At 47.6% G+C, this 140247-nt stretch overlaps 5 protein-coding genes across 7 annotated transcripts; all 5 read left to right on the top strand.

Moving 5' to 3' along the window:
- The first annotated feature begins 6320 nt into the window (after window positions 1-6320).
- Window positions 6321-21575, top strand: RAB11B (RAB11B, member RAS oncogene family). Its single transcript, XM_034404557.3, has 5 exons — window positions 6321-6694; window positions 11661-11856; window positions 12469-12662; window positions 15633-15713; window positions 17790-21575. Exons 1-5 carry the CDS (start codon window positions 6655-6657, stop codon window positions 17933-17935), a joined length of 657 nt encoding a protein of 218 aa, XP_034260448.1. The 5' UTR covers window positions 6321-6654; the 3' UTR covers window positions 17936-21575.
- Window positions 21576-28923: 7348 nt separating this feature from the next.
- MARCHF2 (membrane associated ring-CH-type finger 2) lies at window positions 28924-47447 on the top strand. Of its 2 annotated transcripts, none has more exons than XM_034404564.3 (5): window positions 28924-29358; window positions 37203-37430; window positions 40320-40515; window positions 42406-42615; window positions 46417-47447. In XM_034404564.3, the coding sequence occupies exons 2-5, from the start codon at window positions 37255-37257 to the stop codon at window positions 46573-46575; spliced, it is 741 nt and encodes a 246-aa protein (XP_034260455.1). In that variant the 5' UTR covers window positions 28924-29358; window positions 37203-37254; the 3' UTR covers window positions 46576-47447. The 2 variants fall into 2 exon arrangements, with proteins under 2 accessions (XP_034260455.1, XP_034260454.1); XM_034404563.3 differs by having other exon boundaries at window positions 29280-29566.
- An 8066-nt stretch (window positions 47448-55513) lies between these two features.
- LOC132709791 (heterogeneous nuclear ribonucleoprotein M-like) lies at window positions 55514-61654 on the top strand. Its single transcript, XM_060684567.2, has 3 exons — window positions 55514-55851; window positions 57558-57733; window positions 61551-61654. Exons 1-3 carry the CDS (start codon window positions 55700-55702, stop codon window positions 61646-61648), a joined length of 426 nt encoding a protein of 141 aa, XP_060540550.1. The 5' UTR covers window positions 55514-55699; the 3' UTR covers window positions 61649-61654.
- Window positions 61655-61770: 116 nt separating this feature from the next.
- Window positions 61771-83065, top strand: LOC117656385 (heterogeneous nuclear ribonucleoprotein M). Its single transcript, XM_034404556.3, has 13 exons — window positions 61771-62536; window positions 62650-62743; window positions 64191-64391; window positions 67769-67922; window positions 70874-70923; window positions 71015-71075; window positions 72402-72503; window positions 74122-74166; window positions 74856-74930; window positions 77243-77341; window positions 78591-79333; window positions 80352-80403; window positions 82205-83065. The coding sequence occupies exons 2-13, from the start codon at window positions 62666-62668 to the stop codon at window positions 82366-82368; spliced, it is 1824 nt and encodes a 607-aa protein (XP_034260447.1). The 5' UTR covers window positions 61771-62536; window positions 62650-62665; the 3' UTR covers window positions 82369-83065.
- A 2282-nt stretch (window positions 83066-85347) lies between these two features.
- On the top strand, window positions 85348-116857 carry TIMM44 (translocase of inner mitochondrial membrane 44). Of its 2 annotated transcripts, none has more exons than XM_060684568.2 (13): window positions 85348-86013; window positions 87276-87380; window positions 90350-90520; window positions 94070-94150; window positions 100838-100987; window positions 101865-102004; window positions 103026-103111; window positions 105501-105593; window positions 106460-106584; window positions 109087-109137; window positions 110377-110466; window positions 112380-112490; window positions 116048-116857. In XM_060684568.2, the coding sequence occupies exons 1-13, from the start codon at window positions 85984-85986 to the stop codon at window positions 116165-116167; spliced, it is 1353 nt and encodes a 450-aa protein (XP_060540551.2). In that variant the 5' UTR covers window positions 85348-85983; the 3' UTR covers window positions 116168-116857. The 2 variants fall into 2 exon arrangements, with proteins under 2 accessions (XP_060540551.2, XP_034260438.1); XM_034404547.3 differs by having other exon boundaries at window positions 85938-86013; window positions 90355-90520.
- The last annotated feature ends 23390 nt before the right edge of the window (window positions 116858-140247 follow it).

Below are 140247 nucleotides of genomic sequence, written 5' to 3' on the forward strand. Positions count from 1 at the left end.
ACCTGAAATCAAACTGACCAAGGGACCGAGATGAAAACAATTGCAAATTATTTTGGGTTGAGTCATGCAAACCCTGTAGACACTCTGTGATGCCTTGGTAAGGCCACACTTAGAATACTGTGTCCAGTTTTGGTCGCCATGCTGTAAAAAAAAGAGGTTGAGACTCTGGAAAGAGTGCAGAGAAGAGCAACCAGGATGATGAGGGAACTGGAGGCTCAAACATACGAAGAACGGTTGCAGGAACTGGGCCTGCCTAGTTTGATGAAGAGAAGGACCAGGGGAGACAGGAGAACATCTTCCAATATTTGAGGGGCTGCCCCAGAGAGGAGGAAGGGGGTCAAGCTATTTTCCAAGGCATCCGAAGGCCAGACAAGGAAGAATGGATGGAAACTGACCAAGGAGAGATTCAACCTGGAATTAAGTAGATAGTGCGAACAATTAACCAGTGGAACAGCTTTCCTTCAGAAGTAGTGAATGCTCCAACACTTTCACAAACATTTGTCTGAAATGGTATAGGGTTTCCTGCCTGAGCAGGGGGCTGGACTAGAAGACCTCCAGGGTCCCTTCCAACTATTCTATTCTATTCTATTCTATTCTATTCTATTCTATTCTATTCTATTCTACTCTACTCTACTCTATTCCTTATTCTATTCTATTCTATTCTATTCTATTCTACTCTACTCTATTCCTTATTCTATTCTATTCTATTCTATTCTATTCTATTCTATTCTATTCTATTCTATTCTATTCTATTCTATTCTACTCTATTCCCTATTCTATTCTATTCTATTCTATTCTATTCTACTCTATTCCTTATTCTATTCTATTCTATTCTATTCTACTCTATTCCTTATTCTATTCTACTCTATTCCTTATTCTATTCTATTCTACTCTACTCTATTCCTTATTCTATTCTATTCTATTTACTCTATTCCTTATTCTATTCTATTCTACTCTATTCCTTATTCTATTCTATTCTATTCTATTCTATTCTATTCTATTCTATTCTACTCTATTCCTTATTCTATTCTATTCTACTCTACTTTATTCCTTATTCTATTCTATTCTATTCTATTCTATTCTATTCTATTCTATTCTATTCTACTCTACTCAATTCTATTCTACTCTACTCTATTCCTTATTCTATTCTATTCTATTCTATTCTACTCTACTCCTTATTCTATTCTATTCTATTCTATTCTATTCTATTCCTTATTCTATTCTACTCTATTCCTTATTCTATTCTATTCTACTCTACTCTATTCCTTATTCTATTCTATTCTATTCTATTCTATTCTATTCTATTCTATTCTATTCTATTCTATTCTACTCTACTCAATTCTATTCTATTCTACTCTATTCCTCATTCTATTCTATTCTATTCTACTCTATTCCTTATTCTATTCTATTCTATTCTATTCTACTCTATTCCTTATTCTATTCTACTCTATTCCTTATTCTATTCTATTCTACTCTATTCCTTATTCTATTCTATTCTATTCTACTCTACTCTATTCCTTATTCTATTCTATTCTATTCTATTCTATTCTACTCTATTCCTTATTCTATTCTATTCTATTCTATTCTACTCTATTCCTTATTCTATTCTACTCTATTCCTTATTCTATTCTATTCTATTCTACTCTACTTTATTCCTTATTCTATTCTATTCTATTCTATTCTATTCTATTCTATTCTATTCTACTCTACTCAATTCTATTCTACTCTACTCTATTCCTTATTCTATTCTATTCTATTCTATTCTATTCTACTCTACTCTACTCCTTATTCTATTCTATTCTATTCTATTCTATTCTATTCTATTCTATTCTATTCTATTCTACTCTATTCCTTATTCTATTCTACTCTATTCCTTATTCTATTCTATTCTACTCTACTCTATTCCTTATTCTATTCTATTCTATTCTATTCTATTCTATTCTATTCTATTCTACTCTACTCAATTCTATTCTATTCTATTCTATTCTATTTCATTCCATTCCATTCCATTCCATTCCATTCCAGTCTTATTCTATTCTATTCTATTCTATTCTATTCTATTCTATTCTATTCTATTCCATTCCATTCCATTCCATTCCATTCCATTCCATTCCATTCCATTCCATTCCATTCCATTCCATTCTTCTCCTCTCCTCTCCTCTCCTAGAACCTGCTTGAAAACTGGAAAGGCGCAGAGAGACGCTTCTTGGGATCAAGGGTGCCATGGCTCCCTCTGGTGGACCTTCCACAACTTGAGTTTCTTTTGTCATGGAATTGTTTACACCTAAGGAGAAGGAAGGACTCCCTGGAGAAGAGTCGAATGCTGGGAACGATGGAGGGCAAAAGAAGAAGAAGGGGACAACGGAGAACGAGGTGGCTGGATGGAGTCACTGAAGCAGTCGGCGTGAACTTCAATGGACTCCAGAGGATGGTAGAGGACAGGAAGGCCTGGAGGAACGTGGTCCATGGGGGTCGCGATGGGTCGGACACGACTTCGCAACTAACAAAACAACAACAAAAGTCCAATGAAAAGAAGGACTAGGGGTAACATGAGAGCAGTCTTCCAATATCTGAGGGGCTCCTATGAAGACGAGGGGGGGGGTCAATCTATTTTCCAAAGCACCAAAAGGCAAAGTAAGAAATAAAGAATTAAAAATAAACATCTTCCTCCCCCCCCTCTGTCCTTACCACTTTCTATAGAGGGACGATGGAGAGCATCCTGTCACATTGCATTACTGTCTGGTTTGGAAGCATTCCTGCTTCAGGCAGGCAGGCACTGCAGTGAGTGGTGAGGACAGCAGAAAAGATCATTGGCAGTTCAGTCCCTTCTATGCAGGACGTGGCATATAAGCGACGCTTGAGCAGAGTCCGCAGAATTATCAGGGACCCAACGCATCCTCTCCACAACCTGTTTTCCTTGTTTCCTTCTGGGAGGGGGCTTCGTGGCATCCGAAGCAGACCATCCGGATTCACCCCACAGTTTTCTTTCATATAGCATCAGCCTTGTGAACTCTCAACTTTCCTCTTTCCGCTATGTATTCCAAATGGACAGTGATTAATATATGTGTATGTGTATATATATATATACATACACATATATTGCTCCTGGAAGCACGAACCTGAGAACACCAGCCTGAAGATGACGAATGAGACTTCGTCGAAACGTCACCAAGACACTTCCAATTTTATGCGGGAGAAAACCTGAATAACCAAAGACCTACATACAAACACCTGCAAAAACCTCAGAAAACATACATATATACATATATACATAAATACAGTGGCAATGCAATGGAATCGAATGGGATGGGATGGAATAGGAATAGGAATAGAATAGAATTTATTGTTTTATTTATTTATTTATTTATTGGTTCGATTTATATGCCGCCCTTCTCCGGAGACTCAGGGCGGCTTACAATGCGTTAAGCAATAGCCTTCATACTTTTGTATATACCTGCTTAGTAGGGCTTTTTGGCTCCCGCTAAGCGGTGTTCTTTTTTATACAAAGTCAGCTTATTGCCCCCACAATCTGGGTCCTCATTTTACCTACCTGGAAAGGATGGAAGGCTGAGTCCACCTTGAGCCTGGTGAGATTTGAACTTGCAGTAATTGCAGGCAGCTGGTGCTACTTAACAGCACTTTAGTCTGCTGCGCCACCAAGGCTCAGCAAGAATAGAATAGAATAGAATAGAATAGAATAGAATAGGAGAATGAAATGAATAGAACAGAACAGAATAGAATAGAATCTGGAAGGGACCCTGGAGGTCGTCTAGTCCAGCCCCCTGCTCAAGCAGAAAACCTATACCATTTTAGACAAATGACTGTTTAGTCTCTTCTTAAAAACATCCAGGTATGGACGCCTATGACTGTGATGGCGAACTTATGGTATGCATGCCAGAGGTCGCACGCAGAGCCCTCTCTGTGGGCACGTGTGTCATTGCAAGCTGCTCTTCTGGTTCGGCCAGCTGATCTTCACGTGTGCCGGAGCCCTGGAAACCTGAAGACCAGGTGGCTGCGCACTAGGTGCTGAAAAGATTCGCCATCACTGGCCTATGAATTCTGGTGGCAAATTGTTCCACTGGTTAATTGTCCTCAGTGTTAGGAAGTTTCTCCTTAATTCCAGGATGCTTCTCTCCTTGATTAGTTTCCATCCATTGTTCCTTGTCCTGCCTTCTGGTTCTTCAGATAATAATTTGACCCCCTCTTCTTTAGGGCAGCCCCTCAAATATTGAAATACTGCTATCATGTCACCCCTAATTCTTCTTTTCTCTAGCCAGACCCAAATCCTGCAGCTGTTCTTCATATGCTTTATTATACCTATATGTGTGTGTGTGTATCCGTATATATGTGTAGATAGATAGATGATTGATTCTATTTTATTCTATTCTGTTCTGTTCTGAAAATATCGAAACCACAAAGGAAGTAGACAAAAAAGCAAAAGGCACCCACTACAATTAGACTAAAAAGAAAGTAAAAAAAAGTTTTCTAGTGAAAGTATACATTCTTCCTTTTCTCCCCCTTCCATATCCACATCCGGTAGCCACCTTTAAATACTTAAACTTTGCACCAATTTTCTGTAACAGTTCCAGATGTTGGAATCTGAGATGCATCCAAGGGAGCCAATTCCAGCTTGAATGTGACTGATGTCCAGAGATCCGGATGGGATGGCCTCTGCCCTCACCCTGCTGGCGTTTCACAAAGACTGTTCAAAGTTACACTGGCACAGAAAAAAGTGACTTACAGCTGCTTTTCACACTTACAACTGTTGCAGCCTTCCCCTGGTCATGCCTTTTTGTCTCTGTCTCTCTTTTCTGTCTACCTGTCTGTCTGTCTATCATCTATTTATCTATCTATCTATCTATCTATCTATCTATCTATCTATCTATCTATCTATCTATCTATCTATCTCTACCATCTATCTGTCTATCTATCATATGTATATATTGATTTATTATTTATTTATTATTCATATTTCTATGCCGCCCACTCTCTGAGGACTGTGGGCGGCTTACACCAAAGACAGTCTACTAAATAGCATATTGCCCCCCAACAATCTGGGTCCTCATTTTACCCACCTCAGAAGGACGGAAGGCTGAGTCAACCTTGAGCCGGTGAGATTTGATCCGCTGATCTGCTGAACTAGCAGTCAGCTGAAGTAGCTGCAGTACTGCACTCTAACCACTGCACCACCTCAGCTCGATTTATCCATCCATTATTTATCTGTCATATTGATCTGTCTGTCCTATCTATCTGATCTATTTACCTATCATCTACCCACCCATCCATAATCTATCTATTGTGTCTATCTTATCTATCTCTGTCATGTCTAACTATCTGTCTTTCTATCTATCTCTATCATTTATTTATTTTTTTAAAATTTGATTTATATGCCGCCCTTCTCCGGAGACTCAAGGCGGCTTACAATGCGTTAAGCAATAGCCTTCATACTTTTGTATATTTTATACAAAGTCAGCTTATTGCCCCCACAAACTGGGTCCTCATTTCACCTACCTTAGAAAGGATGGAAGGCTGAGTCAACCTTGAGCCTGGTGAGATTCGGACTCGCAGTAATTGCAGGCAGCTGTGTTAATAACAGGGTGCATTAGACCACGTAGATCATGTCTGTCTATCTTGTCTATCTATCTTATCTATCTATATCATGTCTAATTATCTATCTTTCTATCTATCTTTATCATGTCTATCTATCTATGTCTATCTTATCTATCTCTATCGTCTAACTATGTCTTTCTATCTATCTCTATCATGTCTGTTTGTCTGCCTATCTATCTATCTTGTCTATCTTCTCTATCTATATCATGTCTATCTCTATCATCTGTCTGTTTATCTATCTATCTATCATCTATCTATCTATCTATCTATCTATCTATCTATCTTCTTATGTATATATTGATTTATCCATCCATCTATTATCTATCTGTCATATTGATCTGTCTGTCTGTCTGTCTCTGTCCATTATGTTACGCATATATTGATCTATTAATCCATTTATTATCTGTCGTCCACCCATCCATCATCTATCTGTCATCCATCTGTTATGTATATATTGATCTATCCATCCATCCATCCATCCATTATGTCTCTCCGTCTGTCCGTCGTCACTATCTATTATGTACTATCTATTGATCTAATCATCCACCTGTTATCTGTCAATCATCCATCCATCCATCCAGATCTCTCTCTTGAGGGGGCGGGCCCGCCTCCTTTTTGAACCTGCAGACGGCCAGAGGCCCCGCCCCCTCCACCCTCTCTCTCTCTCTCTCTCTCTCTCTCTCTCCTCCCACTCCCGCCTCGCGCCCTTTGCGGCCCGCCGATTGGTCCCCGCCGCGTCTCGCGCTGGCCGAGGACTGGCGGGCCCGCCGGGGCCTTGTCCCGCCTCCCGGGGCGCGAGCGCCGCCTCCGATAAGCGGAGCGGGCTGTCTCTCTCTCTCTCTCTCTCTCTCTCTCTCTCTCTCGCCTCGTCGGCGTCATCTCCGCGCCGGCCCCGCCCTTCGCCTGCCTGACGGGAGCGAGTGAGGGGAGTGAAATCCTGTCAGGCAGGGCTGGCGCGGATCGCTCCGGCTCGGCTCGGCCTGCCTTGGCTCGGCCTGCCTTCTCCTCCTCCTCCTCCTCGAGCGGGACGGGCCCAGCGCCGCCATGGGCACCCGCGACGACGAGTACGATTATCTCTTCAAAGGTGGGCCTGAGGCGGCGGGAAGGACGGAGCGAGGGGGGGAGGGAGGGAGGGGGAGGGGAGAAGACGACCCTCCTGAGGGTCTCCCCCGGGAACCCCTCCCCCGCCTCAGCTCAGGCCTCTCGGGGCCCCTTCAAAGAAATTGGGATGGGGGGGCCTGAAAGAAAGGGAGGCTTCCCCCTCAAAGACCCCGTTCCCCCCTCCCCATTTTGGGAGGAGGGGGCGTCCTTTCCCCCTCCCCCCCTTCGCAAGGGCCGGTTGGAAGCCCCCCCCTGCCCTTCTCCCCTCCCCCGCCGAAGGGTCTCCAGTGAAGCCCCCCCCCGCCGTGGCTCTTTCCAAGCAACCCCCAATCGCCCCCCCCTTATAAAAGAAACAAAAATAACGCAGAAAATGCCAGGAACGCCATTTCAAGGCAGCCCTGTTTAAAAATAAGGGTGGGGGGGTGGGGGAAGGGGTCGCTTCTTCCTTTGGGTTTTTGCCCCCAATGTGGATTTGGGGGTGGGGGGGGTGGGGATCAAACCCACCCAGGGTCTCTGGGGAAAAACGTGGTAATAATGAATCTGATGAAGAATTCATTGCTTTTATTCAATTTGTTAGCCACCCCTTCTGCCACCGGGGGGGGGGGGAATTAAAAGTGTCTCATTGTGTGGGTGGTTTTAGGGTCTTCAAAAAGGATAAAACTATGCCAATAATAATAATAATAATAATAATAATAATAATAATAATAACTACTACTAATAATTATAATAACAACTACTTTATTGTCATTGTACGTGTATACACAGTATACCCATATAACGAAATTCACTTAACACCCAAAGACCGGGTCCAACACACATAACAATCCCCAAACACACCCCCACCCACCACTATTCCCCACCCCTAAACCACCCAAACATCCACACAACAGACCAAGTTGTGTGGATGTTTGGCTGTATAGGCAGACCAATGCCTATAGGATTGGAATATAGTCCTGTAAAAAAAAGTTTACATTGTCAATCATTAACTGTTATTGTTGGATTTGAGAAGCCGATGGGGATGTTTAGGAGGGTCTTCCTTTGGGTTTTGGCCTGACCGGACGGGGGATCAAAGAACCCACCAGGGAATCAATCGGTGGGAAGGTGAATCCAATGAATTACTATTTTATTTTATGCAATGTAATAGCTGCCCATTTGGCCACAGGGTAAAGTTTGTAATTCTGGGCGGTTTACGATATTGGAAAAAAAAAAAAACTATACTAAAGGCATATATAATTCGAATAAAAGAGTGTAAAAAGTATACATTGTTAGTAATTAGTGTTGCTGAATTTGAGAAGCCGATGGGGATGCTTAGGAGGGTCTTCCTTTGGGTTTTGGCCCGAAGGGTGAGGGTCAAACCCGCCGGGGAATCGGTGGCAAGATGAATCTAATGAAATTATTTATTTTGTTAAATTTGTTAGCCGCTCATCTTGCCACAGGATGACTAATAACTAACTCTCTAACTGTGGGTGGTTCAAAAGGATAAAACTATATAACATGCATATATAATTTGAATAAAAGAGTGTAAAAAGTATAAATTGTTAGTAATGATTAGTGCTATTGGATTTGAGAAGCCGATGGGTGGCCTTCTGAATCTGAATAGATGTTTAGGAGGTTTTTCTTTTGGGTTTTGGCCTGTCAGTCGGGGGTCAAACCTGCCCACGATCGCTGGGAATCGGTGGCAATAATGAATGTAATGAATTATTTAAAAAAAAAATTTGTTAGCCATCCATCTTGCCACAGGGTAAAATAACTCTGTAATTCTGGGCGTCTTAGGGTGTTCAAAAGAATAAAACTATGGAACATGCATTCATAATTTGAATAAAATATTGTCAAAAGTATCAATTGTTAACAATTATTAGTAGTGTCCCAAAGGTGCTTTTTCAAGAGGCAACTGGACTTTCTGGTTTTTCTTTGGAGATGTTTCGCTTCTCATCAGCTGAAGAAGCTTCTTGGATGGGAAGCAAAACGTCTTCAAAGAGAAAACCAGAAAGTCCAGTTGCCTCCTGAAAAAGCACCTTTGGGACAACCAGGACCTGGATGGCTGACAATCTCCGTAGGCAATTATTAGTATTATTACATTTCAGAAGATGGGTGGGTGGTCTTCTGAATGGACTTCTGGGTGGGGGGTTGCGCCTACTGTGCTCCCTTCAGGTGAAGGGGAAACCCAGCTCTGTCAATCCTCCTTTTAATGTTTAATGTTCTGTGTGCCGAATGTTTTGTAATGTTCGGTTGGTGTTATATGGCTATTTTATGATGTTGGAAGTCAATCAGAGGGGCTTGATAGGGAGATGGGCGGCCTATAAATTTAATAATAATACTGGGCAACCCTCTTCTTTAATCAGTGGAAGGACTTGCTTCCAGAATTGGTGAGTTTTCTTCACCTTTAAGAAAAGACTGGATGGCTGTTTGTCTAGAATGGTCTCGGGCTTGGACTAGAAGATCTCCAAGGTCCCTTCCAACCCTTCTTCTTCTGTATTCTTTCAGGAGTGTCTTCTCTGTCAAAAATGGGATGGACGCTTTCTGTAGGTCTTTGTTGTCCCCTTGCTTTCTTGGCTCTGTGTGTGTGTGTGTGTGTCCGTATGTCCCATGATGTGTAACAGAACAGAGCCATTGATAAGCTTATGTGATGCTCACACTAGAGCTGGCTGGGCTTAAAAGAGGGGGTGGGAGATTGTCAGATTATTTCCTGTGAGTGTATTTGGGGGTCTAGAGATTCAGAGGCTACCAGCATTGGGGTGCAGTAATAATCCAATCACATTTGAGTTGAGAGGGCCTTGGTGCTCTCTGAGCTTGCTTGCTTTCTTTTGGACGTTTTATTACTGTAACTAGATCTAATGAACTAATGAAACATCTGCAAGAAAACAAGCACCAAGGACCCCTCATTTTAACCCTGAGCTGCAAATATTCTCCCTTATTGGTACATTTGAGTTGCAATTAGCATCATGGAGCTGGACTGTCAGTCAGCTGATGCTGACCTAGAGAATAGATGGATCTCAGTCTCCAAATATAAGCTGTAGTTCTCTAACTTTGTTAGCATGAAGAGGTAACTTAAGCTAGTAATGAAATTCAGCAAATAAAAAAACAGACAAACACTCCTATAGCCCCAATATCAGGTGACCGTGGAGTCCAGTGTTTTAGGTATGTTTGCTGATTCCTGTGAAAGTGGTCCACAATTGAAGAGCAGCCCACTCCCGTGTCTCAAAGTTGCTGTTTTCTTAAAAAAGGCAACTGGACTGTTTTTTTCCTTGAGGAAGAAGAAGAAAGAAATGTTTCGCTTCTCATCCAAGAAACTTCATCAGTTCTTATTGGATGTTGCTGCTGATGGATGTTGCTGCTTCCTTCTCTTTAGGGCTATCTATTTGTTGAAGTTGTGGAAAGTCACTGTAGAAAGCAAGTGACTACGCAGGTGACCCTGAGGACACAGCTAAACCTCCAAGTGCCTCAAGGACCCTCTAAAAGGATGCAAATGACCAGCTGTCTGCAAGGAGTATAAATCCTTCCATTCCCCACCATCCAATCAGAGCTGAAGAAGCTCCTTGGAGGAGAAGCAAAATGTCTTCAAAGAAAAAAACCCAGAAAGTCCAGTTGCCCCTTGAAAAAAAGCATCTTTGCGACAACCATGACCCAGATGAGAATCTCTAGAGACTGGCAGAAAGCAAATAGAATGTGAGAATGGGCACAGAAAGTAACAGTTGGAAACTAAAGGGAAATCAAAACTCAGAGAAGATGAATCTTTTTACCCGCTAAGTTAATAAGTGGACGCAGGAAGCATAATTGTATGCTAAGCTGGGATTTCTGTACAGACTGTTGCCAGTGTAATGCAAGGAGTATTAGTGGTTAGTGGGCTAGTGGTTAAAGCACCAAGCTACGGTAAAAACTAGGAGATAGCGAGTTCTAGTTCTGCTTTTGCCATGAAAGCCGGCTGGGTGATTTTGGGCCAGTTGCTGTCTCTCGGCCCAACCCATCTCACAGGGTTGTAGGTTTGGGGAAAAGAAGAGGAGGAAGAAGTATTTGGTATGTTCTCCGTCGTTATTTATGAAAATAATAAAAGGTGATAAGTTTTTTAAAAACATTTGCATTGGACATAGCCATTGATGCTTATGCTTAAGTTGAGGAAGTTTTCTACTCCCAAGTATTTATTTTTGTTTAAATATCTTTAGCATTTTAATTCTGCCTGCGTGTTTCATGGATGAAAGCATTGTTTAGGTTTTCACTGTTGTTAGACTATTCTGTTCAGAAACTTCTAAGAGTTTCTGTTATCTTCATAGTCCAGATAAAGTGACTTTTGAAATCGTAGATATCATACATTGTGGTCTGTGGCCTTTAGACTTGAACAGTCTAACTGTTCTTACCAGATCTCCCAACATACCAAGTAGCACAAAAATCTGGTATCGGGAGGCAAATGCATAAGGTAGCTCTAAGAATACTGTTACATTAGAAATTAGCTTCCCTTACAGTTTTCATTGACAGAACTAGTCTAAGTGCGTGGAAGCATCTAGTAACTTCAGGAAATCTTTACAAAAAGGGTAAACAAGGTTGGATCTGATTAGTATTTGGATGGGAGACCACCAAAAATGCAGAGTGATGGAAAGTTGGAAGTATCCTGGAAAAAGGCAGCCACAAATCACTTCTGTACTGGGCCCAAGAACAGAAAATGGAATCTCCTGGAAGTCCCTAGTAATTGAGCTTGACTGAAGGAAATTTGGGATGGCCCGGAGGAGAAGTGGAATAGAAAAGGTAGCAATCAGCCATTGAAAGTGATAGGAGGGAGCAGAAAAGCAGGACAATCAACCACAGTTTGAAGGCTTCCTCTTAACCACACTGTCCTTTTGTGTGTAATTTGCCAATGGTGCCTTTTGCCCTCGCTCCCTTCCTTTCTGCCTTCCTCACATTTCCAGGTGATGAATGAATGAATACTGATGGAATGTTGTCTTTTCCTGCCCTGGCAGTGGTGCTGATTGGAGACTCCGGTGTGGGGAAGAGTAACCTCTTATCCCGTTTCACACGGAATGAATTCAACCTGGAGAGCAAAAGCACCATTGGAGTGGAGTTTGCCACCAGAAGCATCCAGGTGGATGGGAAGACGATAAAGGCCCAGATCTGGGATACGGCAGGCCAGGAGCGCTATCGTGCCATCACCTCTGCGTAAGGCTTGAAAGGCAGCTTGGGGGGGTGGGCGCGGCTAGTAGGTGGCTAACAGGAGTGGGTGGGTGGGGTGTTAAGATCATTCATGGAAATTTAGGGTTCCCTTATGGTTGTACATCGAGGATGTACAACCATAAGGGAACCCTAAATTTCCATTGCTGAACTGAAACAGTTGTTAAGTGAATCACCGCAGTTCAGTTAGTAACACGGCTGTTAAGGGTATCTGGCTTCCCCATGGACCTTGCATGCCAGAAAGTCACAAAAAGTGAACGCATTACCCTGGGAAACTGCCACTGTCATAAACCCATGCCACTTTCCAAGCATTTGGATTTTGATAATGTGACCTTGGGGATGCTCCAATGGTCGTAAGTGTGAAAACTAGTCATAAGTCACTTTTTTCCTGCGCCGTTGTAACTTTGAACTGTCCCTAAACAAAGGGTTGTAAGTGGAGGATTATCTGGACATTCTCTTACAAGATTTTAGGATGCCCATTTGGTGAATACTCTTGGCTACAAGATTGTAAACGGGCCACTTGGCAGTTCGTGCTATGGTCAAGAGATTGTGATAGTGTTTGGCTTTCAGTTTGCGTAATACTCTTTAAAATAATTTCAGCTACTACCGTGGTGCCGTCGGGGCCCTTCTGGTTTATGACATTGCCAAGCACCTGACCTACGAGAACGTGGAGCGTTGGCTGAAGGAGCTGCGGGATCACGCAGACAATAACATTGTCATCATGTTAGTGGGGAACAAGAGCGACCTGCGCCACCTGAGAGCTGTGCCGACGGATGAGGCCCGTGCTTTCGCAGGTTTGGCCCGTTGGCTTCTTTTAGCAATTTAACATTTTTGTACAAAATACGCAAAATACAAAATACGAAAGTAAATAGGAAAGCAATGCGGGGGAAGAGGGGGAAAGAAAAGTGAGGAAGGGTTGGAAAAAAGAAAAAGGAACAAACATTGACTTCCAACTCTCTGTTGCAGTAAAATAAGGCATTAACATCAAACCACAACTTTTTGGTTTTCCGTAATAATATGAACAAGCCATTTCTATAAAGATCTATCTATCGGTGAAACCCAGATCAAAGTTTCATTGTTTTCCATCTCAAGCACAAAGTTCAGAAGCAGTCTGGTCTCCATGTGGAAACAAAAGCACTTATATTCTTTTCCTTAATCAAAATACTCAATTTTGCCATTTCAGCCAACTCCCATCAACTCCTGCAATCATTCGCCCATGGTGGGAATCGAAGTCTTCTTCCATTTTGGGGCATACAATAGTCTTGCTGCTGTCAACATATATAATGTCAAAGCAGAACAGGTTGCTCTCTAAAAACGTGCTCTTATTTTCACATTTGGTGGACATGTAAAAAGGTTAAAGGGTTTTGGATAAAAATTTGGTGGATTTTACAAAATATTCTTAAAAAGAGGTTGAAATTTAAACCACAGCTGTTTCTGCTGGGTATAGTTACGGATTGTACAGTTATAGAGACTAAATTGATTTTGAACTTAATAACTGCAGCAAGACTGTTGGTGGCACAATATTGGAAGAAGCAAGATTTACCTACAATCCAAGAGTGGACAATGAAAGTTACAAACCTAGCGGAAATGGCAAAAATTTCAGCGTACTTGAAGGATCATTCAAATGAAAGATATTTAAGAGACTGGAGAAGATGGATAGATTATATTCAAAATAAATATCAGAATAAGAAATTGCAGATAGGTTATGAATGATTATATAGATATTTGGTGTGTCTTTAAGTAATTAAGCTAGGCGGGTAATTAGGGAATTGGAACAAGAGATGTGGAATGTTATAATTTTTTAGACTAGGATTGATTATGATTGTTGAAGGTTATACCCTGTAATTTGTTCTGGGAAGAGGAGGGGGGGAAGGGGGAGGTTGGGGAAGGGAAGGGGGGGGGGTTTATGTAAACTTTTTGTAAAACTTTTCAATAAAAAAACAAACAAACTCCTGCAATCATTCGCCCATGGTGGGAATCGAAGTCTTCTTCCATTTTGTGGCATACAATAGTTTTGCTGCTGTCAACATATATAATGTCAAAGCAGAACAGGTTGCTCTCTAAAAACGTGCTCAGAGATTTTTTGAAATCTCAGGAAGGAAAAAAAACAACAATCCACACCTTGCATGCCTTACAAAAGCTTTGTGCAAATTGCTGCAGCATTGCAGGGATTTTGAAGCATCCAAAGTGCATTTGCTGCAGTAAAGTCTAGAACAGTGATGGCTAACCTTTTTGCCGTGGTGTGCCAAAACCAGGAGGAGTGCGGGGGGGGCGCACGTGCATGCCCACACCCATAATTCAATGTACTCCGCCCCCCTGTGCATGCATCTGCGACCCCCCCCCAGACTCCAGAGGCGAGGGCAAAAATGGACTTCCCCACGCCCCCGGAAACCCTCCAGAGGCCGGAAATAGCCCATTTCCTGACTTTCGGTGGGATTGGAAGGCCCGTTTTTCACTCTCCCCAGGCTCCAGAGGCTTTCTAGGAGCCTGGGGAGGGCAAAAATGGCCTCCCCCCCCCGGAGGCCCTCCAGAGGCCGAAAACAGCCCATTTCCAAACTTCCAGTGTGCCCAGAAGTCCCGAAAATCAGCTGGCCAGGAGCTCTGATTTCATGAAAATCAGTGCACTGGAGCTGAGCTAGGGCAATGCTCAGGTGCCCACAGATATGGCTCCGTGTGCCACCGGTTCGCCTTCGCGGGTCTAGAATAAGAATATGTCCCTAGCAAGAGAACTCTCAGGAACGATAGCATCCACTGTTCAGGAACGACTGCACCCTGCTGCCCCTGGAAAACCAGGGAATTCCCCAAGCATCCTTTGGCCCATTGCTGCATTCTGGACCAGCTGTAGCTTCCAAGTGGTCTCCGAGGGCAGCCCCATGTACAATGCATTGTAACAGTCCACATGCACAAGGCAACTAAACTACAAATGATCATGAGAAGAGACTCTAAGCAGGAAGTTGGAAACGCCAAAGGCTCTTGAGCATAAACAAAATACTGTGTTGAACTTGCCGAGCCTTAATATATCTTAGAATAAGTACGTTTTTGTGTTGACCCTTCCAGGAGGCAGCATCACACTCTGCAATCCTTCAAAGTTACAATGGCCACTATGGGACAAAGTGGGTTAGACACTCTTGCCTCAAATTCAGCCTCGATCTTTATGCCATGGTGGTTGAGACTTATTATAATTGTAGTTTAAGTGATGAATCCGGGGGCAGAGTGTGGAAAGCTGATTGAACGTCACTGTGTCAAATCGCACTGAGCCCCATGGGCTAAAATGGGGGTGGGTTTTGTGGGTTTTTCTGCTGTAAGATTTTAAAACATTACAGGCCACCTGGAGTCACCTCTGTGTGAGTTGGGCAGCCAGGTTTAATAAATAAAACGCTTCTCGTGTTCCAGTTTGACTTGAACAAATTTTGATTCTTCTTCGCTTTAGTTAGCAAAACTAAGCCAGTTTGAAAACATGATGAAACTTTGTTCTTCACAATCAAAGCTAGCTACAAACATCAACTCTTCTTTGTTTAAAACTGAAGAAATAGAACTGTCTGGTCCTCTCCTGGATTGGAAGAGAGGCATCAGACTAGGTGCTAAACCCAGCTGGTCATGCTGGTTATGTATAATCCAGACTAGAATTAATTTTCCCTTCAGTTAACTAATCTTTTAGGGGAAAATCCTGTTAACCATTAAACCAGCCTTCCCCAGTTTGAGTGCTCTATGCACAAAGTAGCCATTAAGGTTGAAATGATATTTTAACTCTTTTCGTCTTGCAGAAAAAAACAATCTCTCGTTCATTGAAACTTCAGCACTTGACTCAACAAATGTAGAAGAAGCCTTCAAGAACATCCTTACAGGTAAAGGAACCCAAACTCTCCTCTGCCCTTCAGGTGCGGCCGCTGTCCCGCTTGGGTACCAGAGTTTGAATTTGGTGATTGTATATTGTGGTTCCTGTCACTCATCTCCATCTGGCAAAGGCCTAATTGATTGACAGGGAAGGAATTGAGTGGCGGTTTGTAGGGTGGGCTTGTTGGAATGAGGTCTTCTCAAGAAGGTGCTGCCCGATTGAGACTTGAATGGCATCCAGGCCTAGAGTGTGCTTCTTGCCAAGTTTAGCCTCATTACATCTTGTTTACAATGTTCTCTCTTCCGTTGGATAAAATACGATTTGCGCAAATGTTTAGGATCAGCTCCCGGTCCAACTAAATGGCAAATAGAAAACTAGATACTGAAGGATAGAGTTGATTTGCTATACTAGATTTTCAAAAACCAAATTAACCCTCCATTTAGTATAATGGGAGAAAGAGGAGAACTTGTCTTAAATCCAAATGGAACATCAAGCATGTGTTAAGTGGAGAATGATTCTTAACATTTGATTGACTTATGACAGATTGTTTAGTGACTGTTCAACATTAAGAGCCATGGTGGCATAGTGGTTAGAATGCAATATTGCAGGGTGACTCTGCCCACAGCCAGGAGTTTGATCCTGACCGGCTCCAGGTTGACTCAGCTTTCTATCCTTCTGAAGTCGCTAAATGAGCCAAATTGTTGGGGGCCAGAGGCTGACTCTGTAAGCTGCTTAGAGCGGGCTATAAAGCACCGTGAAGCGGTACGTAGGTCTAAGTGCTATTGACTTATAGCTGGACCTTGTTCTTATTGCCGTTGCAGCTTCCCTCTGGTCATGTAATTGTAGTTCAAGTGGCACCTGTCATGGGGGGGGGCAGAGAGTTGGCAATGTTGGGGACCTTCCGTAGCAGCCCCGGTTTCTTGGGAAAATTAATGGTCCACCCCTGGAGTAGGGGGAGAGTGGTGCCTTGGGTTACTGCTGCTTTCTATACACAGCTGTTGAGGCAGGTGTGGGAACCACTCACAGGAAAGTAGAGTCAGTATCTGAAACCAGTTCCATCCTCCTGCTCCTCAGCCTTAATCCCAGGGAACCAGATGCTTAGGGCCCCTGGCTTCCACATTTTGTTGGGTGGGCCCAGATGGTGGCGCTGCCCTCTCAGGAGGAAACTCCCCTTGGGAGCACCAAACCCAGGGCAGGGAAGCAGGGTGGCAGTCGGTATCCAAGAAGCCTGAGTGGCTTTCAGAGGCGGCTGCGCTGGAGGTAAACACCTGTGAGATCCTGTGGTTGAAGCCGTGGACTCCAGGGAGCCAAGAGCTTTGTGCTACGGCAACATCCCTGCTCATGCTGCTTGACTCCGTTGCAGTGTTGGCAGTGCGATCCCTGAGGCCCATCATCCTTGAAGGCGTCAACCTGCCCTCATGTGGCCTCCAGTCTAGTAGCCTAAGAGTGGGGGGGCCACCTTAGCAACAGTGAACCTAACCCTGGTTTTTTTGCAGTTTGGGTTCTTCCTGCTTAGGGTCTCTTTGTTTTGACCCAGCTCCCAAACACAACAAGCCCTCTATGATTCCTTTATTAGGAGCACCAGCAGCCCCGGCAGAAAGTCTGTCTCTCTGATAGCAGGCTAACAAGTCCTTCCGGCAGGGAGATGAATAGTTGTCTGCCACACCTATTCATCTCCGGCCCCTGCCTTTTATCCCCAGAGCTAGGGTGGGGCTTTATTAGCAGCGGTAGCTCTTCTGTCCTAAGGACCGGCCCATAGATTTCCGCTGCTCTCCTCTCCTCTGCCTTCTGTGCATCCGCACGTCAGGCACTGGACCCAGCTGTTCCTCCTCTTCCTCATCCTCCACCTCCAGACCTCTGGGGGCTGAACCAGGAGCACAACTCGGGTGACTGGGTCACAGCAAATGCTGAGCAGGTGATTAAATCTCGCAGCATGCTGGATCCAACCGTATATTTCCGTAACCCGGGATCGTGTCATCCCAGCCTGCATGTTATGGGGTGGGTCACCCTCACCGTGGCGTCTTCACCAATTGCTTATGGGCCCATAAGAATTCTGTGTCCTCATCAGAGTCACTCTCCTTTGCAGAAATTTATCGCATCGTGTCCCAGAAACAGATCGCAGACCGGTCTGCCCACGACGAGTCTCCGGGAAACAACGTGGTGGACATCAGCGTGCCTCCCACCACCGACGGACAGAAATCCAATAAACTCCAGTGCTGCCAGAACCTGTGACCTCCCTCGGCCGCTGCCCGTCCTCCTCCTCCTCGGTCTGTTCTTCAGCCGGAGACGCGTGCGCATTTCCTCGGTCCTTGCCCTTTGCTGACCCCCCTTTCCTCCCTTCCGTTTTAGAGCATTCTCAAAAGAGGGCTAACCTCCCCTTCCCTGTGACTGGTGATGAATGTAATGCTGGGGGGAGGTGGGAGGGGGGCTGTCTTTGAAATCCCACCACGAGCCAGGAAATGTTCTCTTGTGTGTGCGTGCTCGCTCGTGTGGGCCTCATTTAGAAGAACGGAAAGGATGGGTGCTTGAGGGCAAGAGAGCGTTTTCGTTGTTTTTTTGTCGCCATTCAGGCTGCTTGGCAGGCACAGAAGAACTCTTAAATCAAGGAGAATCCACTCTTTTCTGGCTTCTCAGAAAAGATCGCCTTGGCGGGCGGTTTTCTGTCCTGTGGGCGTGTACGCTGCACACTCACACCTGGAAACGCATCGATGGCTCCGTGACTCGTTCGCCTTCCTCTCTCGGGTCTCAAGTGCAAGTGGCTTTTGGGAGCATAGCTTTCCTCGTTTTATTTGCTCTCAGACCAGCCCACTTCTTTCTCTTGGATCTCTCCCCCTTGCCCCCCCATCCCTGCTTTCAGTTTGGGACAATGAAGTCTGTCTGTGCGCAGTGATCTCGGCCTTCTCCCGAGCCACCACCGGAGCTGCGCGCACGTCCTGAGAACCAGCTTGGAGAAGTCACTCTGGCATGACACTAACAAAATTTAATATATAAAGTACCAGCCGAAGGCTTTCCGGATCCCCTTTTTTTTACTATAGGAATGCTTCCTCATGTATCTCTGAGATTCCATGCCTGCATGTCGCTTTCTTCCCCAGGTAGTCCCTCCCCTCCCCTCCTGTTCCCCTCCCCCTCCCCTTCAGATTGAGTGTGAAGCAATATTTTTCATGCCATGTACATAACTTGCACTGGTAAGGTTGTTCAAGGGAATAGTTTTAGAGAATCAGATACTTGATAGCTCCTTTTCTTCTGTTTTGTAACAGTTTGAGCATCTTGGAGTTTGTATTATCTCCTTTTAGGTCACTTGCGGTTTATTTCTTATCTTAATATGCAGGCCTCTCTATTCACTCCTCCCTCCCTCCCTCCCTCCATCCATCTATTTTACCTTCTCTCTCCTCTTATTCCCTTGAGGATTTAGGTTCGTCCCCCCACCCAGATACATCTGGTGCACTGAAAATCTAACATTGGGCAAGGTAAAAACATTGTGTACCCCTAATTATAATATTTGCTGGCAAAGCATCATTTGCAAGAAAGGATCTTGATTCCACCGAACCTGATTCCGCTAATTTTTTTTTTTAAAAAAAAATTTGCTGTTCAGCTTTTGAAGGGAGGATGAAAACAGCTGATGGAGCTGGGATTTCTAAATAATCACAGCAGCCTCTGGCCAAGAGGCAGTTATTGCTGGGGAGGTAGCCGCACTGTGCATGTGTTTTGCCAGCAGAATTTTGGTCTTGCCCCATTTATTTGGGGCATATTCATGAGAACAGGACAGCTGCCATTAGCTTCTTTTTTCCTGGTTGGACAAAAGTTACTTTGGAGGGTAATTTCGACACTCCTCTGACTCCCTTGCCTAGATCTCAAACGGCACATATATATATATATATTTTTTGCCAGTTAACAAATTTTTTAAAAGGCCCATTTTGCAGCTGGAATGTTTTAACCTCTGATCTATTGAGAAAAGCCCTTTAAGGGAAGCCTGGGAAGGAAGGAAGGAAGCTGTTGTTCCCCTGCCAGCTGATCTCCGGAATGGAGTTGGCCTTTCCCTGGGCTTGGCAGCCTGCTTTCCGAGTGGGGTTTGCTGAGTCAGAAGGCATGCAGGAAAACAAGAGCATTTCTTTTGGAGCCTGGCCATTTTATCCCTCTTCGGATGCCGAAGGGATGCTGCCGTCTGCCCCAAAGCCACAAAAATCGACGTCACCGTGGCTCGGAGAGGCGGTTTGTTTTGATGGAAGTTCTGGCTGCTCGGGCCTCCTTCCTTATTTCGGTTATTTCTGAACCGTTTTGTGTTTTTTGGGAAGCGTTGCATGCGAGGCGCTTCTGGCTGGCGCCGGTTGCTGTCGTCTCGGTGGCCTTTTTTCTGTCACATCCGCACGTTCTGAGGCATTTCCTCTGATTTACGGCAGTCCAGGGTGCAGATTCAGCTGTTACATAACCAGCGGAGCAAATTTAGTTCCCTGGGAATAAGCAAACAGCCACCCACGTTACAGGCGGCGGGGGGTGGGGGGGTCGGTTTGGATCTCCTCTTCCAGGCTGTATTTGGATGGGTAGCTGCCCAGCATGGCCTTCCTTCAAGTGATCCTGGCAGGCTCAGTTGGTCTACTCATTATAGGACCTGAATCTCCTTTCCCGTGTTGGACCCCAGACCCTGAAAAATTGTCCTAGTAAATCAAATCTCCGTCAAAATTTAAAGGCTGTCCTGTTTCTCGGACCCTCTGCTCCCCCTTAAATTGCACCCAAATCTAGCTTTGGAAAGAGCGGCCGGATTCCTCCCTTCCCAGTCAATCTGAAATGACACTCCCGCCCCCTTTCGTTTTTGGTCTTTGGTTCTGGAGGCATTTCTCTCAAAAGGAACCGAGGAATAATTTCATGGAAAGGAAAAAAAAAAACAAAAACCCAGCTTCTGTAAGGATGAAGGGAGGGAGGGAAGCAGAACAGGAAGTGTTGGAAGAAATGCCCCCCTCCCCAATTTGTAGAACCTCAAGCAGTCCTTGCGAGGTGGGCAAGTTATCAGTCCATACACTTATGTGTTTACGTTCGAAATAACAGCTCTGGACAGCAGCCTAACTATGTGGAGCAGGAGGAACATGGACGCCTCCAATTCTCTTTTGTTGCTCCTTAGCCTTGGCCCAAGTTGGCTCTTCTTCTCTGCTCCTCGCTTCTTTGACTTGCTGTTGCCCCTCCTGCTGCTGGCACCCTAGGGGCTGAAGACCCTTGGGGCCAAGGAAGAGGAGAAGAAACCTGGGCAGGGCTGAACGTCCAGGCCCCGTTCCCCTCCTGTGCATGGATGGCCTGCTCCCCCACCCCACCCCCTCACCTCCCTTGGCTGCCTTGCAAGCGAGGAACGTTGCTATAAGGATCTTTGGCACTTGGCAACGGGGAGACCAAACCCCTTTGAGGCATCTCTGCCTTCAGCAGCACCCAAGCTTAGAGAGAGAGAGGTTTCTCCTTCTCCCTCTCTGGGAAAAACCACAACCTTTAGACAAGGGGTCTAAAGAAGGACAGTGTGGCCGTTCTGGCTTGGGGCGTGACACATGGGCTCTGCCTCTCTCTCTCTCTGTCCCCACCTGAAAAACACCGGGGCTTGGAATCAACCACCGAGTGCTGGCGAAACTCTGGCAAGGATATGAAATTTCTTCCCTCGCCTGGTTTTGAAGCCTCCTGGGGCCTGTTGAATCTCCGGAAGTGGTCGGGGGACGGAGGAGTCCGAGGGATGTTGTGTTTGTATGTGGCTTTTTTTTTTCTCCCCCCCCCCTGCCCCCCAACTTTCATGGCTTCCTGCAGATTCTTTGTTAAGTGCAATTCCCCTTGTAAATAACCCCCCTCGGATTTTGTGCATGGTTATTCTGTATTGTGGATATATAAAGATTGCCAAACCAAATAGCCTCGGTGCGTGCCGTTTTTTTGTTTTCCTGAGAAACAGGTCCTTGCGCCTGGGTACACTTTCAGCTGGGGTGGGAGGGAGGGAGGGAGAAGAAAAGCAGGTTAGATTCCTGAAAAAGAAATCTCATCCAAGCTTTTTTCTTTTGGTTTTCGATGAGCACGGGGGGGGGGGGGGAGTTCTGTTTAAGCCTAAACTGTGCTTAACACTGGCAGATTAAAAAAAAAAAAATACCCAAACCACATTATGCCTTGGCATGTTGTATGAACTGGACAGTCACCTCACATCCGTGCGTTGTATAGTTTGTTTTCAGTTGGCATACTACGCTAAGGTATCTGTTGTAGTTTGTGAGCCGTGATTAATGGTTGGCAGGCCCTGTAGGCTCTTTCCGTTCCCTTTCAAGGAGGGGGGAGGGGGGGCTTCAGTTTGGATGCTGCTGCCTGACGCTCTGTGGAGCTGATGGTATCCGTGGGAGGGCAGTCAGTACAGTAACTATGATTTGCATGGCTTGGGCCACCATTTGCTCTCACCGTGGCCATAAAGTTCTGGTTCATATCCTTAAGAGGTCCTAAATGAACCCCTTTCCCCTACATAGTTGACTTCGTTAATTTAGCTAAGCCAGCCACTGAGGCTTTTCCAGGCTTCAGAGCCAGCCCTGGGGGTTTGGGCTTAATACCCCCCAAACATCCATATTGAGCCTAGTCTCTGCAATCAGTTTGTGGGTCAACTGTGCAAATCTTGGGAAGTCGGGATAAATAATTCAGTCGGGGATCAATGTGTTGTTTGAACTGTTTTTGGCCAGGAGGGTCCTTCATTGACTCAGAATGTGGAGAGGTCCCTTGAGGCCATGTAGTCCAACTCTCCTCTGTGGGTGAAAAGAACCGTGACCAACAGCAGCTTAGCCCTGCACACGGCTGTATTTGAAGAAAGGAAGTCCAACCGATCGCCTCTCCGGAGCCTGCTCTTAAAAATCCAGATGTTTCGGTTGCTTCTGGCTTTGCGTTGTGTTGCAGCTTCACTGTTGCCGTGACTTTTATTTATTAAATTTATACGCCGCATGTCTCAATGCGGAGTGACTCTGACGTTCTATGAATCCAGCTGTGTTGGCTTAGAATGTGTTCATAGGACCCCCGTGGCTTGCTCAAACTCTGGTTACGGCATAAGTCAGCATACATTTGTTGATGGCGGTCTATTTTCTCTTGGGACCAGCATGGTCCTCCATGGTCAGCAAAGCATTACGGTCTTTCCACAGGCAGGGAATCTGATTCCTTAAGCAGCTGGCTTCCATATCGCACATTAAACCAAAACGCAATTGTTGGCACTTGTTTATAAATGACAGTTTAAAATTTGATGTCTGATATGAATGCAGCTAATGGCAGTTTATTCATTACAGTTGACTAAGCAAACTATGAGTTAGCACTAGTTTTGTCAGCGGCTGTACATTAACCCAGAGGGATACATTTCTATATGGAGTGGGGTCACAGAGTAGACTAATATACTAGCAGGACTAATAGACTAACATTCTTATAATTGACAACAGTATATATAAGAAATTAATAACTCGATTTGTCGTGCTGAGGGTGCTTTAACTGACTTGAGCTCAAATATCATGCATTCATAAGTTAAGGCCAGTTCCAAGATATTAATTTCTTAAATGTAATCCATTGTCATGCCTAGCCAATGTAAGAAATGCAGAGATAATGGAAAATTGGAAAGATGCTAAGCCATCAGAATTGATTGTCACTGTCATTAGGATATATCCATGCCAAGGCCAGGAATCTAAATAAAGTGAAGACAACTGAATTGGAACCAAAGCAATGTTTCTCAGTCTTGATGAATTTAAGACACAGGACAGTCACTCGTCTCCGGACAGTCATTTGTCTGAGATGGTATAGGTTCTCCTGCATGAGCAGAGGGCTGGACTAGAAGACCTCCAAAGTCCCTTCCATATTCCTATTCCTATTCCTATTCTATTCTACTCTACCTTACCCTCCCCTCCCCTCCCCTCCCCTCTATTCTACTCTGCTCTACTGTACTCTCTTCTATTGTATTCGGACTTCAACTCCCAGAATGAATCATCTTAAAGTCACCAAGGCTGAGAAACACCGGTCTAAAAACAATACGAGGCATTTCTTCAGCGGCAGGACGCTCAGGAGTTTCACTCGCTCAGTAAGACAATTAACCCAATTCAGTGAAGAAGAAAAAGAATAGGGAAAGGGGAGTTGGCAGCCTGGCATCTGGACCACTTTATACATGATGGATAAATGATGGAATGACGTATCTGGGGAAGAGGAACTGCTAGTTTTGGAAGGGAAGACTCCTCCCAGGTCTTTTGAGTAGGACTTTGGCTTTGAGGGTTCCAGCTGACTTGAGTTTTGCTGCTTGACAAGCTTAGCTCTATGAAAATGTGTAACCATCGTTCCTTACCTTTCTTGTAAATGAATAAACCTCCTTCATTCTATTTTGTCTCTCTGCCATTGGATATACACTCCTTGTGTCCAAAGTCTGAGCAGTGTGGTTGTGGTTAGTGTGATAGTATTGTGGGAGGCTGCCCCAGGCAAGTGAAACAAGGCTTCCCTTCCCACCCCCACCCACCAACCAACATTCCCCTCCTACACAGAGCAAATCTCCAATTGGGGGGGGGGAGAGACACCCCCCCAGAAGGATGTGTTGAGAAGATGCCCAGTAAACTTGCAGAAAGCTGGACAGGATCATTAGCAATCCGTAGGGCAGATTCAGAAGGATCTTGTTAAATGAGATTCCGGATTGTTCTGAAATGAAGGCGAAATTCTACGCTGATACATATATATATCTGTGATGGTGATGCCTATGGTGGCACACGTGCCACAGGTGCCACGCGGAATCATATTTGTGGGCACACGAGCATTGCCCTAGCTGAACTCCAGCATGCATGCGCGTGCTGGCCAGCTGATTTTCGGGCCTTCTGAGACCACTGGAAGTTGGCAAATGGACTGTTTCCGGCCTCCGGAGGGCCTCTGGGGAGGGGAAGACTGCTTTTGCCCTCCCCAGGCTCCTAGAAAGCCTCTGGAGCCTGGGAAGGGCGAAAAACAGGCCTACCAGGCCCACCATGCCATCACATGCAAAAACGGGGGGAGCACAGGGGGAGGGGCGCATGCACATGCACGGGGGGGCAGGGTTTGTAGAATTATGGGTGTGGACATGCATGTGCACAACCACCCCGCACTCCCCCCGTTTTGGCACGCGATGGCAAAAAGGTTAGCCATCCACTGGTATATATGCTCAGTTGCCCAAAACAGCACAGTGCAGGAAATGCTTTAAAAATTCCCTTTTTCTCATTGGGCGACTCTTAATCGTGTTACAGGTAGTCCTTGACTCACAGCCCTTCGCTTAATGGCCGTTCGAAGATACAGCGGCGCTGAAAAAAGGGACTGATGACCATTTATCACACTTACGACCGTTTTGCAGCTTCCCCATGGTCACACGATTTACACTCGGATGCTTGACAACCGATTGAATCGGTGGTCCCTTTTTTGAGACCTGACTGGCAAAGTCCATTGGGCAAGCCAGATTCCCTGAACAACCCCAGCGACTCGCTTAACAAATGTGGCAAGAAAAGTTGTAAAATGGGGCAAAACGTCACTTAACGAATGAGCATCTCCGACCAATTTTAAACCGAGTTTTCTTCCCAGTACGACGTTTGTACAGACGAGAACCTTGAATAGGGGGAAATCTTAAAATAGGCTGAAATATGCCAGAACTGAGCTAATACGTTATGGCATTTTCGAAACCCTGGGTTCCGTTCCCCCCCATGGCCCAAATTCCTTCTTATTTTTAGGCATTGCTGATGTAGTGAAAGATATTTGATGGTTTTCCTCCATTTTGCCATGACAAACTTGGCAGCTCGCAAGAATAACTGAGGGAATTTCTTACGCGGTTTATGCCTCAGGTAATGCAGTCTATAACAAACACATCCTTCTCTCTCAAATGTTCATCAAAATTTGAAAACATCTACAGATCTTCTCCAGCCAATTGCGTTTGCCACAGTAATATTTTCTTTTGAAAAGCATCCGTTTTACCTCGTAGTGTGAACACGTCCTTAAGTTGTCCTTGCGAAGATATGTTTAGTTCATTTAACAGCGAAAAAATATCTGCCAGGTATGCAATCTTGGCTACCCACTCATCGTTGGACAAGAGTTCTTGAAATTTTGGATTATTTTGCTGGTAGAAAAATAATCTGACTTCTTCGCGCAGGGCGAACAGTCGGGTTAGTATTGTGCCCCTTGACAAGCCATCTCACCTCAGCGTGCAGAAGGTGAGTATACTCGGAGCCCATTTCTCCCCAAAGTGCCTCAAACATTCGAGAATTGAGCGCTTTGTGTCGAATTTCATTTACAATTTTAACAACATCTGATAATACTTCGTGTAGTTCTGGGGACATTTTTTTCGTCACAAGTTCCTCACGATGTATAACGCAGTGCGTAGGCAAAATGTCTGGGTGGCCAACATTTTTCACCTTTGCAACAATTCCTGAAAGATGTCCAGTCGTGTTTGCGGCAACGTCTGTACATATCCCAATCCATTTTTTTCCCAGTCAATTCCATGTTCCAGGAAATAAACTATTCAGTGCTTCAAAAATCTCAGAGCTAGTTGTTCTACCCGGCAAGTCGAGCGAACAAAATAGCTCTTCCTGCAACTCTCCTTCACACTCAATCCTCACAAAACAAAGGGGAAGGGCCTTGTTACTTAGGTCTATTGCTTCATCAAGTTGGACTGCATAAAATGGTGATTTTTCCCCCCACCATTTTTATAACTTGATTTTCAGTATCTTCAGCCATGCGTTCAATTCTGCGCTTGACAGCGGTAGCGGACATAGGAATTGCTTTCAGTTTCTGGACAGCCTGCTTTCCCAAAACCTCTTCGCAGGCTTGTAACAGGCAAGGCTTAATTAATTCTTCTCCAATCGTACATGGCTTTTCGTTTTTTTTGCAATCTGAAGCGCTACCAGAGAAGAAGCCTTTAATAAGGACTTCTCTTCCAGTGTCATTTTTGTTAAAGCGCTTCCTTGCTTTTGCATATTTTCACGCATTCTTTGAAAATATTCCAGTGACTTGTTAGCCAAATCCGGGTGTTTTGAGTGCAAGCGTCTTTTGAGTTTTGAAAGTTTCAGAGCATCATTGGATAAACTCTCGGAATATACAACGACAACCGTGGATCCAGCTCACTACCAGGTTCTTGAATAAATCCAAATCTCAAGTAGTTCAAATCGTATCTTCTTGATACTTTGAGTTTTTTCTTCTTTCCGCCTCCAGTTTGAATGTTCCTTCTAATGGTGCCCGGTGATGTGGAGGCTCAGATCCATTGATCAGCTCACAATCGAGCGAAGTACACACACGGTTACTGCTACTATTATCGTTAGTAACATTATCTTTTGCAAAATATTCCTTTTCTTTCTTCACTCATCATGGAAACCATCCGAATCTAAAACCAAACAAGAAAATCGAGGTAGCTTGACGCTGGGGCGTTGTGTGTCCGGACCAGGCGCTTTCTCTCGGCCCAAGAGAAAGCACCTGGTCCAGGCACACAGCCTGGAAACTTCTTTTGTGTTCCTTCTCTCAAGAAGCTTGGTCAAGCTGAGTTTGACGCCCAGACTGACGGTGGTATTTATTGGTTCGATTTATATGCCGCCCTTCTCCGGAGACTCAGGGCGGCTTACTTTGCGCTAAGCAAAAGCCTTCATTCTTTTGTATATTTATACAAAGTCAGCTTATTGCCCCCACAAACCGGGTCCTCAATTTACCTACCTTAGAAAGGATGGAAGGCTGAGTCAACCTTGAGCCTGGTGAGATTCGAACCTGCAGTAATTGCAGGCAGCTGGTGTTACTTAACAGTGCTTTAGTCTGCTGCGCCACCAAGGCTCTTCTGATGTTGGTGGCAAAGTCGGTCCCATATTCCAGAGTTGTTGTAGTCACAGGGCTGGCCCGTTGGTCACCCCGGAGCGGCTCCTCCACCAGGGTGCAACGACCGACCTGCAGGGGAGCTGCCTGCTCCCTGGCAGGCCTGTGCACCCGGGTGGAGGAGCTGCTCCGGGGTGACCAACGGGCCACTCCTGTGAGTGTGACTACTACAGCTCTGGAATACGGGACTGGCCCTGGTGGGGCTGGAAATCTCTGGCGGCAAGCCCAACGGGCCACTTTGCAGATGGCGCAATGTGCAAAAAGGAGCGCAGCCCTCGCAAGTGGGCCAAAGGTGCGGTGGCGATGGTTGGAAGGCGCGGCGAATTTGCGCCAGCCGTTGGCAGCTAGGCATCCCTCCTCATCTCCTGCTGCTTGGGCTTCGGAGCAGTAAACGGCGTCTGGGAAGCACTACAGCAGAGAAGCAGCCGGAGTTTGCCGTCTGCTCCCCGGACCGGACGCCTTTTGACCAGTCTGAGTCCCAAGCGGGCAGGAGACGAGGGCTGCCTTGGTGCCACCGGCTGGCGCAAATATACCGAGGCGGAATGCTGATGCCGCGCAAATGCAAGTAGCTCCTTTTGGCACATTGCACCACTTGCAAAGTTGCCCATTGCACGTGCCACCCCAGGCGCATAAGCGCAGCAGCCTGCCTACCGTCCCTGTACCCCATTGATCTGTATCGACTTCCTTTTTTTTTTTTTTCACGCTTACGTTCCTACTCCTAGTTGCTACCTTGTGCACGCTTGACAAAATGCAATAAAATAAAATAGATGGACCAAGCTTCTGGAGAGAAGGAGCACACAAGAGGATTCCGGGCTGTGTGCCTGGAGCAGCCTAATTCCCCCTCCTCCAGCCACCCACCGACCCCTGGCAGACTGCTTGGTTTTACCTCCCTCTTCCAGCTCGCTTGGCTCGACCTGAAGAGGGCGGGGGTGGGTGGGTGGGTGGGAGGGAGAAGGGGCTGGCGGGGCAATGTGGGCGGTGCAGCCCCATTCATTGCTCTTGGCCATTTCCGGAGCTTGAGGATGAGCGCAATCTCAAAAAGTGCAAAGATTTCTCCGCAGATCACCAACATTTTCCGGCGGACGACTAGATGACCTCCAAGGTCCCTTCCAACTCTTCATCTAGAGGTTTGAGATCCAGGGCTGCATTTAGGAATAATGGAAATAGAAATAGAAGAGCAGAGTCGGAAGGGACCTTGGAGGTCATCTAGTCCAACCCCCTGCCTAGGCAGGAAACCCTGCACCACTTCTCCAGCTCTGCAGCTTTAAGAGGTCTGGACTTCAACTCCCAGAGTTCCCCCAACAAGTCCCTGGAGGAACCAACGTCAAAGAAAGGGGGCGTGGCTTCCTCCCTCCCTCCCCCTCCCGCCAGTCACGGAAAAGGAGAGAAGGGGGAAAAAAAACCGGCCGTTTACAGCTCGCGCAGCCGAGGACAGGGAGAAGCGCGCATGCGCGAGCTTCCTCTTTTTTTCCCCCCCTCCCCCCTCCATCCCTCTCGTCTCCAGGGGCGGGCACTTCTTCGCCCCTTGACGCCGCGGATTGGCTCTTCTCTACGCCTCCCTCCGCTCGAGGAGGCGATTGGCTGCGCGCGCGCGCGGGGGGGGAGGAGGAGGAGGCGGCGTGGAGAAAAGGGGCGGGACCCGTTTGTTTCCCCCCCCCTCCCCCTCCCCGTCTCAGGTGCGCAAAGGAGACGCGGCTGACAGAAACGGCGGCGGCGGCGGCCGGCGAGAGGCCTCCCACCCGCCTCCGCCGCGCTCTTCTCCAGCGCCGGCCGGAGAAAAGATGGGCCGGGCAAGGCCGCGGCGCTGAGGAGAAGGCCTGGGCGGCGGCGGAAGGGGCGGGGCTCAGGTGAGAAGGGGCGGGGCGAGAGGCGCTTGAGTGACAGGAGCAGCAGGAAGCGACGAGGAGGCTTCGGAGGGGCTGGAGGAAGGGGGAGCCCATGGAGGCCTGGCGGGGTTGCGGGGCGGCCCGCCCGGGGACGAGACGGCGGCTCCGCGGAAGGCCCGGCTCCTGCCACGGAGGAGCCCGGAGGGAAGGTCTCTGCCGCCGGCCTGGGGTGAGCAGGCAGCCCGGCCCCTGTGGGGGGAGGGGGGGTCTGAGATGGGGAGGGGGCGCCTCGGTCCTTCCCCCTCCGATGGGCCCCCGCAGGTAGAGGGGAGGAGCCCTCTTCCCCGTCTCCCTGCAGCCCAGGAGTTTCCTGGTGGTCTCCTTTCCCTGGGCTCCCATTTCCCTGGGCGACCTTCCTGGGACCCTCCCCCCCCTTTTTTGGGGGGGGCTGATTCCAGGCATAGGAAGGCCAATTTGTGGGGGGGAGGGGAAACCCCCGTGCCTTGGTCCTCCCCCTAATTGTCCCTCCTCGATTTACGACCGCAAGGGAGCCTGGAATGTAGGTTGCTTAAAAGAGACTTTGGTTAAGGGGGTTTTGCTCCGTTTTACGACCTGTCTTGCCTACGGTCGTTAAGTGAATCGCTGCAGTTAAGGGGCTCGGTGGTGAAGGGGCCCGCCTCCTGAGGGCAGAGGAGCCCCAGAAACAAGGTCTCTGCCTCCGCTTTGGGGTGAGCTGGCAGCCCGGCGCTCGGGGTGGGTGGGTGGGTGTCACGGTCTTTCTGCCTCCGATCGGCTTCCGGCTTCGGGGAGCCCGCTCAGCGGAAGAGGGGAGGGGCTGGGGGGTAGGGGGGAACCCTCTTCCTGATCTATTTGCAGTCTAGGAGTTTCCTGGTGGTCTTCTTTCCCCGGGCTCAATTTCCCCGAGGGAGGTTCCTGGGACCCTCCGCCCCCTCCTGGGCTGATTTCAGGCATGGGAAGGCCAATTTTGGGGTGGGGGTGGGGGCCTACACTTTGTAGGTTGTGGGGGTGGGGTGGGGAAACCTCCGTGCCTCGGTCCCGTGGCAATTGCCCCTACAGGCAGACTTCAATTTACGACCGCAATGGAGCCGGAAATGTATCTTGCTGAAAGAGATGTTAGTTGATGGAATTTGGGTCCATTTTATGACCTTTTTGCCTACGGTTGTTAAGTGAATCGCTGCCGTTAAGTTAGTTGACTCAGTGGTTAAGTGACTGTAGAAGGCCTGCCGTCTCTGCCTCTGGGCCTGGGAAAGCCTGCTCAGCATTAGAGTGGAGGGGCTGGGGAAGGGAGGAGCCCTCTCCCCAATCTACTTTCAGCCCAGGAATTTCCTGGTGGTCTCCTTTCCCTGGACTCCATTTCCCCAGGCAAGCTTGCTGAGACCCTCCCCTTTTCTGGGCTGATTTCAGGCATGGGAAGGCCAATATGGGGGAGGGGGAGGGGGCTACACTTCCTGCACCCTTTCTAGGTTTTGGTGGGGGGAAGCCTCCGTGCCTCGGTCCCCTCCCAATTGCCCCTACAGGTAGTCCTCAGCTTAAGTCTGCAACGGAGCCAGCAATTTATCTTGCTAAAGGAGACGTTGGTTAAGGGAGTTTTGCCCCCATCTTGAGACCTTTCTTGCCACCGTCATTAAGTGAATCACTCCAGTTCGTAGACGAGTGACAGGGTGGTTAAGTGAATCTGGTTTCCCCCGTTGAATTGGCTCACAAAAGGAGAATCATGTGAGAGACACACCCCGCCTCGGGACACTGCAACCGTCATAAATATGGACCAATTGCCGAGCATCTGAATTTTCATCATGTGGACCGTGAAGGATGCTGCAATGGTCATAAGTGTGAAAAATGGTTGTAAGTCTCTTTTTTTTTAGGGACGTTGTAACTTTGGGCGGTCACTAAATGAAGTGTTGTAAATCGAGAACTACTTGTATTGGCAGTGCGCTGTCTTGGGGTGGCCTTGGCACTGCCTCCTCTCCCCGCTGGTTTCTGCCCACCTGCTTTGTCTGGTCAGGTGGGGGGGAGGGTCATGGCTGGGGAGGCGGACCTGACTGGGTCCCCGAGGATGGACACCCCTGGCAAAGGTGCTTTCTCTGCTGTGGCTTATGGAACAGGCATCCCTTGAGAGATGGTGGCTTGGCCTTGCTGGCTTTCAGGAAGGCAGTGAAGATCTGGTCCTGGGTTCAGGTGATTGATGGAATGGCTTGGGGTGCTTGGCAGATGGCGGTAGCAATGTACATGGCTGTAAAATTCCCAGAATTCCCCAGCCGGCATTTGTGGACTTCAACTCCCAGAATTCCCGGGCCAGCCATGCTTGAAATCCACAGATCTTAACAGTTGGCAAGGTTGGAAAGCCTTTTAAATTGTCTTTTAAAAGACTTTTAATTCCGTTCATCTGTTCCTTCTGGTAGATGGGTAACTATATGCATTTGTTGAATTAAAAAAAGAGAAATAGAAGACGGGATCGGCTCCAAGGCCTGGCAGCCCAAGTTGTCAACAGTTACGACAACTGCTCTGTTTGCTCTTCAGGAAGTTACGCAGGACTCCTTTCCTGCCACACACACACACACACCCTGCAAAACTCCCCCCCCCCCCACATCTGTTGTGCGCAGGAGAACAACTTTGGAGGCGCATAAGGAAAGTTTTGCCAGGCCAGCCTGATGGTTCATTTTGGCCGGGTGTTTCTCAGCAGCGGCAACCCTTAAAACGGCATGGACTTCGGCTCCCAGAATTCCTTCTGGGAATTACTCCACTCACTTGCAAAACATGGATGTGGCCCGTGCTCCGAGAGCGGGGAGGGCTCAGGGGCTTCCAGAAAACCCACAAAAACCAGCCACAGGTAGTCCTCAGATAGCAACCGTTCATTTGATGTTACGCCGGATTCGCTTAACCACCGCGTTGCTCACTTAACGACTGCTGTGATCCACTTAACGGTGGCAAGAAGAGTTGTGAATCAGGGGCAAAACTCACTTAACAGCCGCCTTGTTAGCAGCAGAAAGGGTAGAAGGATGGGGAGGAGATTCAAAGGGGGGGGGCAATTAAAGATTCAAAAGGGGGGGCGCCAGTTTTGGTCACCACACTACAAAAAAGATGTTGAGACTCTAAGGTCTCTAGCTTGTGGGGGGGGTTGGACTAGATGACCTACGAGGTCCCTTCCGACTCTGTTATTCTGTTAAACGACAGCTTGCTTCACGTGGTGGTGAATTCTTCTTTTGTTGGTATTTGCGCTGGTTTCTTTGATCGTTAAACAGGGAGACGATGTTTCCTTCCGGCATACCTGGATTCCACAGGCCGGATGTCCCTGAGGATGCCCTGTTTTGCTAACCGTGTTTGCCTTCTGAACACAATCAAAGGCCATCTGACTTCATCGCTTTGCTCTCTTTTGACTGTCAGCCAGGAGCAAATGCGTGCCATCTGGTGCTGGGAAGCATATCGCACGGCGGCTGGCTTATTTTGTCACTCTTGATCGTTCTGCCTTGGGGCTGTGGTGGAAGTCACTGCGGGTTGCTCTTACCAGTCCCATGCCAGGAGCTGATGCCCATCTGTTAAACCAGGAGGTCAATCATTCAGCTCCCCAAACACAAATTAAATCAATGATTCCTTCATTAGGAGCCCCAGCAAAAAGTCTCTTTCTCTCTCTCACCGCAGGCTAACAAGTCTGTCCGGCAGAGAGATGAAAAATTGTCTGCCACACCTATTCATCTCCGCCCCCCTGCCTTTTCTCCCCAGAGCTAAGGTGGGGCTTCACTAGCAGCGGTGGCTCTTCCGTCCCAAGGACCGGCCCATAGATTTCCACTGCTCTCCTCTCTTCCTCCTCCTGTGCATCCGCGCATCAGGCACTGGACCCAGCTGTTCCTCCTCTTCCTCATCCACCACTTCCAGACCTGGGGGCTGTTGACTCTCCATCTGGGGGCTGACGGACGGCCCAGGCTCTGCCTCTCTCTCTCTCTCTCTCTCTGACAGCTCCATCCCCTCTTCCCCCACACCTCCTCCTCCTCCTCCTCCTCTGATTCAGCTGCTGGAGGGGCCAGTGGCCAACAGGCCACAACACAATCAGAATAGAGGTGGAAGGGATATTAGAGGTCTTCTAGACTACAGACCATCCCCCTGCTTTAGCAGGAGTCCCTATACCATTGTGAGACAGCTGGCTGTCCAGTTTTGTTAAAAGTCTGCAGTGATGGAGCACCTCCAACTTCTGGGGGCAACTCAATTGTTCACCGTCCAAAAATTCTCCATATTTCCAGGTTGGCTCTCCCTCTGACTTCAACACCCAGAACTCCCGAGCCAGTATGCTTTAAGATGATAGACTTGGAAGGGACCTCGGAGGTCTTATAGACCAACCCTCTGCCCAAGCAGGAGACCCAACACCAGTTCAGACAAATGGCCGTCCAATCTCTTCTTAAAAATCTCCAGTGTTGGATCACCCATGATTTCTGGGGACAGGCCATTCTACGGGTTGACCGTTCTCACTGTTAGGACGTTTCTCCTTCGTTCCAGGTTGCTTCTCTCCTTGGTTAGTTTCCATCCATTGTTTCTTGTCCTGCCCTCAGGTGCTTTGGAGAATAGCTTGACTCCCTCTTTATTGCAACCCCACAGATCTTGGAAGATTGCATGTCTCCCCTGGTCCTTCTTTTCATCAAACTAGACATGCCCAGTTCCTGCAACCGTTCTTCATATGTTTTAGCCTCCAGTCCCCTCATCCTCTTGGTTGCTCTTCTCTGCACTCTTTCTAGAGTCTCAGCATCTGTTTTTTTATCATGGCGACCAAATGGAATACATGGATGCTGTATTCCAGGTATGAATAACAGAGTTGGAAGGGACCTTGGAGGTCTTCTAGTCCAACCCCCTGTTCAAAAGCAGGTGACCTTATGCCATTTCAGACAAGTGGTTGTCTAGTCTCTTCTTAAAGACTTCCAGTGTTGGAGCATTCACAACTTCTAGTGGCAAGTTGTTCCACTGATTAATTGTTCTCACTGTCAGGAAATTTCTCCTTAGTTCTAAGTTGCTTCTCTCCTTGATTAGTTTCCACCCGTTGCTTCTTGTCCTGCCCTCAGGGGCTTTGGAGAATAAGTTGATCCCCTCTTCTTTGGGGGCAGCCCCTCAAATACTGGAATCCTGCTCTCATGTCCCCCCTGGTCCTCCTTTTCTCTAGACTGGCTAAAATCAGTTCCTGCAACCGTTCTTCATACGCTCTATGAAGCCATGTCCCTCGTAGGGGGAAAGGCCTTCCTGATAGTCGCAGGCTGCGACAGGACCTTTGGTCTCCATCCTTTGCTGCAGCCAGCAGGGCCAAAGGTTAGCGGCGATGGGGGTCTCCTCATCAGGGCAGAAAGAGATACAGGTCCAGAGACCCCTTTTCCCGCTGCACTGCAAGGTGTGGTTCAGAAAGTCCCCCCCCTCCGGGTCCAGAGCAGGCGAACCAATAGTTCCGACCAGCAGCTGGGCCCACCCACCCTGGCGCTATCACTTCCTATATAATTGCCAGTTTTTCAATGGTACGCGCACACATTTTCGGTTCTGGGCAAAGCAGTATATGACGCCCACCTCTGTCCCAGTGGCAAAGAAAATCTCCCTTCTTTCAAGCGGTCAGGTTGTATATTCATTTTGAAAAATATAAGCCCTTCACTCGCTATTACTTTGACTCAGGGGTGAAATCCAGCAGGTTCTGACGGGTTCTGGAGAACCGGTAGCGGAAATGTTGAGCGGTTCAGAGAACCGGCAAATGCCACCTCTTGGCTGGCCCCAGGAGTGGGGAGGGAATGGGGATTTTGCAATATCCTTCCCGCAAGAGTGGGGAGGGAATGGGGATTTTGCAGTATCCTTCCCCCAAGAGAGGGGTGGGAATGGGAATTTTGCAATATTGTTCCCCCAAGAGTGGGGAGGGAATGGGGATTTTGCAGTATCCTTCCCCCCAAGAGTGGGGAGGGAATGGGGATTTTGCAGTGTCCTTCCCCCAAGAGTGGGGAGGGAATGGGGATTTTGCAGTGTCCTTCCCCCAAGAGTGGGGAGGGAATGGGGATTTTGCAGTGTCCTTCCCCCAAGAGTGGGGAGGGAATGGGAATTTTGCAATATTGATCCCCCAAGAGTGCTGAGGGAATGGGGATTTTGCAGTATCCTTCCCCCAAGAGTGGGGAGGGAATGGGGATTTTGTAGTATCCACCCCCCAAGAGTGGTGAGGGAATGGGGATTTTGCAGTATCCTTCCTCTGCCATGCCCACCAAGCCACACCCACAGAACCAGTAGTAAAAAAATGTGGATTTCACCACTGCTTTGACTGGAGCGTCTTCTTTTGGAAAACCAGAGGGACATTTCCCCCACCTTCCTCTCCGAGAGACTCCCTTCTAAAGTTATGAAACTTTTTGTTCGTTTCCAGGAAGACCAAAGATTGACACCTGCCTTACTGAGTCGTCGTTGCAGGCAGGTAGCGTCTCTTTTCCAGAAGGCTTGGAAGCTCCAGGGGATTTCTCCCGGGGGGCTTTATTAAACCCACCGCTTTTAACGTGTCGTGTCGTGTCGAAGGCGATTTTCCACCCCAGCTTGCCTCGTTTGTATTTTACAAGTCTCCTCGGCAGGAGTCTCTGCTGGCTGCCAGAATTGCAGGATAGATGTTGGGTGTCTTTGCAAAACACACACACACAAAAACATACACACCCTTGGCCGATTCAGGGGAAGCGTCCAGTCAGAACAAAATGAATTCGCCAACTTTGGATTGCCTGCTAAAGAAAAGACTCCGGAGTCGCCTTGGAGTGGAGACGGGTGGCATCAAAATGACAGCCAGTTCTCGACTTACAACGCTTCATTTAGTGACCGTTCAAAGTTACAATGGCGCTGAAAAAAAAATGTGACTGACCACCCCTTTTTCAGCCTTAGGACCCCCTCAAGCTCACGTGATTGACATTCGGGTGCTTGGCAGGCAACCGACTCACATTTATGACGGTGGTGGCGTCCCGGGTTGCTCACGCGATCTCCCCCTTTTGCGGCCTTTCTGACAAGCCCCATCAATGGGGAAAGCCAAGGTTCACTTAACGACCGTGTTACTCATTTAAGAGCTGCAGCGATTCACTTAACAAATGTGGCGAGGAAGGTCGTGGGGCAAAACTCGCTGAACCGATTTCTCACTTTGTCGCATAAATTTTGGGCTCATCTGCGGTCGTAAGTCGAGGACTACCTGTGATTAATTAATTAAAATTTAATAAATAAAGGAATGGTGTGCACAGGCCTTTCTTGTTTCATATCCTCTCTCTCTCTCTCTTTATTTTTTTTTCTTTCCTCTTTATTCTTTCTCTTTTTCTATTTTTTTCTTTCTCTTTCTCTCTCTCTTTCTCTTTATTTTTTCTCTGTCTCTTTCTCTCTTTCTCTTTATGTCTTCCTCTCTCTCTTTCTCTCTTTCTCTTTCTCTTTATTTTTTTCTCTTTCTCTCTCTTTCTCTCTCTTTATTTCTCTTTATTTTTTTCTTTCTCTTTTTCTCTCTATTTTTTCTCTTTCTCTCCTCTTTATGTCTTTCTCTCTCTCTCTCTCTTTATTTTTTCTTTCTCTTTATTTCTTTTTCTCTTTTTTCTCTCTCTTTATTTCTTTCTCTTTCTCTATTTTTTCTCTCTCTCTCTTTATTTCTCTTTCTCTCTCTTTCTCTTTTTCTCTATTTTTTCTCTCTTTTTATTTCTCTTTTTTCTCTCATTTTCTCTCTTTGTCTTTCTCTCTTTTTCTTTCTCTTTTTCTTTTTATTTCTATCTGTTTCTCATTCTTTCTCTTTCTCATTTTCTTTCTCTCATTCTACTCACTTTCTCTCTCTCTCATTCTTTCTCATTTTCTCTCTTCCTACTTCTCACTTTCTCTCTCTCTCTCATTCTCGTTTCCAGCTTATCATGAACCTGCTGTCTGGCTGCTGAACCCAGCGTCCCCCCCGTTGCCATGACAACAGGTGATTGCTGCCACCTCCCCGGCTCGCTGTGTGACTGCCCGGGCAGTGCCACATTGTCCAAGTCCGTAGAAGATTCGGATCTCGGGCGCCCCCAGTACGTTACCCAAGTCACGGCCAAGGACGGCCGACTGCTCTCGACGGTCATCAAAGCCCTGGGCACCCAGAGGTGAGGCCGGTTCAATCCTCGGTTAGTGCTGGGGCAGCCGGGGGGGCTGGGGGGGAGCCAAGCAATGAGCAGGAGTTGGATGGGCACCTCCGATGGTACAACAGTTGGAAGGAAAATCCCTCTGGTTCAGTTCCAAGCCGAGAGAAAAAGACTGGAGATAACATGGAGGCTAATTGGAAAGAAGGACCAGGGGAGACACGATAGCAGTCTTCCAACATTTGAGGGGCTGCCCCAAAGAAGAGGGAGTCAAGCTATTCTCCAAAGCACCAGAGAGTAGGACAAGAAGCAATGGGTGGAAACTAATCAAAGAGAGAAGCAACTTAGAACTAAGGAGGAATTTCCTGGCAGGGAGAACAATTAATCAGTGGAACCACTTCCCTCCAGAAGTTGTGAATGCTCCATCACTGGAGGCTTTTAAGAAGAAATTGAACAACCATTTGTCTGAAGTGGTGTGGGGTTTCCTGCCTAAACTGGGGGTTGGACTAGAAGACCTCCAAGGCCCCTTCCAACTCTTGTTATTCTATTGTATGTGGCCTCCGAGTCAAAGAGAACAACTTTCCATCAGCCCCATGGGGTTCGGTCACGTGGCCGACTGACTGGCCACATCGGGACGATCAAGGCTTAGCGTAACCCCGAAAGAAAAAGGCGTAGGGTGCCAATTACTTGAGTGCCTTGACTTTACCCCTTTGCGTGCAACAAGGACGGTTAAATACCCTGAGCAGATCAGTCCATTGTTAGTTTAACACTAGACAACCTATGACTTGTTGGGTCCTTGTTCCACAGGCATTTCCTTACTTTGACAAAGAAACGGAGTGAGCCTAGATGGGCAAAAAAAAGGGGCAGGGAGAGCAGGATTGACTCCCTGCAGGTTTCCCCATTGACTCTCCCTGTGGGAAAGCCTTCAGGCAGCATTTGAAAGGGCGGCCGCCTGAAGCAGACACAAGCTTGCCGAATTTCAGTCGCACAAGGAGGGATGGGTCCCAAATTTTGGATGCGCTCCTTAAGTTAGCCCAAGTTTGAAGTACAGGTAGTCCTCGACTTAATGACAGTTCGTTTAGTGACCGTTCAAAATTACAATGTCACTGAAAAAAAGTGACCACTTACGACCCTTTTTCACACTGCAGCATCTCCATGGTGACGTGTTCAGAATTCGGATGCTTATTTATTTATTTATTTATTTAATCAAATTTCTATACCGCCCTACTCCTGAAGGATTCAGGGCGGTGAACAGCCAAGATAAAATACAGATAATACAAATATTAAAAATCCCTTAAAATTATTAAATATTTTGGCTGAAACACAGATTAAAACACCCAATTTATAAAGTCACGAATTAAAAATTTAAAAAATTTAAAAGAGGGGACTTAGGCTTGACCACTGGTTCATATTTATGATGGTCGCAACATCCTGGGTGTGTGTGTGTGTGTGTGTCACGTGATCCTCTTTTGTGAGCTTCTGACGGGCAAACTCCATGGGGAAGAAGCCAGATTCACCGAACAACGTAACACAACACATCAAAACTCCGAGGCAGTTGGATTCCTCAAGGAATAGATTTATTGGATATGTCATATTGGCACAAGCTGGTGAAAACCAACTGTAAATGATCCCGTGGTTTTCGCCTACCGTATTTTTCGGAGTATAAGACGCACCTTAGTTTTTGGAGAGGAAAAGAAGAAACAAGCTGATTGGTGGTTGGATCGGCCTCCCGGAATATCCCCAATCAGCTGTTTCCAGAGGTGAATTTTAGCAACAGGTTCCTTGGTTGTGAGCTCTGTGCCTTGCTTTTTTTTTTTCTGCCTCTGAAAGCCTCCGAAACAGAGCTTCAGAAAAAAAGGCTTTTTTTTCTGAAGCTCTGTTTGGAGGCTTTTTTTCTGAAGCTTCTTTCAGAGGCTTTTTTTTTGAAGGACTATCTGTACGCTGTTCATTTCTTTGGTATTGGTATGTAGATTAACCTCTTCCGATCTGTTGGTTATTCTCCAGATTTGTTAGCATAGTTTGGTTAGGACCTTTACTGATTCTTCTTTTGTTGCTTGCCATATTATTGTAGATAAAAGCCTTTCAGAGACTTTCGTTTCTGAGGCTTTTTTTCTGAAACTCCTTTCAGAGGCTTCTTTCAGCCTCTGAAATCTCCGTTTGCAAGGCTGGGCGGGGCTACATTCGGGGTATAAGACGCACCCAGATTTTCACCCTCTTTTTTTGGGGAAACAGGTGCCTCTTATACTATGAAAAACACGGTAATTAAAAGTAAAAGTTCTTTCACTTCCTCCCAACAATCAGTCCCATGGACCAATCAGGATACAGTCCAGTTGCTAGGAGACGCCAGCCCCCTCTTTTGGGGCGCCTGGTGGGAATGTCCTTGGTTCCCAAGAGGAAGTATTTTGTTTTGGCTGTCTCTACTCCCCCCTCCCTTTCCCACAGCTCCAGTTGTGGCAGCACTGAAGGGTCACAATGGCCACCGCCAGGTCAGCTTCAGAGTCAACACCAGGTTACCAATTTAACTGCAGGGAAGAAAAGCCGTAAAACGGCACAAAACCCACTTAAGAAATTTCTCCCTTAGCAACGTAAATTCTGGGCTCCGTTGTGGGTCGTAATCCAAGGACTGCCTGCACATTGATTCCAAAAATCACTGGCCTAGGATGGGCTCTTTCAGCCAGTGAAAGGTTTACAAAACAGAAGAATTTGAGCAGCTGAACAAATCAATGCACCCAACTGGAATTTGGTGCTGGCTTCCGTCGGTGTCGGCCAGACTAGGGTGGGCTTTCTCAGCCCAGGGGTGAAAGGCTTTTTTCAAGCAAGGTTGCAACACTCTTCCCACGAGGGACGGGAAAACTCGCCTCCGTTTCTCCTGGAGAATCCGGTTGTGATTTTCTTACTTTGATCCCTTTCCAGCGATGGTCCGATCTGTCGAATCTGCCACGAAGGTGGGAATGGGGAAGGCCTGCTTTCACCCTGCGACTGCACGGGCACCTTGGGCACCGTCCACAAGAGCTGCCTGGAGAAGTGGCTGTCTTCCTCCAACACCAGTTACTGCGAGCTTTGCCACACGGAGTTTGTGGTGGAAAGGCGGCCCCGGCCTCTGACGGAGGTGGGTATGTCTCCCCTTGGCTGCTACTGAGAGGGGAAGTCTTGGGGGGGGGATGGTGTGTGTGTGTGTGTGTGTGTGTATTTGTCACGTGCGAGGAGAGAGTTCTCTTGACCCATCTGGGATCGACTTAGATGGGTCGGAGGAATCGGAAGAGCCTCTTGATGCCACCCATCTCAGTATTCTTCCGAGTGGCCTGCGATTGTTGTGGTCTGCCAGTAGCCTGCAGAGCTGGCAGCGGAGTCAGACAGTGAGGAGGCTGGGGAGGAACATGGGCCAGTCCTGGAGTCTGGGGAAGGCCCGGACGAGGGCTCTGCGTCGGAGGCAGAGATGGGGCCAGGGCCGGATGACAGGTATCAGCTGCCTTCGGAGTCAGACATCAGTGAGGCAGACGAACAGCTGGAGCCTGTTCCCAGTGTGCACATGCGCAGTGTTGCCAGACAAAGGGAACAGTTAAAGAACAAGGGTCGACTTGGGAGTAAGGCCTGGAGATGATTGGCCCCTCCCATAAGGCTTAAAAGAGGAGCAAAGGCACTTGGGCCTTTTTGGCAGGAAAGCAAAGTTACTAACTCTGTTTCCAGTTGGCGTCTCTTGTTTGTTTCTGAACTTTGTGGGGCTTTGCCAAGTAAGGCCTTTGGCAGGGTATCAAAGAAGATAAAGGTTGGTGATTATCCCAAAGGACTTCTTCCGAAGGACTTGCTTTGCAACTAATTGGGACTCAGCTGGGAATTAACATAATTCTCAGCTGTTAACAATAAAATAGGTTTATTTGGGACTAACAACAACAGTGATGACCTCTCAGGTGCCACCTCTCAGACCGATGTCGGGCAGTCCTGGGCAGGACACATTGGCAGGAGGAGGCATCTGTGTGAAGATTTGGCCGCTTGAATCCTTCCTCCTGCCCCCCCCATTTCAACTCTCCCCCCCACCTGATATTCTCCTTCCTCTCAACGTCTGAAGAAGATACTGAGACTTTAGAAAGAGTGGAGAGAAAAGCAAGAAAGAGGATTGGGGGGGGAGGGTTGGAGGCTAAAACACGCGAAGAACGGTTGCAGGAATTGGGAATCTAGTGAGAAGAAGGACCAGGGGGGACATGATAGCAGTCTTCCAATATTTGAGGGGCTGCCACAAAGGAAGTGGGGGGGGGGGTTTCCACCTCTTCTCCAAAGCCCCTGAAGGCAGGACAAGAAGCAACGGATGGAAACTAATCCAGGAGAGAAGCAAATCCTCAAAATAATGAGGATTTTTCTGAACAGAACAATTCTTCAGACTTGCTTCCAGAATTTGTGGGTGCTCCATCACTGGAGGCTTTTAAGAAGAGACTGGACGGCCATTTTGTCTGAAATGGTCTAGGGCAGGGGTCCTCAAACTTGGCAGCTTTAAGACTTGTGGGCTTCAAGTCCACAAGTCTTAAAGCTGCCAGGTGTCAACTTGCAAAGCTTTCAAGTTGCCATGAGCAGGAGGGAGGGAGAACTGATAGAGCTGATTGATTTCCCTAACTGAAGTGCATTCCATACATTCTTCTTGACTGTGATCAGAAGGAGGGTGTTAGGTTTCACAGCCAGCCAAAGTGGTTAATTGGAGAATGTGATTTATGACATGGCCAGAGAGGAGGGGAGAGACAGGGTCATAGGGGGAACGTAAATCTACGTGGGATCAGTCCTAACTGCATCCCAGTATTGCCGGAATGTTGCTCCTAATAAATGACTATATTTCCTTTGAAGTTTGGATCATGGCTCATGAATTAATTAGGGCATCTTTCGGAAACTTGACACCAGGTTTGAAAGCCTCTGGTCTCGGGTCTCCTGCTTGTGCAGGGAAGGCTGGACTAGAAGACCTCCAAGGTCCCTTTGAAATGTGTTATTCGATGTTCTCTTTGTCCTCCCACTGCAGTGGCTCAGGCACCCCGGACCCCGCAACGAGAAGCGGACGCTGTTCTGTGACATGGCCTGCTTCCTCTTCATCACCCCGCTGGCGGCCATCTCGGGCTGGCTCTGCCTACGGGGCGCCCAGGACCACATGCAGTTCAACAGCCACCTGGAGGCCATCGGCCTCATCGCCCTGACCATCGCCCTTTTCACCATCTACGTCCTCTGGACCCTGGTCAGTGCTCACAGGACCGGCTGGCCTGCCTCACGCTTCCGATACTGTCAGTTGCGCCCCTCCGGGAAGGGCCTCGGCTTTCCGCCTGCAGTTCCTAAGAGTTCCCGGGAAGGAAGCCTTAAAGAGCCGGTCTTGCCTACGCTGGGGGGGGGGGGACCCCTCTTTGTCCTGTCTGGGTGTTCTTTCTTTGCTTGCCGTGGTGGAGCTGCAAGGGACAGAGCTGCGGATGTTCCCGTGGGGCAGGAGAGCGATTTCTACATTCATGGGGAGCTTAAGAGGTCCAATTTCCTTGGGTTTTGTCCACTGGAAGGACGGTCAGCAATTAAGACGCTGGCTGCCAGGGTTCCAAGGAATACACCCGTAGCAAACAGAACTCCGAGGCAGTCTAGTTCAGATGTATGCATATATAGGGCGAGAAAAATTAATCTGGCGAGTTGGCCAGATGGATGGCATAGGGCAGGGATGGCTAACCTTTTTGCCGTCGCGTGCCAAAAGCGTGGGGAGCGTGGAGGGGGGGCGGTCGCGTGTGCACGTGCCCACACCCATCATTCAGTGCCCCCCGCGCCACACGCCCCCCACGCATGCTCATGTGACCCCCCCCCCAGTTCTCCCCCCCCTTCCGCTTTTGGCACGCAACGGCAAAGAGGTCACCAGTGGGCCCGGAAGGCCTGTTTTAAACCCGCCCCAGGCTCCAGAGACTTTCTTGGAGCCTGGGGAGGGTGAAAACTGCCTTCCCCCGGAGGTCCTCCGGAGGCCAGAAACCGTTTCCTGACTTCCGGTGGGCCCGGAAGGCCCCAAAATCAGCTGGCCGACACGTGCATGTGTGCTGGAGCTGAGCTAGGACAACGCTTACATGCCCACAGATATGGCACGCGTTCCATAGGTTCGCCATCACGGGCCTAGGGGAACAAAGCTCTTACAGAATCGGGGAGTCCTGCTAGAAATACTCCAAAACCCCCTCCCAGAGGGGAGTGACCAAAACACACCCTGGAGTGGGTGTGGGGGGGTCTCTGTTGCATTACACCTGCTGATTTCTCCACTGCCCAGAGCATCCAAAGGCCAACCTCTGCAGCCTGCGGCCGTAACATCGTCCACTTCATGGCCTTCTTCCTTCTCCTCGCTCCCCTTCCTCAGCAGGGGTTAGCACCTGTTGGGCCTCTCCTTTCTCAGGTGGTTGACCCCATTCCTGATCTCCAGGGCCTGTGACAGGATACCCCTTGCTCTGTCCCCAGGGGAAAAGGCAGGGCTTCGGGCGTTTGGCTCAGGGCTCAGAAGGTTTGAACCTGCAATGCCAGGCGTGCCCTCTGTGGCTTCCGATCCAGGCTCACTTCAGCTCTGGGATTTTATTTTATTTTATTTTATTTTATTTTGAATTTGTATACCGCCCTTCTCCCTGAGGACTCAGGGCGGTGAACAGCCAAGTAAAAACATCAAGTACAAATATTAAAATACAGTTAAAATATATATATATAAATTTGGCCCCATTAATTAAAAATAATAAACAAAACACTTAAAAACACTTAAAAAATTCTCACTGCTCTCTGGGCTTGATGCTTTCCTTACAGACCAGGGGTGAAATGCTCCCGGTTCAGACCGGATCGCCCGATCCGGTAGCGGTGGAGGTGGGTGGTTCGGAGAACCGGTAGCAAAAATCCCTTCCCCCCTCCATGCCTGGTTGAGCCGCGCAATCATCAGAGGCTTTTTAAAAAAAAATTTAAAAGCATTTTTCCTACAACCTCTTTGGCTGAAAATAAAGTTTTTAAAAGTAAAAAAAAAAGCCTCTGATGATCGCGCGGCTCAGCTGGGATCGTCAAAGGCTTTTAAAAGCATTTTTTTTTCTACAACCTCTTCAGTGGTTTTTTTTTTCTTTTAAAAGCCTCTGACGATCCAAGCTGAGTTGCCTGATCGTCAGAGGCATTTAAAAGAAAACAAAAGCCTCTGCCGATCAGGCAACTCAGCTGGGATCCTCAGAGGCTTTTGAAAGCATTTTTTTACAACCTCATCACCAAGGAGGTTGTAGAAAAATAAGCTTTTAAAAGTAAAAAAAAAAAAATTTGCTCACGCCCGCCCAGTCACATTAACCCCCCCACCAAGCCACGCCCACAGAACCAGTTATAAAAATTTTAGATTTCACCACCGTTTACAGACGTTTCATGACCCAACAAGGTAACAACATCCGTGCTTCAGCTCCCTTCCTTTCTGCCTCCGCACCCGTTTTCCAAAAGCAGCATACGTCACTATACGAGGTTTTTCAGTGGACCGGAGAAGGGGTGGTTTTGTGCGTGCTGCCTGCATCCCGCAGATGGGGCTTCGTGCGGCTCGGTTTCTGGCATGCTGCGGCCCAGTGCCTGTTCACGGACTTCGGGAGGGGGGGTCAAGGACCCCCTGTGTACGTGACTTAGCTCTATCCTCTCCTTTGGGTCATTTTTCAGACCGTGTCACCTTCGGTGGGGCTGCGGGGAAGTCCAGTCCTGTTCCTTGGCCTCGACTGGACCTCCCTGCTTTCGAAGGTCAGGACAAGCTGAGCTGACGTTTGCTTTCTCCCACTGTTGAATTCCCCCCCAAAAAGACCCCACACATCTGACTGGCTTTACGGCTGTGCTTTATGGGAACGCCTCCTACTCTGAGATGCTTAAGGGGGTCCTTGAATCGCTCTAAACCTGGGATAGAAAAGGCTCCATGGTGGCGTCAAAGCTGGGAGCTCTCGGGCAGCAGCATCCTTACCCCGGGGAGGCCTTTGCAAGCGTGGGGCTGCAGCAAGGGTTTTCTCCAGCTTGGGGAAAGCAAATATCTCCCAATATTTATTTTTGTTTTTAATTCAATATCTGACCCCAACCTTCCAATCCTTTCTGCTTTAGGGAAGGGAAGTCCAGTTCTTTCTATTCATCCCAGCCTTTTGAGAGATACTATATTGTATTTTAAACCTTTTTTTGGGAGGGAGGCAGGGAGACGCTGCAGTTAACACCATGGCATGGTAAATACTAATTATCTACGTTGGAAAACGGGTAAGGTAGTCCTTGACATACAGCTGTTTGTTGAGTGGCCATTCAGAATTACAATGGCGTTGGCGGAAAATAAGGGACTGATCGTTTTACGATCAAAATTTGGATTATTATTATTATTATTATTATTATTATTATTATTATTATTATTATTATTTATTAAATTTATATCCCGCCCTTCTCCCCGAAGGGACTCAGGGCGGTGAGCAGCCGAGAATTAAAATAACATATGCAATATAAAAGTTAAAATAATTAAGAATAAATTAAACGGCCACCCCAATTTAAAACCCCTAGTAATACAATTAAAAACCCCTAAAACCTATTCAGGCCAGGCAAGTGCCACATGCTTGGCAAGTGGTTCGTGTTTATGACAGTCGCAGTGTCCCCTCTGTGTGTGTGTGTGTGTGTGTGTGTGTGTGTGTGTGAGTGTCTGTGTGTGATGCGATCTCCTTTTGCGGCTTCTGACAAGCCAAGTCAATTGGGGGAGGTGGGGAAACCCAGATTCCCTTCACGGCCGGGTTACCCGTTTAACCACTTGCAGAGATTCGCTGAATGACGGTGGGCCGGAAAAGTTGCAACAGGGGGCCAAAACTCACTTCGCAAGGGTCTCGCTCAGCAGCCGTAAATTTCGGGGCTGAGTTTGCGGGTTGTAAGATGAGGACCACCTAGGGCCGAAATCGGAGCTCGGGGATGGGGCGGGTGGGGGTGCCAAAGCAGCTGCAAGCCCCTGCCCTCCCTCACCTTGTGCTTCCTTTCCTGTGTCTTCCTCACCCCCCCCCCATCGCCCCTTTTCGTCCAGGTCTCTTTCCGCTACCACTGCCAGCTCTATTCCGAATGGCGAAGGACCAACCAGAAAGTCCGGCTGATGCTTCCTGACGCCAGGAACCCGTCTCCCGTCCCGCACTCCCTGCTCTCCGCCAAGCTGCTGAAGAAGAAGGCTGACGAGACCACCGTATGAGCCAGGCTGGGGCTGGTTCCCCCTTCTCTCCCCCCCCCCCAAGCAGCGGAAGGGAGGAAGAGGAAGAGAAGGAGCACTTGTCAGAACGTTTCGCCAGCCCAACTGGAAGGGAGCTTGCCGTCCGTCCGTTCATCGGTCAAGCCGCCCCTTCCCCCCTCCCCGAAAGACAACCAATTCCCGGGTGTGTGCAATGGGGCAGGGGACGCGGCGTGCCATGGGCGCCCGTCGGCCCCGCTCCGTCCTCAAGGACCAGTATGGGGAGAGGAGACGACCTCTCCCTCGATCTGTGTAACTATCTTATATTATAGTACCTTAATTATTGTTGTAATTATAATTTTATGACTGTTCTCGGTTTCAGCTGTTGTGTTCAGGGCCCTTTTCCTGGACATCACTGTGAAAAGGTGCGGGGTTTCCTTCCCCGGAGGGGCAGGGGTCCCGTCCCTCCCCCATCCCGAGGGTCCAGCCCTTGTTCAGAGGCACAGACGGGCGTGTAAAAAGCAAAGCTGCTCGTCCTACTCCGAGTGGGAATTGAGGCTCTTTGGACCAAGAGCGAGGCGGGGTCCCCTGTCACCTCTCCTCCTCCTGCGCTGACTCTCTCTCTCTCTCTCAGCTCCTTTCATATTTTTGCACTATATAGATGGGGGTGGGGGCAGCGTTGTCTTTTCCCCTCCTTAGTTTCCCAGTGACATTGCTTTCCCTCCCTCCCTCCCTAGAGGACGGATTCGAATCTAAACATCCCAGGAGGAGTTTAAAAAACAAAACAAAAAATAACAACCCCAATAGAAAATGAACTGCCGGCGAACCGGAGGGTATCTTATTATTATTATTATTATTTTTTAAAATAAACGCCGTAACCATCCGGCTTACAGAAATAAGAGCCACAGAGGGTCTTAATATTGCGTGAACGTACGATGTGTTGACCTGTCAACCGGAGTTGCTGTTGTCATTGGCTTTTCACTCGATCGGGCTAGCCCGGTACACCGAACCCGTAGCTGAACCACTTAGGCGGCCGGGCTTAAAAGACGGGGTTCGTTTCTGCTGGGATTTTCGTGGATCAGAATTTCCATCCAACTTTGGGTTGGATCCAGCCTTGTTGTTGAGCTTCATGGAAAAGAGGCAGTTTTGGTTCGGAGGCTGCCCCACAAGTCTGGGCCCCCAACACACAGAACATAGAATCCGAGGGCTGGAAAAGGGCCTCGGAGGTCCTTTTCCTCTTCTCAAGTCCTTGTACCATCTCAGTCAAATTTTATATTTATTTTATTTTATTAAATTTCTATACCGCCCTTCTCCCGAAGGATTCAGGGCGGTGAACAGCCAGAAGATAAAACACAGAGATAGAAAATTTAAAATAGATTAAAACGAATTAAATAATTTGGCTGAATTTTAAAATACCCCATAACAAATTAAAATTTGTATTTAAAATTTAAATTTAAAAGAGGAGAAGATTTAGGCCAGGCCAGCTTGATGAAATAAAAACGTTTTAAGCGCGCGACGGAAGGTGCGCAGATCCGGGATCCTCCGTATCTCCGGAGGGAGCTCGTTCCAGATCATAGGTTGTCCAGTCTATTTTTGAAAACCTCCAGTGATGGTGTAGCCACCGCTCCAAAATAATAATCCATTGGTTAATTGTTCTCACTGTCAGAAATCTATCCCCTAGATTGGATCTCCCTTTAGTAATAGCACTTACGTACCGCTTCACAGTGCTTTTACAGCCCCCTCTAAGCGGTTTACAGGGTCAGCCTCTTGCCCCCAACAATCTTTGGGTCCTCATTTTACCCACCTCGGAAGGATGGAAGGCTGAGTCAACCGTGAGCCGGTCAGGATCAAACTGCTGGCAGTTGCCAGAGTTAGCCTGCAATGCTTCATTCTAACTACGGCGCCACCAGGGCTCCTACAAGAGAAAGGAAGGAAGGAACAGAAAGTAAGAAAGAAAAAGGGAGGAAGGAAGGAGAGGAAAGAAGAAGGAGAGAAAAAGAAGGGAAATGAGAGGGAGCAGGAGAGAAAGGAAAAAATGGAGAAAAGGAAGGAGAGGGAAGAAAAAAAGAAAAAGGTGTGAAGGAAGGAGAGAAGGAGGGCAATTATAGCACTAGCACTTAGACTTATATACTGCTTCACAGTGCTCTCTAAGCAGTTTACAGAGTCAGCCTATTGCCCCTTCCTTCCTTCCTTCCTTCCTTCCTTCCTTCCTTCCTTCCTTCCTTCCTTCCTTCCTTCCTTCCTTCCTTCCTTCCTTCCTTCCTTCTTTAGCTCTTAGACTTAAATACCACTTTCCAATGCTTTACAGCCCTCTCTACGTGGTTTAGAAAGTCAGCCTATTGGCCCCAACAATCTGGGTCCTCGTTTTACCGACCTCAGAAGGATGGAAGGCCGAGTCAACCTTGAGCCGTTTTTAACAAGCTTCCACCCATGACTTCTTGTCTTTTCCCTCTGGTGCTTTGGGGAATAAGTCCATCTCTTCTCTGTGATGGCCACTCCAATGCCAGCAGACAATTACCGTGTTCTCCCCAATCCTTCTCTCCATAGGCTAGACATACCCAGCTCCCTCAACTGTTCGTGGTACCATTTAGCTTGGATTTGAATCTGGATCTCTTAGCCTTGTAAGCCCAGTTAGTATGGGGGCAGTAGGGCCAAGGACTAGGTCTGGGAGATAGTCTTCCAACAGAGTGATTGGAAATTAAAGAGAGCTGAAATGGAATTGCTCTTCTTGGAAAGATGGAAGTGGAAGAGTCTGAAGATCAGGAAAAACAGGCATGTAAATAAATAAATAAATAAATAATTTTATTGTCATTGTACGTGTATACACAGTATACCCATACAACGAAATTCACTTAATACCCAAAGATCAGGTCCAACACATAACAATCCCCAAACACCCACCCACCCACCACAAATTCCCCACCCCTAATCCATCCAAACATCCACACAGCAGACCAAGTAATGCTGTCCAATAGCTCACTTGATGGTGGCCCTTTAGTTCCTTGTTGAGTGGAATTATAGCTCTGGGATAAAAACTATTCAGAAGACGTGCGGTCCGAGTTTGAATTGTTCTGTATCTTCTGCCAGAAGGCAACAGTCCAAAAAGATTGTAAGCAGGATGGGAAGAGTCTCTGAGAATGTTATGCAACTTCCTCAAACAGCGAGATTCGAAAACGTCGTCCAGGGCTGGTAGCTGAATATCAATGATATTCTGGGCAGTTTTAATGATTCTCTGTAGAGCTTTTTTGTCCGCTACAGAGCTGCTCCCATACCATGCAAGAATGCCATATGTCAGGACACACTCAATGGTGCTGCGATAGTAGGACAGAAGGAGATGCTGAGATAGGTTGATCTTCCTGAGCATTCCTGCTACAAAATATTGAGGTTTCATAGGACGGGGGTCCCTAACCCCCAGTTCGTGGACTGGCACCGGGCAACGGCATGCTAGAAACTGGGCCATGCAAACAAGCAAAGCTTCATCCATGGGATTTCAGGTGGCACGTGGTTTTGTAGTGAAGGCACCAGGCTTGAAGTCAAGAGATAGGGAGGGAGTTCTGATTACGTCTGAAAGCCATTTCCGTGTCCTTGGGCCAGTCCCACTCTCTCTTGTTCCCAGCTCAAGCCCACATCTGAGAGCTGCTGTTAGGGAGAAAATAGGCAGAAAGTGTGTTGGATATGCTTGCCCCTTTGAGTTACTGAAAATAATGAAGATGGAATGAATGAATGAATGAATGAATGAATGAAAGGCAAGGTAGGAAAAACGAAAGGTACCAAGTACAGATTAAGCGAAACCTGGCTCAAAAACAGTAACTCTGAGAGGGCCCTTGGAGTCCTAATGGATGATCCCTTAAACATGAGCCAGTACTGTGCAGCAGCAGCCAAAAAAGCTAATACAATCCTCGGTTGTATAAACAGAGCCATAGAATCAAAATCACATGAAGCCTTAGTACCACTTTATAAAGCCTAAGTAAGACTACACTTTGAGGGGGTGGGGGTGGGGATATCCAGTTTTGGTCACCACATTATAAAAAAGATGTTGAGACTTTGGAAAAAGGGCAGAGAAGAGCAACTAAGATGAAATGCCTGGAGACTAAAATATATGAAGGACGGTTGGAAGATTTGGGTTTGGCTACTCTAGAGAAAAGAAGGACGAGGGAGGACATGATAGCAGGATTCCAGTATTTGAGGGGCTGCTCCAAAGAAGAGGGAGGTCAACCTATTCTCCGAAGCGCCTGAAGGCAGGACCAGAAGCAACGGATGGAAACTGATCAAGGAGAGAAGCAATTAAGGAGAAATTTCCTGACAGGGAGAAAAATTCACCAGTGGAACAGCTTGCCACCAGAAGTTGTGGATGCTCCATCACTGGAGGCTTTTAAGAAGACACTTGGTAACCATTTGTCTGAAATGGGATAAGGTGTCCTTATCCCATTGTTGGAAGAAACATCCTTCTGGGTTCTGCTCCAAGTGGGGAAACAGACACTGGAAACATGGAGACTGCTTGGAAAGATGGTTTAATGGTGGACAGGATCACATGGCTTGAGTTCCTGAACAGAAAAAGGGGTGATACAGTAAATCTTCGGGTTTTTATGCTCTTGCTGGCTCTGCATTTCTTGGGGCCACGAAAGAGTATCCTGATTGGTTGTCAGACTCCCAGGGGGTGGGGGTCTTGCTGGCTGATGCAATCTTCCCAGGTGCCATGTGGTGAGCCTCATCTAGATGGGTCCCATTGTGTTAGTTTCTGTTGCTATTGTGTTGCAAATGTCCTTTGACAAAGGATTGGGTTTCTGCCTCTGTCCCATTAACAAACGGTGGGGGGCAGGAAGGTGGGAGCTGCTTCTCCCAGGGAAATATAATATTCTGCCTTTTTCATATTTCCTAAAATATTTCACTCTTCTAGGAGAGGGGTGGGTGCTAACTTCCTACAATCCCTACTCTTTTTTTTTTTTCAAAACGTGAGTTTTGAAACAAGTTCTTGGCAAAAGATTAAAATTGATCAGATCAGGGAGCCTTAATGGGTGCTTTTAATTTTTCTAATGCAAAGGGGAGGCATTGATAGAGGCAACAGAAAAGGATTCCGTCAGGCTCTTGAAAGCTTTCAACCATGAAGGTCTAGCAGCCAGGAAAAAATTTCTGGTAAGAATTTTACAGTATCCAATTTTCCATGCCAATTAATTTCAGATTTCAGATATTACTTTCTGTGAGCTTCCAGTCAGGTTTCAAGCAAACACATGTCCCAAAATTTTTCACAGCCATGATTTTCCTTTAAATTGCAGGCTGCCCATTTCCAAGGGTTGATTACTGAACCTGCCCTAGCTCTTTATTGCATCCAGGATTTGTGAGTCCAAATTGAGGTTAGCCAGTGTACAATATCCATTCTTTTTTTTTTTTTTGGTGTTACACATAATGAGCCCTGGGATTTCTACTCATGAGACCACCAGTGCAATATATCTTCCTTTACTGGGCAACTGGGCAGCATCATTTGTGAGTCACAGTCAGGGATTGGGTTTTGGAGATCACTTTTCTGCTATCTCTTCAAGTGAGGGAATTGCCTGAGGGGGGATTGCCCCCTCCCCCATCGAATTAGCAGGGAGATATGACTCCTTGGGCTTTTAGTGCCACAGAGCAAAAATCAACCTAGGAGAAGCTTTGTGTGGAGGTAAGGGAAGGGAATAGTTTCAATCTAATTCTGAATAGTGTGTGTCTCTCTGTGTGTGCATGTGTATGCAGCTACTTTTACAATACAGACAATACAAACATTTTGGACATATTTCTCCTCTCCACCAGACAGAAATCTAGAGTGTACATAACTTGCTGTGGCAATCACTCTCAAATACAATTCTTACAATAAACTGATTACAATATAAATGAGACAAGAAAGAAAACCTTACAATGAATTTCCACCCTCCCCCATAGTCTTTCCAGCTGTCTTCTGGGAATTGAAAGGAGTCTTTTGGTCTTTACTTGTACATCTCAGGGTCTTTTCTTTCATGTCTGCTGGGTAGCATGCTTGGTGGTAAGGCTGGTCAGTCAGGCTTGGGAAGGTCTGCTCCACTCTGGTTGCTGTGCTGACTTTGAGTGGAGACTGGATTCAAACCCAATTTCTGGTTCAAACTGATGGAAGGTCTCCTTTGGAGGCAGCATCAGGAGCCATGTGTTCTGCTTCCACAGGTTGCAGAGTCCTTTGTGCAGGGCTGAAAGACATGAGAACAGGGTCCCCTCCCCCCTTTGTGGGTAATCTTCCCAGGAAAGGCATTGTAACAGGATTAGAGATTGGGGGGGGGGTAGATAGCTTGCAGGCAGAGTTTGAAAAGAAACAACACAACAGTATTGCAGTTACTAAACAGATAATGCAGTTTCCACAAAATGGCGACACAACAGATAAGAAAAAACTGGATTCACATGCTTCAGGAAAGAGATGAACAGGTAAACCCATTTAAACACATACAGTAAATGCAAGACTGATTTTTTTTCTTGTAAACAAACTTAAAACGTTTCCTCATAAACTTGAGTTGTTACTTTAAGATACAGAGAGAGGAGGAGAAAAAAAAACAGAAATGAAATGAAATGCTCTCTTTAATCTGTGTTTGTTGGCCAGACAAACACAGGGCAAAGGCTCTTTCTTTCTTTTTTCTCTCTCTCCCCCATTTTCATTGCTTCAACCTTTTTTTTTTCTTTTCTAACAATTTAAAATTCTTGTCTCTAGAGATCAGATACATTTTACAGTTACAATTACCTCGAGGGCGCACAAAGACTTAGACACACACACATAAAACAAGGAAGACAAAGAGAAGAAAACAGAACTCTGAGATTTCACACACACTGATCATTCCCACATAAATCTCAGTTAAATTAGGGAAGGCACAAATCTTAAACATACCACGTGGTTGCATAGAAGACAGAGAGACAAACAAACAAACAAAACAAACAAACAAAACAAACAAAATCCCCAACATTCCTATTTATATATTTCCCTTTTCTTTTAAGTACCTTTATTTAGCCAAATTTGTCTTCCCGGTGTTATCTCTTAGCAAAGCCCATTTTTGACACAATTTTCCTAATTTCCTTTTATCCATGCCCCTCAATATGGGCACCCGCCTGGCGTCCCAGGCCGCGAGCACTTCTTCCACAGGGGTCCCCGCCACCCACGAACTATCGCTACCCATGACCCTTTCCTTTTCTCCGGAAGGATCACTTCGACTTAGCCGGGTGGCACGCCGTCAGTTTTCAGAGAAAAAGCTCTGGGAAGGACTTCGATTCCCTTACGAAGTATGGGCCCCTTCCTCTTAGGGAATCGCCGTAGTTTTTCGGATCCAAAAAGGGGATCCGGGAGGACCTGCTGACCCCAGCAGGTGGTACTGGCACCTCCTCTCACACACACACGCTCGCCCCGTGTCTGGGCTGGACAAAACCGGGTTTCCCTTTCACAATTTATTAATCCCCCCTTTTTCACACGCTTGGCTTTCGCTTGGCTTCCATTCCTTTTAAACACAAAGTTCCACATTTGGTGACCCCCCCTTGCTTTCTCTATCCTACCGGTCATGGCTCGGTGGAGCTAGCAGTAGGCAGAGGTGCGGCTAGAGGTCACGCAAAGAGGTGAAATCAGACTGTTTTCCAGGTGGAATCCCACACACACACTTCCTCCTTCCCTAACAGAAGGTCCTGTGCTCTGGCAAAACCCCCATGCTCTCCAGACTGTTAGTCTTTCTGCGGCTAGGAAATGCACAGAGGAAGCAAGATCCAGCTGTACTTGGGAGAAGGGCCTTCACTCACACACATGCAGGCATACACACATTTCCCATACTTTTTTCCCATGCTTTAAATTAAAATTTAGAGGTACTCACCTTCTTTCCAAGCAGCCTTTGAGCTCAAACTCAAAACCCCTTTAAAACCTAGTTCCAAATGGCCAAGGTCCATGAAAACATGCCCACAGACTCAATGGGTCTGCTGCTAGCAAGGGAGGCTTACCTGGGCCTGGTCCATTGGTTAGGTTAGCTTGGAGTCCCTTCGTGGTCGCCAATTGTTGGAAGAAACATCCTTCTGGGTTCTGCTCCAAGTGGGGAAACAGACACTGGAAACATGGAGACTGCTTGGAAAGATGGTTTAATGGTGGACAGGATCACATGGCTTGAGTTCCTGAACAGAAAAAGGGGTGATACAGTAAATCTTCGGGTTTTTATGCTCTTGCTGGCTCTGCATTTCTTGGGGCCACGAAAGAGTATCCTGATTGGTTGTCAGACTCCCAGGGGGTGGGGGTCTTGCTGGCTGATGCAATCTTCCCAGGTGCCATGTGGTGAGCCTCATCTAGATGGGTCCCATTGTGTTAGTTTCTGTTGCTATTGTGTTGCAAATGTCCTTTGACAAAGGATTGGGTTTCTGCCTCTGTCCCATTAACAAACGGTGGGGGGCAGGAAGGTGGGAGCTGCTTCTCCCAGGGAAATATAATATTCTGCCTTTTTCATATTTCCTAAAATATTTCACTCTTCTAGGAGAGGGGTGGGTGCTAACTTCCTACACCATTTCAAAGGGTTGGACTAGAAGACCTCCAAGGTCCCATATTGTTCTGTTAAGAAGTTTCTCCTTAATTCCAGGTTGCTTCTCTCTTTCCATCCGTTGCTTCTTGTCCTGCCTTCAGGTGCTTTGGAGAATAGGTGGACCCCCTCCTCTTTGGGGCAGCCCCTCAAATACTGGAATCTTGCTATCATGTCATCCCTGTTCTTCATATGTTTTAGCCTCCAGTCCCCTCATCCTCTTCTCTGCACTCTTTCCTGAGTCTCAACCTCTTTTTTTTTTTTTATAATGAGGAGAGACCATGTTGGATGGGGAATTCTGGGAGTTGAAGTCCACCCCCCTTCCCCGCCTAGAGCGACGGTCGTCAGGGTTGCTTGCTGTCGCTCAGGCGACACCAGAGGCGGCAACTTCCGGTGGCGTGCTGTTTCTTACTATTCGGCAGCTACGGCAACGCTGACGTCATGGGGTGGGAAGAAAGGGCGGGGCTCGAAGGCGTGGCTCCGGTTGTTTTTTTTTTTTTTTTGTCGTCTTCCCCTAACTCCCTCTCTCATTGGTCCGCCTGTGAGGCGATCAAAAGCGGGAGGGCTGGGCGTCGCCGACGCAGGCGCAGTTAGCTGCCGCGAGCTCGCTGGAGAAGGAAATGGCGGCGGTCGTCTCGGGCTCAGTCTCGGCGGCGGGTTTGGAAGGCGGCCCCAAAATGGCGGAGAGCGGAGCCGTTCCCGGAGGCGGCTTGGGCTCAGGAGGGCCGGCGAACGGGGCGGGCAACGGCATCGCCGACGGAGGCTCCAAGAGGTGCGGGGTGGGGGGGCGGTGGTGGTGGTGGTGGAGCAGACGACAGGCAGGCAGGCCTCAGTCGTGGTCTCAGTGCGCATGCGCGACGGGAGGGCGCGGGACTGCGCCTGAGGCGCCGATCTCGGTCGGCCGCTTCTCTCTCCCTACTCTAGCGGTGGAGGATGAGGGGGCATGTAGTCCCGGCGGGATGGGTGGCTTCTTGCCCGAGGGGACGGGTGGGGAAAGAAAAGGAAAGGCCGATTCATCCCGGTGACAGGATTTTTCGGGGGGGGGGGGGGGAGAGGACCGCTGCTTCCCTCAGGCGGGCCAGTCAGGTAGTCCTCGACTTACGACGGCTCATGTCATGAAACCGAAGCCAGAGCGGCGCTGCCTAAAATAAAATAAAATTAAAAGCCTCGTTTCACTCTTACGACGGATACAGCGCCGGTCACGTGATCCAAAACCCGGAGGCTTGGCCACTGGCATGTACTTAATGACGGTCGCCGTGGCTTGTGGGGTGTGTGTCACGTGATTTCCCCCCCTTTTTTGCGACCTTTTGACAAGCCAAGTCAACGGAGGAAGCCGGATTCGCTTAATGGCGGCAGGCGAAAATCGGTGAAACGGGGCCCCCGACTCGCTGAGCAAATGCCTCTCGCTTAACAACGCAAATTCTGGGCTCGATTGTGGCCGTAAGTCGAGGACTGCCTGTATTCCTTCACAGAAAGCGGAGTGGAAGCTGGGAATCCAAATTCAAGCCAAGGTCTCTCACTCAACAGTAACCGAGTTTAAGCACGCTTGGGGTGAACACACGTCCGTCAATCCAGCCAAAAAAATAAAAATAACTGCTATTATTGGAAGAAGAAGATCATAAATTTACACATTGTTCCCCTTTTTAATCTGGGTGGATTTTATTGTTTTAATTCTTAATGTGGCAGAGTTTCAGTGTTACTGTTTTATATTGTGCTTTTATATTATATTGTAAGCTGTCCAGAGTCACTTGACAGTAAGACGGGTGGCATATAAGTTTAATAAACTAATAACAAATAGAAGTGGATATTTGGAATGTGGGGACGAACCATAAGATCCTCTGCGCTCTCTAAGGTTGGTGATTTTCTTGGAGACGTTTCATTACCCAACTAAGTAACATCTTCAGGGCTACGATGCTAAGCTAGACAAGCACTTATGATGTTAGCTAGTTTGGCAATGAAACAACTGCAAGAAAACTGAAGAAGCTTCTTGGATGGGAAGCGAAACCTCTTCAAAGAAAAAAACCAGAAAGTCCAGATGCCTCTTGAAAAAAAAAAAGAAAAGCATCTTTGGGACACCCTGAATAACCGAGAAAATCCATAGACATTTGCAAAAAAAACCCCCAACCTCGGAGAGCACCAAGGAGCCTGCAATAAATAAAGTTGGAAATTCGATTGAATTGTGCATGTGAATATTGGAATACAGTTGTTTCTTAAATTGGACAAAATCTTGTACCTGAGCTGTAAAATGGAACTCTACTGAGTTAATGACTGCACTGTATTGTGATTTGTCGGTTTATACACTGCACCCAATTGCTGTGGTTTTGAGTACAATGAACCAAGCTATCATGTCTTGTTATTAGAAGCCTAGGCTTAGTGCTAGTTCCTAGTGCGGCTGTTCCTAGCTAGGCTTCCAGAGTTCACGTTGGATGTGGTTTTGGGGAGGGGTCTGATTCGGTCCTCTTCCTTTCCTTGTTGCAGTGAAAGCGATTGGCCCAGCCAGGCGGAGAAAAGGAAAGAAAGAAATGCCAAACGGGGAGGAGGGAGTCGCTTTGAGCCGTACCCCAGCCCTTCTTCGAAAAGATACCGAGCCTTCATCACCAACATCCCCTTTGACGTCAAGTGGCAGTACCTGAAAGACCTGGTCAAAGAGAAAGGTATACGGCTCGGGCACGATTGCCGGACCTCTGCCCTTCTTCCTCGTGACCTCTTTTTCTCTTTTATCCAGCAGACGCGGAATGGGTCGGAAGTGGTTTGGGTAGCCGTAGCCATGTTGAGCACCGAAGGTTTTCTGAGGGCAGGCGCTTCTGGCGTTGCATGCTGGCTAGCGGCTGTGCCCTGGCAGGATCCATCTTTGGTGTGCAGGTGTTTGGCACGAAAGCGCCTTTAGGCTCTTGGGAGGAGAGCGGAGGCTCATCGTCAAGAGGCTTGGATTGAGGGGTTTTGCTTTTTTAAAAAAAAAACCAAGAAGCCCTCTGAAAGCCTTTCTGGATCGACGATCCAGTTTCCATGGAGGGGGAGAGCAGCAGTCTTCCTCGTTGACGAAATCTTGCTTGGTGGTTGAATATCTAAGCTTGTTTTAAGAGTGAGCTCAAGAAAAGATGGGTTCAATGCAGCCAGGCCTCGTGAATTGGCAAAGGGAACAACGCCTGCAGTTCCTTAGTTTTGTTCGGTCAAAGCCCCCCCTGCTGAGCCTGCTTCAGAAATCCAAGGCAGGCAGGCAGGCAGGCATTAGAAAAATGGATGAGGTTTGGTCAGCCCGTAATGTTTTAAACAGGTAATTTACCTCAAGGTAATCGGGGGAGGGGATTCTAAATCAAAATTGGCACGACCTGAGCCTCTGCTGACCCGATTCATTTTGTGGGGAAGGAAGGCCAGTTGCAATCTTGGCGAGCCTCTCTTAAAACACTTAAAACTGGACAACAAGGCCTTTGGATTATTGTGCTTAGGGGCCAAGGTGTACCTGTGGCTTAAAGTGGAGAAAAGATGGCTGACAGGAATTGTGAGCCGAAGGCAAGCAAATGGAACGCACAGGCCCCTCCTAGAGGTGTTGCGGGCCATTCATAATTAAGTGTATAAGCCCTCCCCCCCTGGAGGGGGGAAAGTTGATAGCACCACAAGCGCAGCATCATCACTCCTCAGAAATTGGACTTCCAGTTCTCCTAGCTATGGCTTGATTCACATGAAACGATGAATGGAAGGTTGCTTTGGGGCATGCCAGTTCTCGACCTAACGCTGTGTGAGAAATCTTGGTGAAAAGGAGGGGGCCTTCTTCGCGCATAGAGGTGTCACCACTTCCAGTATGATGTCAAACTTGGCCAGGTGTTTTCTGGTCTTTTTTTTTTCCCCCTCCAGTTCCACAACCCCATCCCACTGGATGCCACCTTTCCAACGGGAGGGTTGTTTCCTCTGTTCTCCTACTCCAGAGGTTTTCCCCTGCGGATAGTCCCCGGGAGGAAAATGGGAGACACGGTTTCCTTCTCTCTGCCGAGAGCTTAGCGGTTCTGACGTTCTCGGAGTTTGTGACTACAGCTCAGGTTGGCGTAACCGGCACCTCTACGGAGCTGCTTTCTTCCAGCCTTCTTTGGAAACAATCTGAAATCTTAACGTCCTTTGACGGCACTTCCCGTAGTTCCAAGAATCCCACATTGCTGTTCTAAACATGGCTAGAAATTCTGGGTGTTGTCTCCAAGCAACCCAGGGCCTCGGATTTCAGGTATGGCACAGCAGATCAATGCTGAAGGGTTACCAACTGCTCTTCCACCCTTCAAGAATTGTGGGAAGCTTTAAAAGCCCGCAGTAATAATCCTACTGCAGAGAGGTGCCTGTAAGTATATGGTTGAGGAGAGTTCAGTGTTGTGGTCTGTTTAGATCTCGCACAGGTGTGTGTGGATGCCTGCCTTGAAATTTTTTAATCGTGGCCTCTCCCCTCGGTGAAAGTCATTCTAGTCTGATCATTGGTTGGTGAAACTTCCAAGTTACAGGTGTGCAGCATCTTCGTTTTCTTTCTTTCTTTTTCCTTTTTGTTTATCCCCTTTCAAACTTTACACCGGAGTTCCTTGATGTTTTCCCAGCCCATCAAATTAAGATGATATTCATTGCTGAAATGTTTGGACACAGTGGGTGCTGGTCGTTCGTGCAAAAAAACCACAACAAAAAACATTTTACCGGATGGCAGACTAGAATATCTGTTTGAAGAACCCACACTGTTCAGATTACTTCTTTCAAAAATTGAAAATTCAGCATTTCTTAGGTCAGGGCACAGTTCGCTGCTTTTAAGTTTTCATTATGCTCCAGGCATAAGAGTCTTGTGTTTATTTATTGATTGCATTTAGGCACCCATCTTCTAACCGACTGCGGGCAGCTCCCAATCGGAGTGGTAGCCAGTGTCGCAGAGCTGTCTAGTCAAGCCCCCCCCCCAAAAACTTCTAGATAGTATATTTCTGATATCTTCTCACTTTTCCTACTTTAAAGTCATTTGTAGTTTGTAGTCATTGTGTCTAAAGGCAAAAGAGAAATATTTGCCAAGATGGGAAAGAAAGTCCTTGGAAGCAATAGCTGGAGCAGAATTCCAGATATAAATTCATTCCTTGGCCCCACCGTCTCTGATGTGGCGGCATAACACTGCAATTCTCTGTTTTCCCCTTCCCCTCCTGCTCAAAAGGTAGGAAGCTGGGGAACGGCAAGGCTTAACCACTGGGCCTAGCCATTGCAAAATCCCCGTGGTTAGGGGGATTGCGATTTGGGTGTTTGCAGTTGCAGCATCCCATGGTCACCGGATTGCAACTTGCAGCTTTCCCTGCTGGCTTCTCAGAAAAGCAGGGTCAACGGGGAAAAGCCGGCAGGTGGTCACAAATGGCGACCCCATGATGTCACACCAAATGGCTGGATGAAGACTGGCTTAAGCGATGGAACTTCTGCAACGGTTACAACACGTTGCTTTCGGAGCACAGTTGTGGGTGCCAGTTACCATCATTACACAAGAGCTGCCTGTAAATGTGTTTGCAAATACAGGTGGTCCTCAACTTCTGGCCAACATTCCTGTTGCTAAGCGAGACACTTAATTAAGTTTGGCCCCGTTTTACAATCTGTCTTGCCAAAATTGTTCAGTGAATCCCCGCACTTCTTAAGTTAGTAACGAGTGCTTTTTTCAAGAGGCAACTGGACTTCCTTGTTTTTTCTTTGGAGAAGTTTTGCTTCTCATCCAAGAAGCTTCTTCAGCTCTGTGAATCTGGCTTCCCCCTTGACTTTGCTTGACGGAAGGTGGCAAAGACCCTGGGACACTGCAACTGTCATAGCAATAGCACTTAGATATCGCTTCAAAGTGCTTCACAGGCCTGTCTAAGTGGTTTACACAGTCATAAATCTGAAGTCAGTTGCCAAGCACCCGGATTTTGATCACGTGACCACGGGGATGCTGCGAGGGTAGTAAGCCTGAAAAACAGCCTTTTTTCAGTGCCCTTGTAACTTTGAACGGTCACTAAATGAAGTGTTGTAAGGCGAAGACTCGTGGAATTTTGATGTCCTGCCGATTAGAAAGGAAAATCAGGCACAAAACAAGTTTTAAATGTTTTCATGATGGAGCAACAGTGTCATTAGGGAATCCAGTTGCACACAAGGCTTCTTCCTTGATGCAGGAGAGACGGTCCAACTGTTAAATCAGGCTGGCCATATTAACTAGTAGGAAAAAAAGGACGTTTCTCCCTGCGGGTTCTTCCCGCTGTGTTCCAACCTCGAGGCGGCAACGGCTGGCAGATTAAATGGAGGAGGGAAACGTCAAGGGCTCCGGTGCCACCCATGTGCTGCTCACCCGTAATGCCGAGTTGTGGCTGCTTAGCCAACGGAGGAGTGTTCCCGGGCTTTTTTCTAATAAGGCAGAGGCTCCACAGATGGTTGCTGACGATTGTTCTAAATCCCCCTTGTTTTCTTGGCTTTTTCCCCTGGTCTATGTACCGTCTGGAATCTCATTTGTAGTTGGTGAGGTAACATACGTGGAGCTCTTAATGGACGCTGAAGGAAAGTCAAGGGTAAGTCTCCGAGAGCTTTTCTTCTGTGGATTTTTAACTACATGACAAAATGTGTGTGATGGCGGCGTGGAACCCACCCCCAATGAGGTTGGGCCAGAGGCAGCGTGTCTGTGGTAGAGTGGTTCTCTCGTTGGCAGGGGCCCAGAGCTGCTTTGGGCTTGGGTGGGAGGGAGGGAGAGGGAAAGGGAGGGGGTCTGCTTAGACCCAGCAGCACCCTTGCTGTCGCTGCTGTTGCCGCCGTGCTCCTTGGTGTTTGGGCTGTCTGACTTGAGCATGGATCCTTACTGGCATTATCAATGTCCCACCTTTAGCTTAAATGTCTCGTGTGGTTCTTGTGGCCGGCCTTTCGTAAGCTCGGTGTGGAAGCGAAGTTGTAATGAATGTCAGAACTCTCTCTGGCCGTCCGTGTCTTAAATGTTCAGAACGAACGTAGCTGTTGGTGGGGCCTTGTCAGCGCAGAGGGAGGCTCTTGACGCACCTTCCCCGAAGGCCGCTGGTGGAGGAGAGAGAGAAAGGGGTGGGGTGGGGTGGGGTGAAGGTGTTGGCTGGCCTAGGGGCACGTCGGACTTCGCAGAGTCAAGAGGTTCCGAGAGAAACTGGCATCTGTCCTGCCGATCATGGTTTCTGCATCCCCCCCACACCTGGCCATGTAGGCTTAGCGTCCGGCGCTCAGGCGAACAGCAGTTATACTGTTGCTCAAACGGCAGCCTGGACCCCGCAGACATGATCCCAAAAGCAGCACCCTTGGAATGCTCTGAATATCTTAAGATCCAGTGGAAGAGAAAATATCTGCAATAAACGTTCTGCACTGAACTCTCGACTGACTTTTGTTTTTCTGTTCCCTTTGCTTCCCCAACCCTGTTTGGTTTTTTTTTTGTTTTTGGTTCGCATTTACCCGCCTGATTCTCCACTTCGGCCTCGTCAGGGCTGCGCGTAAGTAGAAGCACCCCCTCTCCCCTCCCCTCCTCTCCCAAACTGGGGCTGGAACCGGGCCGGTTAGGCTGGGGAGACTCACCCCTCCTGGCCTCCTGTCTTTTTGCCTGCAGGGTGGTTGAGTTCAAGATGGAAGAGAGCATGAAAAGAGCCGTGGAAGTGCTGAACAAGCACAGCCTCAGTGGGAGACCCCTGAAGGTGAAGGAGGTAAGCTTGGAGCCTGGCCGGCCCAATTTTGCCCTTTCTCTTGGCCCCCTCCCCTCCCCTCCCCCAAGAAGACAGCAGCATCTGACAGCCTGAAATGCAGCTCCTCCTCAGGCCTTAGCAGCCATAATTCACTCCAAAATTTCCATCGCTAAAAGTGAGTTTGGCCCTCCCTGCTTTGCCACCTTCCTTGCCACCGTTGTTAAGTGAACCTGGCTCCCCCAATCGACGTTGCTTGTTAGAAGGTCGCAAAAGGGGATCGCGTGACCCCTCCCTCCCGGGTTACTGCAACCGTCATAAATGCGAGTCAGCTGCCAAGCGTCCGAATTTAAATCACGTGACCAGGGGATACTGCGACGGCCCTGTAAAGGTGAGAAATAGCCGTCTTTTTTTTTTTCTTTTTTTTTGCAGTGCCCTCGTATGTTCAAACAGTCACTAACGATTGTAACTCGAGGAATACCTGTATTCTTTTTCTTGCAGGGGATATAATTTCCTATTTCTCTGTTCAGAAATGTGAAGGTTCTTCTGTTACTTTTTATCGTATTTTGTGACGTAAAGAAGAAAACTGGGTTTGCATAGAATTTCTTGTTGGAGTGGGAAAAAGCAGTTTTCCTTGCCTTTGCTCCCACCAGAAGCCAACGAGAGAAGCATCTCGACTTTTGGGGTGAAAAGCAGGGGGGGGGGGTGAAAGGAGACTCTCCTTACTCAGTGTCCTGTCCTTGTAGTCGGAAGCCACACCCCATTGGGAACGATTTAATGGAAAGCCACTGTAGTCCTTGACATACGGCCTTACCAAGCAAAAGTTTGAAGTTACGGTGGCCTCAGAAAAAGTGACTTATGATCTGTCTTTGCAGTTACGACCGTCGGTCTGTCCTCGCAGTAAAGCGATTTCAGTTTAGGTCCTCGGTTGGCACTTAGAATGGCTTTAGGGTCTGGCAGGTCACAATTTGGGACCTTCCCAGCCAGCTTCTTACAGGCGTCCGCTGGAAAGCTGGCTTCATTTTACGACCGTGTGAGTCGCCTAATAACCACATGATTTGCTTAAACAACCCTGGTGAAAAATATTTGTAAGGCCAGGGTCCGATCACGTCATTACTTGCTTAGCGACTGAAATTCTGGTCCCCGTGGTGGACATATGTCGAGGACGTCCGGCACAGGAGACCAGGCTGCCCAAGAAGCATCCCCAGTTGGACTCCTAGTTGCCTTCAGAGAGGGCAGAAAGCTTGGTCAAGATAGCCAGCTCTGAAACATTACTTGACAAAATGATTTAAGATTACAAAATGTCAGTAAACCTTTCTCAGCTGCTACTGGTGTGTGTTGATGGGGGGGGGGGAGTTTGCGTGACCTCCGAAGCAAACCTTGCAGGCTAAAGAATTGGGGTGCCCCCCCTACCCCCGAGAACTCTCCTCTGTCCTGCAAGAGGCTTAAAGTGTCTTCCTCCCTGTTTTAGGATCCCGATGGCGAGCATGTCCGAAGAGCTGTGCAGAAGGCCATGGCAGCCTCTGGGAGCGGGATGGGCATCAGCCCTGGCGCTGGCGGGCCTGGCATGATTAACATCCCGCCCAGCATTCTCAATAACCCCAATATCCCTAACGAGATCATCCATGCCCTGCAGGCCGGACGGCTGGGCAGTACCGTTTTCGTGGCCAATGTAAGTTGCCTCTCTTATCGATTTAACTCCATTTAAATCATAATTTTTAAAGAGCAGCTGTCGTCTCTCTCGGGCAGTGGCTCCTCCTCTGACCCGCTGTTGACTCACTGACTGTACCATTCACTTTAATGGGATGGCTGGTGATGTGGCAGGGATACAACAAAGTGAGGGGCGTGGCAGGCAGCAGGTGAGAGGATGCCCACTAACAGGTGCTACCAGGATGGCTCTGAAATGACAGGTGCGTTTTAATATTATGTTTATAAGCTGCTTAGAACGGCGGTCACCAAGTTGTGATCCATGAGAAAATTTTGGTGGTCCGTGAAGAAATCTTCATATTTTTGCCGGTGCACCCTGGTGAGGGAGCTGCTCCGGGATGACTAATGGGCCAGTCCTGTGAGTGTGACTACTACAGCTTTGGAATAGGACCCGGATTGTGGGGGCAATAAGCTGACTTTGTATAAAAAAGAACACCTCTTGGGGGGCCCGAAAGCCCTACTAAGCAGGTATATACAAAAGTATGAAGGCTATTGCTTAACGCATTGTAATCCGCCCTGAGTCTGCGGAGAAGGGCGGCATAAATTTATTTATTTATTTATTTATTTATTTATTTATTTATTTATTTATTTATTTATTTATTTATTTATACATACGGCCGTGGCGTGGCTGGAAATCTCTGCCCTGGGGTGGCACGTGTAATGCGCAACTTTTCAGGTGGTGCAATACGCGAAAAGGAGCGCAGCCCTCTCCATCCGGAATGAAATAATGGTGCTGTTGCCGTGGTGGGGGAGGGGGCGGCGCAAGTGGGCCAAAGCAGCGATTGCAATGGCTGGAAGCTGCGGGAGCGAAGCACTATTTCTACTTGCACGGCATCAGCATTCCACCTCGGTATATTTATGCCAGCCGGTGGCGCAAAGCAGCCCCTCGTCTTCTGTTGCTTGGGACTCAGAGTGGTAAACGGTGACTGGTCTGGGGAGCAGCCGGATTTTGCTCTCCATTGCGGACGCCAGATTGGCCCCCTGCAAGCTCTTGTCTCTCGAGGAGCACTTGCTGAAGCGGCGTGAGAAACTTGGGCCAGGCTTCTCAAGAGGCAAGAGCTTGCAGGGGACTGATCTGGGATCTGCAATGGAGAGCAAAATCCGGCTGCTCCCCGGACCAGTCGCCATTTACTGCTCCGAGTCCCAAGCGGCAGGAGACAAGGGTTGCCGACACCGGTTGGCGCAAATGTACTGAGGTGGAATGCTGATGCCACACAAGTTCAAGTAGTGCTTCGCTCCTGCACTTCTTCCGGCCTTTGTTGGTGCTCCGCGCACCTCGGTCTCTCAGGGAGATGCTTGACTTCCTCTCAGCCCCAAGACACTGGGTGGCCCATGAGATGAGAGAGAAAGAAAGAAAGAAAGAGTGGAAGAGAGAGAGAGAGAATAAAGAGTGGGAGAGAGAAAGAGAGAAAGAATGAGAGAGAGAGAAAATAAAGAGTGGGAGAGAGAAAGAAAGGGGGTGAGAGATGAGAGAAAAGAGGAAGAGAGATGGGACAGAGAAAGAGAGAAAGAATGAGACAGAAAGAAAGAGAGAAAGAGACAATCAGAGAGAATGAGGGAATCAATGAGAGAGAATGAGAGAAAGAATCGGAGAGAACGAGAGAGAATGAAAAAATTAGAATCAGAATGAGAGAGAGAGAATTGGGGGGGAGAGAGAGAGAATGAGAGAGAGAGAGAGTGGAGAGAGAGGAGAGTGCCTGAAGGACCCCATCCCGTCACTGGGAGTCCAGGCGCTTCAACAAGTGGCGTGCTGGATTCGTATTAGTGGTCCGCAGGATTTAAAATTGTGCACTTGGTGGTCCCTGAGGTCCAAAAGGTTGGGGAGCCCTGGCTTAGAAGGTTTAACTTTCACTTTCACTGCTTGCCCTATGTAGTGTACATAGATTTCCAAAAGAATGGGATAAAGGAATGTTTCTGAACTTTCTTTTATGATTTATCTCATGGTTACTGTGAAAATATGTGAATGCATCAATGCAGTGCATGTTATCTCAGCTGGCAGAGCTTGGATTCATTGAATGAGTTTACCAAAAATGTAAATATTGCCAAATATACAGCCTCATGCTACATAAGTAACCTCCATTTCACGCGGAATAAATTAAATTATTAATGTATCTTAAATAGGAAACTATCTTTTGATAGATTTTTACTCCAAAAATAAATTTGATAAAAATAAAAAAAACTGATTTAAATAAATCTGATTTTTTTAATTTTTTTTTTTTTAATCGATTTTTATCCACCCTGCTTGGGTCCTAAAGGAAAGTCATTTTCTTTCTTTGGCAGGAATGAAATTAGCCCGATGTGGACAATTCTGCCCTCTTGCCTATTGAATAGCAAAATAATAAACATGGCCCTAAGCCAGTGATGGCTAACCTTTTTGCCGTCGTGTGCCAAAAGCGGGGAGAGCACGCGTGTATGTGTGTGTCACATGCACACGTGCCCACACCCATAATTCAGTGCACCACTACCCCCTGCGCATGCATGCATGACCCCCCCCCCGTGCTCCTCCCACTTTTGGCATGCGATGGCACGGTGGACCTGTTTCTCGCTCTCCCTGGGTTCCAGAGGCTTTCTTGGAGCATGGGGAGGGCGAAAATGGCTTTCTCCACCCCTCCAGAGGCCGTCCGGAGACAGGAAATGGCCCATTTCCCATCTTCCGGTGGGCTCGGAAGGCCCGAAAATCAGCTGGCTGGCGTGCACATGCGCACTGGAGCTGAGCTAAGGCAACACTCGCATGCCCACAGATATAGCTCCACGTACCACTTGTGGCACACGTGCCATAGGTTCGCCATCACGGCCCTAAGCTATTGTTTAGATCACTCATGGTTTAAGATATAAGCCATGGTTTTACAAGCCATTATCTGGGAGAGTTGGATAACTCCTCCTCTTATCTCTTATCTGGATCCCTGGCAATCTGGGTTCAGGCCCGGGCTTGGGTCAGGCTGAGCCCAAGAACGACATACAGCCAAAGAGCCTTTCTCCATTCACTTCCATGCAATAGACAGAATCTTGCCAGACGTCACACGCGGTTTGATCTGATCCAGGGTTTCCCACCCTTGGCAACTTCAAGATGGATGGACTTGAATTAACTTGAATTAACTCCCAGAATTCCCCAGCCTGTTAGTCCACCCATCTTAAAGTCACCCTGATTGGCCAGGGCCGCAATCCCATCCTTGGCATTGAGTCCTGCTTAAATAAACCTCTTGTCCCAGAAAAGCAGCTAACCTCTCTGGTTCACACGTGAACGTGGCAGCGGTCCTGAGGGTTGGCCGCCATGTTTGAAAAGATCCGATGTTAACGTTCAGTTGTTGATCCCCGCTCGTCCCCTCCTGTCTCTTCCTTCAGCTGGATTACAAGGTTGGCTGGAAGAAGCTGAAGGAAGTTTTCGGCATGGCCGGCGTGGTCGTCCGAGCAGACATCCTGGAAGACAAAGACGGGAAGAGCCGGGGGATCGGCACGGTCACCTTCGAGCAAGCCATCGAGGCCGTCCAGGCCATCTGTATCCTTTGTGCGGACTGGACTAAGGACCTGGGACTGGGTTCGGGTGTCTCTGGGATAGAACTGATCGGGTGGCTCACCTGCTGAAGGGAGTTGGGTTCAGCCTTCCTCGGGAGGCTGATTAGGAATTGCTGGAAACTGCCCGTAACCGTCGGTTGATGGGTATGTGGAGATTGCAGAGGGCTGCGGACAGGCTGATGCAAACACCTCCCAGATCCCAACTGCCCATTGTACGGAGATGTGCATGCTGATTGGTTCTAGTTTCCTGTTGGAATAGCAATAGACCTTAGACTTATATGCTGTTTTCCAGTGCTTTACAGCCCTGTCTAAGCAGTTTACAGAGTCAGGCTATTGCCCCTTCCTTCCTCCCTCCTTCCCTTCCCTCTTCGCTTCCATCTAATCCTCCCTCCCTCTCTCTTCCCTTCCCCTATATTCCTTCCCTTTCCTCCCTCCCTCCCTCTTAGCTCTTAGACTTATATACTGCTTCATAGTGCTTTTACAGCCCTCTCTAAGAGGTTTATAGAGTCAGCCTATAGATCCAGCCATCTGGATCCTCATTTTACCGCCCTTGGAAGGACGGAAGGCTGAGCATCAACCTTAAGCTGGTCAGAATTCGAATTGCCAAACTGCAGTCAGCAGAAGTAGCTTGCAATACTGTATTCTAACTGCTGCACCTCCCATGGCTTCTAAGGGGTGGGGTGGGGGGGAAACAAGGCACACCGAAGAGGAAAATATTTAAAATTTGCTGAAATATAAAAGGCACCACCCATGCAACCGTCCCCAAACAACAGCTGCATCTATGCCCTTGAATGCAGGGCTAGGGAAGCCTGCTCGAGCCTTAAAGCAGCCCCTCTTGCCCTTACTTCAAACCCCCACCCAGCTTTGAATCTTAATTTTTGAGGGGGCCCCTGGCTGCAGATTCTGAGCATGTGAAGTTCCTCACACTGGGGAGTTCAAACGCTTTCCCTCCGTCCGTTTTTTTTTTTCTCAACTCCCTTCCGAAGCTGGGTAGCGGCTTGTTCCAAACCCTCCAGCATGTTCCCGCCCAAGGGGGGTGGGGGGGCAGGGAATCTACAGCTAGTCCTCAACAACAGTTTTGTTTAGTGATGGTTCGGAGTTAACAACGGCACTGAAAAAAGTGTCATTGTAAAAGTGACACTGAAACGGTACTGAAAAAAGTGACTTTGTAACTGCTTTTCTTGAAGCATCCCTGGGGGGATTGCAGGATCAAAATTTGGATGCTTGGCACCTGACTCGTATTTATGACGGATGCATCATCCCTGGGATCACGCAATCCCCTTTTTTGCAACCTTCTGGCAAGCAAAGTCCACAGGGAAGTCCGGATTCACTGAACAACCGCGTTCCCAACTTAATGACTGCAGTGGTCCTGAACACTGAACACCTGTCATAAAACAGGCAAAATTCAAACTGTCCCGCTCAGCAGCAGAAATTTTGGGCACAATTGTGGTAAATGCAGGAGCACCTGTAATTCCCCACATTCTGCCTAAGAAGTTTGCCGCCTCTTGGGCACCTGCGGCAGGAGCTGCCTTCCAGGTTTGGCCCCATTTTACGGCCTTCCTTGCCATAGTTGTTAAGTGAATCACTGCAGTTGTTAATTGAGTAACACGGTGAAGGGAATCCGTCTCCCCCCATTGACGTTGCTTGTCAGAAGGTCGCCAAAGGGGGGCTCCCGTGACCCAGGGACACCACAACCGTCATAAGTATGAGCCAATTGCCAAGCGTCTGAATTTTGAACATGTAACTATGGGGGATGCTGCAAACGGTCGTAAGGGTGAAAAACAGTCCCAAAATCACTTTTTCCAGTGCTCTTGTAACTTTGAACGGTCACTAAATGAACTGTTGTAAATTGGGGACTGCCCGTACCGAAGAGACAGGGCTTAAGTTACACCAGGGGTTCATGGAGGGTTGCATCGGCTGTGGTTGACCTTGGGGGGGGCTGGGGAGGGCGTGGCCAGCTTGACACCACTCCCCAAACTGCTGGCATGTTTCCTCTTCGCGTTGGGTAGAGCGGGCCAAAGCTATGCAGGCCGGCCCCTTAGATTTCCCAGGACGCCCCACGGGCTGCATCTGAACATACCACAGGCTGCCTCCGGCCCGTGGACCTTGACTGACACCCCTGTGTTACACGGTCATTAATAGTAGCATGTCATCCTGTTGACCTGTCATTCAAATGAAGAGACCTGGCTTACGGCACCACTCATAAGGATGGCAATTTTGACTCGTCAACCGTTCTCCGATCTATGATTCTCGGATTAAGCCACACTTTCCTACTTTCAGCTTTCTGAATTGTGCTGAAGCTTAGGACAACTTGCTTGTTCAAATGTCCCCTCCCCCCCCATATTGCCTTAATGCAATATGACACACACATCTGCAGGCTGAGTGGTGCGGTGGCCTAGAGGTGGAGCTCTCGCCTCACAATCGGGAGGGTGTGAGTTCGATCCTAGGTAGGTGCAGATATTTCTCTCTCTTTGGGCACAATGAGAATATATCTGCTGGACAAAACTCCGCATTGGCGACAGGAAGGGCATCTGGCCATGAAAACCCTCTGCTAGCTCCCTTCAGTTGCCCAGACTCCACCCTACAAGGGCTTATGGGGTCGTTAAAAGAGGATGATGACACGTCTGCAGGCTGTCGCAGGCTGCACCTTGTGCCAAAGCAAGACTTTTTCTCCTCTTGAACTGAAGCCCCCATGAGATCAGCTGCGATGATAAAAATGTTTTCCTCTCACTCCCCGGTGCCTCTCTCTTGAGGGAATGGGGCAGTGGAGTCGATGAAAACATGACACGCGGGAGAGAGGTTCTGCAAGCCTTTCCCAGAAAGGGAAGAGGATCTGAGCAAAGAAAAGGGGGACAGACAAGAGGTTTTGTGCTGCTTCTTTTGCGGTCTCTGTTAGGCCAACGTATGACCGGAAGGCCTTAACTCAACTCCTAGCTATGTTCAACGGGCAGCTGCTCTTCGACAGGCCGATGCATGTCAAGATGGTAAGCAAGGCAGGGTTGCCTGCACCCATTCCCCTCCTGGTCTCTCCTCCCCTCCCTCCCCCCAGCATCAAACTTCTCTTTAATGTTTCAGGACGAACGGGCATTGCCGAAAGGGGATTTCTTCCCTCCGGAGCGGCCCCAGCAGCTTCCTCGTAAGTCCCCAGAGCTCGCTAGGGAAGTGTGGTTCCTGGATGGGCTGGAGAGATCGGGTGGTTGGATGGAAGTTTTTTTGTTTTTTTTTGCAAAAATCTATTCGATTTGTTTCCTGCCTTTAATTCAGGCACCTGCTAGACAGGATGTATTTTGAAGCTGCTTTGCAATTCGGAGAAGGGGTGTGGGGTGTTTTTGTGGCACCCCGTGGACAGTAGAGCGTTGGTGTTGCTTGAGAGCTTTGGGATTGTTTGAAAGGGTCTTATTAAATTGAAACGAAACCTGACGAAGCAGGCTAAGCTGGATTGGTGCCTAGAGTGTCTCCGGGGACATGGGAAGGGATTGACACCTTGCAGAAAGCAGCTGGCCCTGCCTGAGGATATACACAACACAGCTTTTTTAATTGATAGGGAAGAATATTTGTAGCTCAGGGTTGAACTTGTGCGCTCCTGGGCGTTCTCTTGAGCTGGCTTGTTTCCTTGCAGAAGTTGCATTAGCCAAACTAGGTAACGTCACCAGTCCAAGGAAAGAAAGAAGGCACCTCAGAGAATGCCCAGGACCCCACATAACTTTCAATATTGAGAATACAGCTTCTTGTTTGTTTGTTGTTTACATTTTGTATTCCTTAACTGCCCACCTCCCTCAGAAGAGGGGCTCTGGACAGTGATTTGTGCTGTCATTCAAGAGGTGAATAGAACACACACTCAGCCTCTTCACAAGGGGATACTTGTGGCATTCAGTGTCTACGTTCTTTAAAATGTAGCAGGGCTACGTTCACACCAGGGGTGCCTGCAGGAAGGTGCTTAAAAAAAGTGCACAGCTTAAAAATGTGCACACACACACACACCTGTTCTGTTACGTAGCTGTTTTGTTATCCCAAAGGTGCTTTTTCAAGAGGCAACTGGACTTTCTGGTTTTTCTTGGAAGACGTTTTGCTTCTCATCCAAGAAGCTTCTTCAGCTCTGATGGGATAGTGGGGAATGGAAGGATTTATATTCCTTGCTGGTCCTTTGCATCCTTCTGAGGCCACTTGGAGGTTTCTCTGTGTCCTCAGGGTCACCTGAGTGGTGCTCCTGATTCCTGTAGTCTTGCAGTTTTTTCCCCCTGGAAATCCATTCCTACTCCCACCCCATTCCAAGGGGGTCCATCCCAAATTGTATAACGAGAAGTCTGTAGCGATTCTCAACCATCCAGGTCAGTTGCCTCCTGAAAAAGCACCTCTGGGACATCCATGCCCTGGATGGCTGAGAATCTCTACAGACCTTTAGCTGTTCATCACCTAAATGAGAAACGAGGCATTGACTCTCCGTTGTCCATCGTTGTTGCAGATGGCCTTGGGGGGATCGGCATGGGACTGGGGCCGGGAGGAATACCAATTGATGCCAATCACCTGAACAAAGGCCTGGCCATGGGCAACCTCGGCCCTGGAGGTGAGTCATTCATCTGCTGCTTTTGGGGTTGGAATCAGAATAGGGATGGAAGGGACTTTGGAGGTCTTCTAGTCCAGCCCCCTATTCAAGCAGAAGATCCTATACCATTTCAGACACTCAAGTGATTGTCCAGTCCCACTGAATTTCATTTTGTTAGATAGCGCCCAATGTTCAAGTCTGTCAAGATCCTTCTGGAGCTTAAGCCTATCTTCTGGAGTGTGGGCTAGTCCTGCTATCTTGGTGTCGTCTGCAAATTTGATGAGTTCCCCATCTATCCCCTCGTCCAAGTTATTAATGAAGATGTTGACCTCGGAGGTCATCTAATCCAGCCCTCCCTGCTCGAGCAGAAGTCCCTAAACCATTTGAGACAAATGACTGTCCAGCCTCTTCTTAAAAGCCTCCAGTGATGGAGCAGCCACAACTTCTGAAGGCAAAGCTGTTCCATCGATAGATAGATAGATAGCTGTTCCACTGGTTAATTGTCCTCACTCTTAGGAAATTTCTCCTTAACTCCAGGTTGCTTCTCTCCTTGATTAGTTCCGTCCATTGTCTCTGCCCTCTGGTGCTTTGGAAAATAAATTGGGCCCCCTTTTTTTTGTGGCAGCCCCTCAAATACTGGAATATTGCTACCATATATTTGTTTTTCTCCTTCCTCAGTTGTTAGCCACAACATAGATTTTCTTCCTTCTCCTCTCTCTCCCCTTTTACCTTCCTGCCCGGTTTGGGAGTCTCCCAGGTGCCCCTTGGGGTTGGAAAGCTTTTCTTCTGGGGCAGCCCCGGCCTCTGGGCCATTGTATGACGAAGGAAGCCAGGGTGAGGCTGCTTGCTCCCCATAGACAGGCCCCAAATCAGAAAGAGGAATAGCACTTCCGACTTTATGGGTGGTCCTGAACGGCCACGATTGAGCTCAAAATTTATGTTGCTAAGTGAAACATTCGTTAAGTGAGTTTTGTCCCATTTTACGACTTTCCTTGCCACATTTGTTAAGTGAATCACTGCAGTTGTTAAAATTAGTAACCTGTTTGTGAAGTGAATCTGGTTTCCCCGTGGACTTTGCTTGTTGGAAGGTTGCAAAAGGGGAATATGTGACCCCGGGACTCTGCAACAGTCATAAATGTGAGTCGGTTCGAATGTAAATTTACATCCAAATGTAAATCATGTGACCGTGGGGATGCTGCAACGGTCATAAGTCTGAAAGATGGTTGTAAGTCACTATTTTCAGTGGCTTTGTAACTTCGAACAGTCACTAAGTGAACTGTTGTAAGTCGAGGACCACCTGTATACCGCTTCATAGTGTTTTTACAGCCCTCTCTAAGCGGTTTACAGAGTCAGCATATTTGCCCCCAGCAATCTGGGTCCTCATTTTACTGACCCTGGAAGGATGGAAAGCCTGAGCCAGTCAGGATCGAACTGCTGGCAGTGAGAAGTGAGTTAGTCTGCAATACTTTAAATAAATGCTTATTTAAAGATGTCCAAGGTAGTGTAGAAGAAAAGGGGGGGAAATACCTGGGAAAAAACAACAGTGAGCAGTCGGCAGAATTCGCCTGAGCCAGGGTCACTTTTGATGTCTTCTGCTCTTGTGCGCATTCACACAAACACTTTTTTTCTTAATTTTTAGGGATGGGCATCGAAGGCTTGGGCTTTGGAATGAATAAAATGGGAGGTAAGTCCCGCAGCTGGAGAAAGTTGGCAGCGGAGACTCCGACAATAATCTAAAACATCATCCAGAATCTTCTGTAATAACTGACAACCAAATTGGAAAGCCAGGCTCTTGCATTCTTCTTCTTTTAACAGCCCCATAATCCCTTGCGGGGGGTGGAGTCTGGGCAACTGAATGAAGCTAGGAGAGTGTTTTAATGGCCGGATGCCCTTCCTGTCACCAATGTGGAGTTTTGTTCAGCAGATATATTCTCAAGTGTGCCCAGAGAGAGAAATATCTGCCCCTACCTAGTATTGAACTCACAGCCTCCTGATTGTGAAGTGAGAGCTCCACCTCTAGGCCACTGCACCACGCGCTAAAGCCAGGCTCTTGCATTGCACCCCATAAATCAGCCGTGAGCATTCACTGCTTGGGCACGGGCCTTGGTTTACCATTCACAGGCCTCGGGGGAGGGTCAGCACCCCGTGATCTCGGCACCTTCAGCCAGTCTGGCCAGGCCAGGCAACCATTCGGCCTCAGTTCCTCTCCGGCCTGCTTCAGAGGCCTGAGAAGGCCAGATGAGCCAATACAGCCCACTCTGCGTTTATTAATAAGTGCAAGAAATAAGAGGGTGTAAAATCTCCCCATTTCGCCACGTGTGCCGATTTGCGGTCTCCCAAAATGGGAGCTGAACGGCGATGCTTCTGTTTCAGGGATGGAGGGTCCTTTCAGTGGAATGGAGAGCCTGGGCCGTTTTCCTTCCGGAATGAACATCGGCCGGATGAGTGGTAAGAACCTTGCAGCCTTAACGCCTCACTTCCTTTTGCACCTGTGCGCGCACATCCCTAGTGAGACACGCTTGTGGTAGCAGTAGTAGTCCTGGGGCTGTGTAATTCCTGGCTAGTGGCTACTGAAGTCAAATGGAAGAGGGACCTTTGTTTGAACGTCTGTTGGTCATTCTGTCTGCGATTGGGATCAACCTGATCGACTAGATAATTCCATCTGAATTGCTTCTCATCCTGCTAGGCTCCTTTTGGTAAAGCTTGCTTTCTTTTTGCTTTTTAAAATTTATATGCCGCCCTTCTCCAGAGACTCAGGGCGGCTTACAATGCGTTAAGCAATAGCCTTCATACTTTTTGTATATTTATGCAAAGTCAGCTTATTGCCCCCCACAATCTGGGTCCTTTATCGACCCAAAAGTGCTTTATCAAGAGGCAACTGGACTTTCTAGGGTTTTTTTTTAAGACGTTTCGCTTCTCCTCCAAGAAGCTTCCTCAGCTCTGACTGGATGGTGGGGAATGGAAGGATTCATACTCCTTGCAGACAGCTGGTCATCTGCATCCTTTTAGAGGGTCATTGAGGCCACTTGGAGATTTGTCTGTTGTCCTCAGGGTCACCTGAGTTATGCAAATGGGGATGGAGCCTTCTTGGAACAGATGAATGGACTATTATAGAACGGAGATGGACGATGTCATCAGCAGCTCCAAGAAGGCTCCAGCCCCATTTGCATAACTCAGGTGACCTTGAGATAAACCTCCTAGCGGCCTCAACGGCTCTCTCAAAGGATGCAAATGACCAGCTGTCTTCAAGGAGTATAAACTCTTTCATTCCCCACCATCCAGTCAGAGCTGAAGAAGCTTCTTTTTTTTAAAAAAAAAATTTATTAAGTTTTTAATTAAAGACAAAACACAAAACACAAAATCACACCCAGTGTATAATACAAAATAGGGAGAAGCGGAGGAATTTTTTCTTCATCTTCAGGGCTTCCAAAATTCTCTTTGCATTGGCACTGGCATTATTTCTTCCAAGTTCCCGATTGCATAGTCCACAAATGGTTGCCATATCCTTTCAATCCTTTCAACTATTTCAATAGTCCTTTTTTGAATTTTATATCACACGTTAACTTATCATTAAGAGCAATTTTCCAAACTTCTCTGAACCATTCATTTATTTTGTATTCAATATTCAATTTCCAGTATCTTGCAATCACAATTCGTCCCATAATGACCAGTATCCTTACAAGCTCTCTTTCATCAATTGTTAACACCTTGTCATTCAGCTTTAATATGAGGATGGTATCTACTCCCAACTTTACCTTCTTTTTAATTATTTTACTAGATTCTTCTTCTATTCGTAACCAAAAATTCTTCACTTTACGACATTCATACCACATGTGTTCGTATGTCCCATTCTCCACTTTACATCTCCAACATAACTTGCTAGCACTTTTATTCATTTTATATAATCTTATTGGGAACAGGTACCATTTCCAGATAACTTTATAACTATGCTCCTTTATTCTTATTGATAAGGTCCTCATTATTCTACTTTTCCAATTCAAAATCCATTCCTGTTCTGTGATATCTGTTTCTAAATCTTTTACCCAATTATCTTTCATCACCATTTGTAAGTTACTATCCAAATTATTAATTTTATATACCTTACTAACCAATCCCTTAATTCCAATTTCTTCCATTCCTACTTGGGATACTATTTCTTCAAATTCCGTTTTTAACCTTTCTGCCCTCGTTTTATCCTTATATTTCTTATTCCAATTATTAACCTTCTTGGAGGAGAAGCAAAATGCCTTCAAAGAAAAACCCAGAATGTCCAGTTGCCTCTTGGGGGAAAAAAGCACCTTTGGGAGAACTGTGGCCTGGATGGCTGAGAATCTCCCTAGACATTAAGGAATTACTGATTTTTCCTAAGCGAGTATGGAGCTTCCAGGTGCATTTCAGCAATCACGCCAGTTCTGTGGGAACAGCAATGAGTGTAGACTTAGAGTCGCTTAGCGACTGAAGCTTCGACGATCTACCTTGGAGGTACGTGCAGCCACCCCCTTCCCCACAGTCATGCAACTGCGGAAGCTCTGCCACCGGGCCACATTTACAGCTGTTTTTTCAGCATCCTGCATTCGCAGGATTCTGTTTTACAACGGTTTCGCCGAAACAAAACACTGGCGTTTGTGGGGAAAAATGGGCCCACGGCAAATCATTGGTTTAACGACCACATTGTTCATTTAACAACCGCTGCAAAAAATGCCACTGACAACTGTCCTAAGTTCATAACTGTGAACTTCGATTTCCTGTCTGTCTTCCAGAGATGGACCGTGCCATCGGAGGGGGATTCGAAAGAGACTTCCCGAGAAACGAAATGGGGATGCCCCGTAGTTTTGGAGACACTCTGGAGAGGGGCCTAGGTACGTCGTCCGGACTCTGCAGCCGGCGTGGATCGTGCGTGCAGGAAGAGTCAGATCTGAGTATCAAATGCTAGCTAGACTGTCTCTGGAGCTTCCCAAGGGAGGAGGAATGGCAGGTTTCTAAGAAGGAGCAGAGGGAGGGAGAGAAGGTAGAAGAAAGGACAGAGATGGGAGGGAGGGAAGGAGGAAAGAGAGATGAGAGGGTGGAAGGGAGGGAGGGATGGAGAGAGATAGGAGGGAGATATGCAGGAAGGGAAGAAAGGAGAGAGAGATAGGGAGGGAAGGTGGAAGAAAGGAGACAGATGAGAGGGAGGGACTCCGAAATTTCTGTCGCTTAGCAAGACATTTGTTAAATGAGCTTTGTCCCATTTTACGACTCTTTCTTGCCACAGTTGTTAAGTGAATCAGTGCAGGTGTTAAGTTAGTAACAGGGTGATTAAGTGAATCTGGCTTCCCCCATTGACAGTGCTTGTCAGGAGGTCACAAAAAGGGGATTGCGTGACACACACCCACCCACCCCCACCACGGGACATTACAACTGTCATAAATGTGAGTTAGTGGCTGGCTAAGCAGCAGGATTTTGATGACGTGACCACGGGGAAGCAGCCACTGTCGTAAGTCTGAAAAAAGAGTATGTATCTCGCTTTGTAACTTAGAACAGTCACTCAATGAACTGTGCAGATAGTTCTGGACTTACATTGAGTGACCAATCTTACCGCAGCACTGAAAAAAGCGACATGACTATTTTTCACACTTAACGACCGTTGCAGCATCCCCTGCAGTCACATGATCAAAATTCAGACACTTGGCCACTAACTCACATTTATAATGGTTGCACCGTCCCCCTGGGGTCACGCGATCCCCTTTTTACCGTTTTCTGACAAAGTCAGATTCACTTAACAACTGCGGTGATTTGGCAAGGGAGAAAGCTTGTAAAATGGGACAAAACTCACTTAACCAATGTCTCACTTAGCAACGATTTTTGGGTTCCACTGTGGTCGTAAATCGAGGAGTACCTGTGAAATGGGGCAGGAGGGCTCAGCTCACTCAGTGGTGGAGAGGCATTGCTTTGCCAGTCGAGGCTTTCCCAGCTGGGTTTCTGTCAGGGCTGGGAGACACCCCCCCCCCAGACAAAAGGGGGCCGAAGAGAGCTAGCCCATGAGGAGGGAGGGGGCATCCTGGGGATTATAGTGGAGGGGGCCTTTTTCCTGCCAGGACTGAGGACCGCCTGCTTCTCTTTTCCCTCCAGGGGGTGGCGGCGGTGGTGCCACGATTCCAGCCATTGACCGGATGGCTCCAGGATTGGACCGCATGGCCAGCAGCATTGACAGGCTCCCCACCGGCATAGGCCATGGGATCGAACGCGTGGGCTCCGAGATGGACCGCATGGGGCTGGTGCTGGACCGCATGGGCTCCGGAGTAGATAGGATGGGCTCGGGCATCGACCGCATGGCCCCCCTGGGGTTAGACCACCTGGCTTCCAGCATCGACCGGATGGGCCCCGGGATGGATCGGATGGGGGCTGGCCTGGGCTTTGGCCTGGACCGCATGGGCTCCACCCTCGACCGCGTGGGCAGCGCCATGGACAGGATGGGCAGCGGGGTAGACCGGATGGGGTTGGGCCTGGACCGCATGGTCCCGGCGGGAATGGGCCCCGTGATGGATAGGATGCCGGCGGGTCTGGACCGCCTTGGAGCGGCCCCCATGGACCGGATGGGGCTGGACCGCTTGGCGGCCCCCATGGACCGGATGGGGCTGGAGCGCATGGGTGCAGGCGCGACCAGCATGGACCGGATGGGGCCGGCTTTGAGCCAGGGCATGGGGGCAGGCTTAGACAGACTAGGGCTGCCCATGGGGAGCACCTTCGAGAGAACCATGGACATGGAGCGTGGGAACTTCGCTGCCGGAAACTTCACCAGCGCCCTGGGAACCGGAGGGCCCGTGGCTGCCGCCGGTGTAGCCAGGAAGGCTTGCCAGATTTTTGTGAGAAATGTGAGTTGGGCCAGTGTGTATGGGGGGTGGGGGGGATCCTACTAGTATTGGCTGGTCTCTCTTTCCCTCTGGTGTCCCCATTTTCTTCCATCCTGAGCTCAAGACATGTTATGTGGTCAAAGGGACTTGGAGATAGTAGCAGACCACTGACCCAAGTGGGGGGCTCCCAATGGAATTTGCGGCCAAGCTGAGGCTTGCTTCCTACCTGGGGAGGGGGGGGGGAGGGGATCACAGGTGGATGACTATGGAGATTCTCAGTCCCCCAGGTCATGGTTGTCCCAAATGTGCTTTTTTTCAAGAGGCAAGGGGACTTTCTGGTTTTTCTTTCAAGACGTTTCGCTTCTCATCTAAGAAGCTTCTTCAGCTCTGGATGGTGGGGAATGGAAGGATTGATACTCCTTGCAGACAAAGCTGGTCATTTGCATCTTTTTTAGAGAGTTATTGAGGCCGCTTGGAGGTTTGTCTGTGTCCTCAGGGTCACCTGAGTAGTACAAATGGGTGTGGAGCCATTTTTGGAACTGCTGAAAAGACTGTGCTGTAGACTGGAGATAGATGGTGTCTATCCCAAGGATAAAACACCCAGACACAAACTGAACAACATGGTACATGCAGCACAATGCAGTGAGCCATCTTCAGATGTATATATTGGGGAAACAAAACAGTCACTTCACAAACACATGGCACAACCTAGGAGAACAAACACATCAGGAGTTCATTCAGCAGTCCATCTGCATTTGAAAGACAGGCTGCTCTTTTGAAGAGAGCAAAGTCCACATTTTGGACAGACAGGATCGCTGGCTTGAAAGAGGGGTCAAAGAGGCCATCTATGTCCAAATTGAACAGCCCTCTCTCTACAGAGGGGGAAGGATATGACATTCCCCACCTCCAATTAGAGCTTCTTGGAGGAGAAGCGAAATGTCTTCAAAAGAAAAAAACAAAGTCCAGTTGCCTCTTGAAAAGGCACCTTTGAGACACAGGTGGGTGACTTTGTGGTGCCTCTTCTCTTTCTTCTCCTCAGCTTCCTTTTGACTTTACATGGAAAATGCTGAAGGACAAGTTCAACGAATGCGGTAAGTCCGTCGCGTAGACTTAACCAAAGAGTTTTAGGGCCTTTTGTAAGCTACTAAGAGGGAAATGGCCGGGCTTGTTAGGAAAGAAGGAAGAGCAAGCTGTTCCTTGCACAGAACAAGTGGCCTGGGGCAGCCCACCTCTGTGCAGGTGCTGCAAGTGGTTTGATCCCCAGGTGGAAGGAAAGCTGTTTTTCATCCTTCTGGGAAAAGGAATATTTGGGGAAAAGACAAGGCTGGAGGGTTTTTTCATTGGAAGCAGGTGTTGATATTTCTTTGCCACCCCCAAGAGTCGCTTCAAAACGAAACAGGCGGCAAATAAATTGAATAAACAAATAAATATTATTAGAGGAGAATATTTGTAGCTCAGGGTTGACATTTATTTATTATTTATTTATTTGGTTCAATTTATATGCCACCCTTTTCCAGAGACTCAGGGCGGCTTACAATGCGTTAAGCAATAGCCTTCATACTTTTAGTAGGACTTTCGGCCTCCTAAGAGGTGTTCTTTTTTATTACAAAGTCAGCTTATTGCCCCCACAATCCGGGTCCTCATTTTACCTACCTCGGAAGGATGGAAGGCTGAGTCAACCTTGAGCCTGGTGAGATTTGAAATGCAATAATTGCAGGCAGCTGGTGCTACTTAACAGTGCTTTAGTCTGCTGCGCCACCAAGGCTCCTTGTTGCTCTCTGAGCTTGCTTGCTTTCTTGCAGACATTTCATGACCCAACTAGGTAACGTCATCAGTGTTAGTGTTTGGCCTTTGTTGATAAGATGTTGATGGTCTGGTCCTTTTTTATACAGGGGTGAAATCCAGGAGAACCAGTAGCAGAAATTTTGAGTAGTTCGGAGAACAGGCAAATGCCACCTCTAGCTGGCCCCAGGGTGGGGAGGGAATGGGGATTTTGCAGTATCCTTCCCCTGCCACGCCCATCAAGCCACACCACGCCCACAAAACCGGTAGTAAAAAAAATTAGGATTTCACCACTGCTTTTATAACAGAGTTCCCCAATCTTTCTGGCTTTGTAGACCGGACAGGGAGATGGTTCCATGCGAGCACACGTGCTTGCCTGCTGCTCGTGCAAGTCGGGGTGCGCACGCTCACCCTGCATTTCCATGGCCCGGGTCCAGAGGGCTCAAAGCCCAGAGGTTGGAGACCCCCGTTTTATCCGTCCCTGAGGGCTGCTTTGTCCTCTGAGTTTATTTCTGGTCTGTGGAATGACGAGCACAGATGATGTTAGCTACTTTGGTAATGAAATATCTGCAAGAAAACCGCCAAGCTCAGAGAGCACCAAGGACCCCCACAGTCCTCTTCTCCTTCCTCCTGTTTTCTCTTTCCCTTTCTCCTCCTCCTCCTCTTCCTCTCCACAAACCACACTCCCTTCCAGCACTGATATTACATAATTGGGTAATTATGGACCCCCCCAGTCCTCCTCCTCCTCCTCCTGTTTTCTCTTCCCCTCCTCCTCCTCTCTCCAAACCCAGCTCACTCCTAGCATGGCTGATGTTCCTTAGTTGGTTAATAAAACGTCTGCAAGAAAAAGCTCAGAGAGCACCAAGGACCCCACAGCCCACCTCCTTTTCCCTCTTCCGCTTCCTTCTCCTTTTTCTCTCCCTCTCCGCAAACCGCACTCCCTTCTAGCACTGATGAGGTTACATAATTGGGTCACGAAACGTGCGCCAGAAAAAAACGCAGGGCGAGCACCAAAGCTTGCGAGCCGAGGAATGTTTTTAAATGAAAGGGAGAGAAGGGGCGAACAAGCGCAGCCGAGAGATCCACGACGGCCGATTCCTTCTCTTGCAGGGCACGTGCTGTACGCGGACATCAAAATGGAGAACGGGAAGTCCAAAGGCTGCGGAGTGGTCCGGTTCGAGTCTCCCGAGGTGGCCGAGAGAGCCTGCCGGATAATGAATGGCATTCAGCTCCGGGGCCGGGAAATCGATGTCCGGATTGACCGAAATGCTTAAAAAGTCCCACCTTCTTCTTTTTTTAAAAAAAAAACAACAAAAAACAAAAATGCTATGGGGAAGTGGGGGGGGGAAGGGAGGGGAGTCTAGATTTGTAATTCTTCCTTGTTTATGGTGTATTTTTTTCTTCTTTTTTTAAAAAATCCGCCCGGATGTAAGACTGGCGAAGACGACAGCTCTGCTGCTTTCTGGAGTCATTTTAATAATTCCCTTTTTAAAATCTGGGATGGCTTTTTTTTTTTTCCCCCTCCCCTCTTAACTCATTTTGTCTGTCTTTACCTCTCTTTTTATTTTTGTGAGGCAGTTTTTTAAACCGTTGAACATGCCGAGTTCTGGTTCTTTTTGTAGCGACGCCACCTTGTTGAATTGGGGGGAAAAAAAACAAAAACACGCCAAGTTTTGCCTTGTGTCCGGAAGTAATTCCTTTTTTCCCCCCTCCAGGAACTGGTGGCTTTCACTTCTTTGCCCAGTTCCTGACTGGTGAAAGAGCTTCGGGGAAATTCTCTTTTTTTTGGGGTGGGTGGGGTGAAAGCTAGTCCTGATCATTGTGTTATCTATTCTCCTTTGGAAAGTAGCTCGTTTGCAACCTCTTGCAGACGGAAGTGTTTGGAAATGTGTGTGAATAGAACAACAGTCCGACCAAAACTGTATCCTGTACGAGATCTGTCAACATTAAAGATGTTTTCTTGTGACTTAACGTTGCCTCAATTCTCCAGTTCTTTGGTGGGATTGGACAGCAATTTATTTATTTTATTTTATTTATTTATTTATTTATTTATTTATTTATTTTATTTTATTTTATTTTATTTTATTTTATTTTATTTTATTTTATTTTATTTATTTTATTATTTTATTTTATTTTATTTTATTTTATTTTTTTATTTTATTTTATTTTATTTTATTTTATTATTTTATTTTATTTTATTTTATTTTATTTTATTTTATTTTATTTTATTATTTTATTTTATTTTATTTTATTTTATTTTATTTATTTATTTATTTTATTTTATTTCTATACCGCTCTTCTCCTGCGGGACTCATACTTCTCGTTTTATTAAATTTATACGCCTCCCGTCACACCAGTGAGGCCGCTCGGGGCGGCTTACAAGTCGTAAACGGATAAACGTAGAAATAATACCAAATTCTTAAAAAGTGTTCTTGTGAACTCCCTTGACACGGGACTCTGGCATCACGCGGCTCTCCTGGAAGCTCCCTGAGCTTGCAGCTTTCAAAATGCTCACTAGCACAGAGGATCCTCGACGAAGAGCTGAGGTGGCGCAGTGGTTAAGAGTTCGAATCTTAACATTTGGCAGTTCGAATCTCACCAGGCTCAAGGTTGACTCAGCCTTTCGTCCTTTCAAGGTTGGTAAAATAAGGACCCAGATTGTTGGGGGCAAAGAGGCTGACTAAACCGCTTAGAGGGGGCTGGAAAGTGTGACGCGGTATATCAGTCTAAGGCAGTGTTTCTCAACCTTGGTAGCTTGAAGATGGGTGGACTTCAACTCCCAGAATCCCCCAGCCAGCAGCGCTGGCTGGGGGATTCTGGGAGTTCAAGTCCAGCCATCTTCAAGCTTCCAAGGTTGAGAAACACTGGTCTAAGGGCTATGGCTATTATGACCACAATGGAGCCCCAGAATGACTGCTGCTAAGTGAGACCGTCGCTAAGCAGGTTTTGGCCCGTTTTACGACCTTTCTTGCAGTTGTTAAGCGAATCACTGCCAATGTTCAGCTAGTGACACGGTTGTAAGGTGAACCTGGCTTTTCCCATGGACTTTGTCAGAAGGTCGCAAAAGGGAATCGTGCGACCCCGAGGGGACACTTGCTTGTCATACTCGTCGTAAATACGAGTCAGTTGCCAAGCGTCTGAATTTTGATCACATGACGGCGGGGATGCGCCAACGGAAGGTGTCAAAAACAGCCATAAGTCACTTTTTTTTTCCTTTGAAAAAACTTACTTTTTTTAGTAACTTTAGTCACTTTGAATGGTCGCTAAGTGAGCTGTTGTAAGTGGAGGCCTACCTGCATTTGGGGATGTTGGACACAACCAGAAAGGCTGAGAATTAGGAAGGCAAGGAATACCCTTCCATCCATCCATCCATCCCTTCCTTCTATCCATCCATCTATCCTTCCTTCCTTTCCCTCTTTCCTCCTTCCTTTCTTCCCTACTTCCCTTCGTCTTAACTTCCTTTCCCTCTCCTTCCTCCCTCCCTCTGTCCCATCTATTTTTCCTTTCTCTCTTTCCTTTTTCCTTTCTTCCCTCCTTCCCTTCATCTTTCCTTCCTTTCCCTCTCCTCCCATCCATCCTTCCTTTCCCTCTTCCCTCCTTCCCTTTCTTCCCTCCTTCCCTTCATCTTTCCTTCCTTACCCTCTCCTCCTCCCTTTCTCCCTCCCTCCCATCCATCCTCCCTTTCCCTCTTTCCTCCTTCCTTTCTTCCCTCCTTCCCTTCCTTTCCCTCTCCTCCCTTTCTCCCTCCCATCCATCCTTCCTTTCCCTCTTTCCTCCTTCCCTCCATCTTTCCTTCCTTTCCCTCTCCTCCTCCCTCCCTCCCATCCATCCTTCCTTTCCCTCTTTCCTCCTTCCCTTTATCTTCCCTTCCTTTCCCTCTCCTCCTCCCTTTCTCCCTCCCTCCCATCCAATCCTTCCTTTCCCTCTTTGCTCCTTCCCTTTCTTCCCTCATTCCCTTCATCTTTCCTTCCTTTCCATCTCCTTCCTTTCTCCCTCCCTCCATCCCATCCATTCTTCCTTTCCCTCTCTTTCCTTTCTTCCCTCATTCCCTTCATCTTTCCTTCCTTTCTCCCTCCCTCCCTTCATCTTTCCTTCCTTTCCCTCTCCTCCTTCCTTTCTCCCTCCCTCCCATCCATCCTTCCTTTCCCTCTTTCCTTTCCTTTCTTCCCTCCTTCCCTTCATCTTTCCTTCCTTTCCCTCTCCTCCTTCCTCCCTCCCTCCCATCCATCCTTCCTTTCCCTCTCTCCTCCTTTCCTTTCTTCCCTCCTTCTCTTCATCTTTCCTTCCTTTCCATCTCCTTCCTTTCTCCCTCCCTCCATCCCCTCCATTCTTCCTTTCCCTCTCTTTCCTCTTTCCTTTCTTCCCTCATTCCCTTTATCTTTCCTTCCTTTCCCTCTCCTTCTTCTCCCTCCCTTCCATCCTTCCTTTCCCTCTCTTTCCTCCTCTCTCCCTCTGGGCATCACGGAGAACTACCTGTCTCTTTCTTCCCTCCCTCCTTTTTTCTTCCTTTCCTTCTCCCTTCCAAGACAAATCCCTTGTGTGTCCAATCACACTTGGCCAATGAAAAATTCTATTCTATTCTTTCTTTCTTTCTTTCTTTCTTTCTTTCTTTCTTTCTTTCTTTCTTTCTTTCTTTCTTTCTTTCTTTCTTTCTTTCTTTCTTTCTTCTTTTCTTCCTCCTCCCTACCCATCTTCCCTAGAAGGGGGCTCTGGGGGAAGCCCCAAAAGCAGAGGGGCGGGTCAGCGAGCCCTGGAAAAAACCACGTGGCCGCCGCCACCCATTTCCCCCTTCCCTTCTGCGCCTGCGCGGCGCGCGTGACGCAACGGTATGCCGACGCGCTCTGACGTCATCTCCGGACGCCGCATGGCACCAGGCTTCCTTGGCCAAGATGGCGGCGGTCGCGTCCTGGGGCTGCCGGGTAAGCCGGACGGAGAGCCTTGGGGAGGGATCCTCTCAGCCGGGACGCAGCGCCTCCGGGGTTGCCTGGGGCTGAAGCCAGCGGGGACCGCCCAGCACAGGGAAGGCGCCTGCAGGCCGGGGGTCCTTGGGGGCGGTTGAACGGCCTGCAGCGGTTGAGCCCCGAACAAGCCCGGTTTATCAGGTCCGCACACGCGTCCCTTGGCAGGGGTGGGCCTCGGCAGCTTCTCCTGGCTGAAGGCCTCGCCTCCCATGATGCCAGAGAGGCTCCCGAGGGTTACAAAAATGCATTGTGTTGGGTGTGTGTGTGTGTGTGTGTGTGTGTACTGAGGCAGCTCAACCAATCTCATTGTAGAGGGGTTGTGCCCTGAAAATAAAGATTTGAATTGAATTGGATTTGAATTGAATTGAGGAGCCCCCCCCCTCCGGTGTTGTTGGGATTCGAACTGGGATCTTGCAGAAGCTACAGTCCCTCCCTCCACCCCAGCAGTGGAAGTTGCTCTAGAGCAGGGCTCTCCAAACTTTGCAACAGGAAGACTTGTGGACTTCCACTCCCAGAATTCCCTGGCCAAGATGTCCAAATTTGGCAGCAGGAAGACTTGTGGACTTTAACTCCCAGAATTCCCCAATCAGCCTGTCCAAATTTGGCCACCGGAAGACTTGTGGACTTCAACTCCCAGAATTCCCCAACCAGCCTGTCCAAATTTGGCCACCGGAAGACTTGTGGACTTCAACTCCCAGAATTCCCCAACCAGCATGTCCAAACTTGAATTCTGGCCAGAATTCTGGGAATTGAAGTCCACAAGTCTTCTAGTCGCCATGTTTGGAGACCCCTGCTGTACAAGTCAAAATTTCCTGCCGGAACTCAGCATCTGATAAATCTCAAACTTGGATTGACATAATCACAATTCCTGCGTTTGCTTCTTTGCTGTGTTCAAAGCACATGTATCATGGCTTTAATTAGTTCCATCTATTCCTTACATTTGCTGCCCATCTCAGCACAAGTCGACTCCGGGCAGCTTGCAACATTAAATGCAATGCTTAATGCAATGGTGGTTGTGCCACACTTTGCAACCTGCATTCCCACAACCCTGAACTGCAAGACATGCTGCTCTTTGTCATCCTCGCCTAGTTTGTAGCGTCAAACTGCTTTCTACAACTCCTCACCCTGTTTAATGGCCGAGATCTTTCCTTGGCCGTTCTCAGCATAGCTTTCACGCGGGACAAATGTTAACGACACGCTTTTCTCTTTTCTAATCCTAGAAATATCTCTTAAGTGCGTGGCTTGTATCCCGACAATGCTCCGGCCCTGTGCAGCACACCTCCTGTGTGTGCCGAACCAGCAGATTGACGTTAGAATTTTACCAGGTGCGTTGATGACCAACAGGTAGTCCATGACTTAACAACTATGACAGAGCCCAAAATTTATGTATGTTAAGCAAAAGAGTTGATAAGCGAGCTTTGCCCTTTTTTACGCTTTTTCTTTGCGCAGTTCTTAAGTGAATCACTGCAGTTGTTAAGTTAGTAACCTGGTTGTTAAATGAATCTGGCTTCCCCGTGGATTTTGCTTGTTGGAAAGTCACAGATTGTGATCTCATGACCCCAGGACGCTGCAACCATCATAAATAGGCATCAGCTGCCGAGCGTCCGATTTTTGGTCACATGGGGAATGCTTCAAACGATCATGAATGTTAAAAATGGTCGTAAGTCACTTTAGTGCTGTTTTTTTTTTTTTAATTTGATTTATATGCCGCCCTTCTCCGGAGACTCAGGGCGGCTTACAATGCGTTAAGCAATAGCCTTCATCCTTTTGTATATTTATACAAAGTCAGCTTATTGCCCCCACAATCTGGGTCCTCAATTTACCTACCTTAGAAAGGATGGAAGGCTGAGTCAACCTTGAGCCTGGCGAGATTCGAACCTGCAGTAATTGCAGGCAGCTGTGTTAATAACAGGTGCATTAGACCACTGTACTATCAAGGCTCTGTTGTAGCTTTGAATAGCAATAGGAATAGCACTTAGTCTTATACCGCTTCACAGTGCCTTACAGCCCTCTGTGAGAGGTTTACAGAGTCAGCATATCACCCTCAACAATCTGCGTCCTCGTTTTACCCTATCTCGGAAAGACGGAAGGCTGAGTCAACCGTGAGCCGGTCAGGATCGAACTCCTAGTAGTGAGTTAGCCTGCAATGCTGCATTCTCACCACTGCGCCACCACTGCTCTTATGGTCACTAAACGAATGGCTGTAAGTCAAGGACTACCTGCATTATGATAAAGTCCAGGTGGCGGTAGCTGACTCTGAGGGCAAAAATGAAAGGAGGAATAGAAAACACGAAACAGAAATAGGAAATGAAGGTAGGAATGGAAAGTTACTCCAGGGTACGGAGCTGGAGAGAAGAGGCCAGGGTGATTTTATTGAGAATTAATATGTTTTATGAATGACATGACCTATTTGTTAGCTCTAAGGTAAATTTGGTTTTCTCACCTTATTTTGTTTTTCCTTTGTGTATAGCCAATCTGAAATGTCTGATGACCGGGACTCTTTTTTAATCTTCTAATTTTGGGGTCGGTGCAGAGAGGCCCTCGGGTGGTTTGTAAATGAAATAACGTCTTGCTTCTCTGTTGATTTTGCCCTTCGGATGAAAGAAACTGTCCTGAGATGGCTTTCAAAGGAGGGTGACCAGATAAGACGATGGCAAGAGCTTTAGTTAATCTGTCTTCCTTCCTGAGATTTGTCAGGGCAAAAGTTCCCTGGGGATCCTTGTACATTGAGGTCACCGGTTTTTGGAAACAAAAGAGAGGATTTGGGTGAATGTTCCCTTAGCAAGAAAGACAGGCTATAAAACACTTGAGTCCAGACACTGCTTCTGTTTTAAAAGAAACAGACTTAGAATAACGTTATGGTCCCTTTGAACGCACACTAATCGGCAGGCATTAAAATGATATTTCGTGGCATGCATTTCTCAATTTATTTTTTAAGACAAACATTTCATACATCAGTCATCCCTCCCCTGTGACTTCTCGGTGTCATCTTCTTCAATTCTTTTTGTCCTTCTTCTTTCAAAAGTTGCTTCTATCTTGATCTTCATCCAAACCACTATAACCATTCATTACTATAACCATATTCTACTCATCAAGTTTTTATACATAATTTTGAAATTAATCATATATCTCTTTTCCAACCAACAATAAAAATAATTCCATATCTTAAAATATTCTAACTCTTCCCTATCCTTAATCATCCAAGTTAATCTATTCATTTCTGCACAATCTAAAAAAAAAATTACTTCTTCTTCCAAAGGTATTTTCTCTGCTTTCCAATTTTGAGCGTAAACAATTCTTGCAGCTGTTATTACATGTAGAATCAAGTAGGTATTTTCCTTACTAATTTTTTCAAGCAGGATACCCGATAGGAATTGGTTTTAAGTAATTAATGGAGACAATTGAAAGAGAGAAAAAACGCAGCTTCTGTCCAGCCCATCTCTTTTTAATGTCCTCCTCCTTCAGTCTGCAAGTTCCAAATCGGCCAGGACAAGACAAGAATTTCAGAGAGCAGGCAGGATTCCAGCTCTTGGTGATCCAATCAAATTTAAAACGGAAGTGGGAACATCTGTCGGTTAAGACAGATCAAAATTACTTGGCAGCGATGTAGTTCGGAGGAAGGGAGTTGGATTGGAGCAACCTTTCTTCAAGCACTTTTATTTATTCATTTGTATCTCATCCCAAGGGTGAGGCAACTGAATTTTCTGGTTTTTCTTTGAAGCCGTTTCGCTTCTCCTCCAAGAAGCTTCTTCAGCTCTGACTGGATGATGGAGGATGGAAGGATTTCTACTCCTTGCAGACAGCTGGTCATTTGCATCCTTTTAGACAGTCGTTGAGGCCCCTTGGAGGTTTGTCTGTGTCCTCAGAGTGATGCAAGTGGGGGTGGAGCCTTCTTGGAACTATTGAGAGGACTGTGTTGTAGACTGGAGATAGGAGACGTCAGCAGTTGCAAGAAGGCTCCGCATCCATTTGCTCCACTCAGGTGACCCCCGAGGACACAGACAAACCTCCAAGGGGCCTCGAGGACAGTTTTAAATCCTTCCATTCCCCACCATCCAGTCAGAGCTGAAGAAGCTTCTTGAATGAGAAGCGAAACCTCTTCAAAAGAAAAAACCAGGAAGCCCGGTTGCCTCTTGGGGAAAAAAAACACCTTTGGGGCAACCCTGAAGGAGCTGAGATGTTTCTCCGTGGAAAATCCGTCTTGAGCCCTAGGCCTTGGGCAGTGGGTGCCAACCAGGCACCCGAGGCAGGACTGTCTTCGTGCTTCAAGGTGTAATTGTGACCTTTTCTTTAGTCTAGATGTTCTTCCTCGGGCCATCGGAAAGGTTTTATCTCTGGCTTCGTAGAGAACATCAAGCAGGAGCTGGCCAAAAACAAGGAGATGAAGGAGAGCATCAAGAAATTCCGAGACGAAGCGAAGAAATTGGAAGAATCGCAAGCCCTTCAGGAAGCGAGACGGAAATACGTACGTTAGCTTCGCCGGCGCCAGAGTGAATTTTGTTGCTTTTGGCAGCCAGAAGAACTTTTATGGGACAGGTAGTCCTCGGCTTACGACCACGACGGGGTCCAGAATGTCCATCCCTGAGCGAGGAGGTTGCTGAGTGAGTCACGCCTGATTTTATGAAACCTTTCTCGCCACGGTTGTTGAGCAAATCGCGGAGTCGTTAAGCGAATGCGCCTCCTGCCGTTGAGTTTGCTGGTTGGAAGCTGGCTGGGAAGGGCGCAGAGGGAGGCCATAGGACACCGGCCTACCGCAACCGTCGTAAGTCCATGCCAGTTGCCCAGCATCTGAATTTTGATCAAGGGAAACCGCGCGGATGCTGCGACAGCCATAAGCGTCAGGACTGGTTGTAAGGGTTTTTTTTTTCTATGTCGTTAATTTTGAGCGGTTGCTGAAACAAAATGGCTGTAAGCTGACATGTACAGGCAGTCCTTGACTTAACAAAAGTTCGTTTAGCGACCGTTCAAAGTTACAAGATGAGTGGAAAAAGGGATTGATGACCGTTTTTCACACTTAACGTCCGTGGTGGCATCATCATGGTCATGTGATCAAAATGCAGACGCTTGGCAACTGACTCACGCTTATGACGGTGGCAGTGTCCCAGGGTCATGTGACACCCCCCTCCCCCCTTTGCGACCACCTGACAAAAGTCGATGGCGAAGCCGGATTCACTTAACGACCGTTTGACTTAACTTGACATCTGCAGTGATTCACTTAATAGCTGTTGGCCGGAAAAGTTCGTAAATTTGGGGCAAAACTCACTTAACAAATGCCCCACTTAGCAACAGATATTTTGGGCTTGATGGTGGTCGTAACTCGAGGACTATCGGTCTTCTGAGGGAAGGTGAAAAGCAGTCGACGTATAACTAGGTTATGCATTCGTACTCCTTCCAAAAGAAGGCATGCGCTCAGTGGTGAGCTAATTAATATGTGTGATCTGTTAGATCAGTGTTTCTCAACCTTGGTAGCTTGAAGATGGGTGGACTTCAACTCCCAGAATCTGGGGGATTCTGGGAGTTGAAGTCCACCCATCTTCAAGCTTCCAAGGTTGAGAAACACTGTGTTAGATAATAATAATAACAATAATAATCAGGATGATGCGTAACAAAAACAACAAGCTTGGCAACTTTAAGACTTGTGGACTTCAACTCCCAGAGTTCCTCGGCCAGGTTCACTGGCTGAGGAACTCTGGGAGTTGAAGTCCACAAGTCTTAAAGTGTTCTGTCCCCGTCCCACACACGCACCCCCACAGACGGCCCGGAGTTAATTAAGCCACACGACAAAACTCTTTGAAGATAAAGCTGGCAGCAACCCAGTGGCTAGCTGCCAATTCAGACTTTACTCACACAAAACAAAGATTAGACTGCAAGCATTCCGATAAAACAGGCAGAGTGTCAACAATACAAGGATTAATCCAAATGCAGTCCGATAAAGCAGGCAAAGTCCAGTAACACAGAGATTGTGGAGTATTTCCAGTTTTTGCTTGTCACAAACTGAACCAGCCACCACACCCACATTTATACCCTGTGGGGTGTGGTCCAGTGACTCAGCTAATCTCTGGCATGCCTTCCCTTCTGCTGCGCACGCTTCTCCCTGCGCCTCTGTCGAGGGTCCAGCCAGCACTTATCTTCTTCATCGCTGTCCACCTGTGGCTGCGGGGACGTGCTTGGCTCTGAGCCTATCTCTTGGCCTTCGGTGTCCTCCGGAGGCATTGCCAGAGAGGAGGGTCCTGGAGAGGGAGGCCTTACCAGCTCCTCTCCCTCACTCTCAGAGTCTGCATCTGTCGATAGCCCAGGCTCAGGCAATGGAGCCACAACATAAAGTTGCAAAGGTTGGAGACCCCTGGTCAGGATGATACGTCTGTGTTCAAACCCAGAAGGTAAAGAATCATTCTCAAAATGGATATTTGAGGGGTCCTTGGTGCTCTCTGAGCTTGCTTGTTTGCAGACATTTCACGACCCGAGTAGATAACATCATCAGTGCTAGTGAGGAGTGCGGTTTGCTGTCAGTTTATATTTGGGTGGCTTGCTCTGTCAGTGTTGGTGGGCGTGGGAGGTCTTAGAGATTCTTCCCTTGGGCTGTTTGCAGTTGGCTTCTTTTGGCAGTTGGTCTGATGCTAACCTTGGAGTTAATCTACGCTGATCTGGGTGCTGACGGCTGGTGGAGAAGTGCTTTTTTGTTTCCTTTTTTGGGCTGGGTGATTGTCTCTTTTGCATGGTCTACAGATGTTGTTAATGTCTGTCTATCTATTGATGAACATTATGATAGACTGATGATATTTTTTATTTTATTTTATTTTATTTTTTATTAGTCATATTTCTATGCCGCCCACTCTCCGAGGACTCTGGGCGGCTTACACCAAAGACTAAAGTATACTAAATAGCATATTGCCTCCCAACAATCTGGGTCCTCATTGTACCCACCTCGGAAGGATGGAAGGCTGAGTCAACCTTGAGCCGGTGAGATTTGATCTGCTGATCTGCTGATCTGCTGAACTAGCAGTCAGCTGAAGTAGCTGCAGTACTGCCCTCTAACCACTGCGCCACCTCGGCTATCTAGCTGGGTAATGAAACATTTGCAAGAAGATCACCAAGCTCAGAGATGTCAGGGCGCTGATTAATCCCATTCTGCCTTTGGGATAATCGCACCTTGATTATGAGCGGTGGATCGAGACCTTTCCTTGCCAGCATACTTTAAGAAAACAAACCCGAAGATATATCTTCTAAGAAAACTCATTTATTTGTTATAAAGAAAATAAAACATCTTACTAATTTAATAGTTACATTTTTGATAAAATTCGTGCCAGCCACCTCTGTGGTCGGACTTCTTGGCAGGAGAAGAAAGAAAAGTGTGAGAAGGGATGTGGGTGGAGAGACATGCACAGTTTAGCTTACTGATAAGGATTCTTGGCAAGCTATGGAAAGTCTGATAGTCCAGAAATGAGAGCTTAGCTGGTAAATAAAAAAACGCAGTGACAAGAGAGCACAAAGGACCCCAGAATCATCATCGTCTCCTCCTCCTCCTCCCCCCCTCCTCCCTTTATCCTCTTCCACAAACCTCACTCCCTTCTAGCACTGATGATGTTCCCTAGTTGGGCCATGAAACGTTTACAAAAAAACCCACCAAGTTCAGAGAGCACCAAGGACTCCCTCATGTCAGCCCTGAGCTGCAAATATTCTCCTTTTATTAGATGGATATTTGCTAAAGAGTTTTCCTCCTGGAGTTTCTTTTAAAGCTCTCTTGTGTTGCGGGAGGCTGAAGGTCCCCTCCCCTTAAGGGACAAACCAACCCACCAGCTGCACTGCTTAGAGCCGCCTGAGAGATCAGAGGCCGATCCTACTGGGGGGAATAAAAGGGTTCCAATTTACTCACGAAATTCTGAGACTGTAGCTGTGTTGGATCCTCAAGAGATGGTGGTCCATTCAGAAGAACTTAAATCACAGAGCTTTCGTTGGTTGAGAAGAGAATTAACTTCTCCCTCTGCCACCCCAACTTCTGCTTCCTTTCTTGCAGAAAACCATCGAGTCTGAAACCGTCAAGACCTCGGAAGTGCTTAAAAAGAAATTGGGAGAAATCAGTGGCACCGTCAAGGAGGTAAGAACCACAGAGAGGTGTCCTCCCGGCCCTGGGGTCATCTTAGGAGCCCTCACTGCGCTGGTGTATTCCACTTGGTGGGAGGCCGAGAGTAAAGGAGCCCATGCTGATTCCTCCCAAGAGTCAGCCTCCTTCCTTTTATTAGTTTATCAGAATAGAAAATAAAATAAAAATAATGGGAAATGAGAGGAGGAAAAGTGGAATTCTGCATCCAGGTTTGGTCACCACAATGTAAAAAAGATGTGGAGACTCTAGAAAGAGTGCAGAGAAGAGCAACAAAGAGGATTAGGGGACTGGAGGCTAAAACATATGAAGAACGGTTGCAGGAACTGGGTATGTCTATTTTAATAAAGAGAAGGACCAGGGGAGACATGATAGCAGTCTTCCAATATGTCAGGGGCTGCCCCAAAGAAGAGGGAGTCAAGCTATTCTCCAAAGCACCTGAGGGTAGGACAGGAAGCAATGGGTGGAAACTAATCAAGGAGAGAAGCATCTTAGAAATAAGGAGAAATTTCCTGACTTCCGGTTTCCTTGTCTTCGGCGACGGCGGCGCTCTTTGAAGCTCCGCCAGCCCCGCCGCCTGTAGAGCCGCTTCGAAACGAAGAAGCGGCTCGAAAACTTCTAAATCCACAGGATTGAAGAAGGAGAGATCGCAGGGCACAGGTTGAGCCCCTGTAACCCCCCAGGGAAGTTTCTGGGGAGAGAACAGGCGTGGCTCCCTCCCAACCTGCTGGAACTCCGGGCGACGTGGGACGATTCTGCTTTTGCAGAACAAGCCGGCTGCAGGAAACTTAAAGCGAAAGAACCAGTTTTAATAAACAGCGAAACTACCTGAATCCTGAAATTTGGAAACGCAAGTATTAGCACTTTGTTGACTTTTCAATCTGAGAAAATGCGAGTGAGTGAAAGTGCTTTGAAAAAACATGGCGCCTAGCTTCAGAGTTAACGAGCCAGCGAGTGTGGATTGGTGAAGTTACTTTGTTCTGTTACAAAGTTTCCAAGTTGCTACTAAGCTGCCTTGCTTGTTATAAGAGAAACAACTGGGAAATTTTTTCCCTTTCTCAATATTGGACTTTGCTTTATCTTAACCCTTATTTGATCAAATCTGGGGGACTTTTTTAGAAGTCTTTGTGCAGGAGGGAAAGGAAAAGGAACTTCCCTCTTTAGAAAAACTAGATCACGAGCCAGGATGGCTTCAAAGAAGCAGGAAGGGAAGGCATTAGGGGGGGGATCCCCCCCCACACAAACATCAAACGCAACTTCCCCCTGCTCAACAGCTACAAACTCAGAAAAAAGAATTTGATGTGGGAGATTTAAAAGAATTTATTTCTAAAACTCTGGATGACAAATTTCAAAAATCTCAACAGGAGATAGATGATAAACTTCAAAAATCACATCAGGAATTTATGCAGGAAATTAATGAAGTTAAAGACATGGTGAAACAGAATCAAAATAAGGTGACCAAAAAAATATCAGAAGTGGCGTCTGGCCTGGCAGAATTTATTGGGAAAGTTGATTTTAAAGTTGAAGAATTCAAATCAAAAGTTAATGTTAAGATGAAAGACAATGATTATAAAATTGATGAAGTTGACAATAAAATGCAGAGAATTGAAGATGAGATTGTTATGATACAATTTCGGGCGATGGAATTTGCCATACGGCTTCGGGGAATTCGAGAGGAGGAGAGACAGGACTTGAGACAGGTTTGCTCTGAAGCCTTGGCTAAGATTTTACAAGCTAATCCTGATTTGGTATTTCATAAAATAGATAAAATTTACAGAGTGAACTCTTGGGTGGCCAGACAAAGACAACTGCCTAGAGATGTGGTCATATACTTTACTGAGAGAGAAATTAGAAATGATATCCTGCAAAAATCTTTTCACACTTCTGTACAAGTGGGGGGCTCACGACTTGAAATTTTTAAAGAATTACCTCCTAAAATGCTGAAAGCTAGAAAAGAATTTGGTTTTCTTGTTAAGGAATTGAGAAATTTACAGATACCCTTCCGGTGGGACGCACCAGCTGGGATAATTTTTAGATATAAGGGAGAAGGATATCGGTTGAATACCGTGGAGAAGGCACAACACTTTTACAGTACTATTCTTAAGGAAAGAACACCATCTCCACTTACATCTACAGTTTTGGAGATTAAGGAGAGTGAAGAGAGGCAATTGAAAGAACAGTCTAAGCAGGAATTAGAAAACGTGCAAGGTGCAGAAGGAGGTTTTCTGAGTGAGCCCTTGTTGGATTCTTCTCCAATTTTGGATTTGATTCAGTTGACTGAAGTTAAAGATCAACGTATAACTAGAGCTCAATCCAAGCTACTTAAACAAAAGCAACAACAACAACAGGAAAGACAAGACAAGAAGGCAGTTAAGAGTACCGTACAAGAGAGTGGAGCTATGGGAGGAGCGAGATCGAAGCTCTCGGATGAACTTCAAATATTTTGCTCTGCGCTCCAGAAAGAGGCTGATGACCTTTAAGTGTCTATCTTGGAATGTCAATGGGTTGAATTCAGCACAGAAAAGGAAGAAATTATTTACATATTTGAAACAATTTAATAATGATATAATATGTTTACAAGAAACGCATATCACAACTCAAGATCAAAAATATTTGATAAACTCAAAACTAGGAGCACATTATATATCTTCAACTTCGCAGAAAAAGAATGGTATGGTTATTTATGTAAATAAAAAATTAACAGCGAAAGTTATAGAAGCAGATCAAGATGGTAGGTTTGTAGCAATTGAATTGCTCACAGCAAATGGCCAAATTCTTTTGATTGGAATTTATGCTCCCAACCAACAACAGGATTATTTTTATAAGATGTTACATACTAAAATATTGCAATGGGACTACAGATCTATTTTAATTATGGGAGACTGGAATGGAGTAATTGATTCTAAATTAGATAAAAAGAGCTTGGCAAAGTCTAGAATTAGACTACCACAGACTTTTTTTGATATGAAAGAAGATATGGAATTAAAAGATGTTTGGAGAATACATAATCCAAATGAATTGGATTACACTTTCTTTTCTGATAGACATAGATCCTTTTCTAGGATTGATTTTATCCTGTTGTCAAATGATCTATTTGTTAAGACAAAAAGAACAAAGATTTTTCCAAGAACTCTGACTGACCATAGCCCTGTATGGATAGAAATCGAGATGGATAAGGTTGAGAGACGTTCTTGGAGATTAAATGAGAACTTGTTTAGATATGAAAAAAATACAATAGAACTTAAAAAGCATTTGAAAGAATTTTTTGAAATAAATTTGAATAAAGGTACCCCAATTGAAATTGTTTGGGACGCAAGTAAAGCTTATATGAGAGGGGTACTTACCTACATGAATTCTAAACATAGACTGTTCCGACAAAAGAAAAGATCTGAGTTGGAAATGGAAATAAAGAATAAAGAACAGTTACTTATTAAAAACCCAACAGATGAAAGAATACGAAGTGCTATAAAACTTTTGAAAGACCAATTTCAAATGCTTATGGCGGAACAAGTTGCAACAAGTTTACAATATGCGAAGCATAATACATTTTGCAACGCTAACAAACCGGGCAGATGGTTGGCTTACACATTGAGGAAAAAACAAAGTATACGGACTATTGATAATATTGACATTGGAGGGAAAGAAATCTTTCAACAAAAACTAATTAAAGAAGCTTTTGTGGATTATTATACTAAACTATATGCCAAAGAAGAGGTGCAGAATGGACTTATAGAAAAATATTTAAAGGATAAGAGAGTCACAAAAATTACTGATCAACAAAAGGAAAGAATGAATTATCCTATAACAGAGGAGGAGATAACAGCAGCAATAAAACAGCTAAAAACAGCCAAAGCTCCTGGCACGGATGGTTTGACTGCAGTGTATTACAAAACTTTACAAGCTGAAATGGTGGGACAACTTAGAGATTTATTTTGCAATATTCAACAAGGGGGTAAAATACCCCCATCTTGGACAACTGCTTATATATCTTTGATACCAAAAGAACAAGTTGGTCCTAAAAAACCAGAGAACTACAGACCAATATCTCTTTTGAACACAGACTATAAAATTTATGCGAAGGTATTAGCCAACAGGTTGATGCCAGTAATCCAAAAGGTGATTCATGCGGACCAAGCGGGATTTATTGAGGGCAGATATATGAAGGACAATGTAAGGCAAGTAATAGACTTATTGGAATATCTTGACAAGAATAAACAGATTTCTGCAGTGCTGGTTTTTTTGGATGCGGAGAAGGCCTTTGATAGAGTGGATTGGAATTTTCTACTAAAGACTTTAAAAAAGATGGGCTTTGGGGACCAATTTATACAGGCGATCTCAGCAATTTATCAAGAGCAAAAAGCACAGATTATTATTAATGGAAGTTTGACGACAGAGTTTAAAATTGAAAAAGGAACAAGACAGGGATGTCCGTTGTCCCCACTTTTATTTATTTTAACATTGGAAGTCTTGCTAAATACAATACGGGACTCTAAAATCTTGAAAGGTATAATGATAAGGCAAGAGGATTATAGAATAAAGGCATTTGCAGATGATCTGGTGGTTACCCTATCACAACCAATGGAATCAACAATCCTGATGAACGACATTATACAAGACTATGGTAGAGTTTCAGGTTTTAGACTGAATTCAAAAAAGACTAAAATGATAGTCAAAAATATGACACAAGATCGTAAACATGAGCTTGAAAGGAGGGCAGGTTTTGAAATTGTACCTAAGGTAAAATATCTTGGAGTTCAGGTTGCAGAATCAAACATGAAATTGTTTCAAAATAACTATGAGGTGTTGTGGCGAGAGGTCCAGAAAGACATGGAGACTTGGAAAAAGCTGCAACTGTCTTTACTTGGAAGAATAGCAGCAGTTAAGATGAACATTTTGCCAAGATTTCTGTTTTTGTTTCAAATGATTCCGGTGCTTAAAAGTGATAAACAACTGAAAGTTTGGCAAACTGGACTTAATAAGTTTGTCTGGAACGAGAAAAAGCCGAGAGTGAAATTGAAAATTATGCAAGATGTTCCAGAAAGAGGAGGCCTTAAACTTCCAAACCTACAGTTATATTATGATGCAGCAGCTTTAACTTTAACAAGTGATTGGTTTGGAAGTAAAAAGGCTGGAATATTGAATGCAGAAAGTTTTGATCTTGAATTTGGATGGCATGCTTACTTATTTTACGACGACAAAGTAGATAAAGTATTTAAAAGTCATATACTTAGAGACTCTTTGATGAGAGTTTGGAAGAAGCATCGACTCAAATGGGATTATAAAATACCGCTATGGCTGGATCTTGGTCATACCTTGTGGAATACAAATATAATGTCACTTGGGGGGGTTTTATACAAAGAGGTTCTTTTTACAGATGCGGGCAGATGGCAGCTGAAGACATTGCAGACACTGTTGGACGAAGGGATTAATTTAACTTGGTTACAATATAATCAATTACAATTGAGATGGAAAGAGGACCAAAAAACTGGTATTATGTTGCATGAGGAAGAATTGGTTAGACATATAAGAGAGAAAGGTCCAATGCATATTAAAAGGCTTTATAATGTTTTGCTAGAAAGGGATTCAGAAACTGAATTAGTTAAAGATTGTATGATTAAGTGGGCACAAAATTTTGAAGAACCAGTGATGTTGGAAACATGGGAAAAAATTTGGGTTCAGAATGTTAAATTTACACAGTCGCAGAATCTGAGGGAAAATTTTTATAAAATGTTTTATAGATGGCATTTAGATCCTAAAAAGTTGTCATGTATGTACCCTAATGTTCAGCCAAAATGTTGGAGATGCGAATGTTTGGATGCTACGTATTATCATGTTTGGTGGACCTGTAGGAAAGTTAAGGCTTTTTGGATAAAAATATGGTGGGTCATGCAGAATGTTTTGAAGAAAAAAATTCAATTTTCTCCACAATTGTTTTTATTGGGTATAGTTAAGGGTTTTACACGGGGTGAAATAAAACTAATATTGTATATGATAACAGCAGCAAGATTGTTGATAGGTAAATATTGGAAGAATGAAGTTTTGCCTACTATCGAGGAATGGACTTTGAAGATGGCAAGTTTTGCAGAGATGGCGAAGATCTCAGCATATTTAAAAGATTGTTCACAAGAGACTTATGAATGGGAATGGAAAAGGTGGATAGAATATGTTCAGAACAAATACCAAACTAGAAAGTATCAAATAGCTTTTATTTGAAAATAATGTATTAGAAATATCTTAATGTAAAGAGACAAAGAGGAAAAATTATATAGGGGGAGGGATGGGTTCAGGTATATATATCAGTGTTATTAGTTATGAGTACATAATAGGGAAGTCTGGGGGGGAGGGTTAGGGAAGGTTAGGGAGGACGGGAAGTTTGGGGAGGGAGGTGGGGGGGTGAAAAAAAAAGGGGTGAAAATGTAATTGTAAAACTTTTGCAATAAAAAAAAAAAAAAAAAAAGAAATAAGGAGAAATTTCCTGACAGATCAATTAACCAGTGGAACAACTTGCCTCCAGAAGTTGTGAATGCTCCAACACTGGAAGTTTTTAAGAGGAGATTAGATAACCGTTTGTCTGAAGTGGTGTAGGGTTTCCTGCCTAAGCAGGGGGTTGGACTACAAGACCTCCGAGGTCCCTTCCGACCCTGTTCTTCTGTTCTTCTTCCTTTTCCCTCCCTCTGGTCGCAGAGCATAGATGAAGTCAGCAAGAGCGAGATTGGCCGGAAGATCATGGAAGGAATGGAGGAAGCTGCCAAAACAGCGAAGCAGTCTGCAGAAACAGTCTCCAAGGGAGGAGAAAAACTGGGCCGGACTGCAGCATTCAAGGCCATTTCACAGGCAAGTCCCCTTCTTTGGTCAGGTGTCACCCCGGCCGGGACAGGTTCAGCTCCTCTGTGGAGGGCAGGAGAGTTGGCTCAGGCTGGGTTTCTCTGTGGTCGCTATCGCTCCCGGGACTTCCTCTCCCCCTTTCCTCCGTGCTGCAAGGTTGGGAAAGTGGCAGCTAAGCAGGGAGGAGGAGTCAAGAAGGGAACTAGCCTCGAGTCCTTACGCAGCTGCAAGAGGCATAACCCTGACCTTCTGTCCCTTCCATGCAACCTTATCTGGCTGGTTCCCAAGGGAAGAAGGCGAGCAGCTTTTGGGGGAAAAAATCAACAACTTTATTGTTGTTCACACTTTGGAAAAAAGTCCAGAGAACAGCAACTAAGGGCCTGAAGACTAAAACATATGAAGAACGGTTGCAGGAGCTGGGTATGTCTGGGTTAATGAAAAGAAAGATTAGGGGAGACATGATAGCAGTCTTCCAATATCTCAGGGGCTGCCCCAAAGAAGAGGGAGTCAAGCTGTTCTCCAAAGCCCCTGAGGGCAGGACAAGAAGCAACGGATGGAAACTAATCAAGGAGAGAAGCAACCTGGAACTGAGGAGAAACTTCCTGATAGTGAGGACAATTAACTGGTGGAACAGCTTGCCGCCAGAAGTTGTGGGTGCTCCAACACTGGAAGTTTTTAAAAAGAAATTGGGCAGCTACTTGTCTCAAACTGTGCAAGGTCTCCTGCTTGAGCAGGGAGCTGGACTAGGAGACCTTCAAGGTCTCTTCCAGCTCTATTCTGATTGATTGATTGATTGATTGATTGATTGATTGATTGATTGATTTGGATTTTTCATGAGTAGATCGAGTTCCTCGCGGCTTACGTGTAACAGCGCTTCCCTTCCCAGGGCATGGAGACCGTCCGGAAGGAGATTGACGAGAGCGTGCTGGGTCAGACAGGCCCTTACAGGCGTCCAGAGAGACTCCGGAAAAGGACAGAATCTGCCAGCGAAAGGCTGAAAGACGAGCGGATATTTGAAGCCAACGAGTGGGTGTCAGAACTGGGAACGGCCTTCCCAGGGGCTCCGGGAGCGGGCAGCTTGCTTTGGGGCGATAGGGTGGTGGTGGCAGGAAAGGAAACTTGTCCTATTTTACCCAGGGCTGCAGCTGAAACACCAGGAGAGGCAAAATCTGTTTCGACCCAGCTCCCCAAACACTACAAACTCTCTGAAGTTCACTCAAAGATTCTTTTATTAGGAGCGCCAGCAGCCCTGGCAAAAAATCTCTCTCTCACAAAAGGCATACAAGTCCTTCCGGCCAGAAGTTGAATAGTTGTCTGCCACATCTACTCATCTCCGCCCCCTGCCTTTTCTCCCCAGAGCTAGGGTGGGGCCTTCTCTAGCAGCGGTGGCTCTTCCATCCCAAGGACCAGCCCATAGATTTCCACTGCTCTCCACTCCTCTGCCTTCTGCGCATCCGAGTGTCAGGCACTGGACCCAGCTGTTCCTCCTCATCCTCATCTGCCACCTCCAGACCTGGAGGCTGTTGACTCTCCATCTGAGGGCTGACAGACGGCCCAGGCTCCGCCTCCGTCTCTCTCTCTCTCTCTCTCTCTCTCTCTCTCTCTCTCTCTCTCTCTCTCTCTCTCTCTCTCTCTCTCTCAGCTCCATTCCCTCTTTCCCCTCGGAGCTCTCAGGTTGCCTTGATGCTGGCCCTGACTCCCACGCCTCTTCCTCCTCTGATTCGGCTACTAGAGGCTACAACAGAATGTCTGACCTGCTCCTGGGAGAAACAATCCTAAAGACTCATAGAGGGGCAGAGGGCTTTTTCCCCTTTGAAAGTCCTCCCCCCCTTCAGTTTAGTTCCTGGGCATCTTCAAATGGAACTGGGAAAGCCCTGGCACATCTGTGTTGCTCTCCCTGGGGCCCTGCGGGCGGTTGGCTGCGAGGGTTTCCTCCAAGGGAGCCGGAAAAAAGCTCCCCTTCTGAACGTCTGGAGAATCAGGGATGGGAATAAGTAGGGAGACATGCCGGCCTCCTTCCCTAACTTCCCTCTCTTTCCCCCTCCAGGCAAGCGATGGGCATGGTCCTACACAAAGACTCCAAGTGGTACCAGCAGTGGAAGGAGTTCAAGGACAACAACGTGGTTTTCAACCGTACGTATATGGGATTGCAGTGGGTCATGTGGTTAGGGTACCAGGCTGACGAATGGTCGGCTCGAGACCCGGTTGCTGCTACAGGACGGGGTGAGCACCCGTCACTCGCTCCAGCTCCTGCCGACTCAGCAGTTTGAAAGCGGGCAACCACACGAGTCGATAGCCCACTTTGGTGGGCAGGTTAATAAGGACAGGAAAGGAAACCCCCATCTGGCGTTCCGTGGGCAATGGTGATGTCACCGGATAATCCTTCAACCCGGAAGTGCTTCTGACATGGAAGTATAGTACAGTAAGTACTGTAGGATCCCTCCCTCTTCATCACCCGGAGTCACTTTGAAACAAGAACGGCAGAGAATGAATTTAAGAAGTAGAATAAATAAATAGTCTCTACTCAGGGAGCCTGGAACGGCTCTTTTCAGCTGTCAGATAATTTTACAGTTTGGAAACTGAACAATAAACAGGACTCCCAAACATTTGGCCGCTTGGAAAAGATTGTTAAAAATGTTTAAATTTTAACGCCCCCAAATCCTAATGTTTTATTAGGTCCATTTACTGTTTGATACATTGTAAGACTGCCCAGAGTCGCTTGATAGTGAGACGGGTGGTATATAAATTTAGTTAAAAATAAAGGATTCAAGAGATCGTTAAAAAAAAAAAAGTATTAACCATCATTGCTGCACATTAGACAGAGGTTTGTCTTTCCAGTTTTGAGGGGGGCCCCCGCATGAAAAAAAAATTCGTAGTTTTCAAACGCTGCATTATAGGCATAAAAAAGACACATTTCCATCTATGGCGGCCCTTCCTGAATCTTAATAAACCCGTGGCTTTCAGCTGAAAATAATATAGGACAAGACCAAAGTATATGAGTCAATCTTCCGTTTTCTCCAGCATCAAAACCAATCCTCGTAAAACGTGATCTGAAGCAGCCCGCCCCCCCCCCAGCCTTTCTGGCTTGGCGGCCTGGCCATGGGGTGGGGGAGAGAAGAGGGGATGGTCTTGTGCGAATGGCAGGGGCATGCGCACGAGCACGTACGGCTCCATTGGTGCAAGCGAGCGCGAGGAGCTGCGAGCTGCATGTGTGAGCGAAGCTGTGAGTGAGACACCCCGCCAGTTCCAAATGGGCTGATGCCCGGTAGTGGGCTACGGCCCAGGGGGTTGGGGACCCCTGATCTGAAGGGTCCGGTCAACTCTAAAGAATCTTTTCTGCTATTTCAGGGGTGTCAAACTCAATTTCATTGAGGGCTGCATCAGGGCTGTGGTTGACCTCGGGGCGGGGTGGGTGGGTGGGAACGTGGCCGCCTGGGTGGGTGTGGCCAGCTTGGTGCCACTCCCCAAACTGCTGGCATGTTTCCTCTTTGCATTGGGTAGACCGGGCCGAAGTGACAAGGGCCGGCCCCTTACATTTTCCAGGATGGCCCTGCGGGCCGGTTCCAACCACATCACGGGCCGGATCTGACACCCCTGTGCTATTTGAACCCATTTTTAAGACTCTAGGACAGTGTTGGTGAAACTGAGTGTTGAAATGGGAGCGTGCATGCACAACCGACCACCTGGTATTCCTGTTTCTGGCACGCATGTGCGTTTGAAGACCAGGTGGCCGGTGCGCATGCATGCCCTGGAACCCGGAAGAGCAACAGGCGGCAGCTGGCGTGCCCGGAGAGATGGCTCTGTGTGCCACTTCCAGCACCTGTGCCATAGGTTCCCCATCACGGCTCTAGGAAACACGTTTCCTATTTTCAAAGCGACCCTCTCCTGGTTTCCCAGGGTGTTGTGGCCCGTCAGCGGCCTGTGCAAATTGTAGCTGATTCTGACAACGAGGAGGCTGGTGTGGTGCTGCACCAGCAGCCTGTGCAGCTGGCACTCGAGTCGGACAGTGAGGAGGCTGGAGAAGATGTGGTGCCAGAGGCGGGGATTCAGCCAGGGCCTTCAGAAGCTCCCTTAAGTGAAGAGGACGAAGAGGAGGAGCCTCTTCTCGATGCACGGGCGCGCAGAGCTGCCAAAAGGCAGGAGTGGCTCCTCAGGAGGAGGTCTCCTCGAGAGTAAGGCTTGGGGCTAATTGGCCACTCCCTTAGCCTATTTAAGGAGGAACGCCGACTGAAGCAATTTGTAGGGAACAACTTTAGTTCACTCTCCTTCGCGTCTGGATTCTCTGCAAATTGCTTCTGGGCTTTCTGCCAACCATAGTAAGATTGTGATTACTTTATCTTTGGTTTCTTGTAGGCTGTTAAGGAAGTTTATTAGCAGCCTTTGTTTTGAAAAAGACTTGAGTTATTTTAGTAAATTAAGTTTTGTACAGACTTTGTGTGTGCTGCATTCTTTGGGGTCCGTAGCTGGGGCAGATCACAGGGTCCATATTCGTTCTTCCAGAGGTCCCTTTCCGTTTTCTTAGGGTTTTTTGAAATGAAGATGAAATACGACGAGAGTGACAACGCCCTCATCCGTGCCTCGCGCGTCATGACGGACAAAGTGACTGACTTCATAGGTCTGTCTCCCTCCTCTCTCTCTCTCTCTCTCTGGTGGGCAAGGGACATTTCTGGCTGGCCGCTGGCAGGACCTGGCAAAAAACGTGTTTCCCTGTAACAAATGCAAGGCTTCCAAAATGGCTTGACGACGGTTCATTTAGTGACCAAAATTACAACAGCATTGAAACCATTGACCTCCGTCAATCATTTTTTGCACTGAACGACCGTTGCAGGATCCCTGCGGTCATTGTCATCCAAATTCAGACACTTGGCAACTGGCTCAGCCTTACGACGATTGCAACGCCCGGGGTTAACGCTATGGTCACCCTACCGGTTTCGGCAGAGGGCTTTTAATTTCACAAGGGTCTCAACACGGGGACGATTGCAAGACCAAAGTCTGGATTGGGGCTTATAGATTGGTTGATTCAGCCCAGAGTGAAGACCACTCGTTCTCAACTGTGCCCCCTTTAAGATCTGTGGACTTCAACTCCCAGAATTCTCCAGCTGGCATAGCTGACTGGAGGATTTTGGGAGTTGAAGTCTGCAGATCTTAAAGGGCCCACAGTTGAGAAACACTGGTGAAAACAGATCTGGGGGCATAGCTGACTGGAGGATTCTGGGAGTCGAAGTCCGTAGATCTTAAAGGGCCCACAGTTGAGAAATACTAAAGACAGACTTAGGGGCGTTAACGGTCCCTGCTGCCCCACGAGCCTCCGTTGAGCCAAGCTGCCCTCGAGCCATCCCTGCAGGGCTGGGAGGGACGAAGAAAGAGAAGGAAGTGCTGGTTTGGGGAAAGACACCGACTCCCTGGGGTCCCCCTCCCCTCCTTCTGAAGGGCAGGGAATGGATCCTTCCTGCTTAGCCATCCCCTCTCTCCCTCTGGCAGGCGGGCTCTTCTCCAAGACAGAGATGTCCGAGGTCCTTACGGAGATCCTGCGCGTTGACCCCAACTTCGACAAGGACCAGTTCCTCAAGCAGTGCCAAGCTGACATCATCCCCAACGTTCTCGAGGTAGGTGGTGGTGGGGGGGGGAGAGAGAGGCGGTGTGGGTTCCCCAACCCGGCCTCCCCATAAGAAGCCCAGACTTCACGGGGGGTAGCAGAGGAGAAAGGGGTCTGGCAGGACCCCCGGCCAGCTCTTCGGGGCGTGGCCGTAAGCCGAGGACTACCTTGTAAAATCGCAGCAAAGAATGCCGATTCTTGCAGCCGACAGATGTTCGACCGTTAGTCTCATCTGTCGAAACCACTGACCTCCAGCGGTTCTGACCGCAGCGGTCGTAAGCAGGAGGACCAGTGGCAAGTCCCGCTTTTCAGTGCCATTGTAACTGAACGGTCGTTAGAATGAATAGTAAAATTCCTGTAGGATGGAAGGATAGGAGGGAGCTTGAGCCGAGCAGCCATTGGTACCTCTGTGGCTCCTTGGGGGGAGATTGGGTTGGGGGGAGGTCTTCCCCAGAGGCCTCTTAGAGCAGGGAGATCAGCTGTCTTCCTCCTGTCAAACCTGCCCCAGTCTGATCCCTAGAGTCGCTTGATAATGAGTTGGACATCATATAAATTTAATTAAAAATATTAAAAGAGTTTCAAGAGTTTGTTAAAAAAAATGTATTAACCATCATTGCTGCACATTAGACAGAGGTTTGTCCTTCCAGACTTAATTCCCATCCCTGCTCCCAAAAAAACGATACATATCATTTTATGCCGCCCTGAGTCTCCAGAGAGGGGCGGCATATAAATTTAATAAATAAAGAATAAAGAATATTTCATAGTTTCCAAATGCTGCATTGTAAGCATGAAAAAAGCGCATTTCCACCTATGGCAGTCCATCCTGAATGTTAATAAGCCTGAAAATGTTTTCAGCTGAAAATAATTTAGGACAAGACCAAAGTATATGAGTCAATCTTCCGTCTTCTACAGCATCAAAACCAGTCCTCCTAAAACATGACCTGAAGCATTTCTCAGCTCCATTTGATTGAAGTGAAAAGGCACTTGTGCTAAGAGAAGTTTCGTTGGCCAGAAATAAAGGATTTGGGGGGGGGGGACGGGGACGATGACGGGACTTATTTATGACAGTGTCAGACCTGCCCTGGTCTGATCCCTTAGGCAAGTGAAACCCTCGACTCCATTAGATTGAAGTCAAAAGGCACTTTTGCTGAGAGATCCTGATTGCAGGAGAGTCAAGCAAAATCTAAAATTACCGTGCCAATACAGAGCTAGAACCCCTGATTTCCCCAAGCCCTCCCTCCCCTTCCCTTCCCTCCCCTCCGTGGTCCCTCCCCTCCTGGTACCGCCGACATGTTTTGGGAAACGCTGAAGTGTTTAGGCTGCTGAAATTCCACTCTCGGGGCAAACGGAATTGAAGATGCCAGCATGCCAGCACGAATCGGATTCTCTTCTTTTTCAACTCTCAATTCCCCCCCCCACCCCAACCTCCTAATTTCCCACCATACACAGGTAGTCCTCAACTTACAACAGTTCATTCAGTGACCACTCCCAAGTTACAACGGGCACAGAAAAAAGTGACTTGGGACCGTTTTTCACAGTGACAACCTACCTTCGCAGCATCCCCCATTGATCAGGGGAATCAAAATTCAGATGCTTGACAACGGGTTCATCCTTACGTCCCAAGGTCATGTGATCCCCTTTTGTGACTTCGCGAGCGAAAGTCCACGGGGAAAGCCAGATTGACCTAACAACCGAGTGGCCTACTCATCCACTGCAATGTTTCCCTCAACAACGGAGGCAAGGATGTTCGTAAAAACGGGGCACAACACACTTAACAAATGTCTCACTTTACAACAGAAATTTGGGGCTCAATTGTGGTCGTAAGTTGAGGACTACCTGTACAGCAAATTGCCCCTTGGTTTCTCCCCCCCCCCTTTTAATGTCAGAACACCCCTGCTGGAGGTTCTGACACCTCCTTTCTTCCCTACCAGGATATCCTGCAGCCTCTCCATCCGATTCCCATTTTAAATGCAATGGGAGCAGCCAGCTGTCAGCGCCTCAGCGCTGGCATAGAGAGGAGAGAGATAAGCTCTGAACTTTTGCCTGCTAAATCCCTTTGAAGCCGGGTTGTCGTGGAAATGAGGAGGGGGAGACATTCCTGGGAAATGACGAGACAAGAAATCTGGAGAATGACTTGGAAGATAGCCAATGAGAAGCAGAGATTTGGGGATCGGAAAGGGAGGGATTGGGGGGCAAAAGGTCAGTCTTGTCCGCATCGAGTCATGATCCGGTTGCTGTGCTCAATTAAAGAAAAGATTTCCTTAAAGATTGGCAGTTTGGAAATTCATTTATTTTGAGATAGCATCGAAGTCTGACACCAGAGTTAAATCCCGGCAGGACTAACCAGCTATCCAGGGTCTTCAGAGGAAACAAACTTAGTTTAAACCCTCTCCCATGCCAGCTTTGTCCTTCCCTCTTGCCCAGGGCATCCCTGGCGCCCCTCCCCATCCATCCATTGCCCGCAACACACAACCCACACACCTGACAAGCATCTCCTCTCCCCTTTCCATAGGCTATGATCTCTGGAGATCTGGATATCTTGAAGGACTGGTGCTACGAAGCGGTGAGTCTCTGCGGGAGGACGGCTGCTGGGGAAGGGGAGCATTGGAAAGGCTTTCAGGGGCCCCGGAGAAAAGCCGGGGTGGGGTGGGGAGTTGGAGCTGGAGGGGGGTGGAGAAGCAAGGCTGGCTCATGGCTCACCCCCCCCCCCATCTGCCTTTGTCCCCAGCTCCTCTGAGCGGCAGCCTCTTCAGCTCCCCCAGTCTCCTCTCTGGGTGCAGCTTCTGCCTCTTGGTCTCTTTAAAATGGTGACCTGTGTGATTTGCGAGGCGGTCGTTAAGCAAACTGCAGTCGTAAAGCAAATCCGCTGCTCATTACGGGCTTTTCTTGGGGCCCCTCGTAACTTAAAAATGACCTCTAAGCCACCAGTCATAAGTCGGGGACTTCCTGCCTGTATAAAGAAGTTTTGTTTTTTTTTAAATTTGATTTATATGCCGCCCTTCTCCCGAGACTCGGGCGGCTTACAATGTGCTCAGCAATAGCCTTCATACTTCTGTATATTTATACAAAGTCAGCTTATTGCCCCCACAAACCGGGTCCTCATTTAACCTACCTTAGAAAGGATGGAAGCTTGAGTCAACCTTGAGCCTGGTGAGATTCGAACTTACAGCTGGTGTGTCAGCGTTTCAACGCTGGCATAGAGAGCAGAGGAGAGCGAGAGATAAACTCTGAAACTTTTGCCTGCTAAATCCCTTTGAAGTCGGGTTGTCGTGGAAATGAGGGGAGGGGGCACATTCCTGGGAAATGACGAGAAAAGGAGTCTGAAGAATGACTTGGAAGATAGCCAATGAGAAGCAGAGATCTGGGGATCGGAAAGGGAGGGATTGGGGGGCAAAAGGTCAGTCTTGTCCACGTGGAGTCATGATCCGGTGGCTGTGCTCAATTAAAGAAAGATTTCCTTAAAGATTGGCAGTTTGGAAATTCATTTAATTTTGAGATAGCATCGCAGTCTGACATGGTGTTAATCACAGTGCTATCAGTCTGCTGAGCCACCAGGCCCTGTGAGTGAGTAAAAGTAAAAATGAGGGACCGTGATAAATATAGATATTTTTAAGGCAGATTTGGGGGTGCCTGATTCTTAAAACGGCCCTACGCAGCCTTGAGGACTGGGAACTTGATTCCCCTTGGAGGAAAAAAATGTCCCTTCTGCGGAGGTTTCCGTACAGGTGCCAGCGACCCCGCGCATCCTGTGGGGCCGAAAGACCGGACTCTCTTAAACGGGCGCTGCCTTCTTCTCTTTCAGACCTACAGCCAGCTGGCCCATCCCATCCAGCAGGCCAGAGCGATGGGGCTCCAGTTCCACTCCAAAATCCTGGACGTGGACAACGTGGATGTGAGTAGCCCCTTCCCACTCGGGAACTCTTGCGAACCCCCAAACGCTAGTATGGACTCTCTTGCACCCAAAAGAGCTCCAGCGGAAGAGACCTTTTCCCCCAACGCCCAGGTATCCCCCCGGAGCTTCTCTTCCCACCTTCTCTGGTCTTAACCTCCCCCCCCGCCCCCTTTGGAGCAGGTGCACCAAATTAGGTTTTTTTGTGGACATTCCTACCTTTTTCATCACTTAAGACATGCACGGGCATCATTCCCAAGAAAGCCCAGTGGGGGGCTCCAGGGGGAATCCATCTGTAATTTGGGGTGAACTTTCTCTCTCTCTCTCTCTGTCTCTCCATCCATCCATCCATCCATTCACTATGTCTGTCTGCCTCCCTCCCTGCCCAACCACCTACCCATCCGTCCATGCATCCGCCTGTCCATGCATGCATGCATCTGTCTGTCTGTCTGTCTGTCTGTCTGTCTGTCTGTCTGTCTGTCTATCTATCTATCTATCTATCTATCTATCTATCTATCTATCTATCTATCATCTATCATCTATCTATCTATCTATCTATCTATCTATCTATCTATCTATCTATCTCTATCATTTCTCTGTCTATCTGTCTCTATTGTTTAATCTATCTTCTATATCTATTTATCTAAACTATCGTTTCTCTGTCTATCGTTTAATCTATCTTCTATATCTATCTCTATCTGTCTATCTAATCTCTATTTGTCTCTTGTTTAATCTATTTTCTATGTTTATCTATCTAATCTCCATTGTTTGTATAATTTAATCTATCTTCTATATCTATCTATCTATCTTATCTATCTTTCTAATCTCTTATCGTTTCTGTCTATCTGTCTCTATCATTTAATCTATCTTCTATATCTATCTATCTGTCTAATCTCTATTGTTTGTATCGTTTAATCTATCTTCTATATCTATCTATCTGTCTAATCTCTATTGTTTGTATTGTTTAATCTATCTTCTATATCTATCTATCTGTCTGTCTAATCTCTATTGTTTGTATCGTTTAATCTATCTTCTGTATCTACCTACCTACCTACCTACCTTTCTATCTAATCTCTATCGTTTCTGTCTATCATTTAATCTCTATCTATCTATCTATCTATCTATCTATCTATCTATCTATCTAATCTCTATTGTTTGTATTGTTTAATCTATCTTCTATATCTATCTATCTGTCTGTCTAATCTCTATTGTTTGTATCGTTTAATCTATCTTCTATATCTACCTACCTACCTACCTACCTTTCTATCTAATCTCTATCGTTTCTGTCTATCATTTAATCTCTATCTATCTATCTATCTATCTATCTATCTATCTATCTATCTATCTATCTCTGTCTATCTATCTATCTATCTAATCTATTGTTTGTATTGTTTAATCTATCTTCTATATCTATCTATCTATCTATTTATCTATCTATCTAATCTCTTATCGTTTCTGTCTATCTGTTTCTATCATTTAATCTATCTTCTATATCTATCTCTGTCTATCTAATCTCTATTGTTTGTATCGTTTAATCTTTCTATGTCTACCTACCTACCTACCTACCTACCTGTCTATCTATCTACCTATCTATCTATCTATCTATCTATCTATCTATCTATCTATCTATCTATCTATCTATCTATCTAATCTCTATTGTTTCTCTGTCTATCTGTCTGTATCATTTACTCTATCTATCTATCTATCTTTGTCTCTCTCCTCCTCCCCCTTCCCCCCTCTCTTTTGTAGGTTTTCCTTTGAAAACCAAAAAAAAACCCACCTGTGGGATAACCATGACCTGGATGACTGAGAATCTCCGTAGATGTTGAGCAACTTAAAAGTGTTTTGTAGCTTGTGCTGGACCGGTCACAGCGACATCTTATGGACTAGCACCTTGAAACATCCTCTCTTTTCAGCTGGCGATGGGGAAGATGATGGAACAGGGCCCGGTGCTGATCATCACCTTCCAGGCTCAGCTCGTGATGGTGATTAAGAACCAGAAGGGAGAGGTGGTGGAAGGAGATCCGGTAAGGGGCTTATCCGCTGGGGGGGGGGATAGGGGAGGGGGGAGCTTCCCTGCCCACCATTCGAATGGTGCCAAATTCAACAACCTCGGTTGAGAAGGAAGATAAAGATTAGCCCCTAGGCCAGGGGGTGTCAAATTCGATTTCATTGAGGGTCACATCAGGGTTGTGTTTGACTTTGGGCGTCAACGCCAATTGTGTCGGAGGGAGGGCTGTGGTGGCCCGAGCACTCCGCCGGCAAAAACGGGCTCCCAAGCTCCATTTTTGGCTGCCACGGCCTCCTGCAACCCTTTGCCAGGAAAAGCGGAGCTCGGGAGAGCCACCGGCGGCCCTCCCAAGCTCCTTTTTCACTGACAGAGACACCCCCCCCTCCCCCAGTCTCCTGTTCCCTGGCTCCCCAGCGTCAGGCTCCTGACTTGTGGGCCAGGAGTTGGGAGGGGTCTTTTAGAGGAGGGGCCAAACTCATTTTCTCCTTTTTGCTTCGTTGCAGGGAGGAAGGGAAGGAAAAGGAGGTGCTTAATCAGCCCCCTTTCAGATTATCGTTGACCTCTTCACCTCCGCAGGTTCGGTGCGAACCCCCGGAGACCATGCTGGGGAAGAGTCAATTTTCAAGAGAAACCCACACCCCCCAATTCGGACTTGTGCAGAAAACGGGGCCTCTGTTACCCCTGAACGTGTATAGAGGATTTTGCAGTGCTTTGGGGGAGACCCCTCGCCTTGGCCAGGCGAAGGGACCCTCTGGACTGCCTCAGAGCCTTGGGAGGGAGGGAGGGTCATCGGCCGGCAGGCTGAAAAGCCCAGCAGCTGCCCAGATGGGAAGACCCGGAGTATAAAGATTTATTGCAAGCTTAAACTCTCTACAGATACTTCCCCCCCCACAATTTACGACCACAAATCTAGCCCAAAATTTATGTTCGCTAAGGGAGAAATTCGTTAAGTCAGTTTCGCCCCGTTTTACGACATTTCTTGCCCCTGTTCTTAAGTGAACGGCTGCTGCAGTGGTTAAATTGGTCACACGGTTGTTAAGTGAACCTGGCTTCTCCATTGTTGGCCCAGAAGGTCGCAAAAGGGGATCACGTCACACACACACACACACACACACACACGGGACACTGCGACCGCCGTAAATCCGAACCAGTGGTCAAGCATCCAAATGCAAATCGCATGACCGTGGGGATGCTGTAACGGTCAGAAGTGCGAAAAATGGTCGCGAGTCACTTTTTTTAACCCCCAGTGCCGTTGTAACGTGGAACAGTCACTAAACGGAACTGTCGTAAGTCAAGGACTTAACCTGTAGAACAGGGTTTCTCAACCTTGGAAGCTTGAAGATGGGTGGACTTCAACTCCCAGAATCCCCCAGCCAGCAGCGCTGGCTGGGGGATTCTGGGAGTTGAAGTCCACCCATCTTCAAGCTACCAAGGTTGAGAAACCCTGTTGTAGAAGATTCTGACGCTACTAACAGTCGAGGGAAATTCACAGGGTTCAGAGTAGAAAGGAATTCAAGGTGGGCTAGATTTAGAACTCTCTGGTGGGGGGGTGAGGGTGCAGAGACTCATGACTGATGACACGTGTGACACACCCACCCCTCACTCGGGCTCCGCCTAGTCATCTCCTACAACTTGCAGCTTTTGTCTGAAAGGTGCTTTTTCTTCCCCAAGAGGCCACTGGACTTTCTGATTTTTCGTTGAAGATGTTTTGCTCAGGGATGTGAAATGCTCCCGGTTCGGACCGAATCGCCCGATCCGGTAGCGATGGCGGCGGGTGGTTTGGAGAACCGGTAGCAAAAATCCCTGCCCCCCCCATTGCCCAGCTGAGCCGCGCAATCATCAGAGGCTTTTTTTCTTTTAATTTTTAAAAGCATTTTTTCTACAACCTCTTCGGCCGAAAAAATGCTTTTAAAAGTTAAAAAAAAAAAGCCTCCGATGATCACGCGGCTCAGCTGGGATCATCAGAGGCTTTTTAAAAGCATTTTTTCTCCAACCTCTTCAGCCGAAGAGGTTATAGAAAAAATGTTTTTAAAGGGGAAAAAAAGCCTCTGCCGATCAGCTGGGATCGTCAGAGGCTTTTAAAAGCATTTTTTCTACAACCTCTTCGGCTGAAAAAAATGCTTTTAAAAGTTAAAAAAAAAAGCCTCCGATGATCGCGCGGCTCAGCTGGGATCATCAGAGGCTTTTAAAAGCATTTTTTCTACAACCTCTTCAGCTGAAGAGGTTATAGAAAAAATGTTTTTAAAGGGGAAAAAAAGCCTCTGCCGATCAGCTGGGATCATCAGAGGCTTTTAAAGCATTTTTTCTACAACCTCTTCGGCCGAAGAGGTTATAGAAAAAATGTTTTTAAAGGGGAAAAAAAGCCTCTGCCGATCAGGCAAGTCAGCTGGGATCGTCAGAAGCTTTAAAAGCATTTTTTTTAACAACCTCTTCGCCGAAGAGGTTGTAGAAAAAATGCTTTTAAAAGTAAAAAAAAAAATAAAATTGGCCACGCCCACCCAGGCACATTACCCACCGCCACCACCAAGCCACGCCCACAGAACCGGTAGTCATAAATTTTAGATTTCACCCCTGGTTTTGCTTCTCATCCAAGAAGCTTCTTCAACTCCGAATGGATGGAGGGGACTCTTTGCAGACAGCTGGTCATTTGCATTGTTTTTTTAAAGAGAGCCGTTGAGGCCACTTGGAGCCTTTTTGGAAGTGTTGAAAGGACTGGGCTGTAGACTGGAGGTAGATGATGTTGTATCCCTCCCCCTTTGTTCAATTGAAGGCTCCCCCCCCCCCCATTTACACCACTCATGTGACCCTGAGGACACGGACAAACCTCCGAGTGGCCTCAAGGACTCTCTGAAAGGATGCAAATGACCAGCTTTGTCTGCAAGGAGTATCAACCCTTCCGTTCCCCACCACCATCCCGTCAGAGCCGAGGAAGCTTCTTGGGTGAGAAGCGAAACGTCTTCTAAGAAGAACCACAAAGTCCAGTTTGCCTCTTGAACAAGCACCTGTGGGAGAGCCGTGACCTGGACGACGGAGAATATCCATAGACAACTTGCAGCTTTGTGTCTCGATCAGGGGGTCAGCAACCTGTGGCTCTGGAGCCGCATGTGGCTCTTTCAGCCCTCTGCTGCGGCTCCCTGTCGCTCAAAATATGCGTCACAACCGCCAATGTGCGACACCCGCCTGGCACGCGATTTATTGAGCTTTTCAACCCCCGGCAGGCCAACCATAGATAAATCCAAGAAAAGAAAAGTTTTAGAAGAAAACAGAACGTTTAATTCCAACTACATTTGCTAGTTTTGTAGCCGCTCAAGAAATAGTCAGGCCCGGGAAGGTTTTTGTGGCTCCCGGTGTTTTCTTTTCTGTGGGAAACGGGTCCAAATGGCTCTTTGTGTGTTTAAGATTGCAGACCCCTGGTCTAGATAATCAAGGGGGCTGCCGGGTCAGGAGTGCCATTTAATCAGCTGTTTGCTTGGGGAGGTTGTGTGTGTGGGTAGGGGGTTCTTTTCCAGACAGAGTTGTCTTCTGCAGCCACTCTTAATCCCCCCTGCCCTTCCTTTCTGTTTCTCCCTCCAGGGGAAAGTCCTGCGGATGTTGTACGTCTGGGCCCTCTGCAGGGATCCCGAAGAGCTGAACCCCTACGCTGCCTGGCGGCTTCTGGACATTTCTACCTCCAGCACCGAGCAGATCCTATGAGTCGGCCCCGGGGGGGACTCGGCAGAGCTCCTGCAGAGCGTGTGTCCCCCGTCCCCCCACCTCTCCTGCGCAGAGTCCAGCACGAGGGACCCCTTGGTGCAGCGGGGCTGGGCCGGGGTGCTGCCTCGGATGTAGATGCTGGGAGACCCTCCCCCGGACTCTCTTTTTCTGGTCTTCAGACTTGGAACTTGCCGGCATCCGAGCACGGTGCGAGGCAACGCTGAGCCCACGGACTTCTGGGTCTGCCGGGACTCCGGCTTGCGCTTTGCCAAAGTTGTGCCTGTTCCGAAACTCGCTGCCCTCCGTCTCGCGCCGAAGAGGCTTCCGGAACGGTCCTTTCCCTTGCAACTGAGTCAAGAGGCTGAGCCGGACCCCAGTGGGGCTGCCTTGGGGCGTGGGGGAACGGGGACGATGACCTACACCCACGCGGGAGAGGAAAGAGAGAGGGTCTCACGGCGTGGAAGGCCGGCAGGAGATGGTCTTCCTTTCAGGAGCTATTTTCTCATAAAGTCGGCAGGTTCAGAGTGGAACCTGGGCTCTTCGGTACCCCCTTCCCCCTTTCCGCAGCCATGGCAGGTCTTGGAATTGGCTCAGCGCCCTTGATGGGGTGCCAGGGGGTGGTGGCCTCCTGTCCATGAGAGTCTTCTACCCTCCCCCACCGTAAATTAAAAAAAAAATGCAGCCCACCCACCCAATGTGTGCCCTTATCTGTTCTGACCCAGCTCCCCAAACACGGCAAACCCTCTGAAGTTCACTCAAAGATTCCTTTATTAGGAGCGGCAGCCGCCCCGGCAAAAAGTTTCTCTCGCATGGCAGGCTAACAAGTCAGTCCGGCAGGGAGATGATTAGTTGTCTGCCACATCTACTCATCTCCGCCCCCTGCCTTTTCTCTCCAGAGCTCGGGTGGGACTTCGCTAGCAGTGGTAGCTCTTCCGTCCCGAGGACCGGCCCATAGATTTCCACTGCTCTCCTCTCCTCTGCCTTCTGTGCATCCGTGCGTCAGGCACTGGACCCAGCTGTTCCTCCTCTTCCTCACCTGCCACCTCCAGACCTGGGGGCTGTTGACTCTCCATCGGAGGGTTGACAGATGAATAGTTGTCTGCCACATCTATTCATCTCCGGCCCCTGCCTTTTCTCCCCAGAGCTAGGGTGGGACTTCGCTAGCAACGGTGGCTCTTCCATCCCAAGGATCAGCCCATAGATTTCCACTGCTCTCCTCTCCTCTGCCTTCTGTGCATCCGTGCGTCAGGCACTGGACCCAGCTGTTCCTCCTCATCCTCATCCGCCACCTCCAGACCTGGGGGCTGTTGACTCTCCACTTGAGGGCTGACGGACGGCCCAGGCTCTGCCTCTCTCTCTCTCTCTCTCTCTGACAACTCCATCCCCTCTTCCCCCTCGGAGCTCCCAGGTTGCCCTGATGCTGACCCTGACTCCCACACCTCCTCCTCCTCCTCCTCCTCCTCTGATTCGGCTGCTGGAGGGGCCGGCGGCCAACAGGTCACAACAGTATCTGTCAAAGTTGAAACGTAGCCGGGCTAGCGGCCAACTTCGGATTCCCGAGACGGATCCTGCCCCGAGCAGCAAAATACAGGCAGTCCTCGGCTTACTGACCGCAACAGAGCCCCCCCAAATCTACGTTGCTAAGTGAGACATTTGTTAAGTGAGCTTTTGACTCACTCTACAACTTTTCGTTAAGCGAAGCACCACAGGTGTTAAATTAGTCACACGGTTCTTAAGTGAATCCGGCTTCTCCTCCCCCCTTGACTTCTGCTCGTCAGAAAATGATCCTAAGTCACTTCCCCCCCCCCAATGCTCTTGTAACTTCGAATGGTCACTAAGCGAGCTGTTGTAAATCGAGGACTGACTATACCAGGGGAGAAAAAACCTTTTTTTCAGCAACGAGACAGGTGTGCCATGTCTCTGGGTGCCAGAGTTTAACCAGGGAAAGAACGAGGTCGGTGGGGGTGGGGGGTGGGTGCAAGGCATGGGGTGGGGGGTGCCATCCGCACAGCTGAAGCCCTGCCCCTCCCTTGTGGCTCTGTTGCACATGTGATGTGTCAAAATGGGGACACGTGTGGTTGGAAGCCTATTAAACTTGTGGCGGCGGGATGGGTGAACCTAGCCAATTGGGATGGATGGCATGGAACCACAATTAAACCATCATGGCTTAGCAAGGTTGGAGCCCAGCCAGGAAACTGCAGATGGGCGCAGGAGAAAACGGGTTGGGTTGCCCTTCGTTAGTGATGGTTGGTTCACCTGATGCACTAAAGGCCAGAATGAATCGGTCAGCCTGTCTATTTACCTGTTTTATCTGCAGTATCTACTCGCCTACCTGTCCATCCGTCTACTTATCTGCCTACCTATCTGTCTCTCTATCTTATCACCTGTCTATCTTATGTTTGTCTCTCTCGCTATCTCCTTTGGGTGCACACGCATGCATCTGTCTGTCAATCTTTCTCTCTCCTGTGTGTGTGTGCCCACGCCTGCCTGCCTGTCAGTCAGTCTATCTATCTATCTATCTATCTATCTATCTATCTATCTATCTATCTATCTATCTATCTATCTATCTATCTATCTATCTATCTATCTATCCTCTGTCTGTCTGTCTGTCTGTCCTCTGGCTGTCTATCGTCTGTCTTTCTGTCTGTCTATACTCTCTCTGTCTGTCTGTCTATCTATCCTTTCTATCTTATCTATCCATCCTCTGTCTATCCTTTCTTTCTATCTTATCTATCTATCCATCCATCTATCCATCTATCTATATCTATCCTCTGGCTGTGTCTGTCTGTCCTCTGTCTATCGATCGTCTGTCTATACTCTGTCTATCCTCTGTCTGTCTGTTTATCCTATCTATCTATCTATCTATCTATCTATCTATCTATCTATCTATCTATCTATCTATCTATCTATCTATCTATCTATCTATCTATCTATCTATCTATCTATCTATCTCCTCTGGCTGGCTGGCTGTCTATCCTCTGGCTGTGTCTGTCTGTCCTCTGTCTATCGATTGTCTGTCTATACTCTGTCTATCGTCTGTCTATCCTCTGTCTTTCTGTCTGTCTGTCTATCCTTTCTATCATCTATCCTCTGTCTGTCTGTCTATCTATCTTTTCTATCATCTATCTATCCTCTGTCTGTCTGTCTGTCTGTCCTCTTATCTATCTATCCTCTGTCTATCCTATCCTATCTATCTATCTATCCTCTGTCTGTCTGTCTGTCCTCTGTTATCTATCTATCTATCTATCTATCTATCTATCTATCTATCTATCTATCTATCTATCTATCTATCTATCCTCTGGCTGGCTGTCTATACTCTGTCTGTCTGTCTATTTATCCTCTGTCTGTCTGTCTGTCTGTCTATCCGCTTCTGTCCGTCTATCCTCTGCCTGCCTGCCTGCCTGCCTGTTACTCTCTATCATCTATCCATCATCTATCTCCTGTCCGGCCAACTAACCTCTCCCCACCCCCTCCAATCTTAATCTTAATCTTAACCTAATCCTCTCTCTCTGCCATTCTGGTTTGGCTCTTGGGTGCTGCAGGATCCAGAGGGGGCCACCAGAGGCAGTGCTGAGCTCAGGATTTGCCCAGGGTTGGGGAAGGAAGGAAGGCCTTAAAGCAGCCAGGTGGGCTGGGGAATTCTGGGAGTTGAAGTCCCCTCCCCTTAAAGGCACCACGGTTGAGAAATTAAAGTCTTTCTTTGGGGCATTAAGGTCTCCTCTGGGGCAGGACTCTAGAGGCAGCCTCTGGCTGAACTGAGCTGGGCCAGGCAGCCCACCATCCGATTTCTGCTTGGATGGGAGACCACAAAGAAATCTCAAGTCTTGGCAACTGGACAGAAATGATAAAAAGTGCTTGGAAGAAGGGAACAAGCAACCCATTTCTTCCAGGCCATTGCCTTTAAAAAAAACCCTTTGCTGTCCCTTTGTTCGTTAATTTTTTTTTGCCACTTGTGCGTAAACGAGAGCAAGACACCGGCCATCCTCGACTTCCGACCACAAACGAGCCCAACGTTTCTGTTGTTAAGCAAGATGGTTCAGTGAATTTTGCTCCATCTTACGGCTTTTCTTCCTGCTGTCGTTAAATGAATCACTGTAGTTAAGTCACCTGGTCATTAAGTGAACCTCCCCCCCTCCCTCCGTTGACTTTGCTTGTCAGAAGGTTGCCAAAGGAGACCCTGGGACAGCGCAACCGTCATAAAAGTGAATCAGTCGCCAAGCATCTGAACGTAAATCACGTGACTGCGGAGGCTATGACGGTCATAAGTGTGAAAAACAGTCGTAAGTCACTTTCCTCAGTGCTGTTGTAACTAGGAACGGTTACTAATTGAACGTTGCAAAGTCAGAAAATAAAACTGAAAGAGAAGACAGAAGACGGAGGGAAGATCAATCAAAAAGATGCTTTTCCAAAACTCCCTTTGCCAGCCGCTCTGGCACGCTCCCCTCTCTGCCCGTAATGGCTCATTTGAGCATTGCCTGGCACCAGATCCAGACGGAGAATTGACGGTGGGGATACAGCCACTGCCAAGGCAACTGTGTGCCGGGGGGAAGGGGGGGCTGGCAAGGGAGGACCGGGGCTGCCAGGTAGGTTGGATGTGCCAGGCAGCGGGAGCGAATCCTACCCCAGAAAGACCGAGGCTGGGAAGAAGGTGGCAGCCTCAGCAGCTGCCTTCCCACAGGTCTCCTGGTCTTGTGTAACGCTGACTCACATCATCCTCTACCTGGGGAAGAAAAAGAAACGTCGAGAAAGGGTCCAGAGGAGGGACGATGGAGATTTATCTTCAGAATCGAAATAAAGCTGGAAGGGACCTTGGAGGTCTTCTAGTCCAGCCCCCTGCTCAAGCAGGCCTATCCCATTTCAGACAAATGGCTGCCCAGTCTCTTCTTAAAAACCTCCAGTGATGGAAGCACCCACAACTTCTGGTGGCAAGCTGTTCCACTGGTTAATTGTCCCCACTGTTAGGAAGTTCCTCCTTAATTCCAGGTTGCTTCTCTCCTTGATTAATTTCCGTCCATTGCTGCTTCTCCTGCCTTCTGGTGCTTTGGAGAATAGCTTGACCCCCCCCCTCTTTTTTCTGGCAGCCCCTCAAATACTGGAATATTGCTATCATGTCCCCTCTAGTCCTCCTTTTCTCTAGACTGGCCAAACCCAATTCTTGCAACCGTTCTTCAGATTTTAATCTCCAGGCATTTAATCTTAATTGCTCTTCTTTTTTCCCCCAGAGTCTCAACATCTTTTTTGTTGTGTGGTGACCAAAACTGGATGCTGAATTCCAGATGTGGCCTTACTAAGGCTTTATATAGCGGTACTAAGACTTCACGTGATTTTGATTAGGTGCCTCTGTATATACAACCAAGGATCGTCTTGGCTTTTTTGGCTGCTGCCGCACACGGCTGGCTCAGGTTTCAGGGATCCTGCCCCAGCTGCAGAAAGACCACCGAGGCTGGGAAGAAGGTGGCAGCCTCAGCAGCTGCCTTCCCACAGGTCTCCGGGTCTGTGCATCCTCCCAACTTGTGTCACTCCAACTCCCATCGTCCTCTAGCTGGGGAAGAAAAAGAAAGGAAGGAAGGGAAAAAAGAATGAGAAAAAAGAAAAAAGAAAAAGAAAGAGGGAGGGAGGGAGAGAAAGAAAGGAAAAAGAAAGAAAAAGAAAGGAGGGAGAGAGAGAAAGGAAGGGAAAAAAGAATGAGAAAAAAGAAAAAAGAAAAAGAAAGAGGGAGGGAGGGAGAGAAAGAAAGGAAAAAGAAAGAAAAAGAAAGGAGGGAGAGAGAGAAAGAAAGGGAAAGAGGGAAAGAAAAAGGAAGGAAGAGAAAGAAAGGAAAAGGAAAGAGAAAAAGAAGGGAGGGAGGGAGAGCCTGGTGGCGCAGCAGACTAATAGCCTGTTATTAACATTCAGCTGCCTGCAATTACTGCAAGTTCGAATCTCGCCAGGCTCAAGGTGGACTCAGCCTTCCATCCTTTCTAAGGTAGGTAAATTGAGGACCCGGTTTGTGGGGGCAATAAGCTGACTTTGTATAAAATATACAAAAGAATGAAGGCTATTGCTTAGCGCATTGTAAGCCGCCCTGAGTCTCCGGAGAAGGGCGGCATATAAATCAAATTAAAAAAAAAAAAGAGAGAGAGAAAGAAAAAGAGAGAAAAAGAAAGAAAGAGAGAAAAAAGAAAGAAAGGCTCCAGAGAAGGGATGATGGGAGATTTAACTTAATCCTTTGATTTCCTGATAAATGCATGGATTTATCATATTTTTGGAAGATTGTGGTGGCACCCACATCTGATTTATTTAGCATAACCTGCCAACTTGGGCACCGACTTAGAGAAGATCTCGGCCACGCCAGCATCCCCCTTCCTGGAGGAGTCTACTCTTCCTCCACCCCCCCCAACAGCTTCCCTGGGCACAACCCCCCCACCCCACCCTTCAGGCTTGGCAGGAACCTCGCGCAACCTGGACACCATGGCACGTCCCCCTGGGTGCCACCTCGGGCTGCACCAGACTTCTTTGCGGCATCACGTTCCTGGCAGAGGCTCAGCTCGCCACGGGCTCATGAGCCCAGCAGGCGCTCAACCAATGGCCGGCCGTGTCTCCCTCCTCTGCCAGTGTTGCCACAGACTGGCATTCCACAACACCCCCCCCCGGAAAAGCCACCCACCTGCGATCAAGGTGGCAGCCCCCTCTCTCCCCTCCACGCGGGTGCCAACTCTTCTTCCATCGCTGGCCTGGCTGCATCTGGTGGCAGTGAATTCCACCGGGTACCAGGGCTCTGTTCTTTTATGTGGCTGTGTGTGATGGGAGGCAGCTTCTTTTTGGACAGCCTGGTGAGAAAGAAGACCTCCCCCCCCACACACCCATCCTGAGTAGCCCCCCTCCCCATTCCAGAGAAATGCCCTCCTTGTCTCTGGGTCCCTGCTAGAGAGTGTGTGTGGGGGGTCCCTCTTTCCTGCAGTTTCTGGATCCCGAATGGCTGGCTGGCAGGTTCAGGAGTTGGTCCCCAGACACGCCTGATTGGCTGCTTCCCACTCACCCACCCCTTGGCCGGGGAGGCGGTTGCCATGGCGACCGGTCGGGTACCCATGCCTTGGGTGGGATGCAGCGACCCTGGCTTAGAGAGGCAGCCTCCATCCCACCTCTTTTCCAAAGCCCACCACCCACTGGAACCGAGCGGGTGGGAAAGGAGGGTCTGGGAGGATGGGGGTCCCGGTTGGCTTCTCAAGGGGTGGGGGATGCAGCAGGGACCCTTCCCACCGGGCCCTGATCCTTCTGCCTTTGAAGAAGGGAGAGATTCCCCTCTTCGACACGCACCCCAGGTTCCTGCCTCCACACACACACCCCTGAAATTGGCTCTGGGTCTTGATCTCGGCAAGCCCTTGATCCCAAGATCCTCAGCCTGGCTGGGAAGGAGGGGAGTTGTAGTCCAGCATCTTCCCCCAGGACGTGCAAGAGCTGGGGAGGCCAGGGACTGAAGGGGGCAGCCTGAGATCATCAGGAAGCTACACTTCGTCCGAAGGCAGCAGACCCGATGGTCGCAGGTGCTTCTCTTTCTGCTGGGCGGTCTTGATACCGAATCCCTATCAAAAAAAAAATTCGGGGGGGGGGACATTTGAGGTGCTCATTGTCACCCTGAAAGCCCTTTTGGTCCACTAACCAAAAGCCATTTACTCTCAGTCTCGGTCTGCCTGCCTGCTGAGGGCTGGAAGGAAGGGGTCCCTCTGAGTCTCCACCCCCAGGGAACGGAACGGAACAACAGAACAGAACAGAACAGAACATAGAACATAGAACACAGAACACAGAACACAGAACACAGAACATAGAACATAGAACATAGAACATAGAACATAGAACGGAATAGAATAGAATATTGGAAAAGAATGGAACGGAATAGGAATCGGAATAGAGTTGGAAGGGACCTTGGAGGTCCTCTAGTCCAGCCCCTTACTCAAGCAGGAGACCCTCTACCAGACAAGGGGCTGTCCAGTCTTTTCTTAAAGCCCTCCAGTGAGGGAGGAGCCCCTCCTTCGCTCCCTGCCCTGCTGGGGTCCTGGGGGCGGGCCTTGGGGGAAGGGGGGGTCCACCTGTTTCCCAGACAGCTGCTGGGGCTGCTGGAGGCTCCGTCTGAGCGGGTGGGGTGGGTTGTTTTTCTGCCGTTGGCTGGAGGGGAGCTTTGTGGAGGGGAGGGGGCTGGGCTATCAGCCTCCCTCCCCCCCCCCGGCCCCCTCCGCCAGCCTGGACAGCGGCGGCTCCTAGCAGCGGCATTTGGAGCCACGGCGGAGGCAGGAGGTCGCCTCTTGGGTGTCTCGCTCATGAGGACTAGAATCTTGGCTTAGCTCTCGGGCCAGCCCAGAGGGCTTGTCAAGGCTGCGCCCCCAAAAGGCCTCCAGGAGCAGCTCGCCTCGGACTCCCGGAGGGCGGCCGAGGGGGTCCCGCCACCCCAGACCCTCCGGCAGAGCCCGAAGCAGGCGGAGCGCAGCTCTCTCCCGGGCTGCGGGGACCCGGCGGGGCCATCGCGGCGGCCAGAAGAGGCCAGGACGGGCTGGGCGGAGCAATTCGGAGGAATCGCCGGGTAGCCACCGCATCTCGCCCCGGGGACGACCGCCGAGCCAAGAAGGGCAGCGGAGGCAAAGGCATCCCGGTAAGAGGAGCAGGAGGAAAATAGAGGGAGGAAGAAGGGAAAGAGAAGGGGGAGGAACAGGAGGAGGAAGAGGAAAAGAGGAGGAGGAGGGAAGAGGAGAAGAAAGGAGGTAGAGAAAAAGGAGAGGAAGAGGAAGAGGAGGAGAAGAGGAAGAAGAGGAGGAGAAGAGAAGGAAGAGGAAGAGGAGGAAGAAGAGAAAGAGGAGGAGGAGAGGAAGAAGAGGAGAAGAGGAGGAGGAAGAGGAGGAGGAAGAAGTGGAAGAAGAGAAAGAGGAGGAGGAAGAGGAGAAATGGAGGAAGAAGAGAAAAAGAAGGAGGAAGAGGAGAAGAGGAGGAAGAGAAAGAGGAGGAGGAAGAGGAGGAAAAGGAGGAAGAGGAGGAGGAAGAGGAGGAGGAAGAGGAGAAATGGAGGAAGAAGAGAAAAAGGAGGAGGAAGAGGAGAAGAGGAGGAGGAGGAAGAGGAAGAGGAAGAGGAGGAGAAGAGAAGGAAGAAGAGGAGAAGAGGAGGAGGAAGAAGTGGAAGAAGAGAAAGAGGAGGAGGAAAATAGAGGGAGGAAGAAGGGAAAGAGAAGGGGGAGGAACAGGAGGAAGAAGAGAAAAAGAGGAAGAGGAGGAAGAGGAGGAGGAGGAAGAGGAGGGAGGGGCCCTGGCGGGTGGGTGGGGGGCGGCATCCCCAAGCAGGCGCCCGCGGGGCCGCCGGAGGGCGAGGCGTTGCCGGCTGCCGGGACCGCGCGGAACTCCCGGCCCGCCCCCTGCCCAGGCTCCCCCCGGCTGGAAGTGCCAACCGCGCCGGGCCGGCCCCGATCCCGCAGCAGCCTCGGCAGCGCCGGCTCTCCTCTGCGGGCGGCGGAGCGAAGCGCAACAGCTGCCTGCCAGGTGACGGCGGGGAAGGAAGGGAGCGGGGCTCTCTCGCCTCTGCCCGGGACCACACAGCCCATGAGCCGCCGCCGGCCCCGTCTTGGGGTGGGGGGCGTCTTCGGAGAAATGTTGGGCTTTCTTGGACAGCCGGAAAAAGGGGATCTGGGACAGTTTGGGGGGGGGGCTTCCTCCTCCTTCCCTTCCTCTTCCTCCTCCTCCTCTTCTTCCTCCTCTTCCTCCTCTTCTTCCTCTTCCTCCTCCTCCTCCTCCTCTTCTTCCTCCTCCTCTTCTTCCTCCTCCTCTTCTTCCTCCTCCTCCTCTTCTTCTTCTCCTCTTCCTCTTCCTCCTCCTCCTCTTCTTCTTCTTCCTCCTCCTTCCCTTCCTCTTCCTCCTCCTCTTCTTCCTCCTCCTCTTCTTCCTCCTCCTCTTCTTCCTCCTCCTCCCCTCTTCTTCTTCTTCCTCCTCCTTCCCTTCCTCTTCCTCCTCTTCTTCTTCCTCCTCCTCTTCTTCCTCCTCCTCTTCTTCCTCCTCCTCCTCTTCTTCTTCTCCTCTTCCTCTTCCTCCTCCTCCTCTTCTTCTTCCTCCTCCTCCTTCCCTTCCTCTTCCTCCTCCTCTTCTTCCTCCTCCTCTTCTTCCTCCTCCTCTTCTTCCTCCTCCTCCTCTCCTCCTCTTCTTCCTCGTCCTCTTCTTCCTCCTCCTCTCCTCCTCCTCCCCTCTTCTTCTTCTTCTTCCTCCTCCTCCTCTTCTTCTTCTTCCTCCTCCTTCCCTTCCTCTTCCTCCTCCTCTTCTTCCTCCTCCTCCTTCCCTTCCTCTTCCTCCTCCTCTTCTTCCTCCTCCTCCTCCCCTCCTCTTCTTCTTCCTCCTCCTCCTCTTCTTCTTCCTCCTCCTCTTCTTCCTCCTCCTCTTCTTCCTCCTCCTCCTCTCCTCCTCCTCCCCTCCTCTTCTTCTTCTTCTTCCTCCTCCTCCTATCTCCCTGCTCTCTAGAAGTGCCCCCCCCACCTCAGCCCCAGCCCCCCTTCCCCAATCTACCCCCTTTCTTAAGGGCTAGAAACTTGCCTTTCAAAAGGGGTGGGGTAGAGGGTTTGTCCTTGCAGGTGCACGGATTTCCCTCCCCCGCCCCCCCCCCAGCCTTTGGGTGGATCCTCCCAGACGAAAAGCCTGGCTGGGACTCCTGACTTCTAAGCTGGGGTCTTTGGGAGCTCAGGGTAAAGTTGCTGGGTACATAACAACAATGCAGGTTTTGGGTACCAACAGCATCGCTGGCATTTTTGCAAAGCAGAGGAGAGCTGGGGCAACCTTTGCCTAATAACGCCCCCAGCCCCTCAAGTCTGGCCAAAATTTGCCTCCTTCTGGCTTTCATCTCCCCTCCACCCAAAACCTCTTGGGCTCGAAAGGGTGACTTTAAAATCCACATTTTGAAATCCATTCCGTGCCCAACAGTTCCTTGCCAGGTTGCAAAGGGTCAGCTTAAAAAATCGCAAATTCCCCCTTTGGAATTCACATGTGCATCTCCGAGCTGTGTGTGGGGGGGAAGGAGGGGGCTGAAAAGTGCTTGGATGAGATGAGAATTGAAGATTTGGCTCAAATGCAGGGCCTGCCTGAACCGGATTGCCTGTCCTCGGTGGCAGAGGAGATTTGGCAAATCCGAACATGGATGGCACGGAGTTGGGTGGGGTTGGTTGTTTTTTTTTTCCCCCTGGGTGACCCGTGAATCTGTGAATTTGTCCAGGGCTCTGAGCAGATCAACTGTTGGGTGAAATGAGGGCTGCTTGGAGCAAGGGGGAGTGGGGGTTACAGACAGGTCCCACCCCGCTGGGCAGGCAGGGACGGAGGTGAGCTCGCTGCAAAAATCGCATTGTGCATAGCAACGGTGGTTCGTATGGGGTGAAGGTGGACGAGATGCTTCCCAGGCTGCCCCCAGAGCATCCTTCTCCTGTGCCTACGAGGGGCCCCCGGATTTAAAAAAAAGAAGCGTGGATTTATTTATTTATTTATTTATTTATTTATTTATTTATTTATTTATTTATTTATTTATTTATTTATTTATTCATTTATTTATTTATTCATTTATTTATTTATTTGTTTGTTTGTTTGTTTGTTTGTTTGTTCAACTTGTATGCCGCCTTTCTCCAAAGACTCAAGGCACCTTACAATGCATTTAAAAACCATATATAAAAACATTAAACATTAAAACATTAAAAACATTAAAAACCCATTCACACCATCCATGGTCGGATCTCGTCAGATCGCAAAGCGAGATCAACGGCCCCAGGCCTGCCGGAAGAGACAGGTCTTCACTGCTTTCCGGAAGGCCAATAGGGTGGGGATGGTCCGGACCGCAGGAGGTAACTGGTTCCAGAGAGCTGGGGCAGCCACAGAGAAGGCCCTCCCCCGCGGGCCCGCCAACCGACATTGTTTAGCTGACGGGACCCGGAGGAGACCAACTCTGTGGGATCTTACCGGTCGCTGGGAGCTATGCGGTACAGGGTGGTCTCGAAGATAACCTGGCCCTGAGCCATGTAGGGCTTTAAAGGTAATAACCAACACCTTGAATTGTGACCGGAGACCAATAGGGAGCGAGTGCAGCTCGCGGAGAATTGGTGAAATGTGGGTGTACCTAGGTGCACCCACGACAGCTCGCGCGGCTGCGTTCTGGACCAACTGTAGTCTCCGAACACTTTTCAAGGGTAGCCCCATGTAGAGCGCGTTGCAGTAATCTAACCGTGAGATGCATGCCCCCTTCTCTTCTTTTTTTGACACCTTTCAAATCGATTTCGGATAGATAAAGACCTTCCGTAATGCCGGTTAGCGGCCGAGAGTCCCCCCAACCCAAAAAACCCCCATTTGAACATTCTGTATTTAAGGTTTTTTTCCTCACCCGTGGGGGAAGGCTGCGAAGAAGCTAAGTTACCTTTCCATCCGGAAGATTACAGATTCACAGAGTTGGAAGGGACCTTATAGATCAGGGCCCAGGGTGTCAGACTCAAGGGACCCCGGAAACAGCCAAGGACTGGCCCATGGCGCTTCTGCCAGCCAAACTGGGCTCCCGAGCTCCGTTTTCAGCTGCCACGGCTTCCTGCAACCTTTTGCCACTGAAAACGGAGCTCGGGAGCCCAGTTTGGCTGGCAGAGCACTCGGGGCCCAACAGGTGCACTTCCCTCCCCCCCCGACAGGAGTGATGTCAAGCTGGCCACACCCACCCTGCCTCCCCCTCCCCAAGATCAAACACAACCCTGATGCGGCCCTCAATGAAATCGAGTTTGACACCCCTATTGTAGGTCATCTAGTCCAACCCCCTTCCCCCCAAGCAGGAAACCCTACCCCATTTCTGACAGATGGGAGTCCAGTCCCTTCTCGAAAGCCTCCAGGGATGAAGCTCCCACAACTTCTGAAGGCAACTTCTGTTCCACTGGTTGATTATTCTCCTAGTCAGAAAATTTCTCCTTATTTCTAGGTTGAATCTCTCCTTGATCCGTTTCCATCCATTGTTCCTTCTCTGGCCTTCAGGTCAGAGGTGAGTTTCAGCAGGTTCTGACCAGTTCTGGAGAACCGGTAGCGGAAATTTTGGGTAGCTTGGAGAACCAGCAAATACCACCTTTGACTGGCCACGTCCCCATCTATTCTCTGCCTCCCGAGTCCCAACTGATTGGGAGGAAATGGGGATTTTGCAGTAATCTTCCCCTGGAGAGGGGAGGGAATGGAGATTTTACAGTCTCCTTCCCCTGCCACGCCCACCAAGCCACACCCACAGAACCGGTAATAATTTTTTTTTAAACCCACCACTGCTTCAGGTGCCTTGGAAAATAGCTTGAGCCCCTTCCTCCTCTCTGTGGCAGCCCCTCAAATATTGGAAGATGCTCTCCTGTCTTCCCTGGTCCTTCTCTTCACTAGACTAGCCAGGCCCAGTTCCTGCAACCGTTCATCGCATGTTTGAGCCTCCAGTCCCCTCATCATCCTCTTTCTGGACTCCCAACATATTTTTTTATAGTGTGGGGACCAAAACTGGACGCAGGACTCTGGGTGTGGTCTTACTAAGGCTTTAAAGAGTGGTCTTAGTTCCTCCCTTGATCTTGATTGTATCCCTCTGTTAATGCAGTTTAGGATTGCCTTGGCTTTTTTGGCTGCCGCTGCACACGGCTGGCTCCTATTTAGCTGGTTGTCCACTAAGACTCCCAGATCCCTCTCACAGTCACTGCTATTAAGCCTGGTTTCACCCAGTCTCTATGTGTCCTTTTGGTTTTTCTTGCCTAAGTGTAAGACTTAGCGAATGCTTCCTTTTCCCAAATGGCCCCTCGCCTCTCTGTGGGTGTTAGTTTGCAAGAAGTGTAAGCACAGGGGTACAGCTTTCCCTCTTTAGTTTTTTGTAGTAATATAGCCTCCCCACCCCAGCGACATCACTAGCATGTGCTTGAACAACGAACTGTAAGTCAGGGTCTGGATGTCTAAGAACCCCGATTCAGTTCGAGCAGATGAATGGTTCCATTTTGGGTGGGAAACCAGCGACGCGGATGACTGAGCTCGTTCGTTTGGAAATAGGGGAGCACAGGGAGAACATACGTTTTGTGGTTGGCAACAGTATGGTTGAGGCTGTTATCCTGGGTTTTGTTGTGGCTCCGTTACCTGAGCCTGTGTCATCGGCAGGAGAGGACTCCGAGAGTGAAGGAGAGGAGTTGGCAAGGCCTCCCTCTCCAGGACCCTCCTCTCTGGCAATGCCTTCGGTGTCCGCCGAAGGGCAAGAAATAGGGCCGGGGCCAAGCACGTCCACGCAGCCACAGGTGGATAGTGATGAGGGTAATGAGTCTTGGCTGGATCTACGCCAGCGTCGCAGAGATAAGCGTGCGCAACAGAAGAAAAGGCATGCCTGAGATTAGGCTGAGTCACTGGACCACACCCCACAGGGTATAAAAGGGAGCGTGGTGGCCAGTCAAACCTTGTGACGAACAAAGCTAAAAGCTTCCACGCCATTCTGCATTGCCGGACTTTTTGCTATAGACTTTGCTGGATTATCTCTGGACTTGATTAATTCCGTAATTATTGAGCTTCTTTCCTTTGATGTATCAGAAGTGGGGAGAAGTTATCTCTCCTCTTTGTAAATAATAAACTCTTGGCAGGCAGCCACTAGGTTGTTGCCAAGTTCCGTTATCATAACGAAAAGGATTTTGCCAGCTGGTTTGGTCTTTAACTCTTGAACGTCTGTTGGTGTGTGTGCGTGTGGTTGGGGACAGAACAGGTTTAGCGTGGCTAGATAAATGGAGGCCCACCATTTGGTGGGAGGGAGGGTTTTGGAAACTCCGTTTGAGTGTGGGACCAGAGCCAGAGTCTGAGGGCCAACAGCCACACGGGCGGCTGGGGGGGGGGTCGCATTAGTTGTTCAAAGGAGTTGCAACAGCTAGGGTATCCCGAGATCTATAGGGATCTAGCAGCTGTTTTCAACGAAGAGGAGTGCGAGGTATTACCCCCTCATAGGGCAACCGACTGTGCTATAGAGCTAAAGCCAGGTGCTCAGTTGCCGAAGCCACGTATGTAGGCCATGACAAAACCGGAATTGGACGAACTCAGAAGATCTATCGATAAGAACCTAGCTAGAGGTTTTATTCAACCAAGCAGATCAGATACGGCCACTCCTGTGTTGTTCCGGGAGAAGCGAAACCTCTTCAAAGAACAAAAACCAGAAAGTCCAGTTGCCTCTTGAAAAACAACAACAACACTTTTAGGACAACCCATGACCTGGATGACTGAGAACTTCTACAGACATTTCTTTTTAACCATTTATTTGTGTCCGACTCTTGGCGAATTTATCGGCAAGCGCTCTCCATGCTATCCTGTCAATCACGGCTTCTTTCAGTTGCTAGATCCACGATGGCGAACCTGTGGCACGCGTGCCACGGGTGTCACACGTAGCCATATCAGTGGGCACTCCAGCTCAGCTCTGGCATGCATGTGCGTGCCAGCCAGCTGATTTTCGGGCCTTCTGGGCCCACCGGAAGTAGGAAAACAGGCTGTTTCCTACCTCCGGAGGGCCTCGGTGTGTGTGTAAGGCCCGTTTTTCTTTCTCACCTGGCTCCAGATCCTCTCTATGCATCTGGGGAGGGCAAAAACAGCCTTCCCCACCCCCTCGGAGGCCTTCCGGGGGCCTGAAATGGCCCATTTCCCAACTCCCGCTTGGACAGGAAGTGACTTTTTTGCTGTCCTCAGCCTCCAGAGCCTACCGAAAACGGCCTACTGGGCCATCGCATGCCAGAAGCGCGGGGGGGGGGCAGGTTGGGGTTGCGTGTGCATGCGCAGGGCGGGGCACATAGAATTATGGGTGTGGGCATACACGCAAACCTCCCCCGCCTCCCCCTTCCTGGCACGCGATGGCAAAAAGGTTAGCCATCCCTGTGCTAGATATTTGTGCTAGGTATATAAATTGGAAATTAAATTAAATTAAATTAAATTCAACTTTGCATTGGATTTGATGTTGGCAAACCAGCCTGTTCTTTGCTTGCCCCTTCTTCTTGTTCCACTAACCATTCCTAGCATCACAGAGATGGATTTGCACGCATGACCCGGCCAAAGTAAACCAGACGTAATCTTGTGATTTTTTTTTAAAGCTTCTAGTGATGTGTCTGGTTTTATAGGATTTAGCAGCTCTCTCTTAGACCTGGCTGCCCACAGTAGAGAGGCAGCAATTTAGGCTCAAAGAGCATCCATTCGTCTTCGATCAGCCGTTCTTAATGTCCAGCTCTCACACCCAGGTAGAGGGAAGAGACGATGGTTTTTTTATAGCTAGGCTGCTTTTTATATCTCTATCGATAGCTTCCGCTTTTCCGGGTTTTATTCACGTTAACCGTTGCTGCGCGGCCTAAGCTTACCCTGCGTTTGATTTCAGATGTAGAATTGAGAGACATTTTAATACAGAAAGTGTAACAGGATTTTCCAGCCCTCGTTTATTAGCAAGGGACAGAAGAACAGAGATGGAAGGGACCTTGGAGGTCATCTAGTCCAACCCCCCTGCCTGAGCAGCAGATCCTATACTGTTTCAGGCAAATGGCTGCCCAGTCTCTTCTTAAAAACTTCCAGCGATGGAGCACCCACAACTTCTGGTGGCAAGCTGTTCCACTGGTTGATTGTTCTCAATGACAGGAAGTTTCCCCTTCCCCTTTTCTCCTTTCCTTTCCTTTCCTTTCCTTTCCTTTCCTTTCCTTTCCTTCCTTTCCTTTCCTTTCCTTTCCTTCCTTTCCTTTCCGTCCTTCTTCTATCTGCCTTTCCTTTCCTTTCCTTTCCTTTCCTTCCTTTCCTTTCCTTTCCTTTCCTTTCCTTTCCTTCCTTTCCTTTCCGTCCTTCTTCTATCTGCCTTTCCTTTCCTTTCCTTTCCTTTCCTTCCTTTCCTTTCCTTTCCTTTCCTTTCCTTTCCTTCCTTTCCTTTCCGTCCTTCTTCTATCTGCCTTTCCTTTCCTTTCCTTTCCTTTCCTTTCCTTTCCTTTCCTTTCCTTCCTTTCCTTTCCTTTCCTTCCTTTCCTTTCCGTCCTTCTTCTATCTGCCTTTCCTTTCCTTTCCTTTCCTTTCCTTTTTCCTTTCCTTTCCTTTCCTTTCCTTTCCTTTCCTTTCCTTTCCTTTCCTTTCCTTTCCTTTCCTTTCCTTTCCTTCCTTTCCTTTCCTTCCTTTCCTTTCCTTTCCTTTCCTTCCTTTCCTTTCCGTCCTTCTTCTATCTGCCTTTCCTTTCCTTTCCTTTCCTTTCCTTTCCTTTCCTTTCCTTTCCTTTCCTTTCCTTTCCTTTCCTTTCCTTTCCTTTCCTTTCCTTCCTTTCCTTTCCGTCCTTCTTCTATCTGCCTTTCCTTTCCTTTCCTTTCCTTCCTTTCCTTTCCGTCCTTCTTCTATCTGCCTTTCCTTTCCTTTCCTTTCCTTTCCTTTCCTTTCCTTTCCTTTCCTTTCCTTTCCTTCCCTTCCCTTCCCTTCCCTTCCCTCCCCTCTCCTTCCCCTTCCCCTTCCCCTTCCCCTTCCCCTTCCTTTCTTCCCTTCCTTTCTTCTCCTCCCTTCCCTTCCCATTCCCATCTCTTTCTCCCTATCTCCCCTCCCCTCTCCCTTTAGATTATGTTACATTTGGATTGGGAGCTGTCCAGAGTTTGGAATAAAATAGGCGGCTATATAATAATAAGGAAACAGGAAGGAGGGAGGAAAAGAGAAGGAAGAAAAAGGGGAAGGAAGGGAGGAAAAACAGGAGAATACAGAAGAAGGAAGGAAAAGAAAAAGAGGGAGAGAGAGGGAGGAAAAGAAAGAGAGGAAGGAGAAGAGGGGAAGAGAGAGGAAGGAAGAAAAAGGAAGGAACAGAGGAGGCAGGGAGAAGAAGGCAACAAGGAAGGAAAAGAAAAAAGAAGAAGGGAGGGAGGGAGAGATGGAAAGGAAGGAAGGGAAGAAAGAAAGAAAAAGGAGGGAGGGAGGGAGGAAAGAGAGAGAAGAGAGGGAAGGAAGGAAGACAGAAGAAAAAGAAAGAAAGAAAGAAAGAAAAAGAAAAAAAGAAACGAAGAAGGAAGGAGCACTCAGTTCCTTTGCAGAAATGCTCGTCCCAATCTCATCCTTCCAGCGTTGCTCCTCACTTTGGACCGCAGAGTCTTCATGGAAGGTGGCAAAACATCCACTGTCTGAAAGTTTCAGCAGAGGGCAGTTTGGGTCAGTTTCTGGTACCCTTCCTCCATCCTTCAACTCCCTCCCTCCTTCCCTCTCTCTCCCCTCCCTCCCTCCTTTCCATGGCTGGCTTTTCCTGAAACCCCCAAGGGCTGCTTTTAATTGCTGCATCTTTACTCTCACGATTCAACCGGTAGGAAAGGCTCCAGTCAGCATTTTCTTCTGCCCACCCCCCCCCCGTCTCCTCCGTCCGTCCATCCGTCCGTCCCCAAACACGGCTGACCTCTGGAGCTCTCATATCCTTTTGCTGTCAGATTTCAGAGGACGAGTCGGAGGGAGCTTGGAGGACCTGAGAGAAAAGGGTAAAAAAAAAGGCGGGTAGGGGTCTGTCAGCTGCCCCTCTCTTCCCTCAGGACAGGAGAACATATTCCTTTAAAAAAAAAAAAAGTCAGCCTCGATTTCAGAGCCATGAGGACTGGAGCCTTGTCCTGTTTTTTGAAGGGAAAGGTCGTAGCTTGGAACGCAGTTTTTTGCACGGAGACATTTTGGGGTCGGAAGCCCCTCGAGGTCTAAAATTAAAAGAAGGCGAAAAACACACCAAAGTGACACCAAACACCGTTTCATTTTTTTTAAAAAAATAATTTTTATTGAACAGTTTGTCTTTAAAAAACAACACAAAAAACTATCACACACCTTAAAAAAAACAAAACACGTCAAAACATAAAGTATTTAACATTACATACCGTCAATGGTCATTTTACAGCATTCCGTATTGACAGATGTATATTTTGCTTTTGTAGTTCTCGGTTCTATCGTCGTTTTAAATAATGGGCAAGGCGGTGATATGGGGGGGGGGCACTACCTGCTAAGCAGAAGCGAAGGAGTCCTTGAGTTATGACCATTGGTAACGTCACGGTTGCAAAACCGGAACCCACCCGATTTTACAGGGTTTTTTCCTTTATTTTGTGGCAGTCGTTAAGCGAACCCGTCTTTGTTAAGTGAAGCAATAGTTTACTCTGGGCGCAGCTTTGCCCGAACATCCGGCCTTTAATGCCTCTCTTTGGCAAAAGTGCATTCATTCACGTCGGAAATTTCGATTCTGGCTTTATTTATTGGCAAATATAAGCGATTTGTTTATTACTAAAGAAGTATGCAACAAATTTTATAATGGTAATAGTGATTGGAGATTATTATTAAGTAATGTTTAATATTACTTGAATGATAAATTTAATATTACTGTCAGGTTTCGGTGTCGTCTCAAATAAATTGCATTTCCAAACAAATAGTCTTTGATGAAATCTTTCATTTATTAAGCACGACAATCTGTCCCCGACTCGTCGTAGCCAGCACTGACTTCCTAACCCCAAACTTTCCCTTTCCGTTCCCCAATTCTCTGCGTCTCATTGGCCATCTTCCAAATCACTCTCCCCATATCTACTACTTCAGCTCCCAGGAATGTCCCCCCTCCCATCCCATCTCCTAGGGGATATTATCTTCGGGGAAAATAAGTAGGTGAAAAGTCAAGCGTCCTCTTGCCAGCTGCCCCCTCTTCTCCTCCTTATGTCAGCACTGGAACGAATGTAGTTTGGAGTGCTGACAATTACTTTAATAAATAATACTTTAATATTAAGAGGTTAGATAACCCTTTGTCTGAAGTGGTGTAGGGTTTCCTGCCTGAGAAAGGGGTTGGACTAGAAGACCTCCAAGGTCCCTTCCATCTTATTCCATTCCATTCCATTCCATTCCATTCCATTCCATTCCATTCCATTCCATTCCATTCTATTCTATTCTATTCTATTCTATTCTATTCTATTCTATTCTATTCTATTCTATTCTATTCTATAAATAAACAGTATTGATTTGTTAAATATTATTTATTCAATAAAGAAATAAGTTCATTTATTACATTTTGCTTCCTGCAAGCCAACTCTGTCTGGCTTGACAGACAGGGGGTTGTAAGTTAGATCTGTCAGAATTCTGGATGGTCGCTAAACGATGGTCATAAGTTGAGGATTGCTCCAGGGCAGGACCCAAGGCAAGAAAATTTGACTCATTTTGTCGAATGCTGGCATCGTTTTTGCTGCCTTTCAAACGACCCAGGAGTGGGCATTTCATTCGGCCGGTGCCTTTCCCCAAGGCCGGCACCCAGGGGCCACTTGTTATAAAATACAGGATGTCCTCGACTTCCTCGCTAAATGAATCACTAAACCATTCATTTAGCGACAGCTTTGAAGTTACGACGGCTTTGGGAAAAAAATGATGTGAAAAAAAGGATGTGACTTGTTTTCACATTTATGACCGTCGTAGCATTGCCCCCCCCAGTCACCTGATCAAAATTGGGACCCTTTGGCAGCTGGCCAGCATTGATGACGGTCGCAGTGTCCTCCAAAGTCAACCGGGGAAGCCAGGTTCACTTAACAACTGTGGCGAGAATGGTCGTAAAACAAGACAAAGCTCACTTATTGGATTGATTTGCATCCCACTCTTATTCTTTTTTTTTCTTTTACAAGTAACGAACTCAAGGCACAAATACCCCAACCCCCCCTTTCTTCCTCCATACCCCTGTCTCGCTGAGCGACAGAAATATGGGGCTCCATTGCCGGTCGTAAATCGAAGGACTACCTGTATGGATTTTTTGCACCCCAGTCTCTGGGCTGGGAAAAAGGTTGCATCCCCGTCCTCCTCTCTGCCTAGAGAGGCAACCAGAGCGGCCGGCTTTCCAAATAACATCCTCCCAAGCGCCCGGTGGGAGTGACCGAGCGCATTTTGGTACCCAGCGCCAGCTGATGACCTTCGCGGGAGCGTGGCTCTCCGGCTGAATAGCAATGAGCCTTCCCTTCGCTTGTCATCCCCAGCAATTCTGCAGCTCTGGGGCTGCTGGCCTTGAGGAGGGGGAGGGGGGCTTGGGAGGGGAGGGGGGGCCACAAGGGGCGTGGCTACCCACTTTAACCCCACCCACTAGGCTACCTCCCTTCCTGCTCCCCGTCCCCCCAGCAGCCAGGGCAACAACCCAGAGTCCTCGGAGAGTTGGGCGGCATAGAAATACGAATAATAAATAAATAAATAAACTCTCTGAGCCAATGCAGTCAATCAATCAGAATAGAGCTGGATGGGACCTTGGAGGTCTTCTAGCCCAACCCCCTGATCAAGCAGGAGACCCTAGAGATCATTTCAGACCAACCGTTGTCCAATCTCTTCTTAAAAACGGGCATCCCCACCCCATTTGAGACACGGGGATGCCCAGTCTCTTCTTAAAAGCCTCCAATGATGGAGCATCCACAGCTTCTGGTGGCCAGCTGTTCCACCGGTTAATGGTCCTCATTGTTAGGCAGTTTCTCCTCAATTCTAGGTTGCTTCTCTCCTTGACTAGTTTCCATCCGTTGCTTCTTGTCCTGCCTTCAGGGGCTTTGGAGAATAAATAGACCCCGCTCTTCTTTGGGGCAGCCCCTCAAATACTGAAATACTGCTCACATGTCTCCCCCCCCCAGTCCTTCTTTTCTCTAGACTGGCCAAACCCAATTCCTGCAGCTGTTCTATTCTATTCTATTCTATTCTATTCTATTCTATTCTATTCTATTCTATTCTATTCTATTCTATTCTATTCCATTCCATTCTTCTCCTCTCCTCTATTCTATTCTATTCTATTCTATTCTATTCTATTCTATTCTATTCTATTCTATTCTATTCTATTCTATTCTATTCTATTCTATTCTATTCTATTCTATTCTTTTTTTTATTGCAAAAGTTTTACAATTACATTTTCACCCCTTTCCCCCCCCCACCCCCCCAAACTTCCCAACCTCCCTAACCCTCCCTAACCCTCCCCTCCCCCCAGACTTCCCTATAATATACTCATACTCATAAAGAACCCTAATATAACACTTATATATAAACTTGAACCCCTCCCTCCCCTGTATAATTTTTCTCTTTACCTCATTACATTAAAAAATTTCCAATACATTATTTTCAAATAAAAGCTATTTGATACTTTCTAGTTTGATATTTGTTCTGAATGTATTCTATCCACTTTTTCCATTCCCATTCATAAGTCTCTTGTGAACAATCTTTTAAATATGCTGAAATCTTCGCCATCTCTGCAAAACTGGCCATCTTCAAAGTCCATTCCTCCATAGTGGGCAAAGCTTCATTCTTCCAGTATTTACCTATCAACAATCTTGCTGCTGTTATCATATACAATATCAATTTTGTTTCACCCAATGTAAAACCCTTAACTATACCCAATAAAAACAGTTGTGGAGAAAATTGAATTTTTTTCTTCAAAACATTCTGCATGACCCACCAAATTTTTATCCAAAAAGCCTTAACTTTCCTACAGGTCCACCAAACATGATAATACGTAGCATCCAAACATTCACATCTCCAACATTTTGGCTGAACATTAGGGTACATACATGACAACTTTTTGGGATCTAAATGCCATCTATAAAACATTTTGTAGAAATTTTCCCTCAGATTCTGCGACTGTGTAAATTTAACATTCTGAACCCAAATTTTTTCCCATGTTTCCAACATCACCGGTTCTTCAAAATTCTGTGCCCACTTAATCATACAATCTTTAACTAATTCGGTTTCTGAATCTCTTTCTAGCAAAACATTATAAAGCCTTTTGATATGCATTGGACCTTTCTCTCTTATATGTCTAACCAATTCTTCCTCATGCAACATAATACCAGTTTTTTGGTCCTCTTTCCATCTCAATTGTAATTGATTATATTGTAACCAAGTTAAATTAATCCCTTCGTCCAACAGTGTCTGCAATGTCTTCAGCTGCCATCTGCCCGCATCTGTAAAAAGAACCTCTTTGTATAAAACCCCCCCGAGTGACATTATATTTGTATTCCACAAAGTATGACCAAGATCCAGCCATAGCGGTATTTTATAATCCCATTTGAGTTGATGCTTCTTCCAAACTCTCATCAAAGAGTCTCTAAGTATATGACTTTTAAATACTTTATCTACTTTGTCGTCGTAAAATAAGTAAGCATGCCATCCAAATTCAAGATCAAAACTTTCTGCATTCAATATTCCAGTCTTTTTCCTTCCAAACCAATCACTTGTTAAAGTTAAAGCTGCTGCATCATAATATAGCTGTAGGTTTGGAAGTTTAAGACCTCCTCTTTCTGGAACATCTTGCATAATTTTCAATTTCACTCTCGGCTTCTTCTCGTTCCAGACAAACTTATTCACTCCAGATTGCCAAACTTTCAATTGTTTATCACTTTTAAGCACCGGAATCATTTGAAACAAAAAAAGAAATCTTGGCAAAATATTCATCTTAACTGCTGCTATTCTTCCAAGTAGAGACAGCTGCAGTTTTTTCCAAGTCTCCATATCTTTCTGCACCTCTCGCCACAACACCTCATAGTTATTTTGAAACAATTTCATATTTGATTCTGCAACCTGAACTCCTAGATATTTTACCTTAGGTACAGTCTCAAAACCTGCCCTCCTTTCAAGCTCATGTTTACGATCTTGTGTCATGTTTTTAGCTATCATTTTAGTCTTTTTTGGATTCAATCTAAAACCTGAAACTTTACCATAGTCTTGTATAATGTCCTTCATCAAGATTATTGATTCCATTGGTTGTGATAGGGTAACAACCAGATCATCTGCAAATGCCTTTATTCTGTAATCCTCTTGCCTAATCTTTATACCTTTCAAGATATTAGAGTCCCGTATTGTATTTAACAAGACTTCTAGTGTTAAAATAAATAAAAGTGGGGACAACGGACATCCCTGTCTTGTTCCTTTTTCAATTTTAAACTCTGTTGTCAGACTTCCATTAATAATGATCTGTGCCTTTTGCTCTTGATAAATTGCCGAAATCGCCTGTATAAATTGATCCCCAAAGTCCATCTTTTTCAAAGTCTTTAATAGAAAATTCCAATCCACTCTATCAAAGGCCTTCTCTGCATCCAAGAAGACCAGCACTGCAGGGATCTGTTTATTCTTCTCAAGATATTCCAATAAATCTA

The sequence above is a fragment of the Pantherophis guttatus genome, chromosome 1, assembly GCF_059756535.1.
Source record: "Pantherophis guttatus breed Tessera chromosome 1, ASM5975653v1, whole genome shotgun sequence".
NCBI lineage: Eukaryota > Metazoa > Chordata > Lepidosauria > Squamata > Colubridae > Pantherophis > Pantherophis guttatus.

Coding starts and splice junctions, on each gene's coding strand:
- TIMM44 (XM_060684568.2), top strand. CDS start 85,984: ATGGCGGCGGTCGCGTCCTGGGGCTGCCGG. Junction 90,521..94,069: donor AGGAAGCGAGACGGAAATAC/GTACGTTAGCTT, acceptor CCTTTCTTGCAG/AAAACCATCGAGTCTGAAAC. Junction 105,594..106,459: donor CAAAGTGACTGACTTCATAG/GTCTGTCTCCCT, acceptor TCCCTCTGGCAG/GCGGGCTCTTCTCCAAGACA.
- MARCHF2 (XM_034404564.3), top strand. CDS start 37,255: ATGACAACAGGTGATTGCTGCCACCTCCCCGGCTCGCTGTGTGACTGC. Junction 37,431..40,319: donor AAAGCCCTGGGCACCCAGAG/GTGAGGCCGGTT, acceptor ATCCCTTTCCAG/CGATGGTCCGATCTGTCGAA. Junction 40,516..42,405: donor GGCCCCGGCCTCTGACGGAG/GTGGGTATGTCT, acceptor CTCCCACTGCAG/TGGCTCAGGCACCCCGGACC.
- LOC117656385 (XM_034404556.3), top strand. CDS start 62,666: ATGGAAGAGAGCATGAAAAGAGCCGTGGAAGTGCTGAACAAGCACAGC. Junction 70,924..71,014: donor GGCCGATGCATGTCAAGATG/GTAAGCAAGGCA, acceptor TTAATGTTTCAG/GACGAACGGGCATTGCCGAA. Junction 74,167..74,855: donor TGGAATGAATAAAATGGGAG/GTAAGTCCCGCA, acceptor CTTCTGTTTCAG/GGATGGAGGGTCCTTTCAGT.
- RAB11B (XM_034404557.3), top strand. CDS start 6,655: ATGGGCACCCGCGACGACGAGTACGATTATCTCTTCAAAG. Junction 6,695..11,660: donor GTACGATTATCTCTTCAAAG/GTGGGCCTGAGG, acceptor CTGCCCTGGCAG/TGGTGCTGATTGGAGACTCC. Junction 15,714..17,789: donor CTTCAAGAACATCCTTACAG/GTAAAGGAACCC, acceptor TCTCCTTTGCAG/AAATTTATCGCATCGTGTCC.
- LOC132709791 (XM_060684567.2), top strand. CDS start 55,700: ATGGCGGCGGTCGTCTCGGGCTCAGTCTCGGCGGCGGGTTTGGAAGGC. Junction 55,852..57,557: donor GCCGACGGAGGCTCCAAGAG/GTGCGGGGTGGG, acceptor TCCTTGTTGCAG/TGAAAGCGATTGGCCCAGCC. Junction 57,734..61,550: donor AGACCTGGTCAAAGAGAAAG/GTATACGGCTCG, acceptor TCTCATTTGTAG/TTGGTGAGGTAACATACGTG.